This window comes from Phyllobates terribilis, unplaced genomic scaffold (assembly GCF_046119375.1).
Source record: "Phyllobates terribilis strain yellow unplaced genomic scaffold, ASM4611937v1 Scaffold_8__6_contigs__length_399053987, whole genome shotgun sequence".
Classification (NCBI taxonomy): domain Eukaryota; kingdom Metazoa; phylum Chordata; class Amphibia; order Anura; family Dendrobatidae; genus Phyllobates; species Phyllobates terribilis.
In genome coordinates this window covers 102,100,953-102,245,131 of record NW_027362768.1, presented here as the reverse complement: position 1 = coordinate 102,245,131, position 144,179 = coordinate 102,100,953, and the positions used below count along the sequence as shown (strand labels likewise).

Sequence of the window (144,179 nt, the reverse complement as noted above, 5' to 3'; positions counted from 1 at the left end):
CACACACACCTGCCCACACACACACACACACCTGCCCACACACACACCTGCCCACACACACACACTTGCCCACACACACACACTTGCCCACACACACACACCTGCCCACACACACACACCTTCCCCCACAGACACCTGCCCACACAGACACCTGCCCACAAACACACACACACTCACCATCCCCCGGCTCCATTCCTCCTGCCTGCTCTGTCTCTTTTCCGGTGCAGCACTGCAGGCCGGGGCGCACTGCGTGACGTCACAGCTAGGAGACACAGCCGCGCACAGGGCCGTGTCTCCTAGCAGTGACGCGGCCGGGCCAGCACAGGGAAGTTAACTGCTGCAGTGCTGGCCCGGCCGATGAAGAAGTAGTGGCGGCCGCTGCGGGGGGAGCAGTCCGGGCCTCCCGCCACTGCTACCGCTATGTGCGGCGGCGGCCCGCACATATAATGAGGGCAATCCGGCATTAGACACCCCGCCTGGAGCCGCGGGCCCCCTGCCGGCTCCGGGCCCCGGGCGGTCGCCCGGATTGCCCTCATTATAATCCGCCTATGGATAGGCATGTGGGGCCTCTGCTCCATTTATTGCCTATGGATAGGCATGTGGGGCCTCTGCTCCATTTATTGCCTATGGATAGGCATGTGGGGCCTCTGCTCCATTTATTGCCTATGGCCCTGTCGGGTGCAGTGCTCGGTTAGTCCCATAGTCAATGAATGGAGCAGAGGCTGCACATGCCCATCCAAGGCTGCAGAGCCCCGTTCTCAAAGATCTAAAGTCCTAATCACGGGATCGCTCTAGGTCCTAGCGGTGGGGCGCCCAGTGATTATCAGGAAGATAACCTGTTTCTTTGGGAATAAGCATTTAATCACTATAAACCCTGTTAATTGTGAGTTTATTTTTTTTCCAGTAAATCCCACAGAGGCTTGATCAGATTGAGATTTGGGGAGTTTGTAGGCCAAACCAACACCTAGAAGGCTTTGTTGTGTTCCTCAAACCATTCCTGAACGATATTTCCAGTGGAACCAGGTGATTATTCTGTTAAAGAGGTCACTGCCGTTAGGACATAATGTTGTAATTAAATGGAACTTGTCAGAATGATTCAACCCTCCTCCCCTCCAAAAAAAATGAAAGTAATTTACAATTGAGGCTTAAGTGCTCTGGGAGTGTCAAAGCACTTCCTAAGCCTGTGCCTCCTTGTCTTTATTCCCCACCTCCGTCTGCTTGACCTAAGTAACAGATCAAACTCACCCATTCACCTGCTCCATCCACAAACTGTGGGCGTGATTGACTTCATGTCTCCTATTTTACTATCAGTGTGAAATTATTTTTAAGAAAAAAAAGATATATATTTTTTTGCATTTGAGAAAACAGATTTTACGCTGATGGTAAAAATAGACACAAGGACCAAAAAGCGATGAAAATGAGTGCAGCACAATGATGAAAAACAGTCCTTTTTTTCTCATATGCAAAAATAAATACAAATTAAAAGGCACGTCTGAATGAGGCCTTAAAGAGGAAGTGTTACCGGTCAAAAGTGACCAAATGTTGCACTTATTTTATTCTCACTGCGCCTCTCAATATTCCATTTTTTTTCTAAATCCACCATACCGCCCCAGAGATATGGGCCTTTTTATTCAGTTATTATTTATTTATTATTTTATTTATCTATATATTATTTATTAATATTTATTATTCTTATGATCTTTACCAAATGGGCGTTGCTGATAGGATAATAATGCAGAGTAGCCTACAGACACGCCCACAAAGAATCCCGTGAGCCCCGCCTCCTTAGTACAAGTCATAAAAAATAGCGTTAAATAAGAAGGCCCATATCTCTAGAACAACATGGCGGATTTTATGAAAATATAAAATAAATACAAAAAAAAAAAAAAAAAACTGAATATTCAGGGGAGCAGTGGGAATAAAACAGGGGCAAAAAAATTGCCATTTTTCACCTGTCATCTTTAATAATGTATTCACTGTAAACCAAGATCTTGCCAGTATTTTGCGAATGGGGAAAGCGGCAGGAATGTCGCAATGTCCTGAAGCATCACAACATCTTCACTCAATTTACTATTATAAGGTTTAAAGTGGATACAACTTCACTTTAAGTGCAATTTTGGCAAATTAGCGCATTGCTTAGGTATATGACAAATAATAAACAGCAGTCCCGTGCAAATGAAAATATTTTAGCCACTGTGTCATATGTTTTGGTAATTTGTGATAAATTATAGTAATCCGCTAATTATGAAGTTAGAGTCGTGCTTGTTGCTTACATTTCACGCAGAGCTGGACCACTTTGCTAAACACAGATATAACATTGGTTGTAAGGATATTTTGCTTCGTTGGGGAAGTCCATAACCAAACATAAAGCTCACTGAATGTGACTGATACTCAAAAAGTAATAAAACGTTATTGACAATATCTATACAAAGTCTGCTCTTCTTCAGTGTCTACATACACATCGTTGGTGGTTTGGGGCTGCTGGCCGGTGGAGCGAGCTGGCAGCAAGAAGGGTGGTTATGAGGTCGGTAACTGGAGGTCAAAGTCAGAAGCAGAATCTTTAGGCAGGAGAATTCATCAGACATTGGTCCAAAGCCAGAACAAGGTAAGGACAGGCAAAACAGACAACAACAGTCAGCAGATAACCAGAGTAGTATTCACTATAACTGGCACTGGAAACTAATTCTCAGGAGCTTAAATAGAGGGCAGCCCGACCTAGAGCTGACAGAAGGGAGTAATAATGTGGCGCCACAGAGATGCTGCACCTCTTTAATGGGGTGTGGTATCTCCCCTTCGAGGTAAGAATGTTGCAATTGTCAGGACCCCACCTCTACATCCAACACCACACTTCTCCCTCCATGGGGGGGGGGGCCATAGACACCAGTGTGCTGCCCCTGCCGGGATAATGGGAGATTGGGGAACCAAAAGATAGGGGGAACCATGTAGTGGGTGAGGGTGGAGGACGCACATATAGGTTACACTCAATAATTCATATTCACTAAACAGCCATCTTGGGCTTATGGTCTTTTGATTGTGATCTTCATCACTGAACGTGGCTTTCTGTGTGAACCTGCAGTTGATGGGGACACGGTCCTCGTACTCTGGCCTTGAGTCGAGGAGCGGGTCTGAGTTAACGGCTGTCTCGACCCGGTCAAAGTCCCTACCCAAGAAGGCCTGGAGCTTAGGAGTCTAGCTCCACCGCAAAAGGATCCCAGGGGGATGCAGACGGAGCGGTGTACGCCACCTGTCCTCGCTATTCTGGCCTAGTCAGAGGGATTCCGGCTGCAAGAGGGGTACCGGCCCCTGACACCTGACTTTGCTACTCTACGTCCTAGTCAGGGAAGCCCGGAAGGCACAGTGGATCCCACCGGGTAACGGACGGAGCGGAGCCGCCACCCGTACCCTTGTTCTAGAGGGAGACCCGGCCTTTCTACACACACACGGACAGGAGGGGACTCAGTTTGAAGTCTGGGAACACTCTGGTGCGGGGTCCTGGCTAAACACTTGATTCACTCGGAGGTTGTCGGACCCCCGGTCCTGGTGATCGCGGAACCCTGTGAGGAGCAGGGAGAAGCCTTGCAGCTGCATGCTCTACCGTGAGTAAAAAAACTCTGGAAGTCTACCCCTATGGCCTCCGGACTCTTTATTTCTGCACCGCACCGCACAGTGCCAGACCTCCTCCACTACGACTCCCTCCATCTGCGTCTCTGCCCTGAGGCCCTGCTCCGCCTGTGGGGAGTAGTATCAATGTCGGCTGCACAGCATCCCGCCTCAGAGGACTGCAGCAGCGCTGGTGGCCTTCACCAGGTACCACAGGTGGCGTAGTCGATTTCACCACTCAATGAACACTAACCCTGTCAGCCCATTACATCCTTTTTATAATGTGACGGCCCTGGGCACGGAGCGGGTCCAGGCCACGGCTACAACCCACCAAACATCTGACCCGGCTCCGAGTAACCCCACTTCCCAGGGTGAGGGCTGCGAGCGTCACAATAATAACTAGCCTGGAGTTAACCCCTAGGACCACAAGTCCTAGGAGTTAAACAGGGCTAATCTATGGTAACCCAGCATTGCCCGCCAGGCGAAGCAGACACAGAGGGGACAGGCACTGGCACAGATGTCAAAGTAAGATGCCCTCAGATTATAGTGGATTGTATCACAGGTGAACCACACCAAAGCTTTCATACCTTTTTGAATTTATTTGTGCAATGCCTATTCTTATAAACATTTTTTTCCTACATTATACTTGTATTCAGAGCCACCATCAGGGCATTACTGCCCTTACTGGCGTATCATGTCACTATCATGCGCCGGCGACCGTGCCTCGGATAATGGGCAAGCCGGGCGCTGCTGGATCACAGTAATGTAAGGAGAAACTTTTTTTTTGTAAAGCCACACCATGGGGGAGGATGGAAACATGGGGGCAGGATGGAGAGACATGGGGCCACAATAGAGAGACATGGGGGCACAACGGAGAGACATTGGGGCAGGATGGAGAGACAAGGGGGAAGGATGGAGAGACATGGGGGCAGGATGGAGACAATATGGGACAGGATGGAGACAAATGGGGGCAGGATGGAGACAAATGGCAAGATGGAGACATGGGGCAGGATGAAGACATGGGGGCGGAATAGAGACATTGGGGGCAGGATGGAGACAATGGTTGCAGGATGGAGACTATGGGGACAGGATGGAGACATAGGGGCAGAGTGGAGACATTGGGGGCAGAATGGAGACATTGGGGGCAGAATGGAGACATTGGGGCAGGATGGAGACATGGAGGCAGGATGGAGACAATGGCGACAGGATGGAGACATGAGGACAGAATGGAGACATTGGGGGCAGAATGGAGACATTGGGAACAGGATGGAGACATTGGGGCAGGATGGAGGCAATGGGAACAGGATGGAGACATGGGGGCAGTATGGAGACAATGGTTGCAGGATGGAGACTATGGGGACAGGATAGAGACATGGGGGCAGAATGGAGACATTGGAGGCAGAATGGAGACATTGGAGACAGAATGGAGACAATGGGGGCAGGATGGAGACATGGGGGGCAAAATGGAGACATTGGGGGCAGAATGGAGACATTGGGGGCAGGAAGGAGACATGGGGGCAGGAATGAGACATGGTGTCAGGATGGAGACAATGGGGACAGAATGGAGACATGGGGGCAGAATGGAGACATTGGAGGTAGAATGGAGACATTGGGGGCAGAATGGAGACAATGGGGGCAGGATGGAGACATAGGGACAAAATGGAGACATTGGGGGCAGAATGGAGACATTGGGGGCAGGATGGAGACATGGGGCAGGATGGAGACAATGGTTGCAGGATGGAGACTATGGGGACATTGGGGGCAGAATGGAGACATTGGGAACAGGATGGAGACATGGGGGCAGGATGGAGACAATGGCTGCAGGATGGAGACTATGGGGACAGAATGGAGACATGGGGGCAGAATGGAGACATTGGAGGCAGAATGGAGACATTGGGGGCAGAATGGAGACATTAGGGGCAGGATGGAGACATGGGGGCAGGATGGAGACATGGGGGCAGGATGGAGACAATGGTTGCAGGATGGAGACTATGGGGACAGGATAGAGACATGGGGGCAGAATGGAGACATTGGATGCAGAATGGAGACATTGGGGACAGAATGGAGACAATGGGGGCAGGATGGAGACATGGGGGGCAAAATGGAGACATTGGGGGCCAGAATGGAGACATTGGGGGCAGGAAGGAGACATGGGGGCAGGAAGGAGACATGGTGGCAGGATGGAGACAATGGGGACAGAATGGAGACATGGGGGCAGAATGGAGACATTGGAGGTAGAATGGAGATATTGGGGGCAGAATGGAGACAATGGGGGCAGGATGGAGACATAGGGACAAAATGGAGACATTGGGGGCAGAATGGAGACATTGGGGGCAGGATGGAGACATGGGGCAGGATGGAGACAATGGTTGCAGGATGGAGACTATGGGGACATTGGGGGCAGAATGGAGACATTGGGAACAGGATGGAGACATGGGGGCAGGATGGAGACAATGGTTGCAGGATGGAGACTATGGGGACAGAATGGAGACATGGGGCAGAATGGAGACATTGGAGGCAGAATGGAGACATTGGGGGCAGAATGGAGACAATGGGGGCAGGATGGAGACAATGGGGGCAGGATGGAGACATGGGGACAAAATGGAGACATTGGGGGCAGAATGGAGACATTAGGGGCAGGATGGAGACATGGGGGCAGGATGGAGACATGGGGGCAGGATGGAGACAATGGTTGCAGGATGGAGACTATGGGGACAGGATGGAGACATGGGGGGAGAATGGAGACATTGGAGCAGAATGGAGACATTGGGAACAGGATGGAGACATGGGGGCAGGATGGAGACAATGGTTGCAGGATGGAGACTATGGGGACAGAATGGAGACATGGAGGCAGAATGGAGACATGGGGCAGAATGGAGACATTGGAGGCAGAATGGAGACATTGGGGACAGAATGGAGACAATGGGGGCAGGATGGAGACATGGGGGCAAAATGGAGACATTGGGGGCAGAATGGAGACATCGGGGGCAGGATGGAGACATGGGGCAGGATGGAGACAATGGTTGCAGGATGGACACTATGGGGACAGGATGGAGACATGGGGGCAGAATGGAGACATTGGGGGCAGAATGGAGACATTGGGAACAGGATGGAGACATGGGGGCAGGATGGAGACAATGGTTGCAGGATGGAGACTATGGGGACAGAATGGAGGCATGGGGGGAGAATGGAGACATTGGAGCAGAATGGAGACATTGGAAACAGGATGGAGACATGGGGGCAGGATGGAGACAATGGTTGCAGGATGGAGACTATGGGGACAGAATGGAGACATGGAGGCAGAATGGAGACATGGGGCAGAATGGATACATTGGAGGCAGAATGGAGATATTGGGGGCAGAATGGAGACAATGGGGGCAGGATGGAGACATGGGGGCAAAATGGAGACATTGGGGGCAGAATGGAGACATTGGGGGCAGGATGGAAACATGGGGCCCGGATGAGGGACATAATTATTATAGGGGCAAATTAAGGAATATTATTACTGCTGTTAGGTATTTTATTTTTGAGGATACTGGTTCCAGTGGGGGGGGTCCTGTTACTGTGCAGGGCGGCACTGATTCATGCTGGCAGCCCTGACAGTACCTATATAATAGATGACAGTACATTAGGGGAGGCGACCTGACTATGGCACTCCTGAGATGTGAATTGAAGTGGATCTATAATCTACATAGCCTTGCCCCTGAGGGACTGAACGGAGAGTTATTGTTCACAGGGTTTTATAAACAATTGTGAATTGACTGTGTTAATGCTCCTCTATTTTAATTATCCTTCTGTAGGGTTGGCTTTTTAGAGGCTCCTGAGGTTCTATCTGGAAGTCTTGGGGGGGCTGACCTCAGCCCAATACATCAATGGGGTGCTGACCATGCATATGATGAAACGGGGGCATCGGGGCGTAAATGAAGAGCATTGTAAGGATTTCTGGACTTCTGGACTCTACCGTTTGATGGAACAACTGTTGGTTGTGGCCCCGTCCGTGAGGAATATCTTTGGTTTGGTGCATGGATGGACTTCTGGGATTCCTATAAAGACACTCATCTTTCTGGGGATTGCTTACTTAATAGTCGGGACTCAGAACTTGATCTATGTGCTCGCTTGGTGGGGTGTTGTTGGGGGGGAGTTAATCATAGCTGGGTATATACATATATCTTTTGGCTTGTTATTAAAGGATCCCTGGTGATCAATAGTGCTACCTAATATAGGGCTCTCCTTTATTGGACAGTAAGGGCATATGTAATGTCGTTCTAACCCCTATTGCGTTTGGAGGAATGCACATATCTTCGTGTGGATCTCTTTGCTGTTAGCTTTGCATTAGGATGTGTTTACATTTATACCTAATGGGTTATATTTACAATACATAATGCACTGGGGGCCCTGGTGTGGAAAGTTGTGCCGTCCGTGGGCTTTGTCCCAATGGAACCTTGCACACATTGTGGTATACTTAGGCGCATGTCGATTTGGATGTGTAGATGAAATGTATGTTTGTGAGTATATAGCAAGAACAGAGGGTGAAAAAGTGTATAGGAGGTTGTCTGGCTTGACTAGACGTATTGTAATTTATCCATATAATTGCCTGCAATATGACTATGCCCTGTCACTGCGTTTTCATATTGTGGTATCTCCATTTTAACAAATATGTAATGGGGTGTTACCAACTGCATGTTCATATGTCTCAATTGATAAAAAATTTGGCCCAATATAACATTGTGGGTGTATTTTCCTGGGATAATCTTCCCCCTGATATATATACATCATAATGGCTATTTTGGCCGTTATTATATCTTCTTCTGTCGGACCCTGGAATTCACCAACCATGGGAGTGGGCTAATTTGATGGTTCCTGAAGATCTGTGGCCAAGGCTAGTGGGACGTGTAGTTTCGTACAGAATACATTCTAGAGCATTATATCGGTTCCCATGGGTACTTTTTGTAGCTGATATGATGATGCTGCAAAATTTACATAATAAATAAAATTTGGAAGGGGACCGGGTACGATCGGTCATAATATGGCTGGTGAAGTATATGATGTGGTATCTGGGCATTTTTGCTCACTCTGTGCAGTTGACGCGGGTATACTGCCTTTAGCGTCGCGGTCTCCATGGTTAGGAAAGCGTCCGCTCCATCACACTGGCCATCTGCGCATATGCAGTCTGGAGCATTTCCGGGTTAGAGGTTGCGCATCCGCTTCAGTCACACGCGGTCTCGGGCGGTCTCAAATCAGCTGCTTTACCCCTAATTGGGCTATGTATTTTAACTGTATATAATGACGCCCCTTATATGTCTCACAAACCCATGATGAAACCACCGTGTGTGGCGACACGCGTTGGGTGCCCATCTACACCATCCCGTTGTTAGGCTTTCCCGCATTTGGGAATTACTGGTCTTATTGCTACTATCTATAGCAGGGGCACTAGCAGCTTGAATAGGGCTATTATCATGGTTTTTGGTATTGTTCTTTTCTTTTGTATTGATTAACCAGACTATTGTTATGTGTCTATATGGGTTGATTTGGGATTCCTGAACAATATAATAATATAGGGTCAGGTTATAATAATACAATACCTTATTCCCCATAACTGTATTGTGCACAGGTCACTTTAGTTACAGTATTCCTGGCACTATTGGTGGCTATTAGCCATTTATGCATTACGCAATATTGATCACCAGGGACAGCCTGCGTTTAAATTATATATATTTTCATCATGTACTTGATTTATTGTGATCATGTTTTGGGATGATTTCTGAAGTAGGTGGGCTCTCTATCAGTGGTTAATTCCACTATAATAATTTTTACTTGTGTTTTCATGAATTGGATATATCTGTGACGTTGTTATTTGTATTGACATGAATACAATTTACATGTGTATTTTTTTGTAAACTATTGGTGTATTGTTTATATTGGGTGATCACTGCATATTAGCATACCTCTTTTCTTTTGGTTACTGTTCATATGTAGCTGGTATGCTGCATGTTGTTCCCAAATAGATTGGATGGTGCCCTCCATAGCTTGTAATTTGTGACATGGGGACAAAATGGAGACATTGGGGGCAGAATGGAGACATTGGGGACAGGATGGAGACATTGGGGGCAGGATGGAGACATGGGGCCAGGATGAGGGACATTATTATTGTAGGGGCAAATTAAGGAATATTATTACTGTTGTTAGGTATTTTATTTTTTGGGGGGGTCCTGTTACTGTGCAGGGCGGCACTAATTCCTGGTGGCAGCCCTGACAGTACCTTTATAATAGATGACAGTACAATATACTGCTCAATATTAACTGATAGAATTATTATTCATATAAAATAATACTAATATGTTAATATTAATATTGAGCAGAATTAGTTTCAGCCTATTAGTTCAGCCCCCCACAACGATGTAGCCTCTCAGGAAAATGAATTGCCCATCCCTGGTATATAGTAACATTGTCTATAGTGTCCTCTCCTATTTACTGGCCATTTATCCTACTGTAGTTTATCCACCTCTGCATCCAACCATCCATATAATCTAATCTTCTGTATTCCTGGGATATATGGGTTATTATTGTGGATTTATCACTATTCAAATTAGTAGAAACTACTCCAGAATTACATTGTATGGCAATAATGACATTGTTGCATTATGCAAAAGGTTGCAGATCGTGGAGAGAGGTAGGCTCTATGTCACCCCTTGTTGTGTCCTTCATTCTCTTCTATTATCTATTTCTCATTTATTTTTTATTCATTAAGGAGTCTTTATTCTATATAATACAAGAAGGTCCAAAATAAACAGTGATCCCCTCAGATTAGGTGATGTCCAGGTTTTACAGCATTTCTTCCAATAGTAAAGGGATATATAGGATGTGACAGGATATATCTCCCAGTACAGAAATGACAATGATTTACCGATTATCCATCACACTTTTTTGGTTTCTGACTTTCTTGCTCATCAGATCCATAGAATAGTTATAATTGAGAGAATCCCCTCGGCCATAACTGGAACATGACGACTTCTCGATTTTTGGGCCATGTATTGTTTAAGAATCATCCAAATCTGGGAGATTAAAGTTATATCCTGTAAAGGGAACACATGTAACCTGGAGATAATTATGTAATGTCGGGTGTTATTGAGACGTATAGTAATATACAGTCCAGATGAAAAGTATAAATTCAACCAATATTGGGAAATCCTTGTAAGACACCAATGTATAGACATATTAGCTCCATATATAGTGAAACTATTCTAATATTCCCCACATTGGTAGGATTCATATTGTTTGATCTCTAGTATATTGGGCAATGTACTTCAATGGAAGCCGGCAGTAACAGCCAACACTTGTAAGGTCCCGGAATGACTCAATCCCTTTAATAAGCAATGGTCATAACAGCTCTTCATAGGATACAATATCCACACCGTCCTATTGGGTCCTGCAGGTCATGGTGCAATCTGCTGGCACCATTGCATCCCCCTTATGAACCCCTAAAATGAAGAAGGGCGGAAACGCGTTGGGTTTTGGTTCTTATGCAGTATTCAAATAAGTGGATATTTTCTATGAATGTCATTGCACATCAAGTGATATTTGGGGGATATTGTATTCTATGAAGAGCTGTTATGACCAATGTTTATTAGAGGGATTGAGTCTAATCCCTAGGTTTTTTAGTCAAAAATTTGGTATGCATTAGGATTATTGTATTTGGAGTGTCTTTGGATGTTGTTCATGGTTTTATAGTATGCACCCACATACAGTGCTGGCCAAAAGTATTGCCACCCCTGCAATTCTGTCAGATAATACTCAGTTTCTTCCTGGAAATGATTGCAATCACAAATTCTTTGGTATTATTCTCTTCATTTAATTTGCTTGCAAGGAAAAAACACAAAAGAGAATGAAGCAAAAATCAAATCATTGATCATTTCACACAAAAGTCCAAAAATGGGCCAGACAAAAGTATTGGCACCCTCAGCCTAATACTTGGTTGCACAACCTTTAGCCAAAATAACTGCGAACAACCGCTTCCGGTAACCATCACTGAGTTTCTTACAATGGTATGCTGGAATTGTAGACCATTCTTCTTTGGCAAACTGCTCCAGGTCGCTGATATTTGAAGGGTGCCTTCTTCAAACTGCCATTTTGAGATCTCTCCACAGGTGTTCTATGGGATTCAGGTCTGGACTCATTGCTGGCCACCTTAGAAGTCTCCAGTGCTTTCTCTAAAACCATTTTATAGTGCTTTTGGAAGTGTGTTTTGGGTCATTGTCCTGCTGGAAGACCCATGACCTCGGAGGGAGACCCAGCTTTCTCACACTGGGCCCTACATTATGCTGCAAAATTTGTTGGTAGTCTTCAGACTTCATAATGCCATGCACACGGTCAAGCAGTCCAGTGCCAGAGGCAGCAAAGCAACCCCAAAACATCAGGGAACCTCCGCCATGTTTGACTGTAGGGACCTTGTTCTTTTCTTTGAATGCCTCTTTTTTTTCCTGTACACTCTATGTTGATGCTTTTTCCCAAAAAGCTCTACTTTTGTCTCTTCTGACCAGAGAATATTCTTCCAAAACGTTTTAGGCTTTCTCAGGTAAGTTTTGGCAAACTCCAGCCTGGCTTTTTTATGTCTCGGGGTAAGAAGTGGGGTCTTCCTGGGTATCCTACCATACAGTCTCTTTTCATTCAGACGCCGAAGGATAGTATGGGTTGACACTGTTGTACCCTCGGACTGCAGGGCAGCTTGAACTTGTTTGGATGTTAGTCAAGGTTCTTTATCCACCATCCGCACAATCTTGCGTTGAAATCTCTCATCAATTTTTCTTTTCCGTCCACATCTAGGGAGGTTAGCCACAGTGCCATGGGCTTTAAACTTCTTGATGACACTGCGCACGGAAGACACAGGAACATTCAGGTCTTTGGAGATGTACTTGTAGCCTTGAGATTGCTCATGCTTCCTCACAATTTGGTTTCTCAAGTCCTCAGACAGTTCTTTGGTCTTCTTTCTTTTCTCCATGCTCAATGTGGTACACACAAGGACACAGGACAGAGGTTGAGTCAACTTTAATCCATGTTAACTGGCTGCAAGTGTGATTTAGTTATTGCCAACACCTGTTAGGTGCCACAGGTAAGTTACAGGTGCTGTTAATTACACGAATTAGAGAAGCATCACATGATTTTTCAAACGGTGCCAATACTTTTGTCCACCCCCTTTTTTAGGTTTGGTGTGAAATTATATCCAATTTGGCTTTAGGACAATTCTTTTTGTGTTTTTTTCATTGAAGACAAATTAAATGAAGAGAATAATACCAAAGAATTTGTGATTGCAATCATTTTCAGGAAGAAACTGAGTATTATCTGACAGAATTGCAGGGGTGCCAATACTGGGGTATTTCAATGTTTAAGATGTGTTTAATATTTGGTTGGTGCTCAATTTAAGATTAGGGTTATATAGAGTCTGTCTATGGAGAGCAGGAGCACCATATCGTTTATAATTTAGGGTGCCAACCTCCGCGTTAGGTAGGGTTGAAAATAAGGTCCTATTAGGGACTTTATAGAGAAATTATATTTAATACTCCCTCAATCCTGTTTGATATCTTTGTTGGGCATCTTTTATTGTATTGGTTTTCATGCTTCATATGATGTCACGGAATGTTATGGTTGTTGGATCCGCCACATTATCTCTTATTTGTCATTTCACGGAATGACATCTGCACTGGAGGTGGAATGGGCCCCCTTACCTCTTGGCCCGTGTGCAGTCGCACAAGCCCCTGTCCGCCCCTGATTGGAACCATTGGAAGGATGACAGTACAGCTACAGAGGTGACCGTCTGATGGCCCAGCCTAGCCCGACTACCCACTTCTCGTGAAGACCCTTCCAGTTTTTTGAGATTTGGGTGGAGGACATCATCTCTGAACAGGCTCCCACAGATGCACCCCAACTGTTTGAGAGCTGAGGATGATTTCATTCTCCAGTGTGTATCTTATGTTGGGATGCAGGTCTGGACAGTTGTCGTCATCCCATGATCTATGCCGACTAGCTGCATACTTCATGAACTATGGGCTGTCAATAGGGGTCATTTTATGATAGGCATGAACATTGTTAGCGCACATTTGGACAACTGTCGTCATCCTATTAGATAGATAAGAATTAATATATCTGTGTGTATGCTTTCATAAAGATTGAGTGAATGCTTAGATGAAATGGCAACTGTAAGGTAGCTGCATACTTCATGTAGTATGGGCTGTCAACAATTGTCATTTCACGATAGGCAGGAACAGGGTTGCCATCAAGGCATTACTGCCCTTACTAGTGTATGGGGCCCAGTGAGCAAAAGCATAAATGGGGTGTCCGGACACGCAGGCAGCCCGGGCCCATCCCATCTTTGCTTCTGTTCACCAGGCCCCAGGGGCAACAGTTTAGGGCCGCCGCACGATAGGTGCATAATAACACTGCAGTTAGATGATAATTTTGCACTTTACGTAATTGACCAAAGGATTTAACTAAATGACTCTTATGAAAAATACATTTAGTTACCAAAATATATAATGGGATTGTGTTACAAAGCTTTTATATTAAGGGCATTGACCACTCTCTGGTTATTGTTACCTAGTGTGTGAGATGATTAAAAAGCACTTAATGTCTTGTGATATATATACATGCATATGTCCAGTGTCCATATCTCAAAACAGGAAAGAGAGCAGCTTCCATAAATGGACAGGAAAGAGAATACAATAATCTGCAATCAGAAATGCAGATTATAAAAAAATATAATCTGGTTTCAATTAGTTTAAAAAATTTATGTGACACATTCCCTTAAAGAAAAATACATCTAAATATAGCTAAAAAGAGATATTTTAAGAAATGTTAAATAGGTTAGAGTAGAGTAGGTCCTGCCAAAAGAGTCTACCTTGTCGTGGTTGGCAGGCTTCAAAAATCTTTTGGTCAAAACAAGAGATGATGGCTATGTATGTGATATGGTGTTCTGTGGCACCCCTGAGGGTTCGACCGCCACACGGATGCTGCACTTCTCTAATGGAGAGTGGTGTTCCTCCTCTGAGGTAAGAACAGTGTGATGGTCAGGACCCAACCTCCACATCCAACACCACACTTCTCCCACCAGAGAAGGCTAGAAGGCACTAGGTGCTGCCCCTACTGGAATTGGGAGACTGGGGAACCAAGAGATAGGGGAACCAAATTACTGGGTGAGGGTGGAGGATTCACATTTTAGTGACACATAAAATTTCATATTTAATACTCAGCCATTTTGGTTCTGGGTTCTTTGACTGTTCTTTTATCGTGACCTTCCTCCCTGAGCGTGGATCCTGTGTGGACCTGCAGAGGATGGAGGCACGGCCCTCGTACCCTGGCCTTGGGTCGAGGGGCAGGTTGCAGATAATGTATGTCTCAACCCGGTCAAGGACCATGACCAAGAAGGCCCGGAGCTTAGGAGGGTAGCTCCACCGCAAATGGATCCCAGGGAGGATGCAGATGGAGCGGTATACGCCACCTGTCCTCGCCAACCTGATCTACTCAGAGGGATTCCGGCTGCAAGAGGGGTACCGGCCCCCGATACCTGACCTTGCTACTCCACGTCCTGGTCAGGGAAGCCCGGTAGGCCCTGAGGATCCCACCGGGTAACGGAAAGAGCGGAGCTGCCACCCGTAGCCTTTTTCTGAGTGAAGTTCAGAGGGAGACCCGGCCTATCTACACACACACAGGCAGGAAAGGACCCGGTCTGAAGTCTAGGAACACTCTGTTGCGGGGTCCTGATTTAACACTGGACTTACTCGGAGGTTGTCGGACCCCCGTCTTCGGTGACCGCAGAACTCCGCGAGGAGCAGGGAGACGCCTTCCTACTGCCATCTCTTTCGTGAGTAAAAACCCTGGAAGTTAACCCCTATGGCCTCCGGACTCTTATTCTGCACTACATCGCACTATGCAGCACCAGATCTCCTAGACTACTACCCCCTCCATCCTGTCCCTCTGCCCTGAGGCCCTGCTCCGTCTGTGGGGAGTAGTAACAACGACGGCTGCGATAACACCATGCCTCAGCGGACTGCAGCAGCGCTGGTGGCCTTCACCAGGTGACACAGGTAGCGTAGTCGAGATCAGCCACTCAACCCGGATAAGCCCGTACCATCTCTTTTTTTAGTGTGACGGCCCTGGGCACAGAGCGGGTCCGGGCCTCGGCTGCACCCCATCTACATCACAGGACCCGACTCCGAGTCCCCCATCTCCCAGGGTAGGGCTTACAAAAGGCGAGCGTGAGTCACACAGTTCAATGGGAACTGTTAATGTGTGATTGGTGAGGACGTGGTGCAGAGGTGGAGTTTTTCCAAGAGTGGGTGGTGGGATTGTGCATGGTTCGAGGGGTGGAGGTTGATCTGGTATGGAGCCTGTGCGGAGTGTTAAGGGGGCCTGAAAATTTTGACAGCATGGGGCCCTGAAATTCCTGGTGGCAGTCCTGCTTATATTGTCCATATTTGTCCAATGCTAAATCCTAGGAGGCCACCAGTCCATCTACAGAACCACAACTGTCTTCCTATCCAAAAATAGTGTTTCTCGAACCATAATACGGTGGCGGCAAGGACATACCACTACCTACAAAATACCGAGCAGGCAGACAGTATACATGGTATCAAGGGATGAACAATTTCTTTAAGAGCATTAACTACTTCTGTCCAAAATTCAACTACAAAAAGACATTGCCACATGTAGTGTGGGAAGTTGTGGGAAATCAGCCTCCTCGGCACCACATCTATGACGCTCCTAGGAGAGGAGTCTACCCGCCTTAGGCAGACGAATGGGAGTTAAATAACATTGATGAAGTAAATAGAGTTGGACTAATCTGTCATTTACAGAAGTTGAGACATTCTGATGGAATCTAGTGCCCCCAAACCACTCTTCGTCTGCAGGGAGGAATAGGGGTCCTCCATTTCTCTTCTGCCGTTAAGTGAGAAGAAGCACATTGCCTATTGAATAACTGGGTATACAGTGTAGAAATTAACACCAAAATTAGGATATGAGTAAAAAAGTATACTATAGAGGGTCCCTGAGAATTGCATCTGAGGCGTGACCTGAGCTGTTGAAACCTATAAAAGCTGTCCTGGGGATCTGGCATTAGTGTTACATTTGTTCAAAGGATACAAACTCATTTTGAATATATACCTGACCTAGGGTGGATATACCATGGGCCATCCAAAAAGGTGACTCCTGTGACTCGTCCAGTTGCAGGACAGCCTTATGTCATAGAGGAACCTGCCCGCAATATCTTCGAATTGGTAGAGCTTCTTCTCTGCCATCCAGACCAAAATTGCCAGCATATGTATGGGCAGAAAGGTATCTTTAAATTTATCGTGATCTTCTAAGACCACCCATGAGGATCTGATCTGTAAGTATGAGGCTAAGTCCTGCTCTGAATTTGGAAAGGGCCATCAGAATCTTAAAAAGTGCAATAAGTGGGCAAATAATAAAAATAGATGTCATATAAATCTATCCCAACATTATCCTTTGCTCTTCAAAGTGTAATTAATTATTATTTAAAACGGTTTAAACTCCAAATAAAGAAAAGGGTCCATTCAATTAACAGTTGTAATCTCTATGGTATAGGACAGAATGCATATAGAAGTTTAGACATAACTATCATTTAGAGGACATTATTAATTAACAGAGATCGGGAGGGAGCTCCATACTTTAAGCTTGTGTTTCAAAAAGTCGTATAATTGACATCATATAATTGGGTATGATCCCTAACTGTAAAAATACCCAAATATTTAAAGTGACTCGCAATTTGTAGTTTACAAAATTCCTCCCTAATTACCCAATTATTAGCTCGTAGGGGCATAAACAATGATTTTGCCAATTAATGGCTCAACTGCAATCACAAATAGTGAAGGAGACAGGGGACACCCTGCCTATGGGGAACGTTGCTGAAAGTAACCTGTTAACTTGAATCTGGGCTTCAGGGGAATGATATGATATGGAAAACAATTTATAGAAATGTGAGCCAAAGCCATAATGAGTCAGAAGTAGGAACTACCACATCACTGAGTCAAAACTCAAAAGCCTTGGCCCTGTCCAAATACACCACGGACCAATCCTCTCCTGATCTCCATCCTGAGTGATCACTGTGCCCTCTTAGTATTAGTGGACGTTGATTTCCTGGACATAAAGCCACATTAGTTGGGGTGTATTATGTTGTGAATTACCTATTAATCTAGTAGCTAAAAGTTTTGTTAAAACTTTATAGTCTATATTTAAAAGAGATGTGGACTTGTATAATCCACAGTCAGAACTTTACCTCTGCGAAACAGAGACATTCCACAAATGGCTATTTATTAGGGCAGTAAGTCCCTTTGTTTCTATCATGGCACAATCTGTACACGAGTGAACCCCTACATAGCCTCGTCCATATTGCAAAAGTGGCTGTTGCTATATTCCAGGGAGCCCCCTGACCAGATATCTTGGTGGGCAATGTTGTATTATGAAATTGTAAATTATGCCTTGATCATGTACCAAAATTGCCACCCTTAGCCAAAGAGGCATCTATGCATTGTAAGTTTCCATTGGAAAAAATCCCCCCCCCCCATTTAGTATGTAGATACCAAAATCTGAGATGAGAAATTATGGATGTACTGCTGTATTTCCCCCTATCTGCTATCAATATAATAACAAACTAGCTTTGAGATGAACAGCTGGGTTATGTCTCATAGTCTTGTTGCTAAAAGTATTTCCAATACAGTTGTCAGTCAGTAGATCCAAAGTGTCCACGAGCCTCCTGACTTGAACTCAGATGCGTCATAGGCACCTGAATCCATAGGCTTCATGAAACCGTGCTTATGGAGATCCACACACACTGCCACCACTCCTGGATGTAGCCACCTTGCCTGGTGGAACAAATGTCAGGTCCAGTTTGGTTTTGGTACAAGAGGTTGATATCATGTGCATATTCCAACTGTCTGGGATGGGAATACAACCTTAAATCACTCTTTTCTCCTTTTTTTATGGCCACATTAATCAAATCTAAGCAAAAATAGGCCCTCATCATCTCCCTCCTCGAATACTGCAACCTCCTGCTCTATGACCTCTCTTCTAAGACTCGCACTCCTCCAATCCATCCTAAACTCTGCTGCCCGACTAATCCACCTGTCCCAACACTACTCCCCGGCCTCTCCTCTCTGTCAATCCCTTCACTGGCTCCCAATTACCCAGAGACTCCAGTTCAAAACCCTAACCATGACATACAAAGCCATCCACAACCTGTCTCCTCCATATATCTGTGAACTAGTCTCCTGGGACAATCCTGCACGCAATCTCCGATCCTCACAAGATCTCCTTCTCTACTCCCCTCTTATCTCCTCTTCCCATAATCGCATACAAGATTTCTCCCGTGCTTCCCCCCCTTCTCTGGAACGCTCTACCCCAACATATCAGACTCTCGCCTACCGTGGAAACCTTCAAAAGGAACCTGAAGACCCACCTCTTCCGACAAGCCTACAACCTGCAGTAACCCTCGCTCCACCATACCACTGCACGACCAGCTCTACCCTCACCTACTTATCCTCACCCATCCCTTGTAGGCTGTGAGCCCTCGTGAGCAGGGTCCTCGCTCCTCCTGTACCAGTCGCCGTCACGTTTTGTTAAAGATCATTGTAATTGTTTTTGTATGTATACCCCTTTTTTAACATGTAAAGCGCCATGGAATAAATGGCGCTATAATAATAATAATAATAATAATAAAAATATCATCTTTTAATAACATGTTGATGAATGGGAGATCAACTTGAAGCTTAGGAAAGACTACACTTGATTTAGAAAGACTATATTTGTAGATACAAGTTCACAAATAATGATTTAAGCCATATGCATTAATGCTATGAAAACAGACACAAATAAGACCAAGTTAGTCCGATGTGAATCCCAGGGGTGTAGCTATAATACGTTCAGAGGTAACAGCATCGGTGCCAGAGGTGTACCATAGGTCCCCCTTGCTCTGGTGGGTGAGTGTCAAGGTACACCTCTGGTGCATGCACCTCTGTCTCACTCTATATTTGTGGCACAATCATTTTTGGGGTGGAAGAGTTAGGGGTATATTGAGCTACAATATATATTTGTCAGACTAATATTTTAGGATATTTCTATTTTAGTAACTTTTTCAGCCTTTAGTTGCTGACTGTAGAGGGAAGTGCCGCAAAATGAACATATATATGGATATACTGTATATATATATTTGTATGTGAGCCCATGTATGCAGATATATACAAGTGCTTCTCACTAAATTAGAATATCATCAAAAAGTTAATTTATTTCAGTTCTTCAACACAAAAAGTGAAACTCATATATTATATAAAGTCATTACAAACAGAGTGATCTATTTCAAGTGTTTATTTCTGTTAATGTTGATGGTTATGGCTTACAGCCAATGAAAACACAAAAGTCATTATCTCAGTAAATTAGAATAATTAGCAAAAAACACCTGCAAAGGCTTCCTATGCATTTAAAAAGGCCCCTTAGTCTGTTTCAGTAGGGTCCACAATCATGGGGAAGACTGCTGACTTGACAGATATCTAGGCAGTCATTTACACACTCTACAAGGAGGGCAAGCCACAAAAGGTCATTGCTAAAGAAGCTGGCTGTTCACAGAGTGCTGTATCCAAGCGTATTAATTGAAGGAAATAGTGTGGTAGAAAAAGGTGCACAAGCAACCAGGATAACTGCAGCCTTGAAAGGATTGTTAAGAAAAGGCCATTCAAAAATTTGGGGGAGATTCACAAGGAGTGGACTGCTGCTGGAGTCATTGCTTCAAGAGCCACCACACACAGACGTATCCAGGACATGGGCTACAAGTGTCGCATTCCTTGTGTCCAGCCACTCATGACCAATAGACAACGCCAGAAGCCTCTTACCTGGGCCAAGGAGAAAAAGACCTGGACTGTTGCTCAGTGGTCCAAGGTGTTGTTTTCAGATGAAAGTAAATTTTACATTTCTTTTGGAAAGCAAGGTTCCAGAGTCTGGAGGAAGAGTGGAGAGGCCACAATCCAAGCTGCTTGAGGTCTAGTGTGAAGTTTCCACAATCAGTGATGGTTTGGGGAGCCATGTCATCTGCTGGTGTAGGTCCACTGTGTTTTATCATTACCAAAATCAGCGCAGCCGTCTACTAGGAAATTTTAGAGCACTTCATGCTTCCCTCTGCTGACAAGCTTTTTGGAAATGGAAATTCTCCAGCAGGACTTGGCCCCTGTCCACACTGCCAAAAGTACCAACACCTGGTTTCAAAACAAGAGTATCACTGTGCTTGATTGGCAGCAATCTCGCCTGACCTTAACCGCATAGAGAATCTATGGGATATTGTGAAGAGGAAGATGAGAGACACCAGACCCAACAATGCAGACGAGCTGAAGGCTGCTATCAAAGCAACCTGGGCTTCCATAACACCTCAGCAGTGCCACAGGCTGATCGCCTCCATGCCACGCCGCATTGATGCAGTAATTTATGCAAAAGGAGCCACGACCAAGTATTGAGTGCATTTACTGAACATACATTTCAGTAGGCCAACATTTCACATTTTAAAAACATTTTTCAAGCTGTTGTTATAAGGTATTCTAATTTACTGAGATAATGACTTTTGTGTTTTCATAGGCTGTAAGCCAAAATCATCAACATTATCAGAAATAAACCCTTGAAATAGATCCCTCTGTTTGTAATGACTCTATATAATATATGAATTTCACTTTTTGTATTGAAGAACTGAAATAAATTAACTATATGATGATATTCTGATTTAGTGAGAAGCAGTTGTATATCTATATATATATAATCCCCCCACATGAATTCCACATAAATAATGCCCCCACTGATATAATTCCCCACATATGTGCATATACAGTTGTGCTCAAAAGTTTACATACCCCGGCAGAATTTTTGCTTTCTTGGCCATGTTTCAGAGAATATGAATGATAAGAAAAAAACCTTTTCTCTGCTCATGGTTATTGGTTGGGTGAAGCCATTTATTGCCAAACTACTGTGTTTTCTCTTTTTAAATCTTAATGACAACCAAAAACATCCAAATGACCCTGATCAAAAGTCCACATACCCTGGTGATTTTGGCCTGATGACATGCACAGAATTTGACACAAATGGGTTTGAATGGCTACTAAAGGTAACATCCTCACCTGTGACCTGTTTGCTTGAAATCAGTGTGTGTGCATAAAAGCTGAGTGAGTTTCTGGGATCCAGACAGACTCTTGCATCCATCATCCAACCATTGACGTTTCTGGATTGTGAGTCATGGGAAAAGCAAAAGAATTGTCAACGGATCTACGGGAAAAGTTAGTAGAACCTTCTGTGTTCCACATAGCTGCTGGATATACACCATATGGACAAAAGTATTGGGCCATGCGTCTTAATCATTGAATTCAGATTTTTATTTTGTCCCTTTGCCACAGGTGTACAACATCCGGCCCCTCGCCATATCTTCTGCCTTTACTAACATTTGTTAAAGAAAGGGTCGCTCTAAAGAACTCACTCATACCAGCGGGGTCCCAGAATAGGAGCCACCGATGTAGCAAGTCAGTTAGAGAAATATCTTCCCTCCTAAATATTTCATAATCAGCTGTGGGTGGTGTTTTTTAAAAGTGGAAGCATATAGCAATCACAGCAACTTAGTCATGAAAATTTATAGAGTGGGGGTCGCAGAGTGCTAAAGAGTATACTGCATAAAGGTCTAATGTCACTAATGTTCTGCTGACTCAAGAACTGCAGAGTCCAAACCTTTTGTGGCATTAATATCAGCACAAAAACTATGTACAAGGAGCATCCATGGCATGAGTTTCAACTGTTGAGCAAGCCTTAGATCACCAAGCACAATGGAAAACAACAAATGGAGTGATGTAAAGCAACCACCACTGGACTCACAAGACCAATGGAAACAAATTCTGCTGGATCACAATTCTCTATCTGGTAACCTGATGGATGACTCTTGGCTTGGCGAACGCCAGGAGAACGTTACATGCCTGACTGCTTCGGCTGACCAAGATATTTAGGATAATTGTAGGTTCCAACGTTGTGGGAACAGTTTGGAGGATGTCCTTTTCTGTTTCTTATGACTGTGCCCCAGTTCATGAAGCAAGGCCCATAAAGACATGGTTGGGGGAGTTTGGTGTTGAAGAACATGACTGTCCACACAGAGCCCTGAGCTCAGCTCCATCAAACACTTTTCTGATGAACAAAAATATAGATTGTGAGCCCAACCCTCTACTCCGACATCAGTATCTGACCTCACAATGACTCTTCTGGATGAATGGGGAAAAATTCCTAAAGATACCTCCAAAATCTTGTAGAAAGTCTTCCCAGAAGAGTGGGACCTGTTATAGCTGCAAAGGGGGAACCAACTTCATATTAATGTCTATGGATGTAGAGGAGTTGGATGTTATAAAAGCTCCTGTAGGTTTAATGTGTGGGTGTAACAATACTTCGGAACATGTAGTATATATCCATATTTATATCCAGTAAGCAACACATCTATCCTGGAAGGAAATACACAAGACTTGCACAGAAAAATGCTGTTAAGTGGAGTCATATTAATTCTTCATGAAGTGAAATGTTATTATTACGTTCTTGGGTGAGGCGTCTGCGAATAGAGTGCTCACATTGCTAAATCAATCTACTGTACATGAGAACACAATGTGCAGATTATTCATATTATTACTTGCCTCCTACAAGAAGTCCCTTCCCTGTCCCAAAAAATTATTCATTAAGGCATTCCCCAGACTCAAAGATTTCTGCCTTGTGATGACGAGAACTGCAGAATTACAAAGAAGATAAGCTTAGGCCGTCAGCACAATCTGCAGGAAAGAAATTCAATTGTGGGTTAAGGTAAATTGAATATATTTGCAGATTATCTCATGTTCTGAGATTTAACTCAGTGTCTAAATGGGCTGGGTACAGCCGGCAAAGTCTTCACAAGTCTATTAGAAGTAAAAAGATGATCTCAGATTCAGACAAGAAAATTTTGATGTTGGTAAAGGTCATCAGACAGACATTTAAAGAGGACCACCAGAGAAGATATACCGTACTTTAAAGATCTCGCCAGTGAACATAGTCGGAGATAACGCTAGTCCAACACTGCTCCTGGTGAGCTTCTGCCAGCACCACTGTCGGTGATGGACAGTTCTCAGGCTATGGTAGAAACCTGTCAATCACCCGACATTTATATAACCTTCTTATGTACTTTGGATCCAATTTATCAAAGCTTTTACGCCACAAAAATAAAGTAAAAGATTTGAAAAGTTGAAAAATTTTGGACGCAAGATGGAGTTGCCCAAAAATTTTGCAACTTTTGCTGTTTTCATGACACTTTGAAACAGCTCCGCCGAAATGGGCAGGGATGGGGTGGGAAAGGGCTTGGTCACGCCCGTCCATCCGATTCATGAAAAGTTTTACAATATGAAAAGACTCAGCACTCCAAGGTATGCAGATAAAAAAAAGACAAAAGTTTATTTGTGTAATCCAAAAATGTGTAAAGCAATATCAATGTTTCAGTCCAACATCCGGACCTTTATCAGAATGGTTATGGATTGCTGGGAGAAAGGTAAGTACGAGAGAGGCGCTCTGAGGTATGCGAGTACAGTCTCTGATGGTGTGGTGCTTTGCACATTTTTGGATTGTACAAATAAACTTTTGTCTTTTATGCCTGCATACCTTGGAGTGCTGAGATTTTTCATATTGTATATTATCGATTGGAACCCTGTTTGTGCACCATCCTTAGGCCACGTTCACACGTTCAGTATTTGGACACTATTTTACATCAGTAGTTGTAAGCAGGTGTGGAACAGTGGAGGAGACTTCATTTGTGAGAGTCTGGTGCTGCCCTAATCTAAGGATGACCATCAATGTTAAAGCAGATCTGTCACCAGATTTCACAATACAGACTGCATACGTTGTAGATCTCTCAGACCTGATGAGACAGGAATCCTCGCTCAGAAAATCCATGTCAGCTACAGTTGATGCTTATTTTGATATTAGGCAGAGAAACTTTCACAAAGGATTATACAGCCATTATAACACGGATTTTCAAGTAAGTACACCGGTTTAATAATATAATAATAATATTTTTTTTATTTTTTATTTACATAGCGCCAACATATTCCACAGCTCTGTACAATTTTAGAGGGGACATGTACAGATAATAAAGATATTACAGAATAAACATAATGCAGATACCAAAAGGAGTGAGGGCCCTGCTCGCAAACTCCAATCTATGATATATACAGTTTGCATTGCTAAATAGGGACAGCAGGGTGGCTCAGTAGTTAGCACTGTAGCCTTGCAGCACTGGGGTCCTGGGTTCAAATCCCACCAAGGACAACATCTGCAAGGAGTTTGTATGTTCTCCCCATGTTTGTGTGGGTTTCTTCTGGGGTCTCCAGTTTCCTCCCACACTCCAAAGACATACTGATAGGGAATGTAGATTGTGAGCCCCAATGGGGACGGTGATGTATGTAAAGCACTGCAGAATTAATGATGCTATATAAGTGAGCAAAATAAATAAATCTGATGACAATCCTATTCATCATTTTGCTACTCCACAAGTAATCCTGTAGACAGTTTAAACAATCTGGATTTGGACAATTTAGCAAAAAATAATAACTATAAATAATACCAGATCCAACAACAGCAGTTTCTTGTTGATGGTCTCAACGAATAAACAGTTGATTCCTACACTATAAAAAATTATAGTGAAAAATTTGCGTAAAAGGGTAATTCTCAGAATTTCAAGTTATCCCCTGTTCATGGGATAGCTTATTGAATGCTGGGGTCCGGCTTAATTGTGGCATCTTCACAAATATTTTTCCACTGTTGCTTTTCCCGAAAGTAGTTCAATAGGACTACATTTCATAGATTTACATCAAACCCAGAGCAAGGGTTAGAATAACCATTATTTAACCTCTGCCAGTCCAGATAACTTACGATAAGTCAGAAGCAAGCCTTGAGTGGAGATTTGGTATGTTACTCCCAGGTCATGGCAATGATTAATGGACCCAGTTCATGAATAACACTTTCGTATTACTCAACAGTGATGTAATTTCCTGCAGTCCTGAATCTCCTGTAAATTCTGATTTTATGTGTAATCTCCTCCAGCATCCTAGTATTGTGCTCCAGCTGTGCTGTCTGATATGTCTGATACATGGCCAGGATATTTTTTCGGATAGAGGGACAATACAACTTACTACAACGCTCTGGTCATCGCCAGTGCAAATCCGTAAGCGTGAAATTGGGTAAGTTATTATTTCTCAGTTCATATAATATTCACTTATTGTGCTGTCTATCCAAACGCATATTACACCTGACTGATAATTCACATTATTATAAACGCACCCACATGTCCCCAGAACTCACAACTTCTGGTCAGAGTCCATACATCTCAAGTTCAATTATAGTACTGGGCTTATTTAAAGGGATTGTCTAGCCTTAGGGTACAAGTCTGCAGTCACTCTATGTGACTGCAAAAGATTGACTGCAGACTTGTGAATCCTCACATCGTGCTCCCTGTGTCCTGTGAGGATTCTCCTGCAGTGGGCGCGTGACCTCAAGTATGCCATTTGCATACAGGCGGTCACATGCCGACTAGACGTGCACAACCTCGCTTAATGCAAGTGTATTGAGCGAGGCATGGCATGTCTAGTCGGAATGTGTCCTGAAGTACACAAATCACATAACTGTGGTCACATGATCGCCTGCTCCCACTGTCGACACCGGAGAATCCTCACAGTGCGCAGCGCTGCAGACTTGTAGTCTAAGGCCTAACAACCCCTTTAACATAAAAAAACTATTTAGGATCCAAACAGGAGCTAGTCCTTTCTTTACAAGGAAATGTCCTTCACATATATCCACATTTTCAAAAGAGACCACTGAAGCCCCCTTTAATAATAATAATCTTTATTTTTATATAGTGCTAACATATTCTGCAGTGCTTTACATACATTATCATCACTGTCCCTATTGGGGCTCACAATCTAGATTCCCTATCAGTATGTCTTTGGAGTGTGGGAGGAAACTGGAGAACCTGGAGGAAACCCACACAATCATGGGGAGAGCATACAAACTCCTTGCAGATGTTGTCCTTGGTGGGATTTGAACCCAGGACCCCAGTGCTGCAAGGCTGCAGTGCTAACCACTGTGCGACCGTGCCACCCTTTCTCACTGAGACCCTGTCCCACATCCCATTATATTTTTGAGGAACACACTCCCTTTATTATGCATGAAGACGTGGATCTTATACAGGGCGATTAGTGCCCAAATGGCTACAGCATCACCAATTTTTAAAAATTAAATATATAGAAAAAGTACAAAACCTTAAATAAGCCTCAGATGTAAACCCACTGCCGACCACCAAATATTTTTACAAAATGTACTTATTCTTCTGGTAAGATGTCCTATACCGGGGACCGTCCTTGGACTAGTCTTCTGAGACTCATAGTCACAGACCGCTCCTGCCGGCGATTCAACTGCCTCTGCTGATGTCAAGTCGACAGAGTGACGGATTCTTTTCCACTCCGTTATATGTATTATTCAAATTTTTGCAATTTTTTCCATATTATAATGTGTATTAAAAATAAAAAATGAAAATCTTGCAATTTTCACACTGGTCACTGAGGCTAGTAGACCATCCAGAAGGTCATCTGCATTGGATACAGGACACTACTATTCTGCACATAATAGCTGGTCAACTCTAGGCAGGGAATCAATGGTCAAAATAGGCCAAGAAATGAGAATAACGAGATTAGCATGTCTCATCTAAAAGAGATTACTGTTAGATTGGGGGGGGATGGGGATTATACCAGTTGATCCCAGGCTCATTGTCTTGTGAGGAGAGGTCATCAAAAGCAGCCAAAGAAATGCCTTGAATACATTTTTGGAAACTGGTCATATTGGAATTCCCTAATAGTTTTTGCCGTGGCTCCAGTTTGGAGGTGGCTTAACTTTTGTATAATATCCTTGACACAGTGTGTGATTACTGAGCGTTTACAACATCTATCACAGAATATAGTGAATTACCCACTATTTTAAGTGGACGCCAAGTACGGAACAATGGAGATCTGTGTCCGAGCTGCGGACCTTCTTTGCTGGGTGACAAGGACGTGACGCATGTTGTCCCTGGAGTTCTGTCCAGCCTGATTGTAGGAAACGCTGCACACGCAGAAGGGCTGATACATGGCATGGTGCAAGCAGTTTTCTTAATGTTCACTATATAATCTTTCCTTTGTTTTTTTCTATAATACATGACATGGCTGTCACAGCAAATTGTGCCACGTGGGATTTCACATAGACAGCGATGTCCGAGACCAGTAGTATGGGAGAAAAAGAACATAGATCCTGTGTGATACATGACATGCCTATCACTAATTGGATATATTAGCGTTGGGGCGGATTTATTCCATCGGCCATGACAGTAGTCTGTGGCCGCTGGACGGGAGAGGGAATACCGCCTGTTACCTGGAGGCAGAGGCAGACATATCATAGGTGCAGCCGCACAGGGGCCCAAGAGGTAAGGGGGCCACTACCACTTCCAAAGCAGCTTCTCTCATAGACAAAACTATTGTACTACAAAGGGCCCAAATACTGTTCTTGCACAGGGCCCTTTTCTGTTAGTGCCCGCCACTGCATGGCAGCACCCGCGACTCTTTTGATTAGCCTGCTGGAGGCGTGGATGCTGGCAGGTAAGAGGTGGGATTCCCTCTCTTGTCTCACGGCCACAGAATGATGGGCAGATCGACATATGTCACCTAAACTCGACATTCCCTGTAGGGAGGATGCAAGAAAACATTAATATTGACCAGTCTATATTGTGCCCAGTTCTAGACTCCGATCTACAGTGGCGAAACTAGAGTCTGATGGGTCCCGGTGCAAGATTTTTTTCCAGAGCCCCCCCCCCCCCCACCCAGATGATTATATATCTATGTCCTCCATCCTGGTATATACAGTGGGGAAAATAAGTACGGTATTTGATACACTGCTGATTTTTCAATTTTTCCCACATACAAAGAATGGAGAGGTCTGTAATTTTTATCGTAGGTACACTTCACCTGTGAGAGACAGAATCTTAAAAAATAATCCAGAAAATCACAGTGTATGATTTTTACATAATTAATTAGCATTTTATTGCATGAAATAAGTATTTGATCACCTATCAACCAGCAAGAATTCTGTCTTTCACAGACCTGTTAGTTTTTCTTTAAGAAGCCCTCCTACTCTGCACTCATTACCTGTATTAATTGCACCTGTTTGAACTCGTTACCTGTATAAAAGAAACCTGTCCACACACTCAATCAATCACACTCTAACCTCTCCACCATGGCCAAGACCAAAGAGCTGTCTAAGGACACCAAGGACAAAATTGTAGACCTGCGCAAGGCTGGGATGGGCTACAGGGACATTAGGCAAGCAGCTTGGTGGGAAGGCAAAAAATTACAGATCTCTCCATTCTTTGTAAGTGGGAAAACTTGCAAAATTGGCAGTGTATCAAATACTTATTTTCCCCACTGTGTGTGTATAATATATCTATATATCTGAGGGAGACCCAGCTTTCTCACACTGGGCCATACATCATGCTGCAAAATTTGTTGGTAGTCTTCAAACTTAATAATGCCATGCACACAGTCAAGCAGTCCAGTGCCAGAGGCAGCAAAGCAAACCCAAAACATCAGGGAACCTCCGCCATGTTTGACTGTAGGGACCGTGTTCTTTTCTTTGAATGCCTCTTTTTTTTCCTGTACACTCTATGTTGATGCTTTTTCCCAAAAAGCTCTACTTTTGTCTCATCTGACCAGAGAACATTCTTCCAAAACGTTTTAGGCTTTCTCAGGTAAGTTTTGGCAAACTCCAGCCTGGCTTTTTTATGTCTTGGGGTAAGAAGTGGGGTCTTCCTGGGTATCCTACCATACAGTCCCTTTTCATTCAGACGCCAACGGATAGTACGGGTTGACACTGTTGTACCCTCGGACTGCAGGGCAGCTTGAACTTGTTTGGATGTTAGTCAAGGTTCTTTATCCACCATCCGCACAATCTTGCGTTGAAATCTCTCGTCAACTTTTCTTTTCCGTCCACATCTAGGGAGGTTAGCCACAGTGCCATGGGCTTTAAACTTCTTGATGACACTGCTTACGGAAGACACAGGAACATTCAGGTCTTTGGAGATGGACTTGTAGCCTTGAGATTGCTCATCCTTCCTCACAATTTGGTTTCTCAAGTCCTCAGACAGTTCTTTGGTCTTCTTTCTTTTCTCCATGCTCAATGTGGTACACACAAGGACACAGGACAGAGGTTGAGTCAACTTTAATCCATGTTAACTGGCTGCAAGTGTGATTTAGTTATTGCCAACACCTGTTAGGTGCTACAGGTAAGTTACAGGTGCTGTTAATTACACGAATTAGAGAAGCATCACATGATTTTTCAAAGGGTGCCGATACTTTTGTCCACCCCCTTTTTTAGGTTTGGTGTGGAATTGTATCCAATTTGGCTTTAGGACAATTCTTTTTGTGTTTTTTTCATTGAAGACAAATTAAATGAAGAATTTGTGATTGCAATCATTTTCAGGAAGAAACTGAGTATTATCTGACAGAATTGCAGGGGTGCCAATACTTTTGGCCAGCACTGTATATATATATATATATATATATATATATATACTGCTCAAAAAATAAAGGGAACACTTAAACAACAGAATATAACTCCAAGTAAATCAAACTTCTGAGAAATCAAACTGTCCACTTAGGAAGAAACACTGATTGACAATCAATTTCACATTCTGTTGTGCAAATGGAATAGACAATAGATGGAAATTATTGGCAATTATCAAGACACCCTCAATAAAGGAGTGGTTCTGCAGGTGGGGACCACAGACCACATCTCAGTGCCAATGCTTTCTGGCTGATGTTTTGGTCACTTTTGAATGTTGGTTGTGCTTTCACACTCGTGGTAGCATGAGACCGACTCTACAACCTGCAGAAGTTGCTCAGGTAGTGCAGCTCATCCAGGATGGCACATCAAAGTGAGCTGTGGATAGAAGGTTTGCTGTGTCTGTCAGCGTAGTGTCCAGAGGCTGGAGGCGCTACCAGGAGACGTGGAGGGGGCTGTAGGAGGGCAACAACCCAGCAGCAGGACCGCTACCTCCGCCTTTGTGCAAGGAGGAACAGGAGGAGCACTGCCAGAGCCCTGCAAAGTGACCTCCAGCAGGAAACAAATGTGCATGTGTCTGCACAAACGGTTAGAAACCGACTCCATGAGGGTGGTATGAGAGCCCGACGTCCACAGATGGGGGTTGTACTCACAGCCCAACACCATGCAGGACGCTTTGCATTTGCCACAGAACACAGGGATTGGCAAAGTCACCACTGGCGCCCTGTGCTCTTCACAGATGAAAGCAGGTTCACGCTGAGCACATGTGACAGACGTGACAGAATCTGGAGACACCGTGGAGAGCGATCTTCTGCCTGCAACATCCTTCAGCATGACCGGTTTGGCAGTGGGTCAGTAATGGTGTGGGGTGGCATTTCTTTGGAGGGCCGCACAGCCCTCCATATGCTCGCCAGAGGTAGCCTGACTGCCATTAGGTAGCGAGATGAGATCCTCAGACCCCTTGTGAGATTATATGCTGGTGCGGTTGGCCCTGGGTTCCTCCTAATGCAGGACTATGCCAGACCTCATGTGGCTGGAGTGTGTCCGCAGTTGCTGCAAGATGAAGGCATTGAAGCAATGGGCTGGTCCGTCCGTTCCCCAGACCTGAATCCGATTGAGCACATCTGGGACAGCAAAGTTGGATCAGCCTGTAGTGTGTTTTTCCACTTTAATTTTGTGGGTGACTCCAAATCCAGGCCTCCATTAGTTAATAAATTTGATTTCCATTGATGATTTTTGTGTGATTTTGTTGTCAGCACATTCAACTTTGTACAGAACAAAGTATTCAATGAGAATATTTAATTTATTCAGATCTAGGATGTGTTATTTGAGCGTTCCCTTTATTTTTTGAGCAGTGCATATATATATATATATATATATATATATATATATATATATATATATACAGTACAGACCAAAAGTTTGGACACACGTTCTGATTTAAAGATTTTTCTGTATTTTCATGACTTTGAAAATTGTACATTCACACTGAAGGCATCGAAACTATGAATTAACACATGTGGAATTATACACTTAACAAAAAAGTGTGAAACAACTGAAAATATGTCTTATATTCTAGGTTCTTCAAAGTAGCCACCATTTGCTTTGATGACTGCTTTGCACACTCTTGGCATTCTCATGATGAGCTTCAAGAGGTAATCACCGGAAATGGTCTTCCAACAATCTTGAAGGAGTTCCCAGAGATGCTTAGCACTTGTTGGCCCTTTTGCCTTCACTCTGCGGTCCAGCTCACCCCAAACCATCTCGATTGGGTTCAGGTCTGGTGACTGTAGAGGCCAGGTCAACTGGCGTAGCACCCCATCACTCTCCCTCTTGGTCAAATAGCCCTTACAGAGCCTGGAGATGTGTTTGGGGTCATTATCCTGTTGAAAAATAAATGATGGTCCAACTAAACGCAAACCGGATGGAATAGCATGCCGCTGCAAGATGCTGTGGTAGCCATGCTGGTTCAGTATGCCTTCAATTTTGAATAAATCCCCAACAGTGTCACCAGCAAAGCACCCCCACACCATCACACCTCCTCCTCCATGCTTGACGGTGGGAACCAGGCATGTAGAGTCCATCCGTTCACCTTTTCTGCATCGCACAAAGACACGGTGATTGGAACCAAAGATCTCAAATTTGGACTCATCAGACCAAAGCACAGATTTCCACTGGTCTAATGTCCATTCCTTGTGTTCTTTAGCCCAAACAAGTCTCTTCTGCTTGTTGCCTGTCCTTAGCAGTGGTTTCCTAGCAGCTATTTTACCATGAAGGCCTGCTGCACAAAGTCTCCTCTTAACAGTTGTTGTAGAGATGTGTCTGCTGCTAGAACTCTGTGTGGCATTGACCTGGTCTCTAATCTGAGCTGCTGTTAACCTGCGATTTCTGAGGCTGGTGACTGGGATAAACTTATCCTCAGAAGCAGAGGTGACTCTTGGTCTTCCTTTCCTGGGCCGGTCCTCATGTGAGCCAGTTTCTTTGTAGCGCTTGATGGTTTTTGCAACTGCACTTGGGGACACTTTCAAAGTTTGCCCAATTTTTCGCACTGACTGACCTTAATTTCTTAAAGTAATGATGGCCACTCGTTTTTCTATACTTAGCTGCTTTTTTCTTACCATAATACAAATTCTAACAGTCTATTCAGTAGGACTATCAGCTGTGTATCCACCTGACTTCTGCACAACACAACTGATGGTCCCAACCCCATTTATAAGGCAAGAAATCCCACTTATTAAACCTGACTGGGCACACCTATGAAGTGAAAACCATTTCCGGTGACTACCTCTTGAAGCTCATCAAGAGAATGCCAAGAGTGTGCAAAGCAGTCATCAAAGCAAAAGGTGGCTACTTTGAAGAACCTAGAATATAAGACATATTTTCAGGTGTTTCACACTTTTTTGTTAAGTATATAATTCCACATGTGTTAATTCATAGTTTTGATGCCTTCCGTGTGAATGTACAATTTTCATAGTCATGAAAATACAGAAAAATCTTTAAATGAGAAGGTGTGTCCAAACTTTTGGTCTGTACTGTATATATATATATACATACATACACACACATATATATATATTGCTCCATCCTGGTATTTATGTTCCTCATCCTGGTGTATGTGTTCCTCATCCTGGTGTTTGTGTCCCTTATCCTGGGCCCTATCCTGGTATATGTTCCCCATTCTGACACTGTTCTTTAATGAATAGAAAAAAATAAACCATTATACTCACCAGGGGTGAAAAAGAAGTCATGAGGCCCCATTATAATGCATTCCCCATAGTCCTCCATATAGTATAATGCAGAAAAATAGAAAAAATTTACACTTATTGCAGCTCTACATAAAAGGTGTCTCAATTATATTATTGACGCTGTCTAGCCAGTGGGTCTTGTAGATGAACCCTGCTAATTTTGCCAATAATAATAATTAATACTTTAATCCATATGGCACTCCGCTATTCTTACACACAATGCATGCCATGCAGACCTAGGCAGAAAAAATGCAGATCGTGCAAATCCATCATATAGTGCCACCTGGTGGCATGACTATCATAAGCTTCTAAATATCTTTGTAGCAACAATACAGAGTTTCTACTAATTGGTCAAAGACTAATATTTTGACTCCATTGCTCTCAATTTTGTCTTTATTGGTTTGTGTCAAAAACAAGAATTGCAAATTGTAAACACTCAGTACAATGTTCATTTGGCTTTAATGGTGACCGGTCTGCAAACAACGTCCCATGAGGAACGGTTAGTGGATTTGGGAATGTTTAGCTTGCAAAAAAGAAGACAGAGGAGACTTAATAGTTGTCTACAAATATCTCAAGGGCTGTCACATTGTAGAGCAGGGGTCTCAACCACGTGGCCCCTCCGGCTGCTTCTTGCGGCCCGCTGGCACATAGACCCCGTAACGATCACGTCTCTCTCCAGCAGCCGCCGACATCAGCGCTGTAGTCCAGTGTATTGCCGCGCAGAGACCGGCTCTCTGCACAGCAATACCAGTGTCAGCCGCCGGCCTATCAGAGGCTAGCAGCTGATATCTGCGTCCCAGTGCAGCTTCGTATGACGTCACTGCCATGCGCAGATGTCAGCTGCTGGCCTCTGATAGGCCGGCGGCTGACACTGGTATTGCTGTGCAGAGAGCCGGTCTCTGTGCAGCAATACACTGCACTACAACGCTGATGTCGGTGGCTGCTGGAGAGAGCCGCGATCGTTACGGGGTCTGTGCCTGCAGGCCACAGGTGCAGAAAGGACGCCGAGGGAACGGAGGACAGGTGAGAATCTTTTTTTTTTTTCTCTCTGTCATGTGAAATACAGCACAGGGGGGCACTGTGCGTAGTATGGGGGGAGGGGGACGGGGACCCTGACCGCAGTATGGGGGGACGGGGACCCTGACCGCAGTATGGGGGGAACCTGGATGGGGGACAGGACTGCAAGATAAGGACCAGGATGGGGGACCATGTCTGTAATATGGGGGACCTGGATGGGGGACCATGTCTGCAATATAGGGGACCATGTCTGCAATATGGGGGACCTGGATGGGGGACCATGTCTGCAATATGGGCGACCATGTCTGCAATATGGGGGACCTGGATGGTGGACCATGTCTGCAATATGGGGGACCATGTTTGTAATACGGGGGACCTGGATGGGGGACCATGTCTGCAATATGGGGGACCTGGATGGGAGACCATGTCTGCAGTATGGGGGACCTGGATGGGAGACCATGTCTGCAATATGGGGGACCTGGATGGGAGACCATGTCTGCAATATGGGGGAACTGGATGGGAGACCATGTCTGCAATATGGGGGACCTGGATGGGAGACCATGTCTGCAATATGGGGACCTGGATGGGAGACCATGTCTGCAGTATGGGGGACCATGTCTGCAGGATGGGAGACCATGTCTACAGTATGGGGGACCTGCATGGGAGACCATGTCTGCAGTATGGGGGACCTGGATGGGAGACCATGTCTGCAGTATGGGGGACCTGGATGGGAGACCATGTCTGCAGTATGGGGGACCTGGATGGGAGACCATGTCTGCAGTATGGGGGACCTGGAGGGGAGACCATGTCTGCAAGATGAGGACCAGTTCAAAAGGTGTATAGAAAATAAAATGGTATCACTAAAAATGTCACTTTGTCATGCAAATAATGCGGCCTCCCAAATTAAATGTTTTTCCGTGTGCGGCCCATATGCCCAGCTGAGTTTGAGACCCCTGCTGTAGAGGGATCATCTTTATTCTCATTTGCACATGGAAACACGAGAAGCAATAGGATGAAACTGAAAGGAAGAAGATACAAATTAGATATTAGAAAAAACTTTTTGACAGCGAGGGTGATCAATGAGTGGAACAGGCTGCCACGAGAGGTAGTGAGTAGTGTTGAGCGAGCACTAAAATGCTCGGGTGCTCGAAGCTCGGGCAGAGCTCACCGTGATACTCAGGTGCTCGACCCGAGCAACGAGCCCAATCTATGGGAGACTCGAGCATTTTTGCGGCGGCACCCCCGGCAGTCTGTAGAAAGCCTAAAAAGTGCCCAAAACGATAGTGACAGTGCTCAAAAGACATGGGGACAGCATGGGGATCGCCCCAGGAAGCATTTCTGACCCCCAGGTCACTGCTGTCAACAACGTGGTCAGAGGTATTAAGACACTTTTAAGGGCTCACAATAAAACGTTCAAAAACGAAACTGAAACGGTTTTCCTGTGAAATATGTTAAGGAACTTCCTTTCCAGGGTAAAGACTTGTGTATAAGGTAAAATAAATAACAAAAACAAAAATACTCCTCCACACTTTGGGCTATGTTCACAAGTAGCAATTTTTATGCGTTTTTGCACTTTTGTATTGCTTTCAACCGTGACAAATGCATTCACCGGGAAATGTTATTTTAACATTTTACAACTTTATCTGGTCATGTGCTGTGTGACACATGCATATAGTGCTGAAAAGACATGGGAACAGCATGGGGAAGACTCCTGGAAGCATCTCTGACACCCAGGTCACTGCCTAAAAGTGTGCCCATCAGAAGTGATCCTTGCCGCATCAGAAGATGCAGACTTGCAGCTATCCCCGTGCAAGTCCTTGTCCCAGGGCAGTGTTCAATTGTACCTCCCCCATTCCTTGCAATGCAAGCGCAAGTATGCAGCCTGCCCCCCACCCACCCCCAGGCTGCAAAACCATACTGCTAGCTTGCTTGCACTTGAAATTGCGCCTTTTAGGCAAGTGGAGGCAGACGCCGGCCACCATGTCATGGCTGCGTCGGCGGCCTGGTATCCATACTCAGTCCCCAGCCTCCCGGCGGCCGGGTGTCCACGCTCAGTCCTCAGCCGCCAGGGGGCGGCCGGGTGTCCATACTTGGTCCGCAGCCGCCCAGGGGCCGGGTGTCCACACACGGTCCCCAGCCGCCCGGCGAGGTATCCATACTCAGTCCCCAGCTGCCCGGCGGCCAGGTGTCCACACTCAGTCCCCAGCCGCCAGCGGGCGGCCGGGTGTCCATACTCGGTCCCCAGCCGCCCTGCGGCCGGGTGTCCACACACGGTCCCCAGCCGCCTGGGGGCGGCCGGGTGTCCATAAACGGTCCCCAGCCGCCCCTATTTCTCCTTGGAACTTTCCCCACACTTTTAGTAGCCTGGCCTGCTTTATGGCAGCATTGGACGAGCCCACCAGAGAACCAGACTCCTCCGGTGGGCCCTGGCTTCTCCATCAGGGGAGTTGAGAATGCCAAGGTGAGGAGCATGATAATGATGATAGAAGTTAGCATCTGCTTTGTTTTCTTGGAATGCAAGCGTAAGTGTGCAACCTGCCACCCACCCACCCCCAGGCTGTAATACCATACTGCTAGCTTGCACTTGAAATGGGGCCTTTTAGTTTGAAGGAGGCTGAAGCTGGCCACTACCTCATGGCTGCTTCGGCAGCGAGGCATCCATACTCAGTCCCCAGCCGGCCGGCGGCCGGGTGTCCACGCTCGTTCCCCAGCCGCCAGGGGGCGGCCGGGTGTCCATACTCGGTCCCCAGCTGCCCCGCGGCCGGGTGTCCACACACGGTCCCCAGCCGCCTAGGGGTGGCCGGGTGTCCATAAACGGTCCCCAGCTGCCCCTATTTCTCCTGGGAACTTCCCTCACACTTTTCTTAGCCTGGCCTGCTTTAGGGCAGCATTGGACGAGCCCACCAGAGAACTAGACTCCTCCGGTGGGCCCTGGCTTCTCCATCAGGGGAGTTGAGAGTGCCAAGGTGAGGAGCATGATGATGATGATAGAAGTTAGCATCTGCTTTGTTTTCTTGGAATGCAAGCGCATGTATGTAGTAGCGGCTAGGCCTGAAGTGGTCAGCGTTTTGGCGCATATCCTACCTCCTCCGAGGATTGCTGGATGTTTTCCTGCTACTATCCCAGTTCTATGACTCCCGTTAAAACAAAGCTTCAGGTGATGAATGATGGATGAGGTGGTGGCAAAGGAGAAAGAGCAGGAGGAACAGGGACCATTCACATCAATATCAGGCCAGTCAACCACACATGTCTTGTAGGATATGTTTCTGTACCAAAAGGAGCGGTTCGGCTACACAGTTATAGGGCATGCAGTAAGTGCAATGCCTACCAAAAATTTCGAGGCACTCCAATGCCCCTTGGAAGTGACATGGAGGTCAGAGGGCCTTAACTAATCCATTTTTTCCATTTATAGCAACTGGGTCTCCTGTGCACTGTTGGCCTAAGCCGTGAATGGAAGGCTTTCCAAAAATTATGAGGAACTGCAATGCCCCTTGAAACAGACGTGGATTACATACTAAAAACCTTCTACTCATTATTGGGGAGTGGGCCTCCCTTAGTGTTCGCCTGTGCATTGAAAAGCAAAAGCTGACTAAAATTAGGAGGAAATGCAATGCCCGTTGGAAGAATGGTTGAGATCGCACTGGAATAAAAAGACAATATCAATGCCCCTTGGAAAAGTGGTGGAGGTCGCAGTAGCTTAACAAGATGGTTTTAATGCCCCTTGGAAGAGACGTGGAGGTCGCAGTAGCTTAACAAGATGGTTTTAATGCCCCTTGGAGGAATGGTGGAGGTCACAGTGGAATAAAAAGACAATATCAATGCCCCTTGAAAAAGTGGTGGAGGTCGCAGTAGCTTAACAAGACGATTTTAATGCCCCTTGGAAGAGACGTGGAGGTCGCAGTAGCTTAACAAGACGGTTTTAATGCCCCTTGGAAGAGACGTGGAGGTCGCAGTAGCTTAACAAGACGGTTTTAATGCCCCTTGGAAAAGACGTGGAGGTCGCAGTAGCTTAACAAGACGGTTTTAATGCCCCTTGGAAGAGACATGGAGGTCGCAGTAGCTTAGCAAGATGGTTTTAATGCCCCTTGGAAGAATGGTGGAGGTCGCAGTGGAATAAAAAGACAATATCAATGCCCCTTGGAAAAGTGGTGGAGGTCGCAGTAGCTTAACAAGACGGTTTTAATGCCCCTTGGAAGAGACGTGGAGGTCGCAGTAGCTTAACAAGACGGTTTTCATGCCCCTTACAAGTGCCATGCAGTACAGCAGATTAAAAACATTATTCCCATTATTGGGGAGTGGGTCTCCCATAGTCTTTGCCTATGCCTTCCAAGAAAAAGCTGCCAAAAATTAGGATGGAGGAACTTGCAAAGCAGGCAACCAAGAGCCATGCAGTACAGCATATTAAAAACATTATTCCCATTATTGGGGAGTGGGTCTCCCATAGTATTTGCCTATGCCTTCCAAGCAAAAGCTGCCAAAAATTAGGACGGAGGAACTTGCAATGCTGGCAAGCAAGAGCCATGCAGTACAGCATATTAAAAACATTATTCCCATTATTGGGGAGTGGGTCTCCCATAGTCTTTGCCTATGCCTTCCAAGCAAAAGCTGCCTAAAATTAGGACGGAGGAACTTGCAATGCTGGCAACATGGACCCCGTTCACCCTGGTGGTATAGTGGTGGTGGAAGCTGAGGATAAGAAGAAGAGCAAAATACAGCCGAAATGAGGAAGCGTATACCCATGCGTGGGTGTGAAGCGGTGCATGGGAATACACCTCCCGAAATAACACAGTGGATTTGACTTTATGTTACTCTGCTGTCATTTGGTGGTGATGACAAGTCTGGCCCAATCCAGCCCTTGTTCATTTTGATAAGGGTCAGCTTGTCAGCATTGTCAGTTGACAAGCGAGTACGCTTATCAGTTATAATTCCCCCAGCGGCACTAAAAATACGCTCCGATAACACGCTAGCTGCAGGGCAGGCCAGGACCTCCAAGGCGTACAGAGTGAGTTCATTCCAAGTGTTCAGCTTGGATACCCAATAATTAAAAGGCACAGAGGAATCACGGAGGACGCTGGTACGGTCGGCAAAGGTACTGTTATGTTCTGCTACCAAAGCTAAGGAAAGAGAGGAGATCTGTCCCTACTATAGGACTCAGCTGAATCCCTACGAAGTAACAGGGAACCTGATCCTGCGATCAGACCTGCTAAAGTCCTAATCTAGTCTGTACGGAGACCTATAGATGTGGGGAGGGAATCCCTACAAGTACTAAGGACTGGGAGGAATATGGGACACCTCCTAACAGAAATAGTAGCAGACAGACGAACAAACAAAATAGATAGAACATAGAGGTCCGTAGACCAAGCAAACTAACAGAGTTAGATACAGAGCACAGGCTAGCTAGAAAGTAGATATACAATGAAGTCCAGCAAAGCCAGAAGGGCGGAGCAGGATTAAATAGGCCAACAAGGTCATGTGACCAGCAAAGGAAAAAAAACCTAACAGCAAGGTTCTAACAGTACCCCCCTTCTAAGAGGATCCTCCGGATCCCCTAGGACCAGGCTTATCAGGAAATCTCCTGTGAAACGCTTTGATAAGTCTGGACGCGGAAACATCATCTGACCTCACCCAAGAGTTATCCTCGGGTCCGAAACCTTTCCAGGCCACAAGATACTGCAAACTACCTCTATACTGTCTAGAGTTAAGGATGCGAGAAATTTCATATTCCCCGTCCTCCACCACCGGAGGAACAGAGGCAGAGGTGTCACCATCCGACACAACAGCTTTTTTTAACAGAGAGACATGAAAGACCGGATTAATTCTCCAGGAGGTAGGAACCTCCAACCTAACAGCAGATTGGTTGACAACCTGAAGCACCTTAAAGGGCCCTACAAACTTGGGACCCAATTTCTTAGAAGGAATCCTCAACCGCAGATTCCTAGAGGACAACCAAACCATGTCACAAACAGCGAACAAAACCTCCTGTCGTTTCCTATCAAAGTAGTCTTTAGATTTTCTGTTGGCCTCCTGAAGATTACCACGCACATCCGTCCAAACTCTTTCCAAATCACCGGAAAAATTCTCCTCCTCAGGCACGGCAGATCCCAACTTGGAGAACGACCCAAACGACGGATGTCTCCCAGAACAACAAAAAAAAGGCGAACAACCAGCAGAAGAAGATGTATGATTGTTCAGAGCAAATTCGGCAAGTGGCAGAAACTCAGACCACCCCTCTTGATTGTCTGCCACAAAACAACGCAAGAACTGCTCAACATCCTGGTTTTTCCTTTCTGTCTGGCCATTAGATTCAGGATGATATCCGGACGAAAACGACAAATGAATTCCCAACCTGTCACAAAAGGCACGCCAAAAACGAGCCACGAACTGAGGACCCCTATCAGAAACAATGTCAGTAGGAACGCCATGAAGTCTGACAATTTCCTTGACAAAGGCCTTAGCGAGAGTTTTAGCGCAGGGCAGTTTGACGAAGGGAACCAAGTGACACATCTTGCTAAAACAGTCCACGACCACCCAGATGACAGTAAAACCCTCAGAGGGGGGAAGGTCAGTTATAAAGTCCATAGCCAAATGTGTCCAAGGAGCACTGGGGACCTCCAAAGGACAAAGCAACCCCGCAGCAGGAGTATGTGAGGACTTAGATCTAGCACATATAGTACATTGGCGCACCCACTTAATGACTTCCTTCTGCCATCCAGGCCACCAAAAACTGCGACCCACCAGTCTCTTGGTCTCAGAGATTCCGGGATGACCTGCCAACCGAGATTCGTGACACTCAACAAACAAATCTCTCCTAAAGGTCCCAGGCACAAACAACCTCCCATGAGGAGTGTTAGATGGGGCATTCTCCTGAGCTTTAAGAATCTCATCTTCCAAAACGGAGTCTAAAGCAGCTATCACAACACCTTCTTGTAAAATGTTTTCCTCTTTCTCAGCACCGACTATGGGAGAAAAACTGCGAGACAAGGCATCCGCCTTAACATTCTTAGTTCCAGGGATGTAAGTAACGGAGAAATTAAACCGCGAGAAAAACAGTGCCCACCTAGCCTGACGGGCATTCAGGCGCTTGGCAGCATCAAGATATATCAGATTTTTATGATCCGTAAGAACCTGAACGGGAAATTCCGCACCTTCCAAGAAGTGGCGCCAGTGTTCAAATGCGAGTTTAATAGCCAATAATTCCCGATTACCAATATCATAATTCAATTCAGTCTCCGAAAATTTTTTTGAAAAAAAGGCACAGGGATGTAATCCATCCCCGTTATCCTGAGACAATACTGCGCCAACCCCCACAGAGGAAGCATCAACCTCAACCAAAAACGGCCTAGTAACATCAGGCTGCATAAGGATGGGAGCAGAGGTGAACCTCTCCTTGAGATACACAAAAGCTTCAATGGCCTCAGAAGACCACTGAACCGCATCAGCACCTTTCCTGGTGAGATCAGTCAGAGGTTTGACAATGCTAGAAAATTTTTTTATGAATTTTCTATAGTAATTGGCGAAACCCAAATCCTCTGTATCGATTTCAAACCAATAGGCCTAGGCCATTCCTGCACAGCCTGAACCTTAACCGGGTCCATCTCAAAACCTTCGCTGGAGATAATGTAGCCCAAAAAACTAATTCTCTGTACAGCGAACTCACATTTCTCCAGCTTAGCAAAAAGCGAATTGTCCATTAATAACTGTAATACCTCACGCACGCTCCGCCAATGAGACTCCAGATCCGGCGAATAAATCAAAATGTCATCCAAATACACAACCACATTTTTACCGATCAAAGGTCTAAGGATGTCATTAATCAGATTCTGAAAAAATGCAGGAGCATTAGTAAGACCAAAAGGCATAACCAGATTCTCAAAATGACCCACAGGAGTGTTAAAAGCAGTCTTCCATTCATCACCCTCCTTCATGCGCAACAGATTGTATGCCCCCTTAAGGTCAATTTTAGAGAACCACTTGGCCCCCAATAACTGGTTAAACAGATCAGGAATCAATGGCAGTGGGTAAGGATTGCGTACCGTAATTTTGTTAATCTCACGAAAATCCAGACAAGGACGTAAACCGCCGTCCTTTTTTTTTACAAAAAAAAATCCAACCGCCACAGGAGACTTAGAGGGCCTAATGTGACCGGCGGCCAAGCTTGTCTGTATGTATTCCTCCAAAGCCTTCCTCTCAGGAATAGTAAGGTTAAATAAACGACTCTTAGGAAGAGTCGCTCCAGGGACAAATTCAATAGAACAATCATAGTCTCTATGGGGAGGCAAAACCTGCGATTCTTTCTCAGAAAAAACTCTCCAAAAATCCTGAATAGGAACAGGCAATTCTCCCCTATCCAAAGCTGCAATACGCCCGTTACAACACTTGTCATAACATTTATGGCTCCAGAATTTAATTTCACTGGTAGACCAATCCAGTACAGGATTGTGAAATTTTAACCAGGGCAAACCCAATATTACTGGAGAAGGCAAGTTATTCAACACTACCAAATCCAATTTCTCATGGTGAACACCATTAATAGTGAGAGGAAATTCACTGACCTTGAGAGTAATATTCTTCAAAGGGGAGCCATCCACAGAAACCACAGCAATGGGGGATGATAAAGGTTCAGGTTTTAAATTGAGTTTTTCCACGAATCCCCCATCAATTACATTCAGTGTAGACCCGCAATCAACAAACACCCGAAATTCCATTAATTTTTCCTGAGCAATCGTGGAAGCAGCTAAAAATATACCCTTGGAATTTAAACAGGCAATACGGGCGTGACTGACCATTTTTTTTTCTTTCTTCATACGAAGCTCACAGCCTTTAATCAAATGACCAGATTTTCCGCAATAGAAACACAAGCCTTCCGAAAAACGACGGTCTTTTTCTTGAGAGCGAGGTGCCACCGATCCAATCTCCATTGGTTCACCACTGTTAGTGCACACATTATCATAACCAGAAACTGACATAGCAGAGGATTTGCTCTCATTAACCCTAGCACGCAGTCTTCTATCCACCCGTATAGCTAATTGCATAGCCTGTTGCAAATCCTCAGGTGTAGGATAAGCAATTAGCAGGTCTTTAACCCTTTCACTGAGCCCAGCAAGAAATAGACTTTTCAGAGCAGAATCGTTCCACCCTGTTTGAGTGGACCAACGACGAAAATGTGTACAATATTTTTCCACATTACCTGATCCTTGTTTTAAACGTCTCAACTCAGTCTCAGCTGATGCGACACGGTCAGGATCATCATATAATAGTCCCAAAGCAGAAAAAAAACTATCCACTGATCTGAAGCATGTATCACTAGGTTGCAAAGAAAAGGCCCACTCCTGAGGCTCTTTGCGCAAAAGTGACATTATGAACCCTACGCGCTGGGATTCATCCCCAGAGGACTTAGGTCTCAAACGAAAATACAATAAGCAAGCATTTTTAAATGAAAAAAATTCTCGGTGTTCACCAAAAAATAAATCCGGCAAACATACCTTAGGCTCCAAGAAATGTGCTCCAGGACAGTTACTCACGTGCTGACGGAGCTCGGCCACCTCCAGAGAGAGTCCCTGCAGGCGATGAGCCAAATCCTGAACCGACACCATGATGGAACAGAAAAATCTTTCCTTAGAGAATTTGCTGGCTGGACTTACTGTTATGTTCTGCTACCAAAGCTAAGGAAAGAGAGGAGATCTGTCCCTACTATAGGACTCAGCTGAATCCCTACGAAGTAACAGGGAACCTGATCCTGCGATCAGACCTGCTAAAGTCCTAATCTAGTCTGTACGGAGACCTATAGATGTGGGGAGGGAATCCCTACAAGTACTAAGGACTGGGAGGAATATGGGACACCTCCTAACAGAAATAGTAGCAGACAGACGAACAAACAAAATAGATAGAACATAGAGGTCCGTAGACCAAGCAAACTAACAGAGTTAGATACAGAGCACAGGCTAGCTAGAAAGTAGATATACAATGAAGTCCAGCAAAGCCAGAAGGGCGGAGCAGGATTAAATAGGCCAACAAGGTCATGTGACCAGCAAAGGAAAAAAAACCTAACAGCAAGGTTCTAACAGGTACTCCCTCACCATCTTTTGAAACTTTCCACTCCTTGTGAGAGTACCCCGCGCCTCAGGGCCTGTAAGCTGGGCGGGTCTCAGAAAACTGTCCCAGAATGTTGACGGTGTTCCCCTGCCTCTGCTGGATTGGAGTTGCGTCTCTCTCGCCTGTACGCCTTGGTTGGTCAACGAACTGTGACCTCTGCCGCTAGCGTGTTCAGATGGGAATTCTTTTAACAGTTCTGGAGCAAGGGCCTTCTGGTACTGCCACATTTTTGTAGACCTCTCCACATCAGTAATAAGAAAGTGAAAGTTCTCCTTGTAGCGGGGGTCTAAAAGTGTCACCAACCAGTAATGACTGTCACCCAACATTTTGACAACGCGAGGGTCACGGTTAAGGCAGCGTAACATAAAGTCAGCCATGCGTGCCAGACTGGTAACGGGCAAGACTTCCGTGTCCTCACCAAGATGACGACTGACCATGCTCTCCTCCTCCTCCTCCCCCCTGTCCTCAGGCCACCCATGCTGAACCAACTGTATGACAGTTGTACAGGTACTACCGTCTACAGCGCATGATACCAGCTTCTGTTCTTCCTCCTCCTCCTCCTCCTCTCCCTCATTGTCCCCCAATGCACGTTGGGATGAGATGAGGCTGGGCTATATGTAATCGCCCATTACGTCTTCTTGATCCATCTCATCATACTCTGGCTGCAATGCCTCCTCTTTAATTCTCTGCAGAGAGCGTTGCAAAAGACAGACAAGTGGGATGCTGACGCTAATGATGGCGTCATCACCACTCACCATCTTGGTGGACTCCTCAAAGTTTGTCAGGATGGTACATATGTCAGACATCCAGGTCCAGTCCTGAGGTCTTATGTGTGGAGTCTGACCTGAATATCGACGGCCTTGTTGCAGCTGGTACTCCACAACTGCTCTCTTCTGTTCACAAATCCTTTGCAACATGTGGAGGGTAGAGTTCCAACGTGTGGGGACATCACACACCAGTCGGTGTGCCGGAAGCTGCAAACGCTGCTGCAACACAGCAAGGGCGGCGGAAGCTGTAGCCGACTTCCGAAAATGAGCTGACAGGCGGCGTACTTTGACAAGCAGATCTGACAACTCGGGGTACGATTTAAGAAACCGCTGAACCACGAGGTTAAGCACATGAGCCAGGCATGGTACGTGTGTGATCTTGCCTCGCTTCAGAGCTGCCACAGGTTACGGCCTTTGTCACACACGACCATGACTGGATGTAGGTTCAGCGGTCTCAGCCACAGATCTGCCTGCTCTTTCACAGCTGTCCACAACTCACAAGCAGTGTGAGGTTTATCACCTAAGCTTATGAGTTTCAGCACAGCCTGTTGCCACTTGGCTGAGGCCGTACTGCAGTGCTTCCAGCTTGTAACTGATGTGGTGATATCTGAGATGGAGGCTGAACATGAGGAGGAGGAGGATGATGATGATGCGCAGGAGCTGTACACTGTGGGGGCAACTCTGACTGACATAGGGCCCGCAATCCTCGGTGTGGGGAGGATGTGTTCCGTCCCAAAGTCCAACTGGGTCCCGGCTTCCACTATGTTTACCCAGTGTGCCGTCAGGGAGATGTACTGTCCCTGGCCACAAGCACTTGTCCACGTGTCCGTTTGTCAGGTGGACTCTCCCAGTAACTGCGTTGTTGAGGGCACGGCCGATGTTTTGGGACACGTGCTTGTGTAGTGCGGGGATGGCACACCGGGCAAAATAGTGTCGGCTGGGGACCGAGTACCGAGGGATGGCCACCGCCATAAGGTTGCGGAAGTATTCCGTCTCCACCAGCCTAAAAGGCAGCATTTCCAACGCAAGCAGTCGTGAAATGTGCGAATTTAGGACTGTGGCCTGTGGGGCGTTGGCTGCGAATTTGCGCTTTTGTTCAAAGCTCTGGGATATGGACAATTGAAAACTGCGGTGGGACGTGGACGTTGATGCGGTTTCTTGAGAAACTGCCATAACAAGTGAAGACTGAGAGGAGGGTGCATCTTTGCATGCAGTATGGACAGGGGATTGCCTTGCACGCACAACAGGGGGTTCTATTACACGCACAACAGCAGAAGAAGCCGTGGTGACACCTGCTGACACTGGTCGTGAACCCTGGGGTTCACCCCACAAAGTCGGGTGCTTTGCCGACATGTGCCTGATCATGCTGGTGGTGGTCAGGCTGGTAGTTTTGTCACCCCTGCTGATGCTGGCATGGCAGGTGGTACAAATGGCCGTTTTGGGGTTATCAGCAGAGTCTTTAAAAAAATTCCAGACTCTGGAAGACCTACCGGTTATACTGGCAACGTCCCTCGTGTTGGTGTTACGGGGAACTGTTGCCCGCCTTCTGTGTGCGACCACCACACTGCTTCTTCCTGCCTGTTGGGGTACTCTGCCTCCCTCCACCTGTGTGCTGCTGGCCTCGCTCTGCGTGTCCTCCTGCCACGTCGGGTCAGTTACTAGATCATCCACCACCTCCTCCTCCTCACTTCGTGGCAATTGTGTCTCGTCATCGTCCACCTCTTGTGACAAATTGCCAGCGTCGACTTCCTGTGGCCACGGCTGTTCAAATATTTGGACATCGCTACATGGGATCTCCTCTTCCATCACTTCAAGCAGAGCAGGCGAGGGGCACAAATATGGAAATGGACTAGTGAACAGCTCTTCAGAGTGTCCAAGTGTGGGATCAGTTGCTGTCTGATGACACTCGGCATGGTGGGAGGAAGGAGCATCAGGGTGAGGAGGAGTATGCGGTCGAGACTCACAGCTACTAAGATTTGACCGTGTGGAAGACAGACCGGAGGTGGTGGTGCCCTAGTAATTCGGTCAAGAAGTGGGAGCGAGAAGATGTGGCTGTTGGTTGTGGCACATTTTTACCTTGGCCACGGCCTCGTCCTCTACACGCACCATCACCAGAACGTCCAGTTCCACGTCCCTTGCCACGCGCCTTGCCCATTGTGAATGAAGTAAAATAGCTTACACTCTCACTATCAATGGAAAAAGGGTAATAAAAAGGAGATTAGAACCGTGGAAGAGGAAAACCACAGTTCTATTTCTCTGGCCTACACCAGACTCTTTTAAACAGATATATTGGTGTCTGACCAGTCAGGGAGACACTATTACAGGTTTTTTTTTTTAACGGCAAAAAATGCCAAAAGCAGGATAATACAGAGATTTGACCCGTGGAACTGCAAAAGCACAGTTCTATTTCTCTGGCCTACACCAGACTCTTTTAAACTGATATATTGGTGTCTGAACAGTCACAGACACACTCAATTTTTTTTTTTTTTGGGGGGGGGGGTGGATACCAAAAGGTTAATAAGACTCGTATTTGAACAGTCTGTCTGAGGGAAAAAAAAAATACAGGATTTAGATGAAAAAAAAAAGAATTTATCCTGGCCCCTTTGACCGGGGGATAAGTCTAGCAATTTGACCAACAGGAGCACACAGGAAAGTAATGCAGCGTTTGCTGGTATAACCACTGCGTCTCCTATACAGCCTGCCTGCCTGATATCTGGGATGGATATTAGTCCTGAGAAGGACTGTTTGTTTGATTTGGCAGGCTTTAGAGACCCTACACTACCTATTTCGCACTATACTGTATATCTCTCCCTAACTCAGCAGCACTCTCCCTACACTGTCTGATTCGGAGCGACTGTGTCCAAGATGGCGGCGCCCGGTTTTAAATACTCGAGGTGACGCTGTGCGGCCAGCCAATCACTGTAATGCCCACAAACAACATGGCTGTGGCATTCCAGTGACTGGCTGGCATTCCCTGCATTTTCATTGGCTCTGTAAAGAGCGCCAAACGTGCAGGGCGGAGACCCGAGCTCCCACCCGAGTAACCCGGAAATGCTCAGTGCTCGCCGAACATCCCGAGTAGTGAGATGCTCGGGCGAGTACTGAGCAGTGTCGAGCATGCTCGCTCAACACTAGTGGTGAGTTCTCTTTCAATGGAATTCTTCAAACAGAGGCTGGACAGACATCTGTCTGAGATGGTTTAATGAATCCTGCATTGAGCAGGGGGTTGGACACGATGACCCTGGAGGTCCACATCAACTCTAACATTCTAGGATTTTAGGCTCTAGTGGTAGGAGGTTGGTTTGTACCGATGGCACCACTATAGTTTGTGACCCCATCAGAGAGAATGTGCGCTATGCCGTGCATCATTTTTGGGCTGTATGCCTACTGGAGGCAGATACTCAGACATAGTAAACTGTGTCTGGGTGTCCGCCTCCATTAGTCATGTACACCCAAAAATGATGCATGGCAGAGCTCATATTCTCTCTCTCGGCGCCACTATAGTCTATACGTTCGATTCCTGTTTTATGGGGGGCTCGGACGTAAGCCCATACATAAGCCACTGAACAGGTGCGTGAACGCAATATGAAGGCATCAAAAACTATCTGAAGGGGTACAGTGTTCAGATAAGTATTTATGTCCCTTAAATCCAAAGCACCTGGAGACCCTGCTATTCCAAAAACTTCATAAAAAATACAACGAGTGGATTCATGGAAAAGAGTATGATTGCAGGATCTGACTAAAGAGGATTTGTTTGGTCTATTACTAGGTAGACACACAGGCAGGCTCGGCGTCAGCACCAGGGCAAGTGTCGGGTCCCTGAGCAGGCGAGGGGGCCCACTCGCCGTCGGGCACTCCTGCGGGCTACGGTACCCGTGAGCGGAGGAGTGCAGTGCTGGGGCCAGCGCCCCCACCAGCTTGCTCAGGGCCCCTGCAGCCGGCACAATACTTACCCCTCCCGTGCCTCCGCAGCAGGTCCTGTCTCTGCACTGTGACATCAGTCTCAGGTCAGCGGGTGCGATGATGTCTTTCCACCACACCCTCTGCTGAGCCGTCACAGGCAGCGCAGAGCGCGTAGATGCCGGCGCGTGTGAGGACTCTGGTCGGGGCAGCGGCAGCAGGTGAGAAGTGAGATGAGTATTTGATTTTTGTTTTTCTTTATGTATGGAGGCATGGGGAATTATATGGGGGGGAAGTGACATCCTGCATGGGGCATTATATGGGGAGGGGAAAGTGACATCCTGCATGGTGCATTATATGGGGAGGGGAAAGTGACATCCTGCATGGGGCATTATATGGGGGGGGGGAACAAGTGACATCCTGCATGGGGCATTATATGGGGGGGAAGAGGTGACATCCTGCATGGGGCATTGTATGGGGGGGGAATGACATCCTGGATGGGGCATTATATGGGGGAGGAGTGACATCCTGCATGCAGCATTAAATGGGGGGAGAGGTGACATCCTGCATGGGGCATTATATGGGGGGGAGTGACATCCTGCATGGGGCATTATATGGCGGGGGGAGTGACAACCTGCATGGGGCATTATATGGGGGGGAGGGACATCCTGCATGGGGCATTATATGGGGGGGATAAGTGACATCCTGCATGGGGCATTATATGGGGAGGGAAGAGGTGACATCCTGCATGGGGCATTATATGGGGGGGTGACATCCTGCATGGGGCATTATATGGGGAGGGGAAAGTGACATCCTGCATGGGGCATTATATGGGGGAGGAGTGACATCCTGAATGGAGCATTAAATGGGGGGAGAGGTGACATCCTGCATGGAGCATTATATGGGGGGAGAGGTGACATCCTGCATGGGCCATTATATGGGGGGGGGGTGACATCCAGCTTGGGCCATTATATGGGGGAGGAGTGACATCCTGCATGGGCCATTATATGGGGGAGGAGTGACATTCTGCATGGGGCATTATATGGGAGGATGTGACATCCTGCATGGGGCATTATGTGGGGGGGTGGACAACCTGCATGGGGCATTATAAGGGGGCCAGTATCCTGTATGGAGTGTTATATGGGGGGGCCAGTATCAGTATGGAGCGTTATACGAGGACCAATATTCTGTATGCATTATATGGGGCCCATAATACTGTATGGAGGACTTAGTGGTGCCCATAGGAGGACAATAATGTCCGGTCTGCACTATGTGCGGCGAGGATTCACCAGTTTCTGAGCTATTGTAGAATTTACTATAGAAATCGCTCATGTAACGTAAGAAGTGAAATCATCGGCATTGTACTATATACCTATATTTCTCTGCGTTATCTGTGCATCATGAATCGTGGTATGTGTTAAAGGGGCCCACTGAGACTCTTTCGCCCAGGACCCACAAAAACCTGGAGCCGGCCCTGCACACAGGTCTATCTATATAGGAGCCATATCATTAAAAAAATATATTCCAAAAAGGTGATTTTTTTTTTAATTTTTTTAGATACATTGGAAGAGAAAAAAATTGGTTAGGAAAGTGTTGTCAGATGACTCGGCTCCATCAATTATGAAAGTTTAAAGGGCTAAATGAAACAGTTGTTTTGGTAAAAGTCAATAGCTACATGCTAATGGGAATAATAACAGGACATTCATAGTTTTTCATGACCATGGGAAAGAAGCAGACACGGCATAAACAAATGGTTTAAGATAAGGAAAGCAATTCCTAATTAAAACATTCTCACATTCCAGATTTATGTCATGTTTACGGCTTTAAAACAAATAAAGCAAAGTCTTAAAATATGACAACTGGGGTCTGTGAGCAATTATGAACTATATATAGCGATTACATGTAAATACAAATACACAAAAAGTTAAGGACAAGTGGTGCTGTGGGGGAGACGTGTCCTTACCGACTAATCTAATAATCTACAAAAAAACAGTGTAAAGTTCAGATGTAGAAGAATTGAAGTCAATTGTTACCAGGTTCTTCATTCACAACAAATAACTTTAGACACAAACATTGAGAAAGCAGATGAGACTGAATTCACAGGACAGGTGCTGTATGCCCCCTGAATGTCCCCAATGCACGAAGGCCCCCATTCACCTGGGGGAGACCAACAGACTACTTTTGGCCTTTGATAGACACCAGGTCAATTGGTAATATATGCACGGGAATTGGAGTTACCAGGAGAGGCAGTCACTAAAGTATTATCCAAGCAGATATGATATATTATTAATTTTTCATTGTAAACCATAATATATTCACAAATGCTTACAGGGGTTGGCCACTACTTGCACAACCCCTTCTCTATTGCTACATTTCTCAGCTGTAAAATAACAGCCTATACTCCCCTCCAGTGCATATTCTGTCTCCGGGGTTCGCATGACACTGTTATGCCATGGGATCCCTGCAGCCAATACTCACTCTCACTTCCTTCTGGCAAATCCACCGAGCGAGACACGGGAGCCGACTTGTCAAGACCGGGCCAAGTAATATCTGAAGACAGATTTTTCAAAGGTTTTATGGACTGATGAGATGAGAGTGACTCTTGACGGACCAGATGGATGGACCAGTAACGGACACAGACATCCACTTCAGCTCAGACGCCAGCTAGGTGGAGGTGGTGTTCTGCTCTGGGCTTGTATTATTTAAGAAAAGCTAGTTGGATCATTTTGGGTTGAAGATGGACTCACTATCAACTCCCAAACCTACTGCTGGATTTTAGAACACCCTTTTTTTTTTTTTACTGGAAAAAGTCTATCTCTCAAGAAAACCATGATTTTTATGCAGGGCAATGCTCCATCACAGCATTGAAGTCTCCACTGATCGGCTGCCAGTAAAGATGAAGGAAGGAATGATGTTGTCCCTTCCTCATCTGACCTAAACCCTATTGAGAACGCGTGGCTCTTCTAAAATGGGAGATTTATGATGAAGGAAAACAGTACACGCCTCTGAACATTGTCTGGGAAGCTGTGGTTGGTGCTACCCAAAAAAATGATCAACACATTAAGAAATTGACAGACTCCATGTATGGAGCTTATTGCTGTTAATGAGAAGATGAGATAGATAAGAAGATTGATAAGATGATATTTGTCACTGATATTTTTATGGAAATGTCAGAAATGTATTTTTGCACATTTTTATTATTTTCTTTTTAACCCCTTCACGACATTTGAAGCATATTTACGTCAAAGGCCGTGTCCCTGCCTTTGATGTGGGCACTTGATGGCTGATTTAACCTGTTAAGTCTGTTTAACTTGTTAAATCCTGCTGTCAATTACAGCCGGAAGCATGAAGGGGTTAACAGATGAAAATAAACAATTGAAATGGGAAAATAGAAAAAAATACGCCAGCACGGTGGCTCAGTGGTTAGCACTGTTGCATTGCAGCGTTGGGGTCCTGGCAACATCTGCAAGGAGTTTGTATGTTCTCCTCGTGTTTGTGTGGGTTTCCTCCGGGTTCTCCTGTTTCCTCCCAAACTATAAAGACATACTGATTGGGGCTCAAAATCGAGATTCCCTATGTGGATGGCAATAATGTCTGTAAAGCGCTGTAGAATATGATGACGCTTTATAAGCAATGCATTTAATGAAATAGTCAGATTTATTAACCCTTTGGATTGACTGACAGTACTGTTCACTAATACAATTAATAATCAAAACTACTAATTGTGTACACAGTGTATACTGCTGTTGTCTGGGACCCAATCAACATGTCCACAACTCCATTTTTGTATCTTTTCCGGCCTTGTGGAGAGTTCTTTCTCTGATGCGATTATGATCATTTTTCACATTATATTTCTGCCGTGTGTCAGGTGCCTCCTTCTGAAGCACAGAAAAAATTAGATACAGATGAAATCCCAAACAGAGCCTTTGAGACAAACAGAGCCCAAACTCTGCAACTTTGGACTCTTAACAATTCTTCAAAAGACAGCCATCTTCCACTCCGGCCACAACAATAGACTATGCGTCCAGCTATTGTGTCCAGCATAAAGACAGACATCACCTGAGAAACATATACAGTTGAAACCAGAAGCTTACATACATTATATAAAAAGACACATGTCCATGTTTTTTCTCAATATCTGACATGAAATCAGAATAAACCTTTCCCGTTTTAGGTCAATTAGGATTACCATAATTTTTAATATTTGCCAAATGGCAGAATAATGAGAGAGAGAATGTTTTAAAGGTATTTTTATTACTTACTGTAAAGTCAAAAGTTTACATACATTTTATTAGTATTTGGTACCATTGCCCATAAACTGAATGACTTGGGTCAAATGTTTGGGATATCCTTCCACAAGCGTCTCATAATAGTTGGTCGGAATTTGGGCCCATTCCTCCTGACAAAACTGGTGTACTGATCCAGGTTTGTAGGTCGCCTTGCTCGCAGCCTTTTCAGCTTTGACCATAAATTTTCAATAGGATTGAGATCAGGGCTTTGTGATGGCCACACCAAAACATTGACTTTGTTATCCTTAACCGGTTCCCGACCGCCCACTGTAGATAAACGTCGGCGCTTGCCGGGCTCTGTGCAGTGCCGACGTTTAAAAACGGTGGGTGGTCTCGCAGTGCTCAGGACCCCCAGGGTCCTGCAAGCACTGCGATTCCGGTGCAGAGCGTTAGCTCTGACAGGGTACATCATCGGGACCTGATTAGATCAGGTCCCAGTGATGTTAACCCTTTGCTGTCTTCTATATGCTGTGATCTATAGTGATCACGGCATATAGGAGACAGCAGGAACAGAGGGGGTCGTCATACTTACCTCCGAAGACCTCCGTTTCCTTCCAGGACCTGGGGTTGCTATGGCAGCTGGAGGTCACATGACCGCCTCCAGCTCTGCCATATATGGTGTCCTTCCTGTCTGACTTCAGGCTGTATGTAGCTGAAGTCAGACAGGAAACTGACTGAAACAGTCAGTGAAGATCTCATATAATGTAATATATGTGTATTACATTACATGAGATCAGTGATCAGAAAAATAAAAATTAATGTCCCATACAGGGACTAAGTAAAAATGTAAAAAAAAGTAAAAAAAAAGTTTTTAAACTATTAAAAAAAAAAATCACAAAATAAATAAAAATAAATAAATAAAATATTAAACCAATAAATCCGTAAATTATTACAAAACCAAAAAAAGTACACATATTTGGTATCGCCGCGTCCGAAACAACCCGAGCTATAAAACTGTCACACTAATTAACTCCTTCTGTGCACACCGTAATAAAAATAAATAAAAAACGAAGAAAAAAAATATGCTTTTTCATCATATCGCCAAACAAAAAGTAGAAAAAAATGCAATCAAAAAGCAGAATAGAAATAAAAATGGTACCACTGAAAACGTCATCTTGTTCTGCAAAAAAAAGCCGCCATACAGCTCCATCAGCCGAAAAATAAAAAAGTTATAGCGCTCAGAATAAAGCAATGCAAAAAAAATATTTTTTTTTCTATAAAATTGTTTTATTGTGTAAAAGCGCCAAAACATGAAAAAAATACAGTAAGTGTAGTATCGCTGTAAACGTACTGACCCGAAGAATAACGCTGCCTGATCACTTTTACCACACGCAGAACGGCATAAAAAAAAACTCAAAAAACAATTCCTGAAGGGTTTGTTTTTGTTAACTTTACCTCCCAAAAAACGGAATAGAAAGCGATCAAAAAATGTCACGTGCCCAAAAATGGTTCCAATAAAAATTTCAACTCGTCCCGCAAAAAACAAGCCATCACATGACTATCGGCCGAAATATGGAAAAATTATAGCTCTCAAAATATGGTGATGCAAAAACTAGATTTTGCAAAAAAAGCGTATTTTAGTGTGTGACAGCTGTCAGTCATAAAAACCCGATATAAATCTGGTATCTCTGTAATCGCACCGACCCGAAGAATAAAGTAATCTAATCAGTTATATCACACTAGGAACGGCATAAAAAATAAATAAAACAAATATTCTTCACCTGCTACTGATTTGTTTATTATGTCTCCCAAAGATCCCAGTAAGGCTCTGCTCACATTTATCCTGTGTTCTGCGCTGAGCACTTACACCAGAGTTTCCGTGTAAATCTCTGAAATACGTGATTCAGCCAGAACCCATGATGGTAGATTCCCTGTAATGAGGCAGATATAGGCCACTGTGGATGCCGTCTAGCCTGGGATCCCACGGTGTCATTTGTTTTAGGCGTGCATAAAAGTGCGGTTGGCCACAGTTTTGTGCACTTCTGAAAAAAAGGACACCACTAAACAGAGGCCAGACGGAGTCCAGAGTAACTCTGCTGCCTCATTACAGTGAATGGATCCTGCAGGGGTTTCATCTGAATTACATCACTTGGAAAATTAGATGGAAACCCCGATGTAAGTGCTCAGCCTAGAGCGCCGGATAAATGTTACGTAAAATGTTCCCAATAAAAGGTTCAACTCAGTCCTCAAAAAAAGCTAGTCCCCACTCAGGTCCATCATCTGTTAAAAATATAAGGGACTTCCAAGTTACTGGTAGCAGAAAGGCTCTGGAAAAGCAAAATGGTCCTTGCCCCCCAAAAGAAATTCAGAAAATTTTGTGCTCCCAAATCCAAATGCCTATTCTACAATAATTTGTTCTCCAATTGTCAAATAGCGCTCCTTCCCCCTCAAATCTCACCGTATGGCTAAGTGGTACGATACAGCCACATATGGGGTATTGACACTTTTAGAAGAAATTGTGTGACACATTTCGGCACCATTTTTACCCATTGCCCTGTGTGAAAATGTAAAATCTGAGGGTAAAACATTTTTTTGTGGTAAAAATATAATTATGCTTTTTTCACTGCCCAATGGTATAAATTTAAAAATTAAAAAATGCTCACTACTTCCCTAGATGAATTCCTTGAGAGGTGTAGTTTACAAAATGGGGTCACTTGTGGGGGTTTCTGCTGTTTTGGCATGTCAGCGACTCTTCAAATGTGACATGGCGTCTGTGCCTATCCCAGCCAACATAGCGCTTCTTTCTCTTCCGAACCCTGCCGTACACCAAAGCAGTGATTTTCACCCACATATGGGGTATCGGCGTGTTCAGGAGAAATTGCACAACAAATTTCATGGTGCAATTTTTCCTGTTACCCTTATGATAATACAAAATTAGGGAATGAAAAACATTTTTTGAGGGAAAAATGTGAAAATTGTATTTTTACGGCTCAATATTATAAACTTCTGTGAAGTAGCTGGGGGTGCAAGGTGCTCACCACACATCTAGATAAGTTCCCTAAGGGGTCTAGTTTCCAAAATGGTGGCACTTGTGGGGGGTTTCCACTGTTTAGGCACATTAGGGGCTCCCCAAATGTGACATGGCGTCCGCTAATTATTCAAACAAATTTTACATTCAAAAAGTCAAATGGCGCTCCTTCCCTTTCAAACCCTGCCATGCGCCCAAACAGTAATTTGCCTCCACATACGGGGTATCGGCGTGTTCAGGAGAAATTGCACAACAAATTTCATGGTGCAATTTTTCCTGTTACCCTTATGATAATACAAAATTAGGGAATGAAAAACATTTTTTGAGGGAAAAATGTGAAAATTTTATTTTTACGGCTCAATATTATAAACTTCTGTGAAGCAGCTGGGGGTGCAAGGTGCTCACCACACATCTAGATAAGTTCCCTAAGGGGTCTAGTTTCCAAAATGGTGGCACTTGTGGGGGGTTTCCACTGTTTAGGCACATCAGGAGCTCTCCAAACGCAACATGGCGTCCGCTAATTATTCAGACAAATTTTACATTCAAAAAGTCTAATGGCGCTCCTTCCCTTCCGAACCCTGCCGTGCGCCCAAACAGTGGTTTTCCCTCACATATGGGGTATCAGCACGCTCAAGAGAAATTGCACAAAAAAATTTGGGGTCCATTTTTTCATGTTACCCCTGTGAAAATAAAAAAATTGGGTCTAAAGTAACATTTTTGTGAAAAAAGTTAAATGTTAATTTTTTTCTTCCACATTCCAAAAATTCCTGTGAATCACCTGAAGGGTTAATAAAGTTCTTGAATGTGGTTTTGAGCACCTTGAGGGGTGCAGTTTTTAGAATGGTGTCACTTTTGGGTATTTTCTGTCATAAAGACCCCTCAAAGTGACTTCAAATGTGATGTGGTCCCTAAAAAAATGGTTTTGTAAATTTTGTTGGAAAAATGAGAAATCGCTGGTCAACTTTTAACCCTTATAGCTCCCTAACAAAAAAAAATTTGGGTTCCAAAATTGTGCTGATGTAAAGTAGACATGTGGGAAATGTTATTTATTAACTCTTTTGTGTGACATATCTCTCTGATTTAAGGGCATGAAAATTCAAAGTTTGAAAATTGCAAAATTTTCAAAATTTTCGCCAAATTTCCGATTTTTTCACAAATAAACGCAAGTGATATCGAAGAAATTTTACCACTATCATGAAGTACAATATGTCACGAAAAAACAATGTCTGAATCAGGGGAATACGTTGAAGCGTTCCAGGGTAATTACTTCATAAACTGGCAGTGGTCAGAATTGAAAAAATTGGCCCGGTCACGAAGGCAAAAACAGGCTCTGGCGCGAAGTGGTTAAGCCACTCTGTTACCATTTTGGCAGTATGCTTCCGGTCATTGTCCTTTTGGAAGACCCATTTCCGTCCAAGCTTTAACTTCCTGGCTGATGTCTTGCGACGTTGCTTCAGTATTGCCACATAATGTTCTTTTCTCATGATGCCATCTATTTTGTGAAGTGCACCAGTCCCTCCTGCAGCAAAACAATCCCACAACATGATGCTGCCACCCCCGTGTTTCACAGTTGGAATGGTGTTTTTAGGCTTCCAAGCTTCTCCCTTTTTCCTCCAAACATAACGATGGTCATTATGCCCAAAAAGTTCAATTTTAGTCTTATCAGACAACAGGACAGGTCTCCAAAAGTTAAGGTCTTTGCATTTGCAAACATTAATCTGGCTTTTTTATGTTTCTTTTGGAGTAATGGCTTCTTCCTGGCAGAGTAGCCTTTCAGCCCATGTTGATACAGTACTCATTTCACTGTGGTTATTGACACAATCTTACCAGCTTCCGCCATCATCTTCATAAGGTCTTTTTCTTCAGTCCTTGGGTTGATAAGCACGTTGGACCAAAGCACGTTCATCTCGGGGACACATAACCCGTCTCCTTCCTGAGCGGTATGATGGCTAGACATTCCCATCTTGTTTGTACTTGCGTATAATTGTTTGTACAGATGAACCCGGCACCTTCAGGTATCTTGAAATGAGCCAGACTTGTACAAGTCCACAATTCTCTTCCTGATATCTTGGCTGATTTCTTTAGATTTTCTAATAATGCTATACAAAGTAACAGTGTGTTTCAGGTGTGCATTAAAATACATCCACAGGTGCGTCTCTAATTAACTCAGATGTTGCAAAAAAAAAAAAAAAAATCTATCAGAAGCTTCCAAACACATGACATCATCATCATATGGGCAGTCCAGAATTGTTTAAAGGCATAGTAAACTTAGTGTATGTAAACTTTTGACTTTGGAGTAATAAAAATGCCTTAAAACATTCTCTTTCTCTCATTATTTTGGCATTTGGCAAATATTAAAAATGGTAATCCTAATTGACCTAAAATGGGAAAGGTTTATTCTGATTTCATGTCAGATATTGAGAAAAACATGGATGTGTGTCTTTTTATATAGTGTATGTATACTTCTGGTTTCAACTGTATGCATACTCGCATGCTTGGTCACATGACCACCTGATCTTGCCCCCGACACCGGAGAATCCCGACAGCGTGAACTACGTGAAGATGCACAAGTCTGCAGTCACATAGTGTGATTGCAGAATTTCGTGCCAAACCTAAGTAACCCCTTTAAACTCCTAGAAATCTCCTAAAACATGAACCCAACCATACCAGAAATGTAAGTTGATAGGTACACTGTCCTGGGAGGGAGAAGATATTTTAATGTCATCAATGTCTTTAGTCTGGCCTCCTTTTACTGCTGTAAGCAATAAAACTAGAAGACATTTATAGATAAACGATCCCAGGAACAAATCAACAAATCTCTTCAGCAAATTGAATCTCTGACATGCTTCATTAAACGCCATTATACCCATCAAATCAAAGATGAATAAGATGGGATTTCTGGAGCAGGTTTAGCTCACATCTCGTAGATCATTTATAGCAAAAAGAAGAGTCCGAGAAAGAAAACAAAAAGTTTATTGAAATAAATGCACATTTCATAGTACAAAGCAAAAGTTAAATACCGCGCACTCTTACATTCAGAAATCAGAGCCCCCTTCATGTCAGACAGAACAGAGGGGTCTCCAGTTTTTGCTCTGCCCTTGGGGATCATGCACATATGGAGTACTGGCTTCTGGTGCGCTCACTTCTAAATTCACACAGGTTTGTAGTTTCAGACCACCATTAGACTAAAATTGATGCTGCTAGGTGACTAGAGGCTATGGGCAGGAACCCTCATCAATTCAGTAGTATCAATCAATATTCGCTAAAAAGAATATCAAAATTAACCAACCAGTTAGAAATATCAAAGGAACTAAACTCATTAACACAGTCTTGCCAAAGAAAACACAGTTAGAGGAACCTGCTGGTTATGCCTAAAGAACATACACCCCCAAAAAATAATTAAAAAAAAATAGCCCCACAACAATTTTTACATAAATCCAGGGGTTATAGACAGAGGATGCTGCTAAATTAAACATGTATGCTCAACCAACATGAGCTTGCATGTTTAAAGGGGAGTCGAGAATTTGACTGACAGCTGTGTCATGTGTCTGATCAGCCTAATAGAGAAGGAGATTGGGGACACCTTTGTAAGCCTTATAGGTACAGCCGATTCCCAAGCACCCAGATGTGCAGGGAACTGCAGAAGGAAAAGATGGTATCCAGCATCACATAAGAAAATTGTAAAAAAGGAAAAAAAAAAATCACTTTATTTCATCCTGTTGAAAAAAAAATTGCATGCTACAAAAAGCCCATGAGATGGTCCTACGCGTTTCAAGCCTGGGGGTTCATAATCAAGAAGCTGCAGGCAGTCTCATTCGCTTTAATGGTTCTTTCTACTGCAGGTGACAAGGGACCTGGGCAGGAAAAAAAAAACAGAAGAGGAAGCAGTGCTAAACAGTACTGTTACCCCTTTATTATAGGGGGCTCAGAGGTCAGACAGAAAACAATCATAAAGCAATGCTGTATTGATAAAAAAGGGGTAAAACCCTTTAATACAGATATTTAAAATTCCCATAGGTCCTAGGTGAAGATTGACTATGACCCTATGATCTTCAAACCTAGAAGAACAGAAGGCTACGACTAAAAAGTTGTGCGTTCAAAACGCGTTAGTTGGCATTTCTTTTGCTGGAGGTTTTTTAATGTTTGGAAATAAAAAAGGTGTTTTTTATAGTTTTCATCCACTTCAAGAGGGCTGTTTTCTCTTTTTCCTGCTAGAAGAACAGAAAGGATATGACAAAATCCAGCATTTTACAATATTGGGCAGCATAACCATTGCCTGTTAATTGATGGTAAAGTCAAATAGCTTTCTATTCTTAAAGGGGTTGTCCAATACCTGGACAACCCCGTATTAAAATGAAACAATTCCCTTTGTAAAATAAAAACAATATAATCACCTCTGGAACCGGCGTTGTTCCAGTAACATCAGAGCTGGGTCACATGGCATCATTATGCCATGTCAGCCCTGTAGCCGTTGAGCAGCTGCAGCCTCTCATATCCTTCTGACGAATCCCACACTTGTGAAAGAAGTGAGAGCGCAGTAGCCCACTAGTGGCCACTGATTATGTCATGTGATCCCGGCAGCCAATGTCAGGAGAACATCGGGAGACCTGGTGCCGACAACGCTGGAATGGCGCCGGTGTGGGAGGTGAGAATATCTCATTACTTTACAAGAGCAACTACTTCATTTAAAAAAGGGATTGATCAGGTAGTGGACAACCCCTTTAAGATATAAAACACTAAATGTAGGCAGAAATTAGGGCATCAATAGTTTAAAAACTGAATATACTTTTCATGAAGACAGATTCAGATATTTTCAGTTATATCTTGAATGTACACACTATTTGGCACCACTTTTTTTTTTTTAATAAGGGTAGGCAAATTGGGCATTCTTATATACCTCCCACCCAAGAACAGAGCTCTATGGTGTCTGGAAGCACTCCAATATACTCTACACATTGGGTAGTTAGGGAACCCGAACAAGATTTTAAAGGGGTTATCCAGACTTCATATCTTATAGGAATGGTCATCAGTATTAGATTGATAAGGTTTGTATACCGAGCATCCCTACTTATTGGTTGCTGGATGTAAGCAGTGGACAGCGCAGCTCCGTACACTGAGTAGGGGCAATAGCAGAGAACTGCAGCTTATACACTTATTTATCTGGCCGCGGCCAGAGCTGAAAACAGCTAATCAGTAGGGGTGCCACTGATCTGCCATTTCCTAAGAATAGGTCATCAGTATCAGATGCCTGGACAACCCCTTTAATCTCAACATATAGTTTGGACTATAGTGTGGATTAATATTAGTTATAGTAAATGACAACACAGTACACACAACAACACTACAATAGATCACAAGTTAGATTTGCGGATTTATAACACTGAACATGAGAAAAGTATAGAAATATTGGAATCCAATTTCTGAACTCCTTCCATAGTCACTTTGATAGGGTTGCACGTGACTTGTAGTTGGTTAATTAAATGGTCAGTAATAACATGTATTGAGATTCAAGTGGTTGTCTTTTCAAGAGCGAAGGCCTACAGCCACCATGGTCCTCCTCAGTGGAGGGTGATGGCACTCATTGCAAATAACAGGTGCCACATATACCCAATGTCATATGTGCTGCAGAGCATTATGGCTTCCATACAGTGTCATTTCTGATCAAATGGACTGAGACGTGACACCGGATGGTGGGATCCATAATACGAAAAGCAGATCTGATCTGTGACCCCGCTCCTGTTCATTTAGTATCCAAGATTTTTAACAATACCAACAAAGACATCTCGCCCATGAAAAGGATGTAGCGACATTTGATAAACCCTACCCAAAAAGGGTAGCAAGAACATACAAGTCGTATAGTAATGTATAAACAATACAATTTCAGATTATCATTCCATTGTTAGAAAAAAATATCCAAAAATAGGTCATCGTGTGTGTGAACTGTAAAGAGGTATTCTCATCTCCAAGATCCTATCCCAATGTGTAGTCATTATAATAATAATAATAATATTAACAAATAACTCCAAGTAGAAATATAGTATAGTTCTTCTGATTTGCTATGTCGCTTACCCCATGTGCAGGGCATTGCAGTAGCTTAGGTATTCATGGTTACGACCACTAACAAATAACTGTCACTGTATGAGTGGTTGTAACCATGGATACCTAAGCTACTGAAGTGCCCTGCACATGGGGTAAGCAACATACCTTATCAGAAGAACTATACTACATTTCTAATTGGAGGTATTTGCTAATATTATTATTACACCTACTACATATTGGGATAGGATCTTGGAGATGGGAATACCCCTTTAAACTAATCGACAAGGCTATAAAACCTCAATTGCATAGTATAAAAAATGCTGGAGATGAGAAGGTATGGCTAAACTGTATTAACATATGAGACGGTGTACAGTAAATCTGGCCCTAAAATGCTAGAAAGTCCTTCAAGCCTTTGATCAGAGACCTGAGCACAATACAGGAAACCGTTTATAGTCTCCAGAAATGTTTATCCGGTTTAATCACTATGAATTAATTAGTGTTTCTGGCACATCACATGTACGCTCCTTGCCCCTATATTCAAGGACTGAGCTCTCTCCACTGGATACATGGAAGTTTAGGGTTAAAAAGATACGTGGACCCAATATTAGTGCTGTATACAGCTCCCATGCAGACCGATGCATCCTTATGGTTACAAATTAAACTACACAAAGAAATTGTTAGCAATCTTCCAGTCACGTGTTAAGCCGGCCATAGATATTAGATGGCTGCCGTCCAAAAGCTATCTCGGCCCTCCCTCCTATACAAAGCAGCACTTGCTCGTCTGAGCACTTCTGCAATCTCTGTGAAAGAGCCACTGCCAGACATCTCTGCCGGCAGCTTATATCCGGGAGAACAAAGCAATAGGCAGTCCGAAATCAAACATGCCTGATCTACATCTCCCACGACGATCCATTTGGCCGGTGCCCCCATACACAGAGTCAGCCGAACCCGTATATATCAATGGGTTCATCCTACATTAATCTAATGTGTATGGGGGCATTTAGATGGATGGGAGTACAATGTAGCAAGAGGGTCTGCGTACAGTCTGAAATCATGGAGTGGGATAGGAGCTGCACACAAAACAGCAGGATATTTTTAATCGATGCTATTTAAAAGACATACTGTTTTAAAGGGGGTGTCTGACGCTGATTTTTCAAGGCAATGATGATTTCAAAATGAAAAAACAGAGGTATATTTTGATACCCCTGTGGATCCAGGCAATGCCTCCAGAAGTGACTGCTGAGCCTGTGACAATCCCTTTAAGTTTAGATTAAAAATTGTGTGTCCCAGTCCGTCCTGTAATGTACGCAGGAAGGTAACTGGGATATGCCATGACTTTATGGCTGGTGGAGGTCAAACATTTGGGACCCCCACGAATCGGAGAAAGAAGAGACTGCAGCACAGATTCAGCCATGTGCCCATTTATTGTCTACTTGCAGTCGGCCCCATTAAATTGGGAGGAGAGGTGATGCAGTTCCCTGCACAGCAGCATGGCTTGGAAGGGGGGGGGGGGGTGACACTGCAAAGGGAAAGACTGAATCAGTACTGCAGCCCTTTCCGTATTTGGGATCCTGAGATAGACATTCACTTTAAAGGGGTTGTCCAGTCCAAAATGATAAGTCTGCAGTCACACTGTGGGGTTTCGCCGGTTTCAGAGCCGGACCGGCGGGTACGTATGCATTATACATACTCTTGTGGGCACGGCCTTGCTCCACACACTTGCATTGAAAGAGGCCGTGCCCACTAGTCAGGTTCTGGCTAGGAGTATGTATAACGCATACGTACCCGCCGATCCGGCTCAGAAACCGGCACAGCGCACTCTGTGTGACTGCAGACTTATTTTGGACTGGACAACCCCTTTTAGGCTTTTTTGATAGTATCATAAAACTCCTTTACTACCACGTGCAAAAGACAATTCATGGGATTTCACATTGCTATTAAAAACATCTAAAAAAAAAAAAAAAAATGGAAGTTTATGAATTAGGACATCCGACAATGCTTAGAATAGGTGGGTATAGGTTTTAGTATTACAACCAAAATCCCCTGTTAACCCTCCTTCATAAATACCATTACCAGTATTTTCCAATCCATTGTAATCAATGTTTTTTTTTTCGATCCACAGCTTTTTTTTTTTTTTGTAGGAGATTGGTCCAAGATACCTACATCCTAATACATTTCCACACGAACAATATACACGTCTACCACACAGCTACAAACACCGCTAGGTTTTACTATCACAGTAGTTAAGCACACTTCATTTTTTAGGATGCAGGCATGCCTCTAGCCAATGCCTGGTTCTCTCACGGATCCAAGACATAGATGGCCACTATTTGGTCCCTTAGGCAAATATTTTCATAAAAAGCGCCAACATGGTCTTCATATTGTGCTACAATATACAGAAAATAAACATATTCCATAAGAAATGCTAATAATAATAATATTATTCAGGCAGCTAGGAGTATGTAAAATGCACAGTATTCACAATGCAAGAGGCTGCCGCAGCCATACAATACCTGACTTATAAAAGGAAAAGAGAAAGGAGGTTACCCTGTAGTCATCAGACACTAATTGAGGCCTTTACACCCTCATCACAAAAATAGCAATGAAAAGGAAGATAAAAAAAAATAAAAATTATTTTAATGTGGCGGGTTTTCTATCTATGCGTGGCCTTGTGATGGTCCTTTGCATATGACGGCAGTGTATGCAGCACATTGGTCTCTACGATAATACAGTTTGGCTTTAGTGACTGACAGGACTCCAGCTCCGGAGGAAGAGACTCAATATGGTTTCCAACCAACTCTATCTTAATGAGGTTCATCAGATCCCCGACGTGCGGTGACAGGTTGGTCAGGCTATTTTTTCCCAGTAGTAAACACTGTAGTTTGCTACATTTAAACAGCCCATCAGGCAACGCCTCAATCTGTAAGAAAAAGAACAAATTGTTAGAAGTTCTATAAACCAGGCATGGAAAATATATAGACGATTTGTCACTTTAAGGTTGGGTTTATATAGGGCTGGATTATCGTGAGACTGACTTAATGGGGAGCCTGAGCTGGGCTTGGGTTCATACACAGCAGCCAATCTGAAGAGGCAGAGCTGTGGGGGGTGGGAGGAATCAGTGGCTTAGCCAATGAGGAGACAGGAGGTGTGTCTCAGTCTACCTTACATCCATGTGCAGTTTGCCTGATCTGAGTTCTCTTTACTGCTTACATAACATTCGGAGGTTATAAATGGACAATCTTAAATGGTCGATGTACCTGAAAATGTGAAAGTCAGTCTACAAATAAAGTATATTCTCTAACCCCCCAAAAAGCACTGCTGGATAGTAGGTTTCTCCATTTTGTCTAGAGTTGGGCAGATCGATCACCAGACTACAGCTAATTGGCCAGATCAGAGGTCGCTGACCACAGGACAAGAGGTTCACGAATCTCTTACCCTCCAGAATACCTGAAGCAGCTTTTGATTAGCCGAGCTGGCGCGACAATCTGGGCATAACACCACAATAACAATGCTGACCCTATCGGCTAATCAAAAGTGTGTCGGGGATCCCAGAAGGTAAAAGATTTGTGAGCCTTTTGAACAGCAACCAGAGTCTACGGTCCTGGCCGATGGACTGGAGCCCTGCAAAATCGGTCCACCCAATTGGTCCATTGCTAGTTGTCAAATGTAATCTGTCTCTACTAGTAATAGAGACACCGAAACAGATTCTAAGAAGTACAAACAGATCTTTGTAGTTTGACAGAAAGGAGAGGAAGAGCAGAGAGACAATCAGGCATAACAGACTGGCAGGCTTTCAGTTCTGCGTAAGCAAGCCAGGTGCAATGTGTACTGGGAAGTGCGGAAACTCAAGTTCCAGCACCTGTAATGCTGGCAGAACTCTGAAAGAAAAACAGCTAACTCAAAAAAGTGTGAAAGGCAAGTTACAGAGCATAAGAATCGTAGCATTGCCTGGATATAGACCAAAAGCAGTTTTAAGTTATTGTAGGGGATAAGGTCAATAATTGTGTAATGGGCCAGGAAGTTTTAATTTGCTACGAATGTAGAATACTTTTGAAATAACAATGATTTTGACTCCCCCAATTGCAATTCAATCAATCATGTTGGAGACTATATAACACAGCTCAGCCTATTCCTTTACAACACTTACTACAGGCAGATAATGAAATTAAAGGTGTTCGGCCGTAGAGCAAATACTCTCATAATAAACAGCTGAAAAAATACAGCTGTCCTGACCGGATGTGAAGTATCTCAAGTATGTAGAGGAAGCGCATCCGCTTCATTGACTAAGAATACCACCATCTGTCCCCATATGATAAAGGTCTTTGGCTTCTATTAACTAAATGCCAAGGCGGCAATTGCCATTTTTTGGTATAAATAAAACAAAAAAAACAAACAAACTAATACTGAACATTACTAATTGGAGTATTGAAAATTAGTGGTCCTCTAGAAGGGAGAAAAGTCTTGACCTATTGGAAGCAGCCACCCTACAAATCAATGCCAGACCCTTTAACTAGCCTAGCCACATAACTTAGGATGGATAGACCAAAGTCTCCTCCAAAATTAAGAGAAACCCATCTGAAGACAGCTGTTTGGGGGTTTTTGCTCCTCATCAGTGGATTGACTGGCCTATAAGATTCCCTTAACCAATTCCTGGAACATGTAATACTTACACTATTGTTTGTCACAGCAAAATGCTGAAGATTTTTCAGAAGCTGGATCTCATCCGGGATGAAATTCAGATTATTGTGACTGAGGTCCAAAACCCGCAGCTTGTTGCAGAGAAATAGCTGTAGTGGCATCATTTCTATATTGTTATGATTGAGATACAGCTGTTCGAGGTTGGCTAAAGCGCCGATCTGTAGTGGTATGTAGGCGATCGCGTTGTGCCACAGTTTCAGGCAGGTCAGTTTGGACAGATGCTGAAAACTAATAATTTCTTCAACCGTTTTAAAATTATTTCCTCGAAAGTCAATCTCTCTTAGTTCTGCCAGACTAAAGATGGAATGTGGAATTCGCTCCAGGTCGCAGTTGACCAATTCTAGGCTGGTAAGGTTGACCATTTTTTTCAAACTAATTAAGATTAAGAGTCTATTTCCTTCATTATTAATGCTAAGTTTTTGAAGAAACGGTAACATGTCTGTAACCACAGGTGGAATCCGGGGAATGCTGGTATTTAAGTAAAGGGTTGTCAGGTTCTTCAAGTCCTGAAGGCCCTCAATGTGTGCAAAGCTGTAATCCTTAATAGATCCCGATAAATACAATTCCTTCAAGTTCTTTAGGAGGAAGATCCAAGATGGTATCTTTTCAACCGTAATAAACTTTAGATATAAAGTTTCAAGGTTGTCAGCTAGAAAGCTCAGAGCTTGTAGATCCACAGTAAGGGTTGAGTGGTAAATATGGAGTTCCTTGAGGTTTACCAGCTGTGTTACCATCGGGGTGATCTTGGCATCTGGTATAAGTTCCAATTTCATAACTTCAATCTCGTTGAGCTCAAAGACGTTGTCTGGCACCCCGCTTAGCAAAAAAAGATGAAGCTCTATTTTGTCCTTGGTATTTCGGACCAGCTTGTTGCGTAGCATTTCCACTGTCCACTCGTTGTTGAGATTAATCTGTTTCAATCGGTTCTCGCTGACTTCGGACAGGAATATGGAGAAACGTTTGGAGTACAGTGGATCGTACTGGTCCGCTAAGTGAAGGATGAACGCAAAGTCATTTTGGACATCGGGGATGTCGCTGTAGTGACTCTTTTCTCTAACGGCTTCAAACGAATACTGTTTTAGAGAACTTCTCAACATCCACCACAGACTATAAAAACAAGTAAACCCATACAAAAGCACGAGGAGAATGTAAAATGTGGCCAATACCTTGAAAATTGCAGCAAGAGAATAAACACACTGGTATCTCTTATACCCTGTGAATGCTTGAATGTCAACTTTACAGTCAATTTCAAAAGAAATGTGCATCAAAAAATAAGACACGTATGAAATAATTACGAGTAGGGCAATCACTTTAACTACAATCTGCTTGAGATAAAGCCTGTAAATGATGTCCTTCTGCTCAACGTGAAGACGGAACTTGCGGACTTTCTCGAATAAGGCCTTGGCCTGTTCACCTTCCTTCTTGTCCAGGACACTTGAAGCGTCGTCCTCCACTGCAGTGGCCTCGACCCCATGTTGTACTGACTGTTTGCCCGCATCCGTGTCTTCACTAGTCAGTCGTCGCGAGGGTTTGTTTGTCCAGTTCCTCATGGTCTGTTCAGCGACCGTCTCCGACAAAGCTCGTGTTGTCCATGGAGAATCGAAGCATTTGTATAAAATAGCAACAAAGTGCTCCAGTCTAGAACTTGTGCTGGGGTAATGAAGCCAGAAATTGCTGCATACGGCAAATATTATAGTGTGAAGAAACACCAGATAGGGGAAAAACTTTGTAAACCAGTGCAGCTGTTTCTCGTAGCAAACTGCATCAATATAGGAATACTGTTGGCGGTGCAAGTCAGTTTGGATTCCAGTTGAAGGACTTAGATTTCCTAAAGAATTCGTTGAAAAATTAATTTTTACAGTGCCTCGATGCAGAGGATGTGCACAGTGATTGCCCACTTCCGCCTGACAAGGAAGGCAGAGCATTCGGCTTTGTGTTAGCTGAAGAGCACCCGCCAGAACGGCAATCATCAACATCACCATTGTGATGTAATACCAAAACACGTCCCACCATGGCTTCAAAATGTGATATGATGATTGGGCATCTGCCAAAAATCGGAGTTCTGTTACAGTCAACATGATGGCAGCGGTAGCTGTGGCAGAGAGAAAAAAATGAAATGTTAACGTGTATGAAATGCATCAGCTCAAAAGAGAAATCACTGGGGGTAGTTCATGGTTAATTCATTCCTTTCATTAATCAAATGGAAATGGCCAAGGGTGGGCAGCCTTGTGCCGGGCACTGTTCCCAAGTTTCCTCTGCTCCCACTTCTGCCAATTCTAGACTCATGTACAATTGCTGGAGAGCAGAGAAGCGCAATAGGATCTGACCCGGAATAAATCAGAATAAATAAAAAGTTGTGCTAACTTGATGGAGTTGTGATCACACAACAATGTAAAGGTATAGAAAGTCCAGCGGCTGCAGATCCACAGGTTATCTAACCGATACAATGGACTTGGGAGAGAAAATGTGGATAATTCTGTGCTGCTGAAAAGTAGATTAAAGATCTGAAACCAGGAGTTTGTGTAATTGTGGTTTTTAATCTACGAGTTTCGAAGTACACACACTACTTCCTCAGGACTTAACCACACTTATTACATAAACTCCTGGCTTTGGATCTTTAATCAACTCATCAGCAACGCGGAATTATCCACGTTTTCTCTCCCAAGTCCAATTCTAGACTCCGGAGCAGAGCTCGCCAAACCCTTGGCCATTTCCATTTGATTCCTCACCTCTTTGTTTAGATGCCATCGGATCTTAGAGGAATGCAGATGCTTTAAGCAGCAGCCATACATCTGTTTCATAGAGTTGTGTCTACGTATTAACACAACTTTAGAAGGTTAGTTTTTTAGTGTTCTCTTTTTCACTAAACAATATAGAACAGCCCATCTCTTACTGCATTGTTTTTTTTCAGGCTCGTTCTATCACTTTTGACTCTATGAGGCTGGGATATTAGTATGCCTTTTGCAAGCAGCTTCATTTATCTAAAGTAATGTGGGTCTTTGAAAAGACATTATTGTGATATGTTAATGCGAATCTATTACAGTTCCATTGGGTGTGAGATAAGTATAAGTTACAGATAAAGTATTCAACAGGTAGCCACAGATGTGCCGTCATTTCTGCATTGAAATCTTTAATCGTAAGGCTTCAATATCTAGAGACTTTTCTGGAAAAAGGAGCTCACAACCCATTTATTCCTGACACGGTGCAGGTATCCCAATACTTCACACCAATGGGACTCTTAGGATTTCTATTTAAACATATATATATATATTTTTTACATTATAAAACACTTTAAAAAAAAAAAAAAAAAAAAGAGCCAGAATTCCTGGTATGGCATCTAGCCAGTATTTGGACAGTCACAATTTGGATAGCAATCACTTCATTAACATATATTTTAGGGACAAACGAGTTTTCCCCAGACTATAGAACACAGAAAAGCTTCCAAATCACAAAATGAATATAGATTGTGAGCCCCAATGGGGACAGTGGTGATAATGTCTGTAAAGCGCTGTTAAATTAATGGTGCTATATAAGTGAGTAAAATAAATATTATTATACTATATTAAGTAATCCATTTGTAAACAGCTTTTGGAAAACCCCCCTAAATAAAACACCAACACTATTTACTTTGAAACTATATCAAAATTCAGTCATATATAAAACCTTTCGTGTGTACTGTACCCCCCCCCAAAAAAAAAAACAAAACAAAAAAAACAAACAAGAAAAACAATTTGAGGAAACCTCACTCAGATAGGATGACATCATCATCAATGTCCCCATTGGGGCTCACAGTCTACATTCCCTATCACTAGGTCTTTGGAGCGTGGGAGGAAACCGGAGAACCTGGAGGAAACCCACACAAACACGAGGAGAACATACAAACTCCTTGTAGATGTTGTCCTTGGTGGGATTTGAACCCAGGACCCCAGCGCTGCAAAGCTACAGTGCTAACTACTGAGCCACCCTGCTGTCCATTCATAAAATCTGTCGTCCTTATAGACAATGCAAACATTTTCGGATTTTTTTTTTCATATAAAAGGATTTCAAAATGCACAGTGGGTACGGAAAGTATTCAGACCCCTTTAAATTTTTCACTCTGTTTCTTTGCATCCATTTGGTAAATTCTAAAAAGTTCATTTTTTTCTCATTAAATTAAAGTACACTCTGCACCCCATCTGGACTGAAAAAAACCCCAGAAATGTAGAAATTGTTGCAAATTTATTAAAAAAGAAAAACTGAAATATCACATGGTCAAATATTCAGACCCTTTGCTCAGACACTCATATTTATGTCACATGCTGTCCATTTCCTTGTGACCCTCCTTGAGATGGTTCTACTCCTTCATTGCAGTCTAGCTGTGTTTCATTAAACTGATCGGACTTCATTTGGAAAGGCACACATCTGTCTATATAAGACCTCACAGATAACAGTGCATGTCAGACCAAATGAGAATCATGAGCTCAAAGGAACTGCCCAAGGAGCTCAGAGACAGAATTGTGGCAAGGCACAGATCCGGCCAAGGTTACAAAAGAATTTTTGCATTACTCAAGGTTCCTAAGGGCACAGTGGCCTCCATAATCCTTAAATGGACGAAGTTTGGGACCACCAGAAGTCTGTCTAGACCCGGCCGTCCAGACAAACTGAGCAATCATGGGAGAAGAGCCTTGGTGAGAGGTAAAGAAGAACCCCAAGCTCCAGAGCTCCAGAGAAGCAGTAGGGAGATGGGAGAAAGTTCCACAAAGTCAACTATCACTGCAGCCCTCCACCAGTCAGGCTTTTATGGCAGAGTGGCCCGACGGAAGCCTCTCCTCAGTGCAAGACATATGAAAGCTCGCATAGAGTTTGCTCAAAAACACATGAAGGACTCCCAGACTATGAGAAATAAGATTCTCTGGTCTGATGAGACGAATATAGAACTTTTTGGTGATAATTCTAAGCGGTATGTGAGGAGAAAATCAGGCACTGCTCATCACCTGCCCAATACAATCCCAACAGTGAAACATGGTGGTGGCAGCATCATGCTATGGGGGTGTTTTTCAGCTGCAGGGACAGGACGACTGGTTGCAATTGAAAGAAACATGAATGCGGCTAAGTACAGAGATATCCTGGATGAAAACCTCACCCAGAGTGCTCTGGACCTCAGACTTGGCCGAAGGTTCAGCTTCCAACAAGACAATGACCCTAAGCACACAGCTAAAATAACAAAGGAGTGGCTTCAGAACAACTCAGTGACCATTCATGACTAGCCCAGCCAGAGCCCTGACCTAAACCCAATTGAGCATCTCTGGAGAGACCTGACAATGGCTGTCCACCAACATTCACCATCCAACCTGACGGAACTGGAGAGGATCTGCAAGGAAGAATGGCAGAGGATCCCCAAATCCAGGTGTGAAAAACTTGTTACATCATTCCCAAGAAGAAAAAGAGAAAAAAGACTGTATGCACAGGCAGGGATCGCTATAAATCAATATTTATTAGACAAAAACCATGCAAACAACCCCAGAATATTAAAAACATTTAAAACATGAATGCCTCAGTATCAAAAACCATAACAAGTCATGATATGGCCAACCCTCATATGTGCAAGCCAAAAGACAGAGTATAAAGGAGTCCGTTATAACGGCAACACCCTAGATTGACATATGTAAACTGCTTTTCTTACCCTCTCAGGTATAGCTTATGGCTCACCTTTTGGTTCAGTCATATTATCTTCTGACCATCTACTGATGCCTTTACCTTTTCAGTAGCTTTGCCATACGGACTATATGGTGGCACTAATACTCCAAAGCAATTTTTTTGTGTCAGCAGCATACCTTTATACCATTCACTAACACCTTTATGTAGTTTTTTTCATGCTGTCTTACTTTTGCTTACATATGTCAATCTAGGGTGTTGCCGTTATAACGGACTCCTTTATACTCTGTCTTTTGGCTTGCACATATGAGGGTTGGCCATATCATGACTTGTTATGGTTTTTGATACTGAGGCATTCATGTTTTAAATGTTTTTAATATTCTGGGGTTGTTTGCATGGTTTTTGTCTAATAAATATTGATTTATAGCGATCCCTGCCTGTGCATACAGTCTTTTTTCTCTTTTTCTGGTTATTAATTGTAACTGTATGTGGTGGGTCGATCCTTTCATATTGTGATAGTGGTGCCCTCCTCATTTGGCTACTATCATTCCCAAGAAGACTCATGGCTGTACTAGCTCAAAAGGGCGCTTCTACTCAATACTGAGCAAAGGGTCTGAATACTTATGACTATGTGATATTTCAGTTTTTCTTTTTTAATAAGTTTGCAAAAAAATGTCTACATTTCTGTTTTTTTTCAGTTAAGATGGGGTGCAGAGTGTACTTTAATGAGAAAAAAAATGAACTTTTTAGAATTTACCAAATGGCTGCAATGAAACAAAGAGTGAAACATTTAAAGGGGTCTGAAAACTTTCCGTACCCACTGTATGTAGAAAAGTTTCACAAACTTTATCCAAATATGCAGAGTAAATCTATGTATAAATAGGCTTGAGATGGAGATGATCTATAAACCCCTTATTCCATATAACCAACCTCAGTTGCAAGGGAAGATTGAAAAATTCCTCAGTCAGGGGGTCTGCATCTTTTGCACAGTCTCAATATCTTCATTTCTGCTCTCATTCTGGATCATAACACAACGCCATCTTAGTCCTCCTGTGGAAAAAAAAAGAAAAAAAAACAACTTATTACTGACACCGATTGCTAATCGCACACACAGGCCACCTATGTCCAATCGATGGGTGTCCAACCACAGGGAACATTTCCGTTCACCAAAACAAGATGGCACAGGCACTAGGAAAGCAATGTGTCTCTTTGGCTATTTTTCTGGAGGCAACAATATCATTTATTAACTAGAACAGCCTGACAATATTTCCTCCAAAAAAAGCCAACAGGAACTTTTTAGCCCTTTTGCAACATTATAGTGATCACTGAGAATATCATACATTGTACATCCACAATTAGACATTAGAAGGGTAATCTGACCCCAAATACAGAAGCAAGCAGAGTCAGATTAGCCCTTTAATGGAATACTCTAGGTAAAAAAAAAAACTGTGGTATATGGCATTTGTATATATCCCATTAAAGGGGTATTCCCATTTCAATAAATAATAAATATTAATATTATTATTAACTAATACCTCCTATTAAGGAATGGTGTGTAGTTCTTCGCATTAGCTATGTCGCTTACCCTATGTGCAAGGCATTGTAGTAGCTTAGGTATCCATGGTTACAACCACTAACAATTAACTGTCACTATATGAGTGGTCGCAACCATGGATACCTAAACTGTAATGCCCTGCACATGGGGTAAGCAACATAGCTAATCAGAAGAACTCATTTCTATTTGGAGGCATTTGCTAATATTATACCTACTACATATTGGGATAGGATCTTGGAGCTGTGAATACCCCTGTGAATACGAGTGGTCCCACACTTACATCCACCTTTAAGTTTACAACATACCACATTTATCAGTGTTGGTGGAGGCTGCAGTTTTAGGGTATGTCTAATGGTATTATGGCTTAAATGTTATTTATTCCTACCAGCCCTTTATATGTACAGTGCCTACAAGTAGTATTCAACCCCCTGCAGATTTAGCTGGTTTGATAAGATGCAAATAAGTTAAAGCCTTAAAACTGTAAACGAGAGTAGGTTTTATGAACAGAAGCATAAATCTTACAAACCAAAAAGTTATGTTGCTCAGTTGAATTTTATTAAATTTTAAACATAAAAGTGTGGGACAATTATTATACAACCCATACGTTTAATATTTTGTGGAATAACCCTGGTTTGCAATTACAGCTAATAATCGTCTTTTATAAGACCTGATCAGGCCGGCACAGGTCTGTGGAGTTATCTTGGCCCACTCCTCCATGCAGATCTTCTCCAAGTTATCTAGGTTCTTTGGGTGTCTCATGTGGACTTTATTCTTGAGCTCCTTCCACAAGTTTTCAATTGGGTTAAGGTCAGGAGACTGACTAGGCCACTCCAACACCTTGACTTTTTCCCTCTTGAACCAGGCCTTGGTTTTCTTGGCTGTGTGCTTTGGGTCGTTGTCTTGTTGGAAGATGAAATTACGACCCATCTTAAGATCCTTGATGGAGGAGCGGAGGTTCTTGGCCAAAATCTCCAGGTAGGCTGTGCTATCCATCTTCCCATGGATGCGGACCAGATGGTCAGGCCCCTTGGCAGAGAAACAGCCCCACAGCATGATGCTGCCACCACCATGCTTGACTGTAGGGATGGTATTCTTGGGGTCGTATGCAGTGCCATCCAGTCTCCAAACGTCACGTGTGTGGTTGGCACCAAAGATCTCGATCTTGGTCTCATCAGACCATAGAACCTTGAACCAGTCTGTCTCAGAGTCCTCCAAGTGATCATGAGCAAACTGTAGACGAGCCTTGACATGACGCTTTGAAAGTAAAGGTACCTTACGGGCTCGTCTGGAACGGAGACCATTGCGGTGGAGTACGTTACTTATGGTATTGACTGAAACCAATGTCCCCACTGCCATGAGATCTTCCCGGAGCTCCTTCCTTGTTGTCCTTGGGTTAGCCTTGACTCTTCGGACAAGCCTGGCCTCGGCACGGGAGGACACTTTCAAAGGCTGTCCAGGTCGTGGAAGGCTAACAGTAGTTCCATAAGCCTTCCACTTACGGATGATGCTCCCAACAGTGGAGACAGGTAGGCCCAACTCCTTGGAAAGGGTTTTGTACCCCTTGCCAGCCTTGTGACCCTCCACGATCTTGTCGCTGATGGCCTTGGAATGCTCCTTTGTCTTTCCCATGTTGACCATGTCTCAGTGCTGTTCACAAGTTTGGGGAGGGTCTTAAATAGTCAGAAAAGGCTGGCAAAAGAGATCTTTAATCCACACATGTGAAGCTCATTATTCTTGGTGCCTGAACTACTTCTTAATACTTTAGGGGGACCAAACAGAATTCTTGTGGTTTGAGGGGTTGAATAATAAATGACACTCTGAATTAACTTTTAACGTTTTAAAAAAAACAACAACAACAAAAAAAAAAATTTGCTGCAGTGCATTTCCCACTTCCAGGCTGATCTACAGTACAAATGTCACAATGCCAAGATAATTCCGCATGTGTCAACCAGCTAAATCTGCAGGGGGTTGAATACTACTTGTAGGCACTGTATATAATTAGTCTCTAGTAAGGAATTAATAATATCCTAAATGACAAAGTACAAAAAAAATGTTGGTTAACTCTTTATATTAAAAACAAAACAAAACAAAAAATGAACGCAAGATACTGCTCAGTCCTGGATAATGTCAGATACATTTTAGATTTATGTGAGCCAAGTTGTTCTGGGAAGAGCTCAAATATGGGAACAATTGAAAGAATCCCACGGGAAAGCCATACATGTTTTATCTCTGAAGAGTAGTGCAGTGCTACGTGGTAAGTTCGGAGATGGCGGACACTCACAGACACGTCTTTCCGCTTGGGCTTTCACAGAACACACAGAAGTGGACATTCTTTCATCATTTTTTTTAAATTGACAGATCATCCCAATAAATTTATTTTTGTAGGTTCTATTGCTAGGATTTATCAAGGGCCAAAGCTGAATGCTGTGATCAATAGAACAAGGTGGCAGTGGTGTGACACCCAATACCACCGCCAATCAGCTCTTCCAGGGAAAGCCAAAAGTGCTCAGAACTGTACAGAGCGACTTCGTCAATGGTATAGTGGCCACGGCCGGGTACTGCACATCCGCCACTTATCTGAATCTGTAGGGGGTGTATGTGCAGCACCCGGCCGAGGACACTATGCAGTTGACTGTGCTGTACAGCCGCTGCCAGCACCGGAAAAGGCTGATTGGTGGGGTGCTGGGTGTCACACCCCCACCCATCATACATATACTGATGACTTATCCTAAGGATGGGCCATCAATGTAAAAGTGTGGGACAACCCCTTTAAACAACTGTCAATTAGCTACATGGAAGTCAATAAGTGGTCATATACTAGCATGTTTAGACCGGCCGATGAATATTGTGGGGCCGATTTAACAAAGAATTTACATCAGAACTTTTTGAAAGGACAAAGTTGGCAAAAATTTTGCAACTTTTGGAGTTTCCGAGTCAGTCTAGGCCACCTTTGCTAAAGTGAGAGGAGCAGATTCATCATAGGTTACACCAGTTTAGCGGCATAACTTACACCAGGAATGTTACTCTAGTCCCCATGTCGCTTACCCCATGTGCAGTGCACTGCAGTCGCTTAGGTATCCATGGTTACGACCACTCATAGTGACAGTTAGTTGTTAGTGGTCGTACCATGGATATCTAAGCTACTGCAATGCCCTACACATAGGGTAAGTGACATAGCAAATCAGAAGAACTATAGAACATTTCAAATTGGAGGTATTTGCTAATATTATTATCACTACACCTACTACATATTGCGATAAAGTCCAAAAGTCCAGCAAGTGGTCACCTGCCGTACATCATTCAGGTAACCGCTGCAGCCATTCACTGGTCACAGGAGAGATGGTGGAATGTGTGGCACATTAGCACTGAGATCAGAGACTGGCTGCAGCAGTTAGGTACCGTATATGATGTATGGCACGTGACCAGATGCAGGATCAGTGGGGACCACGGAAGCTGTGGTGCTGAACACCAGGGGGATTAGATACCAGAACTAGAAGTATTTTATGTTATTTCATTGCCTGATATTGGGGAAATGTAATCAAATCTGATAACACCCCTAAAGATAGGTCTTGTTTGCCACAGTAAAGTCTTTCTTCAAGACCACTTAGTTTTGGAAACCGTGAAACAAGAAGCACAAAAAAAAAATAAATGGATTTTTAAAGAAACAATTCCGAAGAAATAGATGTATAAATATTTCAGGTCATAAAACTGAGCAACATCTGCTGGTGTCATCCTGCGCTAAAATGAGCAGATAATGTACATTTCATCTGTCTGCAGAAAAATAAGATGTTTCCAGTACAAGTTCCCACAGATCCCTACAATATAACATACAAAGACAAACCAAAGAAAACAACAACAACCCGAAAGGGGCAGAATGGAAGATTACAAACTAGATATCTCAACATCATGGGCTTCATCAGTGAATATCCTGATGGCTTACAACATACATGTCAAACCCGGGGCCCGCTATCCTGTGGGGAGGACTACGTGGGGGCCCGCTATCCTGTAGGGAGGACTACGTGGGGGCCCGCTATCCTGTAGGGAGGACTACGTGGGGGCCCGCTATCCTGTAGGGAGGACTACGTGGGGGCCCGCTATCCTGTAGGGAGGACTACGTGGGGGCCCGCTATCCTGTAGGGAGGACTACGTGGGGGCCCGCTATCCTGTAGGGAGGACTACGTGGGGGCCCGCTATCCTGTAGGGAGGACTACGTGGGGGCCCGCTATCCTGTAGGGAGGACTTCGTGGGGGCCCGCTATCCTGTAGGGAGGACTTCGTGGGGGCCCGCTATCCTGTAGGGAGGACTTCGTGGGGGCCCGCTATCCTGTAGGGAGGACTATGTGGGGCCCATTATTCTGTATACTAGTTGGCTTGCGACTTTGTCCAAGTTTTTCATTTTGGCCTTCTGTGTGTCTGAATTTGATATCCCTGGCTTAGAAGAATTATATGTGTTAGGCCCAATAATTACTACTGTCCAGCCATTTTGACAATGCATACATTTTCGGTCAAAAATCTTTGAATTTATGACGGAGACTCCTCAAAGAGTCTTTGATGCAACAATAGGCATGACTTTAATCCTATATTTTAAAATGGGTCAGTCAACCTTTAAAATGGTAAAATTCGTCCAGAACGATGGGAGACAAAGTCATACAGAAACGATTACATCAAGTCGTTGCTGCTACAGCAGGATCCACAAGCTATTGATTCATGGGGTGTACTTACATTTTCACATATTGTTTTCTGTATTTGACCTAGTTTTTGGTAAATACTTACTAAACAATGTAATTTGTCCAGTGCTGTTGTTCATTTGAGATTGTATTTACCTAATTTCAAGACCTTCAAAGGGACCAGATGATTTTAATATGTCCCAATATGTAAAACTATAGAATTCTTAGTTTCTCATCATTGTATATCAGGCAGGTTTCTTTGGAGCCATGCTGTTCCTTGGAAGATGGTCATAGATTTTTCTTGCTGACAGCAAGATCTATTGCGTTTATGGAAAAGATAAGAAACGGATTACAGCTTTCTCAAAGATACTGAGCATGAAGATCAAAGGAAAGGAGGCAAAAAAATAAATAAAAAAAAAATCTTGGCCAAACATGTTGCTGATCCAGATATAAAAAAAAAAAAAAAAAAAAAGGAATCTGCTCACAAGCATGACAACCTTCATTTGAGTAGGCCTGCCCGGATAACAAATTCTATTTAATTCCATCTTTTGAGACTATTAAGATTAACTATAAAAGAAACAACGTAGCAAAAAAGCAAACATTTAGTGCATCTCAACTTATGCTCATACCCCACTTTATGAAGACATTTTCTAAATAGGTAATAATCCTTGACATGCGCTATAGTCATTCATCTGTGTACTGTCAAAACAGCAAGGCTCGCCACCTGTATACCACCATTAGAAGTGCTGCCTCATCAATCCCTATGCGGACATCACCATAGGGGGGGGAGATGGAGGGACATCACCATAGGGGGGGGGGGGGGAGGAGATGAAGGGACATCACCATAGGGGGGGGGGGAAGGAGATGAAGGGACATCACCATAGGTGGGGGAAGGAGATGAAGGGACATCACCATAGGGGGGAAGGAGATGGAGGGACATCACCATAGGGGGGGGGGGAAGGAGATGGAGGGACATCACCATAGGGGGGGGGGAAGGAGATGGAGGGACATCACCATAGGGGGGGGGGGGAAGGAGATGGAGGGATGAAGGGACATCACCACAGGGGGGGGGGGGGGGGGGGGAAGAGATGGAGGGACATCACCACAGGGGGGAAGGAGATGGAGGGACATCACCACAGGGGGGAAGGAGATGGAGGGACATCACCACAGGGGGGGAAGGAGATGGAGGGACATCACCACAGGGGGGGAAGGAGATGGAGGGACATCACCACAGGGGGGGAAGGAGATGGAGGGACATCACCACAGGGGGGGAAGGAGATGGAGGGACATCACCACAGGGGGGGAAGGAGATGGAGGGACATCACCACAGGGGGGGAAGGAGATGGAGGGACATCACCACAGGGGGGGAAGGAGATGGAGGGACATCACCACAGGGGGGGAAGGAGATGGAGGGACATCACCACAGGGGGGGAAGGAGATGGAGGGACATCACCACAGGGGGGGAAGGAGATGGAGGGACATCACCACAGGGGGGGAAGGAGATGGAGGGACATCACCACAGGGGGGGAAGGAGATGGAGGGACATCACCACAGGGGGGGAAGGAGATGGAGGGACATCACCACAGGGGGGGAAGGAGATGGAGGGACATCACCACAGGGGGGGAAGGAGATGGAGGGACATCACCACAGGGGGGGAAGGAGATGGAGGGACATCACCACAGGGGGGGAAGGAGATGGAGGGACATCACCACAGGGGGGGAAGGAGATGGAGGGACATCACCACAGGGGGGGAAGGAGATGGAGGGACATCACCACAGGGGGGGAAGGAGATGGAGGGACATCACCACAGGGGGGGAAGGAGATGGAGGGACATCACCACAGGGGGGGAAGGAGATGGAGGGACATCACCACAGGGGGGGAAGGAGATGGAGGGACATCACCACAGGGGGGGAAGGAGATGGAGGGACATCACCACAGGGGGGGAAGGAGATGGAGGGACATCACCACAGGGGGGGAAGGAGATGGAGGGACATCACCACAGGGGGGGAAGGAGATGGAGGGACATCACCACAGGGGGGGAAGGAGATGGAGGGACATCACCACAGGGGGGGAAGGAGATGGAGGGACATCACCACAGGGGGGGAAGGAGATGGAGGGACATCACCACAGGGGGGGAAGGAGATGGAGGGACATCACCACAGGGGGGGAAGGAGATGGAGGGACATCACCACAGGGGGGGAAGGAGATGGAGGGACATCACCACAGGGGGGGAAGGAGATGGAGGGACATCACCACAGGGGGGGAAGGAGATGGAGGGACATCACCACAGGGGGGGAAGGAGATGGAGGGACATCACCACAGGGGGGGAAGGAGATGGAGGGACATCACCACAGGGGGGGAAGGAGATGGAGGGACATCACCACAGGGGGGGAAGGAGATGGAGGGACATCACCACAGGGGGGGAAGGAGATGGAGGGACATCACCACAGGTGGGAAGGAGATGGAGGGACATCACCACAGGTGGGAAGGAGATGGAGGGACATCACCACAGGTGGGAAGGAGATGGAGGGACATCACCACAGGTGGGAAGGAGATGGAGGGACATCACCACAGGTGGGAAGGAGATGGAGGGACATCACCACAGGTGGGAAGGAGATGGAGGGACATCACCACAGGTGGGAAGGAGATGGAGGGACATCACCACAGGTGGGAAGGAGATGGAGGGACATCACCACAGGTGGGAAGGAGATGGAGGGACATCACCACAGGTGGGAAGGAGATGGAGGGACATCACCACAGGTGGGAAGGAGATGGAGGGACATCACCACAGGTGGGAAGGAGATGGAGGGACATCACCACAGGTGGGAAGGAGATGGAGGGACATCACCACAGGTGGGAAGGAGATGGAGGGACATCACCACAGGTGGGAAGGAGATGGAGGGACATCACCACAGGTGGGAAGGAGATGGAGGGACATCACCACAGGTGGGAAGGAGATGGAGGGACATCACCACAGGTGGGAAGGAGATGGAGGGACATCACCACAGGGGGGAAGGAGATGGAGGGACATCACCACAGGGGGGAAGGAGATGGAGGGACATCACCACAGGGGGGAAGGAGGTGGAGGGACATCACCATAGGGGGGAAGGAGGTGGAGGGACATCACCACAGGGGGGGAAGGAGGTGGAGGGACATCACCACAGGGGGGGAAGGAGGTGGAGGGACATCACCACAGGGGGGGAAGGAGGTGGAGGGACATCACCACAGGGGGGGAAGGAGGTGGAGGGACATCACCACAGGGGGGGGGGGGGTGAAGGGACATCACCATGGGGGGGGGGGAGGAGGAGATGGAGGGACATCACCATGGGGGGGGGGGGGGAGGAGGAGATGGAGGGACATCACCACAGGGGGGAAGGAGGTGGAGGGACATCACCATAGGGGGGAAGGAGGTGGAGGGACATCACCATAGGGGGGAAGGAGGTGGAGGGACATCACCACAGGGGGGGAAGGAGGTGGAGGGACATCACCATGGGGGGGGGGGAGGAGGAGATGGAGGGACATCACCACAGGGGGGAAGGAGATGGAGGGACATCACCATGGGGGGGGGGGGAGGAGGAGATGGAGGGACATCACCATGGGGGGGGGGGGAGGAGGAGATGGAGGGACATCACCACAGGGGGGAAGGAGATGGAGGGACATCACCACAGGGGGGAAGGAGATGGAGGGACATCACCACAGGGGGGAAGGAGATGGAGGGACATCACCACAGGGGGGAAGGAGATGGAGGGACATCACCACAGGGGGGAAGGAGATGGAGGGACATCACCACAGGTGGGAAGGAGATGGAGGGACATCACCACAGGGGGGAAGGAGGTGGAGGGACATCACCACAGGGGGGAAGGAGGTGGAGGGACATCACCACAGGGGGGAAGGAGGTGGAGGGACATCACCACAGGGGGGAAGGAGGTGGAGGGACATCACCACAGGGGGGAAGGAGGTGGAGGGACATCACCACAGGGGGGAAGGAGGTGGAGGGACATCACCACAGGGGGGAAGGAGGTGGAGGGACATCACCACAGGTGGGAAGGAGGTGGAGGGACATCACCACAGGTGGGAAGGAGGTGGAGGGACATCACCACAGGTGGGAAGGAGGTGGAGGGACATCACCACAGGGGGGAAGGAGATGGAGGGACATCACCACAGGGGGGAAGGAGGTGGAGGGACATCACCACAGGGGGGAAGGAGGTGGAGGGACATCACCACAGGTGGGAAGGAGGTGGAGGGACATCACCACAGGGGGGAAGGAGGTGGAGGGACATCACCACAGGGGGGAAGGAGGTGGAGGGACATCACCACAGGGGGGAAGGAGGTGGAGGGACATCACCACAGGGGGGAAGGAGGTGGAGGGACATCACCACAGGGGGGAAGGAGGTGGAGGGACATCACCACAGGGGGGAAGGAGGTGGAGGGACATCACCACAGGGGGGAAGGAGGTGGAGGGACATCACCACAGGGGGGAAGGAGGTGGAGGGACATCACCACAGGGGGGAAGGAGGTGGAGGGACATCACCACAGGGGGGAAGGAGGTGGAGGGACATCACCACAGGGGGGAAGGAGGTGGAGGGACATCACCACAGGGGGGAAGGAGGTGGAGGGACATCACCACAGGGGGGAAGGAGGTGGAGGGACATCACCACAGGGGGGAAGGAGGTGGAGGGACATCACCACAGGGGGGAAGGAGGTGGAGGGACATCACCACAGGGGGGAAGGAGGTGGAGGGACATCACCACAGGGGGGAAGGAGGTGGAGGGACATCACCACAGGGGGGAAGGAGGTGGAGGGACATCACCACAGGGGGGAAGGAGGTGGAGGGACATCACCACAGGGGGGAAGGAGGTGGAGGGACATCACCACAGGGAGGAAGGAGGTGGAGGGACATCACCACAGGGGGGAAGGAGGTGGAGGGACATCACCACAGGGGGAAGGAGATGGAGGGACATCATCATAGGGGGAGGACATGGATTTTTTTGTAGTTGAAACTACGTGTTGCATGTCATCTGCCACTTTGTACAGGTCCATTGTGTTGGTTGACATTTTCTTAAACTTTGTTGGCTGCATTGATGCTTGGACCGTTTAAAATTAGGCGGTGTTCATACGCAGAGGTCAAGCTGCAGCTTTTAACTGCAGAAGGCCTTCTTGTGTTTCTCAGCACAGTCCCTTAATCTTACAGGGACACAGTTCACCCTTCAAGACAGCACGGTTGATTATAATGGATAGATAAAAATTTATTTTTACTGTACAACTTCTTTAAATAGATCTCAGAGACCTAATGAGGCTAGTGTAGTTACTTTGAAAATCCATGTCAGAATTAATCAAAATGAGCATTTTGAGTTTGGATAGAGCTAAATGTTTACAAAGGATTAGACAGTCATTCAGACAAGGTTTTCCAAATTAAAAAACACCAGCCTCGTCAGGTCTATAAGATATAATAAAAATATTTAATAATAAAATAAAAATAACGTATGCCTTTTGCATTGTAAGGTCTGCGGATAGATACACTTTACCAAGAAGTTAAAGAACTGCAGTGGCTACCAGCCGCTGGGGTTTTCGGCCTCCTTAGGCCGCGCCCACAGTATTTTGACACTTGCTCCATCACAGCGAGACTGCAGGAAATATATAAAGCTGCTAGATAGAGATGAAGCATTACAAGGCAATAACCAGCAAGTGCTTGAATGTTTGTTCTGCTGGATAATGGAAAGTATCACAAGACTAGAACAATAGCAAACTGTTACAGCCATAGAGCGCAATGCTTGTATTATGTAACGGTTACACGGATATAAGGATATAAATCAATTTAAAATAAAAATAAACTCAGCCTGGGCTTTGTGCCAGAGGATCGGCATGTTGGCCATTGCGCCAAGTCTTCGCTAACCACTAATATATAATCAGGATTTTTAGCATCTGAACTCAGGACCTTAAAGAAGTTTTTTTGGGATCCGTTTTCTTTTCCTACAACATTTCCCAAGGGTAAAAATAAAAATTAGGCTAATTCGCCCTCTGCAGGTCCAGTGATGCCTCCGTGACGTCATGATTATAGACTGAACCTGCAAAGGGCTAATTTACCCAATTTTGTTACTTTGATACTGGGGAAGCCTCTGCAGTAAAGAAAATTGATTCCGGAAAACTTCTTAAAGGGAACCTGCCACCATAAAAATGCAGTCCAATCTGTAGTCAGTGTGTTATAGATCAGGGGGAGCTGATCAGATTGATATTTAGTTTTGTGAGAAAAGGTTTAGTATAATCTGGGTTTTATTCATTTAATCCTTTGATCTTTCTAGGATTTTCAGTCCAGTGGGTGGGGCCAACAGTGACTGACAGCTACCTCTCTATGCACATTCAAAGCTGTCAGTCACGGATAGGACCGCCCACTGGACTGAAAATCCCATAAAGAGCCAAGGTGTAAATGATAATACACAGGTTATACTGAATCTTCTTATCTCACAAACCTATATAAATCGATCTGCTCAGCTCCTCCTGCTCTATAACATGATGTCTGCAGACTGGATGCATTTTATGGTGACAGGTTCCCTAGAAAAAAGTCGAGCAATATGTATCTACTTATTAGCAGGGCTGTGGAGTCGGTGTCCATTTTGGTGGAGTCGGTATAAAATGGACTGACTCAGACTCCTAAATTATATAATAAATTGGGTACATTAGTTCAATGCAGTTTGTGGGGAATATTTTTTTTCATAAAAATTTGGGAAAGTTCTGAAATGTCCTATAAATGTCTGTCCTATTCCTGATCTAAGGGTCTAGACTTTTAGCTGAGATGAATCTGTGCTACAGTAAATTTATCACTTAAACATGAGCCGAAGTCGTGGAGTCAGTGGCATGGAAATTGAGGAGTCGGAGGTTTGGCTTACCGACGCCACAGCCCTGCTTATTAGGCTATGTTCACACACGTTGAGTTTTGCGGCGTATTTTGCAGCAGATTTTTATGCAAATTTTCAGCTGCGTCTGGCAGTACCAGCAAAGTCTATGATAAACCAGAATTCTCTGTTCACACACGTTGCTTTTGGTTTGCTGCGTATTTTCTGCCTTGCTTGCCTATTTGGAAAATAAAGCATGTCACTTCTTTCAGTGTTTCTGCAGCAGAAACGTTTTTTTCACCCATAGGAAGTAATGGGTGGTCAAAAATCCGCAACAAATACGCGCGCTTTTTTACGCAGCCATTTTCCAGCCAGAGAAAAGTTAGCAGCAGATTTGCAGCAGACAAAAAGACAACTTGTGTGAACATAGCCTTACAGTCCTATATAATTGTATAGTTAATCTGCGAACATATCCAAAAAACATTTGGGAATGCAGGAATTGTGATATGAAATTCTGATATGTCAAAGGTATTGCAAAACAGGAGGAGTCTTATAAGCGTTCCAAGTATTATTGTTGTGATCTCTCTTTGTATATAAATGTAAAAAAAAAATGACTGTCACTTCCAAACCAGAAAACACGTGTGAACAGGTGCTTACTAAGAGATGCCAACTCCATATATGACAAATAAAGTAGCACTCTGCAGCGCTAAGTATGCAAACATGAAATGTATGAAGTTTGAATTGCATTACTGCTGTAGAAAATAGAAATAACTGAGAAATCTTAGTGCATAAATCGGCCAATTCATGTGTACCTGGTAGCCATGGTAAGGCATTTCTCGTTACCAGCAACCTACCTAATGTGAATTAGGTCGGCATGTGTATGGAAAGGTAAGATTCTGTTGTAATTCAAACTGCCTGAGGCCTAGAGGGACGGCTACTCTTAGTAAGCACCTGTTCTCACCTGTTTTCTGTTTTGGAAGTGACGGTCAGTTTTTTGACATTTGTATACATAGGCTTTCTGGCTGAGCACTCCATTCCCCCCTAAACCTCAGGGGGTTTTAATTACAGCAGGATCTTACCATCCCATACTCATGCAGACCTTAGTCTCTAAGAGAGGATTCACATAAGGTAGGTTGCTGGTAACGAGAAACACCTTACCGTGGGTACCAGGTACACATGAATTGGCCAATTTATGCGCTACGATCTCTCAGTTATTTCCATTTTGTAGAGCAGTGATGCAATTCATATTTCATATATTTCATGTTCACATACTTAACATCAGAGTGCTACTTGTTAGTGCTCCATCTTTGGCCAGATTCATAATTTAGGTTCCGATGATGGTGTGAATTTGGGCTTTTAGACCCACAGTTTGGCCGGGATTTACAGATCATACTCCTATAAATATGACATACGAACTATGGTAGTAGAAAACATAACATTTATTGTAAGAATCGATAAAAATCACATAAAAGGTCTCAAAAGGGAAAATAATCACATAGCAGAAAAGGTCAGACTAGGGGATACAGGCAAAAAATAATAGTCAATAAAACATCCCAAAAATACCATGTACGTTTCTTGACTTCTGGCAAAATATTATTAGAAGAAATACACAACCATCTAGCACATCAGTTGTAGCAAATCTTAGGTATTACGGAAAGGAGATAACAAGAGAGAATATATATATATATACTGCCTGCGACCAATCATCGATTTGGGCGCCAAATTTAAATATCGGCCGCGACCAATCAGCACAGTAGTGGTTAACTTTAGCCGCAAGATCAGTGATTGGTCGCGGGCCAAGACCGCGACCAATCACCGATTTGTGCGGCACATTTAAATAGCGGCTGCGACCAATTGGATGTCAGCGCCGCTCCCCGGTCCTCCCTTCACACCCTTGCCGCATGGATGTCAGCGGCGCTGCCTGTGCGGATACTTCCGCTGTGAGAACCCGGGACATGAGCGGGCGCTCGCAGCAGAAGAATCCCGACCCGCAGCGCCGCTCCCCGGTCCTCCCTTCACACCCTAGCCGCTGATGTCCCCACAGTATCCGCATGGTGTTACAAAGATCCGGACATTTGTGTTAAAAATCGCCGATTGGTCGCTGGCGGTGCCTGCGACCAATCACCGATTTGGGCGCCAAATTTAAATATTGGCCGCGACCAATCACCGATCTTGGCTCAACATTTAAACACCGCTGTACTGATGGGTCGGTGCCGCTATTTAAATGTGGCGCCCAAATCGGTGATTGGTCGCGGCCGCTGCCCGCGACCAATCAGCAGAGCGGTGTTTAACTTTAGCGCCAAGATCACTGATTGGTCGCGCTCTCCGCACGCGACCAATCAGCGAATCGTATTGGTGAGGAGCGGAATCGTATTAGTGAGGACCGGGGAGCTCCGCTGCCTGTGCGGATACTTCCACTGCGAGAAGCCTGGAGATGAGCGACTGCTCGCAGCAGAAGTATTCCGACCCGCAGCGCCACTCTCCGGTCCTCCCTTCACACCCTAGCCGCTAATGTCCCCACAGTATCCGCATGGTGTTACAAAGATCCGGACATTTGTGTTAAAAATCGCTGATTGGTCGCTGGCGCTGCCCGCGACCAATCACCGATTTGGGCGCCAAATTTAAATATCGGCCGCGACCAATCAGTACAGCGGTGTTTAAATGTGGAGCCAAGATCGGTGATTGGTCTCGGCCGATATTTAAATTTGGCGCCCAAATTGGTGATTGGTCGCGGGCAGCGCCAGCGACCAATCAGCGATTTTTAACACAAATGTCCGGACCTTTGTAACACCATGCGGATACTGTGGGGACATCAGCGGCTAGGGTGTGAAGGGAGGACCGGGGAGCGGCGCTGCGGGTCGGGATACTTCTGCTGCGAGCGCCCGCTCATGTCCTGGGTTCTCGCAGAGGAAGTATCCGCACAGGCAGCGGCGCTCCCCGGTCCTCACTAATACGATTCCGCTTCCCGCTCCTCACCAATACGATTCGCTGATTGGTCGCGCTCTCCGCACGCGACCAATCAGTGATCTTGGCGCTAAAGTTAAACAACGCTCTGCTGATTGGTCGCGGCCGTCAGCCACGACTAATCAGCGATTTTGGCGTAAAATTTAAACAGCGCTCTGCATAGCTCTGCTGATTGGTCGCGGCCGGCAACCGCGACCAATCAGCAGTATTGTCGCCAAATTTAAACACCTCTTTGCTGATTGGTCGCGGTCGCGACTAATCAGCGATTTTGGTGCCAAATTTAAACACGCTCACCAGTCCTCACTAACACGGTTCGCAGATTGGTCGCGGCCGCCGCCCGCGACGAATCACCGATATTGCCGCCAAATTTAAACACCGCTTTGCTGATTGGTCGCGTTAGGCAACCGCGACCAATCAGCGATTTGGGCGCCAAATTTAAACGCCGCTCTGCTAATTGCGCCCCGTCGGCCGCATACCTATTCTAGAATACCCGATGCGTTCGAATCGGGCCACCATCTAGTATTTTATATGGATTTATGGTTTGTCTGCAGAATTTAAAGGGAAGCTTTCTCACTGAACAGTCACATCAGCAGGTTATAAAGCAGGAGTCCTCCAGCAGATTGATTTACACTACATTGACAAAAGTATTGGGACACACAATGCCAAGTGTCAAATGTAGTGGAGTAAAGCGGCCATCAGTGGACAGGAAAGAGGTTTGTCGGTCTGGTAATCTGTTGGATAAGTCTAGGTTTGGAAAATGTCAAGAGAATGCTACCCGCCTGTCTACACTGTGAGAACAGTAGAGTTTGGTGGAGGTGGGATAATGCTGTGGGGTTGCTTTTCAGGGGGTCGGCCGAGGCCCCTCAGTTCCACTGAAGGAAATCTTAATACTTCAGCATACCGACACATTTTGGACAATTGTAGCTTCCGACTTTGTGGGAACAGTTTGGGGAAGGCCCATTTCTATTTCAGTATGACGGTGCCCAGTGCACAAATCAAGGTCTATAAAGACATGGCTGGGGGGGGGTTGAGTATGGTGTGGAAGAACAGGACCACCAAAGAGATCCCCGACTCCAACACCATCCAACACCTTTGGGATGAAAGTGAACAGAGATTGTCAGCCCGACCTTCTCATCCAACAGCAGTGTGTGACCTCACAGACGCTCCTCAGGACTCCTATAAAGTCTTGTAGAAAGATCTTCCCAGGAGGGCTAACTCCATGCCAATGCCTTTTGTGGGAAAGGAGTCATCATAAATCTAGTACTACATGGCGATTTTAGCCGCAACACCTGTCGTGGGACCAAAGTCCGCCGAGTGTCGCTGCTATATCTCAGCGCAATACAAGTGATGTGTTTGCACCACAACCTTGAGGATACTGCAACCGCGACAAGCAAGTCACAATAACCCCCCCCCCCACAAGGTTGGACTTCTTGTGACTTGTTTGTCGCGGCCTGGTACCCTTGGGGTCGCATTGTGAACACAATCACTTGTATTGCGCTGTGATGTAGCAGCAACATCTAGCGATCTTAAGTCACGCAACAAGTTTTTAAGATTGCACTATGCTTGCTAGCCAATGCTAGAACGCCTGACAACAAAACAAAAACGCAAATGTGAATACAGCCTTGTCTTACATTTCATACATATTATTTGGGTGGATAAAAGAGAATGTTTCTCCTTGTGGAGAGTAATAGGGTATAAGGAGAATTATAGGCCATGCAGTCCTGCACTGGGAATTTAAATAAGCAGGTAGCCTCTTCAGAGGGGAAGGAAACAAACTCTAGAGCCACCTATTGGCTGTAGCAATCCCAAAAGTGAATATCAACAGGTTAACGAGCCTTGCCACATGACTTGGGAAACCAGTCTCCGGGTTTTGCATTTGCACTAATGAGGGGCAATCACCCAGAAACATGTATTTGCAAACAGGATAAGAGCAAAATTGGTCACTAAGTCATGTAATAAGGCTCATTAAAGGGTCGGTATTAACTTTTAGGATTGCTACATTCAATAGGTGGCACTAGAGCTCAAGTCCTTGTCCTCCCAATTTGTATAGAACAAGAAACACATCCTTTGGCAAGTAGCCATGCACCCAGGTCTCTGCTCTGGCTCTAGAAGTATGTGAAACGCGTTAGTCGTAGGCTTGAGGTCCTTATTAGGGTAACGGCATCAATCATGTTACATTCCACCCATGTTGTTTTCACGGCAGACTTTTTCCAGGTCTGATAACTGTCTTCTCGATACCTTGCTTAAGATGCGTGCCTAGATTCAATATCACATTATAGTTTTTTCTAGTATCTGGACTCAAGACGGGTGTAAACCAGTATAACAAACAATGTACAGGTTCCAAGACAAACCACTTGCTGAAATCCAGAGGCCTTCTGTGATATAAATTAAGCCATGAACACTAGAACTGTATATACTACCTATAACCAGCAGCCGGTGATATAGTAAATTAAACATATTGCCTATACTATACTATAAAACATGTGGAGACATTATCCTGGGGACGCATAAATCAACTGACAAAGGGATCTGACTTGTCTGAGGAGGCCATCAGGATCCCTGGAGCTCGAACTAACTCTTAATGACCTATCCATTTTTCTCATGTGTCTATATGGGTCTTGTTTTAGATGGGAGAAATTGCATTTTTAAGCTGTTTGGGGATAAACATATTTCATGGGAATCCCTGATTCAGAACGGCTCAAACAGCACATAAACTCAAGAACAATCTCAAAAATAGAACCAGCCTTACCAACACCAGGTCAGATTACCAATACACTAGCAGGATGCAGCAGACCCCCATGAAACAGGATTTAAATGTCGCTGTTAAAGAGTGACAGTGGCATTCAAATAGTTAAGTTGTGGCGGCGGGAGCCAACTCCAGTCACTGCAGTTACAGGCAGACGCTGGCCATGTAACACAGCCGGCGTCTGCCTGGTATGAATCAGTCTCTGCTCCTAAGTAGGATTCCTTCCCTATGTAGGAGCAATAGTACATCCTATACCAGGTTCCCATGTGCGGAGCGGACTCCGAAGCTGTTACATAGTTGGCATCGGCCTGTAGTAGCTGCAAACAGAATTAGGGTCTGAGCGGATCTGTGTAACCATTTAAGTGCACCCATCAATAACTGACAGCCAAATTTAAATAGCGATATTGCGGATGCGCCTGTGCCCTGGCTCCCATTGGTCTCACCGTGACGTGATCGCTGGGGGTCAAAGCTGTAACGACAGCGGGTAGCTTGCTGAAGGCCCCCCAAGATAGCCATGTTAGTCCTCCTGTGCAGCCAGAGTCTGCGCTTCATATAATAAATAGAAAAAGCAATCAGGACATCACAGGTTCAAGTCGCCTAATCAAACTCCAAAATAATGTGGAAAAAAAAAGCTTTCAAGAATTAAAGTAAAAATCTTTACACCCCTTTTCCCAGTGCGAATGATGAGACACCTTTTTATAACTTGGCACAAGTACTTAATGGTGTGAAATATTGATAATTTTAGCTTAGCGGTTTACGGCAATGAATTGTCGCAGTTTGCACCAAAATGACAGCACAGACGTAATAGTGAATTTCCCTTATTAGATTTTTTTCTACCAAAAACCCTTTGGAGTCATCTTTTGTCAGACGCGGTCAGTACACTGACGATCTTCTTATCGTATAGGTTCGGGTGTTATGGCCCTACCCCACCTTGTAGAATATTGTAGCCACAATTCCCTGGAACTCACATTTCCATCCAGCGACTATTAATTTACGGTATTTGGTGATTGTGGAAGTAAATGCTGGAAAAGCTCCGCAGTACTGCTAGCCAGAGACATTATCAGACCCTAAAGAAATGGCTCTACAAATGAATCTTTTACTAATGAGGCTGAAAACATTTGTTCTCATTTAGCGAGACATCAGTACCCCCGCTGGACCTCACAACGAGCTCCCAAAATAGCTCAGAAAAAAAAGGATAGAGAGCTGATCTCTTGCTACATTTGCTTAAGTCTTGGAAAAGGGACAGCTCAGAAAAAGCCAGGATTCCCATTATTTTAGGGTCCTGTCTGACCATTTTAGATGTTTTTGGAAAAATCTCCCAAGTATATGGTCAGTGTTCTCAAATTTACCACCTAAAACTTCCATCTGGCTGAATCAAGAGGGGTCATATGAATGTGGAGAAGTTAAGTTGTGATAATCCCCACACGATTTACCTCCACGTCCACCCACCGCACCAATGAGATCATTCCATGTAAGAACTGTAACATTACTTAAAAGTGCTTGTGCCACGAAAAAAATACTTTTTAATCAACAGATCTTGGAATAAAAATAAACTCCACAATTGGATGTTTAAATAAAATGTTCCTGTGCTGAGATAATCTTATAAATGTGCCCCTGCTGTGTACTGTGTAATGGCTGTGTCTGACCGTACAGGAACATGGTCTGATCATACCACATCTCCTGAACAGGGGGGAGAAAAAGAGTATACAGACATTACAGCATGGGATCACAGCTGCTGCTTTCTGTGAGATAAAACATTGTTTAAAAAAAGGCAGTGAAATGCTTTACACACAGAAATAATTAGCTGCAATCCCGTGCTGTAATGTCTGTATACTCTTTTGCTTCCTCCCCTGCCCAGGAGCTGTGGTATGATCAGACCATGTTCCTGTACGGTCAGACACAGCCATTACACAGTACACAGCAGGGGCACATTTATAAGATTATCTCAGCACAGGAACATTTTATTTAACACATTCAATTGTGGATCTTATTTTTATTCCAAGATCTCTTACTTAAAATATACTTTTTGTTCGTGGCACAACTCCTTTAAGTAATGCACTAGATTACCTACAAAACATGAAAAACATACCACTTAAAGTACAGTGGGTACGGAAAGTATTTAGACCCCTTTAAATTTTTCACGCTTTGTTTCATTGCAGCCATTTGGTAAATTCTAAAAAGTTCATGTTTTTTCTTATTAAAGTCCACTCTGCACCTCATCTTGACTGAAAAAAACAGAAATGTAGAAATTTTTGCAAATTTATTAAAAAAGAAAAACTGAAATATCACATGGTCATAAGTATTCAGACCCTTTGCTCAGACACTCATATTTAAGTCACATGCTGTCTATTTCCTTGTGATCCTTCTTGAGATGGTTCTACGCCTTCATTGGAGTCCAGCTGTGTTTAATTTAACTGATAGGACTTGATTTGGAAAGGCACACACCTGTCTATATAAGACCTCACAGCTCACAGTGCATGTCAGACCAAATGAGAATCATGAGCTCAAAGGAACTGCCCAAGGAGCTCAGAGACAGAATTGTGGCAAGGCACAGATCTGGCCAAGGTTACAAAAGAATTTCTGCATTACTCAAGGTTCCTAAGAGCACAATGGCCGCCATAATCCTTAAATGGAAAAAGTTTGGGACCGACGGAAGCCTCTCCTCAGTGCAAGACATATGTAAGCCCGCATAGAGTTTGCTCAAAAACACATGAAGGACTCCCAGACTATGAGAAATAAGATTCTCTGGTCTGATGAGATGAAGATAGAATTATCACCCAAAAGTCCTAAGCGGTATGTGTGGAGAAAACCAGGCACTGCTCATCACATGCCCAATACAATCCCAAAAGTGAAACATGGTGGTGGCAGCATCATGCTATGGGGGTGTTTTTCAGCTGCAGGGACAGGACGACTGGTTGCAATTAAAGGAAACATGAATGCGGCCAAGTACAGAGATATCCTGAATGAAAACCTCTTCCAGAGTGCTCTGGACCTCAGACTTGGCCGAAGGTTCACCTTCCAACAAGACAATGACCCTAAGCACACAGCTAAAATAAAGGAGTGGCTTCAGAACAACTCTGTGACCATTCTTGACTCGCCCAGCCAGAGCCCTGACCTAAACCCAATTGAGCATCTCTGGAGAGACCTGACAATGGCTGTCCACCAACATTCACCATCCAACCTGATGGAACTGGAGAGGATCTGCAAGGAGGAATGGCAGAGGATCCCCAAATCCAGGTGTGAAAAACTTGTTGTGTCATTCCCAAGAAGACTCATGGCTGTACTAGCTCAAAAGGGTGCTTCTACTCAATACTGAGCAAAGGGTCTGAATACTTATGACCATGTGATATTTACATTTTTCTTTTTTAATAAATTTGCAAAAATTTCTACATTTCTGTTTTTTTTCAGTCAAGATGGGGTGCAGAGTGTACATTAATGAGAAAAAAATGAACTTTTTAAAATTTACCAAATGGCTGCAATGAAACAAAGAGTGAATCATTTAAAGGGGTCTGAATACTTTCTGTACCCACTGTATGTTGGTGTAAACTTCATGTAAAGTTTGTATCTGGCAAATCGTATTTGTCTTGCGGTCACACAAATACAAAAAAAATAAATAAATAAAAAAAATAAATTAAAAATAAAAAGCATCCAAATCGCAGACATGGCTTAAGAAAGTTGCAGTTACACATAATTTGCACTAAAGTCACTGGACCCGTCATCAAGACCAGGGATGTTCACACCAGTCTTGATGAGGCAGCGTGCTGGAGTCAAGACACTCCTGATTCATTAAGAGGCGCCTCAGTACACCTTGCCACATTTCTTACTTTGACTGGAGTAAGGTACACCACAGCCCATCTCATTCATGACGTTTCGTCACATCCCCATTTCACCCCGTACCAGCTTTGCCCATGTTACACAAAAATTTTGCAACTTTTCAAAGCGATATACATTAGAATTCTGCTGTTTTTTTTTAAATTTTTTAAATCATAGTGAAAGGCTTAAAAAAATCGTTCAGAGCTTCATCCAGATAAGTAGGATGATTTTTTTTCTCACTTGTCATCCATATGCTATCAGTTGTATACAGCAGCTATTAATTTACAGGACCATTTAATGGTTCCTATGTTGCACAATTGCAATGTATCGATAGAAAATAAAAAAAAATTTGCACTGCTCTGTATGTTTTTTTTTTACCCACACACCAGATTTGGTCTGTGAAGAAAAAATTGCTTATCTGCACTGCCCCACTGAATAACATTGATCCAAGTGCTGTCTGTTTTTTTAATGGACAGCACCTGGAATGAAAATACGGTTATGTGAACCCAGAAAGTGGCCAAAAAACAAACAAAATTCAATTCACCATTGTTTTTTTAGGTTTTGTTTTTACGGTGTTCATTGTGTGTAAAATGACAATTTTTATTTTCTTTACAGTTTACAGATTTTTATGAAAGTGATGATCCCAAATGTTTGTATATGTATAATGGCTTGCGAAAGTATTCACCCCACCCCTTGGCATTTTTTGTGTTTTGCTACCTTACAACCTGGATATTCACTGTTTTATTGTGGGTTTGAATCAGTTCATGCAAAGAACATGTCTACAACTGTGAACATTTGGTTTTCTTTTCATTGTGAAGCAAACAACAACAATAGATCTGAAAATAAATAAGTATATATTTAATTATTTTTTTTTCTTCTTTTGCGGCAATTACAGCTGCAATTCACTTTGGATAAGTCTCTGAGCTTTCCTCATCTTGTCACTGAGACTTTTGCCCATTTCTCAAGGCAAAACTGCTCCAGCTCCTTCAAGTTAGATGGTTTCCTCTGGTGAACAGCAATCTTCAAGTCTGACCAAAGATTCGCAATTGGATTGAAGTCTGGACTTTGACTAGGCCACTCTAAAACATTTCCACGTTTCTCCTTAAACCACTCGAGTGTCGCTTTAGCAGTATGCTTTGGGTCATTGTCTTGCTGGAAGGTGAACCTCCGTCCCAGTCTCAAATCACTGACAAACAGGTTTTGCTCAAGAATATCCCTGTATTTCACACCATCCATCTTCCCAGTCCCTGCTGCCAAAAAACATCCCCACAGCATGATGCTGGCACCACCATGTTTCACTGTGGGGATGGTTTTCTTGGGGTGATGGGCTGTGTTGGTTTGGAGCTAGATGTAGCGTTTACATTGGTGGCCAAAAAGTTCGATTTTGGTCTCATCTGACCACAGCACCTTCCTCCATACATTTGGAGAGTCTCCCACATGTTTTTTGGCAAACTCAAAACAAGCCATACAATTTGAGTAAGTAAAGGCTTTTTTCTGCCCACTCTTCCATGAAGGCCACCTCTGTGGAGTTTACGGCTTATTGTGGTTGTATGGACAGATACTTCAGTCTCTGATTGGGAACTCTGCAGCTCCTTCATGGTTATCTTTGGTCTCTGTGCTCTGTGATTAATGCCCTCCTTGCCCGGGCTGAGAGTTTTGGGGGACGGCCCTCTTTTGGCAGGTTTGTTGTGGGACCATATTCTTTCCATTTAATGGTGCATCATCAGAGATTGGGATATATATATTTTTTATTTATAACCCAACCCTGATTTGTACTTCTCAACAACTTTGTCCCTGACTTGTTTAGAGATTTCTTTGGTCTTCATGGTGTTGTTTGGTTAGTGGAACCTCATGCTGAATGGTGTTGCAGCCTCTGTGGCCAAAAAGTGTGAATATGCTGACCGACCACGTGACACTTAGATTGCACACAGGTGGACTTCCTTTCACTAAGCATGTGCTTTATGAAGGTAATTGCTTGCACCAGAAATTTTTAGAGGCTGAAATCGCAAAAGGGTTGAATACATATGCACATGCCAGTTTTTAGTTATTTGATTCCATAAATTTAATTCATGACTAATGACTCACTTCACCAACTTAGACTTTAGTGCTGATGCATCACACACAAATCAGATTACAAAAATATTGAATCACAGGTTGCAATGTAACAAAAAAGGTAAAAAGCCAAGGGGGGGGGGGGGGGGGTTTGAATACTTTCACAAGCCACTGTACATTGTGAGGACTTTGAGACAAAAACTGTCAGCCAATACCACAAGACAAAAAATGGTGGATTGGGCCTTGTAGGATTAGGTCTTCAGATGAGAAGATCCTCCCTCAAGAGACATGTTTGGTACCTTGTAGGAAACCAGGAAAAGTGCCTAATAAGGATTATGGCAGGCTATTGTGAACAGGACAATTTGAGGTGATTTTTCACCAAAGCTCTCCACTCAAAAAGAATTTCCACATTGGGATGTGTGATCAGTAAATTTAGAGTCATTTCCTAAGGCCGGTTTCACACTTACGACATTCATGGTTCGAGAACAGACCGTGATGTCTGCGGGTCTCACGGCATGAACTCAAATCTCATAGATATTTAAAAGGTTGTTGAGCTTGGATCAGAAGACCTAAGGCCGGTCCCGACTCAGACCATGAATGTCGGATGTGTGAAGCTGACGTAAGAGTGATTCAAAAGGAAAAAAAATATGAGCAAAAAACAATCTATACAGACTAGTGTCACCGAGCTGCTACTTGTATCCTGATGTAGATAGAGATATTGCAGCCAGAGATTCTAAACATAAAAGTACTTTCCTGGGTCTTGAGGAGGACATAATGAGCTAGTTCTTGACAAGGGCATTACGTGCTTTATGGTTATGGCTCTGCCATAAAAGCGGGCTTTCTGATCTGCAATCAGCAAGTACTAGAGCAAACTGTCCTGACCTGTAGAACATTTATTATAGACGGCCTAGAAATACCCAATGTGTACACTACGTATTCTGGTGTCCTGCTTATGCTGTTCCCATGGCTGCTTTACCTGTGTCCAAAATGCCCTTGCAGTTGTCCGCAGATCGCAGGGATTAGTCTGAATCATGCCTCACCGCTCCTTCACTGTCGAGGGAAAGCCCAGCACGGATGCCACCGGCACTTCATTGTCCCGCCTGTCGATGACCGTGGTGGTCGTGTGGAGGAGTAGCGTAATCTTTCTACTGTGCTGCCCGTACAACTGCAATGGCCATTTTGGACACTGAGAAAGCAGTCGTAGCCCTTGGACACGGCTGCAGGGTATTTGAATGTAGATATTGATATAAAAAAAAATAAATAAAACCTTTTGAAAAATGTGGTTAAAATAAAAATTTGATTTAAAGGGGTTGTCCACTACTTTTACATTGATGCCCTATCCATAGGATAATGCATCAATGTATGATTGGCCGGGGTCCCGCACGAGGCACCCCCGCCGATCAGCTGATACCAATGCCGGCGGCCGGAAGTGCTCACCTGCGGGGCTCCGCCATCAAGTGGTAGTATCCGCCGCGGTGTACTGCACATCCGCCTCCCATTCAATTGAATAGGAGCTGTAACATAGGAGTGAATAGGAGCGATAACAGCTGATTGGCTGGGGTGCCGGATGCAGGACCCCGGCTCTGGGTTTTCACAAAATTCTGGCGGAGCCACAGCACAGCCAAGCACCTCGCCCTACTGGCCCGGGACACGCAGCCATCGCCCCATTTCGGCCTCCACCGCTGCCAGAAGATTCCAGCAGCAGCAACCCTGGGACCCTGCTCCATCGCAGCTACAATTCGGATTATAAGATGCACCCCCATTTCCCCCCCACATTTGGGGGAAATTAAATGTGTGTCTTATAATCCGAAAAAATATGGTATATATACCCCAATACGGTGACTGCCAGCTGCGCAATAACAAAAGAACTACAAGCTGCAACCACCAATTGTTTATACAGGCCAATTGGACACCTGTTACAGGTAGCGTATGGCTTCAGGGGTGCAGTTTACAGAGCTATTAAATTTTATATATTTAATCCAGAAAGGTAGGCAGTGTTTATAAAAAATATGTGATGCAAAATGGGAACACAATACAGTATATACAATTACATATAATAAAATGATAATGAAGAAAACTTACTAAACCTGTGTCACCGAAATGGCTCAGAGCTTAGAGGGAAGCGCTACCGATTTGGAAAATGGACTCTCACACAGCGAACTATGCCTTCCCAGAATGACAAAGACCCAAACCCAGCTTCTGATTTTATTAACACAAGTTACACCCACATACCTCCCCTCTAGTGACTCATAAGAGGGCTGGACTTCAGAGAACTATAGGATATGTCTTAGTCTTAGAAAATTATGAGATTCCTAACTTTTCCGATATATTCATCCCTGAAGATCCCTGGCAGGAGATATTGCTGTCCTCTTTCCCATCACGATTTTATCTGCTCTTTGATCGGAGATATGGCATAGATATTGTCATCTATATGGCAGATATCCATATGGCGGACCCCGGCCATCGCCCGGCAACGCGAAACCATGCTTTGTGTTTGCCATTTCATCATGTTTCCAAAAATATGACTTTCCTATCTATGATATCGAAACAGTTCATAAAGCCTCACTTCATATAAGGTAGATAAAGGATTTTACATTTTCTTTTTAGCTGGGGCTCTTATCCCTACCGGTTGTAAATCTGCCCTTCTCCGCATTCAAGCTAGGATTGGCCTCACATCTGCTAGCCATTAGGATTTTCCTTAATTACCTGTTTCCAAAGTAGGGGGGTCAGCTGCATAGGGGTTATGTAAAGGTAACTTGCCAGAATGCAAGCTCTTGGTTAATTATGAGACTTCTTATAGATTTGCAATCATATCTATCAGGACTATGGAGTCGGTAAGCTAAACCACCGACTCCAACTCCGACTCCTCAAATTCCATGACACAGACTCCACATCTCCGACTCCCTCATACATGGCTCATGTTTAAGTGGTATATTTACTGTAGCACAAATTCATCTCAGCTAAAAGTCTAGACCCTTAGATCAGGAATAGGACATTTCATAACTTTCCGAAATTCTTATGAAAAAATATTCCCCACAAACTGCATTGTACTACTGTACCCAATTTATTATATATTTTAGAAGTCGGAGTTGGTCCATTTTATACCGACTCCACCGCCCTGATATCTAACAGTAACAGTAACCTAGAAAAGTGTTCCTTAAACTAAGTGCGCCATAGTAATAAGTAGTTCCTCCACTGTGCCTCCCCACCCCTACGAAAGAAGAGATCAGTTAAAAAAAAACAACAGGAAAAGAAATGCCGCAGTTCATGTTGAGGTTTGGAGCCCTGTTGGCGGTCCCTTCTGAGCTGACATATAGCTTTTCAAATTGGAACCCAGATGAACCCCATTATAAGTTAACGGGGTACACAGATCACTAATGGTGTCGCAGCTTCAGATCAAAAGAATGGAAGTTTTGGTTTTGTCGTAGATGATGGGGCATGAGTGGCTCCCTCCCCCCAAGTTGAACTTGCACCAGCGCCCAAGAGCTTTTAGCTTTACCCCCGTCTATATCAGGTGCTTCAAGTGAGTATCAGTTTACTCCATGGGTGCCACATTGTAAATGCCTTTCTACTTAATAATGACAGATGCATTTTAAAGGACTGCTTCTGGTGGATGTTGTAGTTGCAAGCTCCTGATGCTTTTCCCAGTACATTCAGGGTAATTCTGAATCTCGTTGCTATATTTAACTGCTCTTTATAATAAAACCACTGTATAGACTTGTAAATCCATAACTTATTTAGCACATGCGACTTGGGTTTTCATGTGGCCAGTAAATTAGAGCATGTGCTACATATAGACTTACATGCACAAGGCTTAAATTACTTTTACTGGCCTTAGTATCCAATTGCTCAAGGCAGAGACGTACTGATCCGAAAGGAGTTGCAAAACGTGAAAGCAGAAGTGGTTAAACCCAAAGATAAATCTACAAGCATGCATTTCTACCAGTGCAAGCGATTGTGGTAAACATATGTGCCATGGGGTATTCCCGGCTGTTCTAACTTCTGACCAGGACTGCACCCCGACATTGCACCCTCCTCTACTGACAAACAGCAAATCAAAGAAATCAACCAAAGATAAGTAGTTTGTGCCCCACACGAGAGGCAAGAACGGTCCAGAAGGTCTCAGCTGGTGCTGAAGATAATAAAAGCTGTAAGAAGCCATTACATTCTGTGCAAAACTAGACACATTTCCTACAGGAAAGGAAGCTGAGATATGCGAGCTGTTTGCCTTGAATCTCCAAGACATGGAAACCTTAATGCTTCAAAATGATGTTAGGCACCATGGAGCAGGCACAGTATAATGGGCACATTTGATTGGCGCGGTTTGAGGGGCGCACGGTGAGGGCACAGTAAGAGTGATTCTTATATAGGAGGCAATGTAATATACACCTCTCCCATCATCTTAGGCTTATAGGTGGACATGGCAGAGACGTTCTGTACGTTTAGTTGATAATGGTAACCATCATCCTCCCATAACCTCTCCTATATGATTGGCTGATCACTACAGGTCCCCTTCTCAAGACCCTTATTAAAAGGCTGATTTTGAGGGGAGATTCATATATTGCATGGACGATACTCTCTTGGCATTATATCTACAAAGCAGTCCATAATCTGTCTCCTCCATACATCTCCAGATATCTCCCAACACGTGATCTCCCGTCCTTCTGCACTTATACGGTCCTCACCCAATCGCCTCAAACTTCTCCCGAGTACTCCCCATCCTTTAAAATTCTGTGCCCCAACACGTCCGATTATCCGCCACACTCAGAACTTTACATCCTGCAATGACCCCGCTGCCACCTCACCACCACGAAGCTGCCGCAACCCCCCAACCTACTGTCTCCTTCCCCATTATCCTGTGGACTCTGCCCTCCCCCTATAATTTATATTGTATTTTGTATGTAACCCCTTCTCATGTACAGCTCCATTGAATCAATGGTGCTCTAAAAATAAATAATTATACAGTTTAGCAACCAAAGTGTAAGTACACTTTATAGGGAATCTGTCAGTAAGATCAATTCTCCCTCCCCAATCACATATATGGGAGTGCAGGTCTTCCCAAGTAATTAGTGTTTTAACTCATATGCAAATGAGGCATTAAGTGCTCTGGGAGAGAGATAGCACTTACTGACAGATTCCCTTTAAGTACTGGAGAATAGGACTTTTAAAGGGAACCTGACAGCTGATTCATGCCCAAATCACAGGCAGCATGTATCAGGCACTGGCTGCATGATTTATGTTTGACTCTGAAACACTGGGGGTAGGGGGCTGCCTTTTCGACTAGTCTGCTGTACAGATTAGTCCCCAGTGGCTTTTAAATTTTGTATTTCTCTGAAGCCCTGCAGCGTTTCAAAGTCAAACATATGTGGCTGAGATCATACAGCCAGTGCCTAATGCCTGCTGCTTGTGGATCAGCAGTCAGGATCCCTTTAAAGAGGTTTTCTGGGACTTTTGGATATTTAGGATAAGACTTCAAAATCAGATCACTTGCATGTGTGAACATTGCAGTACGATTCAAGCAACACTCCATGCACAAGGCTGTGTATATGTTGCCATTTTCAGGAGGAAACTGCCTAAAAAAGCTCTTAAAAATGCCAAAAAAGAATTAACATTTTTCTTCAGGCTTCGAAAGCCATGTAATGGATAAAAGCAGTGACTTCGCCCTTCTTCAGGCGCCTAATTACGGTAGTTTATGTATACAGTTTATTAAAAAAAAAACAAAAAAAAAAACGCTGGTAGTAAGACTACTGCAAAGATGACGGAGAAGACCCTTCAAGAATAACACAGCCAGCGTCCTCCAGAAGCGTCTTCTGTTTCAAAAGCCCAACAGGTACAACAGCGTCTAAAAGATGTTGAGAGCATAAAGTCTAAAATGGATTGTACAGCCTTATGATACTGATGGTTAGAGATGAGCGAACCCGAACTTAAAAGTTTGGGTTTTATACGGAAGAGTTAATGTCCACCGCTAAACACCAAACACTGACTTCTCCCGGAAGTGCGTTGCAAAGTTCAGAGTTCCAGGGGGAAGTAGAGAGAATTTTTTTTTTTTTAACAGATCCAAAGTTCTGGTCCCCCATATCTTCAATGGGGTTCAGATTCTGGTTCAAGTTCGGGTACAGTTCTGGTACCAAAACCAAACTTTGGGAAAAAAGTTGGGGTCAGGTACCAGAACCCAAACTTCCACGGGTCCGCTTATTCCTACTGATGACCTATTAGGTATATGAAGATTAGGTCTGTGACAACGGTGCACTGATCAGCTGTTCTCAGCCAGTACAGCACAGCTCCATTCACACTGTACTGGCCGCTGCCAAAATCTGACACTTGGCTCATGCCCAAGGGAATTGGATCCGAGCTGTTTCTTGGTTATGGCCGGTACCCGGTCTCACATCCAGTAGGGGCTGAGAACAGCTGATCGGTGGAGGTGCCAGGCACTGATTGAGTGTCTGATGCTGATGACCTGTGCTACGGACAGGTCATCAAAACCATGAGGCAGAACAATTTCTCTAAATCAGCTGATCAGAGGCAGTGCCAGGAGTCTGACCTCTGCAACAAGCTGATATTGATGCCCTTGGTGCAGAGGCCAGACTCCAGATTGACAACGTATCCGGCCCGTACAGCTCTCTGTGTTTGATAAAGTTGCATACATTTTGTTCCACGTTGGGGGGAGAACTCATGAAACACTGTACAGCAGCCCTGTCCTTGTACCCAGTAGCAACCAACCAGATTGCAGCTTTCATTTCTTACAATGAAAGCTGCTCGGTCATTGGTTGCTATGGGTAACCTTTAGGCTTCCTCTTGACAGTTAAAAAAAATACAGTTGCCCCATAACATCCAATCAGATCACTTCTTACATTTTCCAACCTATGCTAGAAAAATGAAAGCTGTAAATTGATTGGCTGTAATGGCTCCATGTATCTCTACACGGTTATATAGGAGACTGACCACATATTACGGTTATATCCTCCCGGGCCATGTTAGAAAGGAGCCTGATTACAGTCATATACACAAGGCACTGCGCCGCCGGATGTCTTATCACCCGTGTATATACTGCGCCGTCCCGAATCGGTAGCCGGGAGGCACAGAACGGAGGCAGCTGTGTCAGCATAGTAACGCCCGACAGACACACCTAGTAGCTTTCACTTACATGGCACAGCTGACATCCATCCCATCTGTCTGTGGCCTCTGTCACAAGCTGCTTCCTACTCCCTCACTATCGCTACACACAGCAGCCAATAGAAACGCGCTCTGATCCCACTGCATCATTCTATTGGCTCCTCTGTCTGTCACTCAGCCTGCATCCACCTTGTGAGAAAAGAAAGCGAGTCAAAAGAGGCGGTTGTCACAGCGGAGCTCTGCTATTGGCTGCTGCAGCCGTCACTCACAGTTTCCTCCTATCAGCGGCGCTGTCACTGCAGTCCGCCCTCTTTTCCCTCTCATGCTGTGAAGTACCCAGGGACAGAAGGACGCAACCAGTAAGTAGAGCTATGCAGCCTTGTAGCGTGTGGCAAGAAGTGCTGCAGCGGCTGTGTCATATGCACTCTGCCTGTAGCTGATGAGTAATGAAGGCAGCACTGCAGTGACTTTCTATATGTATGTATGTCTCGGTGGGCTTGTTACCAGGGTGTATGGGGGGATCCTCCACAGCTCTCATTCATATAGACTGGAACACCCCTTTAAGAAATGGGGATCGGTCACAATAACAGACTAGAAAGTAAATATTTATTTTAAAGAGACCCTGACGGAGCGATGGGTACGTCACTCTGCGGGTACGGTTGTGTGGAGCCTGGTCCATGTAGTGTTTCCTATTTTTCACCCCAAAATACCTGCTCAGCCTGGAAACAGAAGGGGCCTATCGGCCTGACCTTAGATTCCTGCTGACAGAACCACGGGGGCCATGAATCCGAGCCCGGCTGCACGATTGCATCCTTATAGGTTTTATTGTGAAACGCGTTGGGTAAACAGATTTTGCAGTGCCAGCCGTGGACTATGGCCGCCCTGATTCATCAGGTTTTGGCAGGATTCTGGCGTAAACCTGCTTAAAGCGTAACAGCGTTTGCACCTTTTACAACTTTTTGGAGTTGCCAATTGCTTCTTAAAAGTTCTCTTAAATTACGGCCCCAAAAGTGGCATAAAATACATCATAAATGCACGTCTGCCCCATGTCTGGAGTCAAATGTTTGGCTGTGGCTCACAGGTTTTGAAAGAGGAGTCAAATTCATTAAGAGGCGCATACCTATGAATCCGACGCATTTCAGGCCGGGATCACATCACAGGAGTGCCTGCGTCTGAAGCCTGAAGAGTATCAGGTGTATCCGCTGCAGGGGCCATTGACATTATTGACGCAGAAGGAGTCACTTTGTTCTCTTTTTAGTAGTGTCTGTCTTTTTGAAAGAGGCACCTGTGACGTGATCGTTGGTCGCCGATGGGTTGCTATGACAGCAGGGGGTCTGTTAAAGACCCCTGTGCTGGTCATTACAAAGCTCCCTTTATACCCAGCCTATCGCCGAGCTTCAAAGGAGACCATGATTTTTACTATATACAGCAATACAATTTTTTTTTGCACAAAGTTCTTAATTTTTGTAACTACTAAAATAATACAAATCTATACAAGTTTGCTATGGCTGTAATTGTGCTCATTTTTACAGCACAATAAAAGCCGTAAAAGAGAAAAGACAAACAAACATAGCAGAATTGCAGGGTTTTTTTTTCGCTGATTCACCCCCCCACATGATTTTTTTCCTATTATTTCAATATATTACATAGTAAAGTGAATATTGTTTTACAATCCTCCTAACCCTGTGTTGCAAAAAAATAAGTTCCCCTACGGATATGTTGACAGCAAGATAAAAAAATAAAAAGTTGTGGCTCTTGGAAGAAAAGGAGGGAAAAAAGAAAAACGAAAAATGCCCGTGCCGGAATGGGAGTAAATTGACAGTTGTTTGGGGACCTACTTTGTGACAGTATTCAATCAGTGCCGCCAATATTAAAGTGTGTAAGGACACGCCCCTTTTTTCAAGGAGCATTTTCCACCCAGTTGTCAGTTTTCTCATAAATTTCTAGGAGGAAAAATGGGAAGGTCTCATTGTAAACGTGATCCAGAATTAATATGCATCTTTTTGGCCAATTTTTCAAAGTAAAAATTTTTCTATAACTTTTCCCAAAGAAATGTGTCCCTGAACTGCAGTATTGCCCTGGTATAAGGTGTGAACAGGGTATATATTTGTCAGGTGCCTCTCTCGCAGCTTCATTCTACATTCGACACTCAGTCATGTGTGCATGCCGATGTAGCGCGCGTCGCGGGGGTCATTTGTGCTTCAGGCTTGTGACGGGAACAGTAGAAGTATTGGCTGACGCTGAATACCTACATATCTCCTCCATTACTGAGGAAGCAGATATAGGTTGTGTATCTCTAGTGGTCTTCAAAACTTAAGAAATCAGCTTTGGAGACCCAGGAAGTTTTGAGTAGTGACTCTCCTTTCTCCTTCTCCACCTTTTGGGAACCATTTTTTTGCATGTATTTCTGGCTGAAAAATCTATTTTTAAACTTTTTTTGCACCATTTTCCTTCTATAGCCACTGTCTATTGCTGGCTGCAGAATGAGTTAACTGAGAAGCTGTCAGTCAGCCCGCTATGATGATCTGATGGAGAGTTTGTAGCACTTTTGTCTTGTCTTTGTCTCTCCTCTCAGCTGATTTATGACTAAAGATCTCCTCAAAGGTTGAATGTGCAGAGAAACGGTGCAAAATGTCTAACGAAACCTAATTGCAAAAATGATTTTTAGCCCCAAACATTTTACATGTAAAAAAGAAATTTCCCCAAACGTTGACCACCTGTGGCGCATCCTGCCCCCAGTGCCACGGTCAGGCCGATTAATCAGCTGGCAGTGTCATCATGTGTTGTGATGTACCGTGACCACCTCAAGGCAATATACAATAACGCAACGCCGCGTTTCGACAGGACTGGCCAACCGTCTCTGTGTATGTGGAGCTCTAGACTCTCCTCTAACAGAGGATGTTGGGGAGACCAGGACCAGACTTGCTGAACTTCAAAGCTGCCCCCCCCCCCCCAACTCCCAAGATAAGCAGCTGCCGGAGGGGCCTTACAGCAGCTAACCCCACTTTTCCCATTTAAAAACTTGTGTATGGGGCAGTCAGAGAGTCTTGGACTGAATGCTCAGTTGTCTAAGGCTAAGTTCACACAGATGTATAAAAATGAGTCAGTTTTTCATCCATATTGTCATCCATACGCTACCTGTATGTTCTGTTTTTACATTCTGTTTTTTTTTTTTTAAATCCGCCATCTGGTTCCTTTTTATTTAGTGCTAATTTGTATGGTCTTTATCAGAGGGTGTGGCTCAAAGGGTAATTATGCAGACCAGCCTAAAGACCCGCCCCTGAGGATCCTGTGAGCCACGCCTCCTTATAAGACCAATAAAAAGGCCCATATCTCCGGAACCGTATGGCGGATTTAAAAAAAAAAAATAAAAACAGAATACTTTTGAGCAGTGCAAATATAATAAAGGCAGAATTTTATATAATTTAGTTGCATGAATATAATTGTTAGAAATCCTAATTGCTTGGCTGTTTCCCTAATTCTGTACCTCTTTTGTTGACCTGTTCTATAGGCATGATTGCTTTTCGGCCTGTCTGCCGCCTTGGGAATCACTCTCAATTGCTGAAGACAGTTCTTTCCTCTCAGTTCCTCCGCTTTTCCACTACAGGAGTATGTATTGCTTCTACCGTTCCTATGGCCTCTTTGCAGAATTGGTTTTGGCTATGATGGTGCCGCATTATAATAGGGGGGTTATTTTTGGAACCACTTTTGTATCCTCAGAAATATCCCATTTGTTTCTCTTGCTGGGGGATATTTTTGTTGTTGTTTTTGAGTATAATTTTTCCATTACTCTGATCTAATAATAATAACATTTACTCCATGCTGACATTGACCGGAAGTAAGTGGAATTTACTATTTGTTGTTTATTTTACTCTAAATACTCACAAATGCGAACGGACCGGAGGTCCGCTCAATAATCTGTCCTAACCAACTGGAACATCGTCAGCCGGTGTCGATTTAGGAAAATGCTGGAGGAGAATCAGGAAACCGAGAGAACATGTGCGGAGAACGCTGCATATTATAATAGTAACCCTGTATGTCCTATTGGATTCAGGGCTGCTGATTAGAAAATCACATTGTTTTCATGTTTCCAAGAATTCTAATCTGAGTTTAGTCCCCAGTTTAGTCTCTAATTTAAACTTTCATGATAATGGATGCAAACTGTATCGGTCGGACGGACAAGTACTAATCTGATAGTTCGGTCCCAGTACGACTTGTACATTTTATGCAGCACGTTGTCTGTTTCCAGGGGTAAGATGTGCTACAGACAATAATGACTTGAAAGACCCCTTACTGTCAGGCAAGGTGAGGGAAGGATCAAGTGTACAACGGTGGTAAGAGGAGGAGGAAGCCCAAACACTAGGGAAAGGGGAAGTGGAGACCCCTAGGCAGATCTGGCAGTCACCCTGACTGCTGTAATGTCCCTAAATAGGTTCCGCACCTATCGCCGAGCAGGAAACCTAATCCCTGACTGCCCCTAGAGATAGGCCCTAGGTAGGGAGGGGGACAGGGTGGGCACTAGTCAGCCCCCACTGCAACTAAAGACAAACAGGTAAACAGACAAGGGAAACACTTAGCTTGAGAAGACAACAGAGAGATCACACCAACTATCCTTCAAGGGAACTTCAAGAAGACACTAGCCGACTACTAGTATTTCAAGCCTGGACAGTGGAACATAGAACTATCACTGGGGACTCTCTGGAGAGACTGAAGGTATTTAAACATCCAGCAAGGATGTGTTAATTAGCAGCAGAAGGTGGAGGTCACTGCTAGGTCCAAGAGGGAGTAGGATATCATTACACTACAGAGATGAGAAGATCAAGAAAGTGCCTGCAGAGCCAAGCGCGATGACCTTCTACAGCTGGATCCAGGACAACTGTTTCCCACCTGACACACCCATGACACTTACATGGCTGATAAAAGGTCAAACCAGCAATCCTATGTAAAGAGAGGAGAGAACAAGGCGCAATGGGTGACTCAGTATTGCAATTGTTAGAGGGGTGTGAGGATGGCTACTAACCTTATGAAGTTGTGCACCTCTGCACAACCCCAGTGTAAAGCTCCACAAGCTCCGCTCTGTTGGTGGCTGTCATCTATTTCCAGCGGCGTTCACAGATCCTGATCTCTCGGTGGTGGATCACGTGGTCAGGTTAGTTGCATGTAACGCCGAGATGGACGCCCAGCTTCACCAACACCCCCGGCAGCGTTCCTGAGGGGTTAGGGCAGCGCAGCTTGGAAAAATCTTGCAGAATCGTCAACAGATAAGAACTGTGTTTAAGACTTTAAAATCTAAATTGCTGGATCATTATGGACTTTTATGTGACCAATAGAGAGAAATTTAGATTATCTCTGATCATTACAGCCCTTAGTAAAGACTCTAAAGATGGCGACAGATGCATATATACTAATCCAACTATGCTGAATGATACAGATCAAAAAAGGTTACGTGGACTGTTTTTGAACTTAGAAAATAATAGCAAAATAGAAATAACTAATCACGTAGACACGATGTTTTTAGAACATTACATTAAGGATAACATAATACCCAAGGGATTGAGAATGAATCTCAACTCATCCTTTCCTCAGGATATTGTTTTTACTGAAAGATGGGACAGGTGTATTTCTGATTGCTCAACAACACTGATCAGATTGTTGATTGATAAAAGGAATACTCTGGCTATGCATGCTTTAGAAACAATAGCTAAAATTAAAGGGGGTTTGGAGTTCTTTTCTTCATCTGCGGAATATTTTGCCACAGATAATGAGGTAAAACTAAGACTGGCTAAGTTTGAAAATGATTTAATAAATAAAAAAGCCAAAAAATATGAAAGAGATATAAAAGACTCTAAAAAAGAAAAAATCCAATCACCACTTCAAATTTCACCTGTTCCCATCATCTCTATGCAGAGAACAACTAGGGATAATCCATCATCCCCTATTCTAAGCAATGATCCTGATAACCATACAAAACAAGTGAATAGTTTTCAAAAACAGTTTTTTATGAATAAAAAACAACAAGCAATATATGAGACTCATAAAAAGAAGTTATCCATTAACAATAATTACAAGAAAAATACTGCATTTAATTCTAATTTGGAAAAAAATAATGACCTTATAATAGAGGGAATGTGTATGGAAATTACTCCTCCCTCCATACTGATTACTGATCCACCTATTTTATCCACACAAGCAGCAGATGTAGAATTTATTGCTAATCCGTCTACTATTTCCACACAAGTAGCAGATATTGATGAACTGAACTTCACATTACATATTAACACACAGGAGATATCCCATAGTGGATCTAATATCTCAGAGCTTTCTAGTGCAATACAGATTCCTATTGCTGGGGAGTCATCTGGTCAGATCCCGATAGCGGATACACTGAATATTTTTAATCAAGGGAGACCTTCTGATAAAACAAATGGTATAAACCACATAAAACCCCCTATAAACAGAATGACATCCTTGGAATTATCTCCGATTTTGAATGAGAATAGTATCTTGATAAATTCTCAAACACAGAATGCAGTTGCATCTCAAACTAATAAAACGAAAATTACACATTTTTTTCACGTGGTCCCCGGACGTTGTCCAAAACGAAAAAGAAATTTAGGGGATGTAGAGGGAGTGGAAAAACCCGAGGCCTCAATAACAAAAATAGTCCAAATGCCGAAATTGAGACACAATCCAAATATAAAGAAAATGAAATCTTGCCAATGAACCAGAATACAAATTCCCTGCAGATAGAAACCCCTATCGGTTGTGGGGGCATTTTTAATATTTCTAGCTATGTGCTATCTGAAGCTGAACGATCCTTGTTAGGTCGAGGATTATCTTTCTGTCCAGCTGTCCCATTTAATAATTTCACTTTGTTCTGTGATTTAAATGAATTTATAAGGAAATTGACACTAAAAAGACATTTTCTATTGGAAGATAAGAGAAAATCACATCCTATTAGTTCATGCTCAACAGTATCCCCCTCCATTCAAGAATCTAATATACCAGGCCCCCCATTACTGGACCCTTTCACTCATGTAAATGTGAAAGGGAAAAATAATTTTTATCCATTACATCACAAAGGTTCACACCTTGAAACTTTCCAACAATTAATTTTGAGGGACCTTAGGACATTCCCCCCAATTTCTAAAAAAATGAATAACTTGAGCTACCAGGAGAAATGTGCATTAAAAACCCTTCAGGATAATAAAGAAATAATTATAAAGAGAGCAGATAAGGGAGGGGGGACTGTGATAATGAACAGAGGCTGGTACATCAAGGAGGGCCTCAGAATCTTAGACGACTCAAACTACTACGTGAAATTAGAAGCAGACCCATCTGTAACCATTTTTTTGGAGTACAAAGGACTTGTAGCCGGGGCCTCTACAGCTGGCTTCCTCAATAAAAAAGAAAAATCCTTTTTAGACATTAAAAAATTCAAAGTCCCTTATTTTTATTTTTTACCCAAAATTCATAAAGATAAATTTAATCCCCCTGGACGTCCTATTATTTCTGGTATTAATTCTATCACATCCAACTTATCCCACTATATTGATCTTTTTTTACAGAAGTACGTTTTATCCCTAGATTCTCATTTAAAGGATTCCACACATTTAATTAGACTATTGAGAGAATTACCCCCTCTTCCAGGCTGTCTTCTTATTACACTCGATATAAGCTCTCTTTATTCCAATATCACACATGTATTGGGTTTACAGGCAATTAAAAAATTCCTAGATGAGGACCCTAACTTACAAGATCCTCAAAAAAACTTTTTATTGAGGGGTATAACTTTCATTCTTGAGAACAATGTATTTTCTTTTGAGGGGGTGATGTATCGGCAGCTGAGGGGCTGCGCGATGGGGACGAGGTTTGCCCCCAGTTATGCAAATCTATATATGGGGGCATTCGAGTCTATCCACATCGCGCAATCCCTCGGCGCCGATAAATCCATCGTTATGTACCGCCGCTTTATAGACGATCTGTTTATTATATGGAGGGGAAATACTGTGGAGGCTGCCAAATTTATTGATGAATTAAACTCTAACGACTGGGGTCTTTCCTTTACCTCTACCATATCTGAGAGTAATATTCAATATCTTGACCTTCAGATAAATATAGACAATTCGGGTAAAATATCCACATCTACCCACTTTAAGGAAGTGGATGTAAATAGCTATCTTGAATTTGACAGTGGCCATCTACCCAGCTGGATTAGAAATATTCCATACGGTCAATATTGGCGTGTCAGAAAAAATTGTACACATGATTCGGATTTTTTTCTGGAATCTAAGGTTTTACAAAAACGTTTTAGAGCTAAGGGATACCCCCGGAAATTATTAGAGGATGCTTTCTCCAAAACTAGATCCCTATCACAGAACCTGTGTATCAACAAATCCAAGAATACCAGCCAAGAGCCAAACAACGATTTCAGTTTAAATCTGATTACTACTTATGGTAAACCTACGCAAGTGTTATCCAGTTTATTAAAAAAATACTGGTTCATTTTAAGTAATGATCCAATATTAACTGGTCATTTACCGGAATTTCCTCATGTCATATATCGGAGGAGTAAAAATCTAGGAAACTATATAGCCCCTAGCAATACAACAATTGGTAGAAGACCGAACCATTCAGTTCCTATTAGCAATAATGGATGTTATAAATGTAATGTCCCTAAATGCTTATGCTGTCAATCCATTGATAACGGAGCCAAAACATTCGTCTCTGCGGTCACTGGAGAGATATATCCCATTCGCTTTAGACTTACATGTCAGTCCTCATATGTGATCTATCTGCTCCAGTGCACCTGCGGCCTGCAATACATTGGCCGCACTATCCAGGAAATGCACTCCAGATTAAATAAACATCGCCAAAATATTAGAAACGGCTTTCCCCTACATAGTGTTTCTAATCATTTCTTAAAAGAACATCAAAAAAATCCTAATAACCTAAAACTAACTATCATTGATCATATAGTTGATACACACCCTGATAGACTAAATCGTCTCATTACACGTGAAAATTATTGGATTTTCAAAATGGGAACCTTGTCTCCTGAAGGTTTGAACCTTAATATAGAGAAGACAACTTTTTAAATAATTGTTTTCATATTTTAGCAAATTTATTATATATATCTTTTATATGGAGGAGGAGGGGGGAGGAGAGAGAGAAGGAGGGAAGAGGGGAAAGGAGAGAGGGAGGGGAGGAGGGAGGAGAGAGAGAGAAGGGAGAAAAAATTTAAAGAAAAATTTTTTTTTTTTTTTTTTTTTTATTATTATTTTTTTTTTTTTTTTTTTTTTTTTGGGGGGGGTTTTTTTTTTTTTTTTTGGAATTTTTTTTTTTTTTTTTTTTCTTTTTTCTCTCTTTTTTTTTTTTTTTTCTCTTTTTTTTTTTCCTTTTTTTTTTTTTCTCTTTCCTTTCTTCGTCTACTTTTCCTAATTATAATGATAGAAACTGATTGTAATTTTATACTTTATATTTATGCATTGTTTTATGTTGTATGTAAAAATTATTATTATTTTTTTATATAATCTAAAATATAGGGTGGTAGATGACAATATATCCTATGAAGTATTAAGATTATAGGATTCACAAGTTGTTGTTTTTTTACAGCGAATCCTTTTTATAAGAACCCTATATGCTTCATTAGGCATTATTTTATAACAATCCTTTTTACTCTATTGAGCATATATGAACTCAAGGGGTTAATATAGAGGTATTACTCTGTATCTGGCCCCGCCCCTTTTAAGTAATTGTATACCTAGTCAAATGTATATAAGGATCAATTGTTTGCTGCTTGTCACACCTGATGAAGGTGGCTGTGTCCACCGAAACGCGTTGTGTGTATATTAATAAATCAGTCCTTTTAATATTTTTGCCCTGTTATTGGCGCTCTGGTACCGCTATTCATATCCATTTATTAAACCAGCAATCCTAGGATCATTCGTCACCAGTGATTGGCCCATTTAAACACAGTGATCGGCGTAAACGCTCCGATTTTTCTCTTGCAAATGGTAGCCGTGGATTTCATGAATAGCACTTGTACATATGATATTCTATGGGGATGTGCACACAGTCTGATTTTCACAGACTGACATAATGGAGACCGTAGAGAAACTTTTTTTTTTCTCTCCACGTCCAAGAAAAACTGATGCAAGTCTGATTAGAATAATCAGACAGTTATTCTACGTAACAAACAGGTAAACACCCATGGTAGTATATTTTATCCGGCCTTAGCGTGCTGATAGACCATAGAACAATTGATTTGCCACTCTCATAAAAAGCCCTTTTACTTAGTAGCGTGCAAACTATCGGTACTTTGAAAGATTAGTCCCCATAAAGTTTCCCTGTTAGCAGCCCGTTCCCTGTTGATGCGTCAGCACAGCGCACCACGACATTGCGTCTCCTTGGTTCTCAGAATTGGTAGGGGCCCTCGCTGATCCTAAAGTGATGGCATATCCTACTGATTAGCCTTTTTGAGACTGGAAAATCCCTTTATTTATTCACCTTCACAAGTGCATCTAGTTAAGCATAAGGCTAAGCAATCTCCATAGATCCTTTTCAATAGTAGTAGTGAGGGCTATACTAAAGAATGCATTAACGTACAATGTCTTAGGAAGCCACCTTCCTACCAAATCAAATAAAAGAGACTCTGTCATCACAGAATGACTGTTCAAAGCAAGTACAGGCGCTCAGTGCACCCTTTGTGTGGCCAAACCTTTCAGGTCACATTCCCACCTGCTTGTTTTCCCTCTATCTTCCACCTCCCTTCTTCTTTGATTGACAGCTCTGGTTTTATTGAGCCAGAAAAGGGCGTAGATACAGTACAGACGAAAAGTTTGGACACATCTTCTCATTTAAAGATTTTTCTGTATTTTCATGACTATGAAAATTGTACATTCACACTGAAGGCATCAAAACTATGAATTAACACATGTGGAATTATATACTTAACAAAAAAGTGTGAAACAACTGAAAATATGTCTTATATTCTAGGTTCTTCAAAGTAGCCACCTTTTGCTTTGATGACTGCTTTGCACACTCTTGGTATTCTCTTGATGAGCTTCAAGAGGTAGTCACCGGAAATGGTCTTCCAACAATCTTGAAGGAGTTCCCAGAGATGCTTTGCACTTGTTGACCCTTTTGCCTTCACTCTGCGGTCCAGCTCACCCCAAACCATCTCGATTGGGTTCAGGTCTGGTGACTGGAGGCCAGGTCATCTGGCGTAGCACCCCATCACTCTCCTTCTTGGTCAAATAGCCCTTACACAGCCTGGAGATGTGTTTGGGGTCATTGTCCTGTTGAAAAATAAATGATGGTCCAACTAAACGCAAACCGGATGGAATGGCATGCCGCTGCAAGATGCTGTGGTAGCCATGCTGGTTCAGTATGCCTTCAATTTTGAATAAATCCCCAACAGTGTCACCAGCAAAGCACCCCCACACCATCACACCTCCTCCTCCATGCTTCACTGTGGGAACCAGGCATATAGAGTCCATCCATTCACCTTTTCTGTGTCGCACAAAGACACGGTGGTTGGAACCAAAGATCTCAAATTTGGACTCAGACCAAAGCACAGATTTCCACTGGTCTAATGTCCATTCCTTGTGTTCTTTAGCCCAAACAAGTCTCTTCTGCTTGTTGCCTGTCCTTAGCAGTGCTTTCCTAGCAGCTATTTTACCATGAAGGCCTGCTGCACAAAGTCTCCTCTTAACAGTTGTTGTAGAGATGAGTCTGCTGCTAGAACTCGGTGTGGCATTGACCTGGTCTCTAATCTGAGCTGCTGTTAACCTGCGATTTCTGAGTTTGGTGACTCGGATAAACTTATCCTCAGAAGCAGAGGTGACTCTTGGTCTTGCTTTCCTGGGGCTTTCCTCATGTGAGCCAGTTTCTTTGTAGCACTTGATGGTTTTTGCAACTGCACTTGGAGACACTTTCAAAGTTTGCCCAATTTTTCGGACTGACTGACCTTCATTTCTTAAAGTAATGATGGCCACTCGTTTTTCTTTACTTAGCTGCTTTTTTCTTGCCATAATACAAATTCTAACAGTCTATTCAGTAGGACTATCAGCTGTGTATCCACCTGACTTCTGCACAACACAACTGATGGTCCCAACCCCATTTATAAGGCAAGAAATCTCACTTATTAAACCTGACTGGGCACACCTGTGAAGTGAAAACCATTTCCGGTGACTACCTCTTGAAACTCATCAAGAGAATGCCAAGAGTGTGCAAAGCAATCATCAAAGCAAAAGGTGGCTACTTTGAAGAACCTAGAATATAAGACATATTTTCAGTTGTTTCACACTTTTTTGTTAAGTATATAATTCCACATGTGTTAATTCATAGTTTTGATGCCTTCAGTGTGAATGTACAATTTTCATAGTCATGAAAATACAGAAAAATCTTTAAATGAGGTGTGTCCAAACTTTTGGTCTGTACTGTAGGTGGAAAACAAGTAGGTGGGTAGGTGCACTGCAATGTATCATAACTCCATAGACTCCTTGATGAACGTCCGGTCTTAGATCATCTGGTTGCTAAATGTTGTGCTCTTAGGTTTGGTGATTGTGTCCGTCTGTCTTGCTGTGGACGCCCCTTCCCTCCATTCATTTTGGCTTTTTTAACCATACCTATCTTTTCCAATGAATGTGATCTTCTTGTATTTTTCTCCTTCTGAAATTGTTGTATCTCATTAACAAATCCGTGTTTCAGTGTTACTTTTTGTGGGTTTTACATCATCTAGATCCTTTTCCCTGCTTGTTTTCAAGGTTCAGTCTTCCAAACCTAATCTCAAGATTACTTTTATTTCTTCCAGACTGCCCAGCTTTCTGTCAGCCGTTACATTGATAAACCTAAATTACTTGTAGGATGCAAAAACCTGTATTTCTAAATTGAGGAGAGGGAAAAAAAGCAGTAATAAATGATTCATTGCAGTATCAGATTGTATATTATTCTAAATGCCCATAAAGCGGGGGTTTTATTGATGGATCTAAGGCACCAACCCCGAGTCCGTGCTCCCCAAATATTGGCTATAAGTATAGGCTCCTGATGTCAGAGCTTTAATTTCTAAACATTTATGCAAATCTTATATATGTTGATGACCATTCTTTTTCTTTTCAGATAATGTCTTCAAGACACAAAAATGCAAAACGTATTGAGGGGATTGATGGCAATGTCTGGTAAGTATACCGCCATTCATTAGGTCTAGCTAGAGCCACGTTATTTCTAGCTATAGAGGATAGTACAATTAAAGGGGTTATCCTTATCCAGGACTATATTATTTTTTTACTATGAGCCAAAAACTTACGGGCAAGGAGTTCCTAATATCTGCTTGTTATATCCGGCATCGTCTCAGAGCGGTCATTAACCGCTCCTTCCAGCGATTCAGCTGCTCCACGTCAACCGGGCTGCTCTTTTTCTTCCGGGCTGCTCTTTTTCTTCCGGGCTGCTCTTTTTCTTCCGGGCTGCTCTTTTTCTTCCGGGCTGCTCTTTTTCTTCCGGGCTGCTCTTTTTCTTCCGGGCTGCTCTTTTTCTTCCGGGCTGCTCTTTTTCTTCCGGGCTGCTCTTTTTCTTCCGGGCTGCTCTCTGATATCATGCTGATTGACGGCTGCCTCCCCGCAGTTAGGCAGTGGGGGGAGTATGACGTCGTCAGTCACGCCCCGTCATCAGGTGCTCTAATAACGTGACGTCAGCGACGGCTGCAGGAGTGGTTAGTGACCGGTCTGTGCCTGCAGAGATCTGCGTTGGGCAGAACAGGCAGCTAGTTAGCAACTACCTACCTGTTAGTTCTTAAGCCCACAGTAAAAATATGATAGTCCTGGATAACCCCTTAAAGCTAAAGTCTGGCTGCTGGGACACCATCGAGTGCGCTGGTGCTGACCACCAATGGAGTTGTGGCCAAATGTATTTTTATTATTATTTTTTTTTTTTATTGAAGCCCTGATTCATCATTTCTGTGTCTTCAGTTTTTTTGGAGTAATTTGCTCCTTTTTAGTGGCTTTAGTATTTGCACATTTTTATTTTTTTTCCCCGATAACTTTGCTTATCTAGATGTTTAAGACAAATTCATAAAATGCAGCTTTTAAAAAACGTCGCAATTTTTTGGCACATATCACTCCAGTAAAGTTTTTGGTGGAGTTTTTTTGTTACTTTTGAAGCTTAAAAAGTCCCCAAACCTGTTCAAATCCAAAAATAAAGTACATTTTTGCTCTTGCGCTAAATTTATGAACCCCCCTGCACCATTTTGATGAATTTGGCGCAAAAAAATGATTATGAATTTCACAAGTCATAAAAAGAAAGGACACTTCAGTAAGTTGCAAATGATGAATCGGGGCCTTGGTGTTTCTTTCAAACTGTCACGTAAAGCCAGGTTTCCATTGACTGTCCAATTTGGCATCTGCTCTCTAAGATCTGGCGGGTTTCAGCCCCCAGACTTGTCATAAAAGCCATTAAAATGGTCAAGTTCATTAAATGTTTTTTTTTTTTTCTTTCATTTTTTTCCATATATATTTGGGACTATAAATATTTTTTTCAATTTGGATTCATTAAATATTTTCCATCATTTGAATATTACAAGCTCTTTGTTTCCCCGCACATTCAGCTTTGTTGTGTCCTGTGGTCATAAATCAGCTAAAAAGAGCTTTAAAAAAAGTCAAAGAAGTTCCAAACTCTCCCATTGGACTAACAGAATGAACTCACTGATGGATTTCAGTTAGCTCATTCTGCAGCTAGCAATACAAAGTACAACACAGAGGTTTTAGAAGGCAAAAGGTACAAAATTTGTTACAAAAATGATTTTTAGCCAAACATATGCTCTTTTAAGTAAGAAAAGGTGCACAACTCTGTGAATCGTCTTATGTAATGCCAAAACTTGTCTCTGAGTTATTATGTATACATCCCATTATTCAGACTTAAAAGTTAGTGATAAATGCAATGCTATTTTTTCCAGACTTCATCTGTAGCAGAGGTTTCTAATAAAGATGTGAACCTCAGTGATCTTAGGTTTCACAACCTTTATGCAAGGATACTGCACATATAAATGCAAAATTAAAGCGTTTGCAATAGTCAATTTCTTTAAAAAAAAAAAAGCATTGGACACAGAGAAAAAAAAATCATTTTTACAGGATTGTTTAAGCCAAATCTACATTGTCTGTTTTCTAATTCAATACTGCCATCTGGTGGCCAAGAACAATAATTCTACTTTTGTACTGCCATTTTAAAGTAAAACTTTTCATAATTAATAAAGTGGGTGTAGTAGATTATGTACCTTGCCAGGTCATTATTTTTTTATTATTATTATTATTGATTTTGCCATTTTCTGAGAGATTTAGCTTTTTTCAAGTTTTAACTTACAATTTTCTTCCTAAGCTTTTGTTTTTATTGGCACCATTTTTGGGGACATATGATGTGTTGAATGTGTTTTATTGCTTTTCTTCTGGGAAGAATGAAAAATAATGGCAATTTTGAAGTATACTTTTTTTTCCCCTTTTACGCCTTTTACTGTATGGGTTAATTAATTTTTCGATTTTTATAGATTAGACTTTTACGGGCACAGCGACACCAACTGTTTGTTTTTTTTTAAAAAAAACTTTTTTTCATGATTTTTATTTTTGGATGGGTGTAAAAAGGGGGTGATCCAAGATTGTGTTTTTTTTTATTTTTTTTTTAATATATATATATAAATATATTTAAAAATATTTGTATAACGATCAAATAATATTTTTGGTTTCCCTAGGGGATTTGAACCTGCGATTTCACAATGACTATCTCTTAGGAAGCCCAACCTATAGCTGGGCTATACAGTCGTACAGAAATAGAGATAATTGGGGCCTTCTGAAGCCCCGAGCTGACTGGGTAATCCATTTGTAAAGTGCAGTCACTGCATAGTGGGGAGAGGTGCTTATAAAAGCAAGCAACATTGCAATTTACCTCTTAAAAGTCTTCTCTGTTTTCATTAAGGGAGGGATTTTTTTATTTTATAGTGTACTGCTCGTTACTTGGGCTACTGGCCACCTTACAGTGTGAGTGACCCGTTACTTAGGAAGGAGTATGCGCCGCGAGCATGCTCTATGCTTTAGATTGTGTGCGTGCTGCTTCTTGCTTTAGTCCCTCTTCCTGCTCTGCAGCTATTGGCTGAAGCTTCGCCTCACAGCCTTCCTGCTCTGCAGCTATTGGCTGAAGCATCGCCTCACAGCCTTACTGCTCTGCAGCTATTGGCTGAAGCTCCTCCTCTCAGCCTTCTTCCTCTTCAGTTATTGGCTGAAGCTTCACCTCACAGCTTTCCTGCTCTGCAACTATTGGCTGAAGCTTCGCCTCACAGCCTTCCTCCTCTGCAGCTATTGGCTGAAGCTTCGCTTCACAGCTTTCCTGCTCTGCAGCTATTGGCTGAAGCTTCTCCTCACAGCCTTCTTGCCCTCTGCAGCTATTGGCTGAATCTTCGCCTCACAGCCTTCCTGCTCTGCAGCTATTGGCTGAAGCTTCTCACAGCCTTCCTGCTCTGCCCCTATTGGCTGAAGCTCCTCCTCTCAGCCTTTCTCCTCTTCAGCTATTGGCTGAAGCTTCGCCTCACAGCCTTCCTCCTCTGCAGCTATTGGCTAAAGCTTCACCTCACAGCTTTCCTGCTCTGCAGCTGTTGGCTGAAGCTTCTCACAGCCTTCCTGCTCTGCAGCTATTGCCTGAAGCTTTCCTTCACAGCCTTCCTGCTCTGCACCTATTGGCTAAAGCTTCTCCTCACAGCCTTCCTGCTCTGCAGCTATTGGCTGAAGCTTCTCCTCACAGCCTTCCTGCTCTGCAGCTATTGGCGGAATCTTCTCCTCACATCCTTCCTCTTCTGCAGCTATTGGCTGAACCTTCTCCTCACAGCCTTCCTCTTCTGCAGCTATTGGCTGAACCTTCTCCTCACAGCCTTCCTCTTCTGCAGCTATTGGCTGAGTCTTCTCCTCACAGCCTTCCTCTTCTGCAGCTATTGGCTGAAGCTTCTCCTCACAGCCTTCCTCTTCTGCAGCTATTGGCTGAATCTTCTCCTCACAGCCTTCCTGCTCTGCAGCTATTGGCTGAATCTTCTCCTCACAGCCTTCCTGCTCTGCAGCTGTTGGCTGAATCTTCTCCTCACAGCCTTCCTGCTCTGCAGCTATTGCCTGAAGCGTCTCCTCACAGCCTTCCTGCTCTGCAGCTATTGCCTGAAGCGTCTCCTCACAGCCTTCCTCCTCTGCAGTTATTGCCTGAAGCTTCGCCTCACATCCTTCCTGCTCTGCAGCTATTGGCTGAAGCTTCGCCTCACAGCCTTCCTGCTCTGCAGCTATTGGCTGAAGCTTTGCCTCACAGCCTTCCTCCTCTGCAGCTATTGGCTGAAGCTTCACCTCACAGCCTTCCTGCTCTGCAGCTATTGGCTGAAGCTTCGCCTCACAGCCTTCCTGCTCTGCAGCTATTGGCTGAAGCTTCGCCTCACAGCCTTCCTGCTCTGCAGCTATTGGCTGAAGCTTCGCCTCACAGCCTTCCTGCTCTGCAGCTATTGGCTGAAGCTTCGCCTCACAGCCTTCCTGCTCTGCAGCTATTGGCTGAAGCTTCGCCTCACAGCCTTCCTGCTCTGCAGCTATTGGCTGAAGCTTTGCCTCACAGCCTTCCTCCTCTGCAGCTATTGGCTGAAGCTTCGCCTCACATCCTTCCTGCTCTGCAGCTATTGGCTGAAGCTTCTCCTCACAACCTTCCTCCTCTGCAGTTATTGCCTAAAGCTTCGCCTCACAGCCTTCCTGCCCTCTGAACATAATACCAATATTACTGAAAACTCTCTGCTCCATTTCAGATAATTGTTTTTCTGGTTGCAAAAGCAGAAGGAAACCGCTAAAATAGAGCGAAGAGTATTCCAGAATTATGTGCAGAGCGGGTTGGGGACTGGTCATTATAGAAGTGAGTAGGCTCAATGGCTGTGTAGCCGTCCTGTTGTCTTTTTGTTACTGCTGAACGTCTATCTGTCACCAATTGTTAGGGTGCAGTTTGGATTAATTAATCTTTTCCCTGGAGTTTAATAGGTCCACTTGTATATGGACGGATCTTCATTAGCCCAATGTCGACCGATCTTGCCTCTTTCAATAAGACTGGCCAAACATCTGATCTGTTTGGTGGACTTCATGAATCGACCTCCCCATACCGATTTGTTTTGGTAGCAGATACTTGTTGTTTCAGCAGAACTCTGTTTTCCAGCTTCTCTCGACACTCAGATCTTCCTCTCCATCCTCTCACATCCTTTTTTTCCACCTGGAACCTTAAGGCTCATACAGACGTCCATGGATCTTGGTGTGATCACGGACCACTAATGCATGGACTGGCTGCAGGTCTCCTGACCGGAGCATGACCGCTTCATATATTTCTATGAGGTTCTCACGCTTGGGTTGAGAGACCCACGGCTAGTCCGTGCATTGCGGTCCAAGATCGCAGATCTAAAAGCTGGAGTGTAGTACGGCAGTGACTTTCCCACCCAGGCTCTCTAGTCCCCCCCTAAATCCCGGACCCTAGAAGTCACCAAATAACAGACTTGGTAAGTAAATGTTATTCAGTGCTCAAATCCTGTGTAGTCAAAACATGGTACCAAGGCCTGCAGCGACTCCGAACTTGTCTACTATCGAGCACATCAGGGACGTCATTGGTTGGCAATTGCAAAGGTAGCTGCCAGCAGCGGATCTTGATGATTTGCCCAAGTGCATTCAGTGTGGCAGAACACGATTTTTCCTTTTTGGTGTTGCAGTTTCAATGTTGAGGATTGTATATACTATTGGTGGCGTTTATGATAGTAAGTAGTTATTTTCCCGTCTGCTGTATCCGCTTGAACACCCCAACGTTTATACCGCTAACCATTGTACATGTGCCTTGTGTTCATTTACAGGGTTGAATTTACGGCACTGGCTGCTGATCCTACCGTAGTTAACCTCGGCCAGGGATTCCCGGATATATCCCCTCCTTCCTATGTACAAGAAGGTCTCGCCCAAGCAGCATTTGTGGATAAACTGAATCAGTACACTCGTGGCTTTGTGAGTAAAACATTTACTTTTTTTTTAAAGAAATATGTGGCGCATTAATCATGACTTGGCCAGTGATTTACTACTGAACCAACAGGTTAGCTGATAATAGGTTAGCAGTGCCTCTCGGGTACAAATGTGCAAACCGGTAACGTCCAGCAGTAAATCCTATCACTGGGTAACGTGCCGTGCCCTGTTGTTAAATACGGATCCCTAAGAGACAGGTGTGATGTTTAGGAAAGGGTTTACATGGCGACTTGAGGCAAAGAGACAAGAGGTTGCAATGTCAGGAGGTCACCATGTAGGCCTAGAGAACGAAAGATCTGCAGGCTGAAAAATGGGGCAGATTTCTGGCTTACTGCTGTACTGCCAGGCAAATATTACATTAAATTAATGGTTTGTTTTAACATAATTTGAACACAGTTTCCTGGAATCAGCTATAAGTTCATATAAAAAAATAAAAATAAAAATATTATATATATATATATATATATATATATATATTATATATTTATAATATATAATATATTTTTTTGGAAAAAAGTGACAAAAGTGTTAAACAATCTAAAATTCAGTTGTAAGCAAACTACTTGATCTAAGTGTTTCATTTTCTCCCCCTACTTGGTGAGTTAAACTGTGCGCAAGTAGAAGGCTTTTATGTTCAATCATTATGTCAATGTCTTAAAGGGGTTGTCCTCTGCTCAACAGCCTTTTTTTAAGAGACTCTGTCCCCAGAATTTTTGCCACCTAAGACACCCTTATTCCAGTGATTTGTCACTTACTGGGCTGCTTGCTGCTATAAAATCACAGTTTTATCAGCAGGAGATTACCACTAAAGGACTAGTAAACCTGCTGCCATGTAGTCCTCTATATTCATGGGCTCTGTATAACCCCGCCCCCACCACTGATGGGCAGCTTTCTTACTATGCAGTGTGTACACAGAAAGCTGCCAGTCAGTGGTGTGGGCGGGGCTATACAGAGCTCAGCATTCCGAGTAGGTCTGTAACAGATAAAACAGTGATTTTATCAAAATGACAGCAAGCAGCCCAGTAAGTGACACATCCCTGGAATCAGGGTCTCCGCTTTTACATGATACTGCTCTTAGATTACAAAGCAAAAACCTGGTGACAGATTCCCTTTAAATGGCTCTTGGGTGATATTAAAAAAAAAATTAACAGTTACTTGATTCTCCAGACTAGCGCTGCTCCTCCATACTCTGCGCTCTACCCCCATCGATCTCCCTCAACATCCGGCAATGGTATCACATAAACACTGCACCTAATCGGCGGCCACTGGTCGGCTGCAGCCTTCACATTTCATCCAAGCAGAATAAGCAGTGTGTGTCTGTCCTTTGTGTTTAACAGTATACAGGGCATAATGGAGAGGATGGCTTTGAGTTTTGGGGCAATCAAGCCATTGGACAATGGCAGGAGCAATGCATGCTGGGAAGTGAGTGACGATTCATGACCTATAGCTAAATGCTAATTAAGAACCACCGCTCACTCAAAAAAAGAGTGTCTGGCAAGCTACAGAACAGGAGATTCAGAGTAGTTCCAGGACATATTGTACTGGCAGGTGCACAGAGAGCTGTTTTACCTTGTTGTGGGGCAATGCGATATGGCATTGCCAAAAGTGTATTCTAGGAAAGTATCACAATGCAGATCTGATTTTTTTTTTTAACGTTTTTTTTTCTCTAGGGTCACCCTTTGCTTGTAGATGCTCTTTCTCAAGTGTATGGTAAAGTCACAGGGAAGCAGATCAATCCAACCAAAGATATCCTTGTGACGGTTGGAGCATATGGCTCCCTCTTCAATGCTATCCAGGGCCTGGTTGATGAAGGTGACGAGGTGAGTGTGATTCTGCTTTACGCCCTTCCCGACTTATGTTGGACTGGTACATCACGGGTTGGATTCCCATGTATGGAGCAGGCTCAGGAGCTGAGCCTGCATCGTACACAGGATTTCATATACTGCCGGCATTGTTCTGTAACAGCACTGACCGGAGCTATCGCTGATCGCTTCTGTGTATCCATTTAAATGTCACTGTCAATCACTGACAGCAGTAGTTAAATAGCGTGATCACTGGGTACGTGCATTCATTGGCACCTATTGGCCCCCATGGCTGCCATGTTTGCCCTACTATGAGGCCCAGCCACATAGGAGAATGTTATTTTGACAATATACTGCAATGCTTTGTTATTACGATAAGTAGCATAAGCGAACAAACGATCACAAGTTCAAGTCCCCTGAGGGAACTAAAAAATAACGTTAAAAAATATATATATTTTTTTCAAATATGAACATTTTTTTTTCAATTTGAATCTCCTCCCTTTTTACTCCCATTAATAATAAATAAATAACTAAAAAAAAAATCATATTTGTCATTGCCACGTTATTACGTTCAATCAAAATGTAAAATTAATCCAAACAGTAAATGCCGTAATGATAAAAGAATCAAATGGCAGAATTACATTTGGGTGGGAGGGCGGGGGTGAGTGGTGAGTTGAGGGGTTGCCGCACCTATCTAAAAATTGCAATAAAAAAGACCAAAATGTCATCTTTACTCTAAAAGAAAAAAAGAGAAGCTCTCACAAGAGCAACAAAACAAGCTCAAGTGGATGTCATCAGTTATTTTTCACTGGGGGCGTGTACTTTTGCTTCCTTTATGACACTGACCAATCATAAGCAAGGCAGCAACATAGAAGTGCAAAAGGCTCTGTGATGATATCATCAGGGTCACATGACCTGAGTCCACAGGTCCTGCCAGCCGGAGTGTGAAGCCTAAATAAGCATTGAAGATACATTACACAGCACAGAAGTTCTGGAAGTATTAACTGCCGTTAATAGCTCCACATTTGTGTGATGTGTAATATATATTCATTCCTTGATCACTTACATGGTGAAAGCAGTGAATAGATTTTCTAGGGCTTTGATCTTGATGGGCTATTTTCAGGTTAGTCCATTAATATTAGACCAGTGGGGTTCCTACCCCTGACACCAATGCCGATCAGCTGGATGGGAGTAAGCTGCAGTACCAGTCACAGCCACTATAAAAGATATGGCGCTGTGCCTTGTAAACAATGAATGGGATATGGCGCTTGTGGGGAAAGTCAATCACTTGATGCTGAAGAGGAGTTACAGGATATTTTTCTATTTCTTCTGTTGTATATATTCATTTTTGTTCCTTTTTTTTATAACAGGTGATAATAATTGAACCATTTTATGACTGTTATGAACCCATGATAAAGATGGCCAGAGCCACCCCTGTGTACATCCCGCTGCGATATGTACGTATCCTGTTGTACTGCATGTACTATCCCTTTAGATCAGGAATAGTCAGTGTGGGTCTGCTTTTTAGGTTGCATTTTATATTCTTTGCTGCTCTTCTGGTTTTGCTTTTTTCATACATCGCTTTAAAATGGAAGATGTCATAAGAATTTAACCTATTGCTTAAATCAGGTTTTTGTGTGTGGGGAGGGGGGGTTGTGTTTTTTTTTTAATTTAATTTTTGGCAGTGTTTTTTCTTACATATCAAAATCTGTGTTTAAAAAAATGAAAAATAGAAATCGTATAATTTTTAGACTCACCACTGGGGCTTATTTTTAGACATTTAACTTCCTGTTGTTTCAGGAAACAACACATGTACATAGCTTCAATGGTCAGTTAACCTGTCTTAAGTGGACAACCCTTTTAAATATGTTTGGAATTCACAGAAGGAAAGCGGCAAAGTTACTTTATCAAGTGGTGACTGGACTATAGATCCTGAGGAGCTGGCCAGCAAATTCAGTCCTAGAACAAAAGCTATAATCATAAATACGCCAAACAACCCTATAGGAAAGGTAAGAACAATTTGGCATTGCCATTTTCTAGTGAAATCTGAGGACAATAGTTTGAGTGTATTTGGGATTCTTCACCTAAGTTTAGCTTCTAGTCTAGATGCCCTATTTTTATGCAATATTTATTTATTTTTTTTACTTTTTTTTTGTGGAAAAAGTATAGGGATTTTTGCGATGGGGTCTTTTACAATATATTTACACGTTTGAAGTATGCTTGGCATCCAAGGGGTAACGTTTTTCCTTGCGGAGAGTGGCATGTCAAACCTGACACCAAGGTGAGGAGACTTTTAAGCTGCAATGCTCCTCTGGGAAATTAAATATGCAAATGGTCTCTTCAGAGAGGAAAAGGACTTGACCTCTAGTGCCACCTATTGGAAGCAGCAATGCTAAAAGTCAATATCGACCTTTGTCACATAGCCAAACCAGAACCTCAATTTGCAGACACTGTGTTTCGGGGTACTGCCCCTCATCAGTGCAAAGCATGAGATTTGAATTGGCTGGGTGACAGGCGTCTGATCGGGATCCCATCATGTACTTTAAGAATTTGCATAAATCCCTCGTTAAAGATAATTATTGCCAAAAACGTAGCTGTGCTTACAATCTTTACACCCGAATGAAGATGTTTCAGAGCTAAAGTCCAAATGAGTGAGTTCAGCAATTTGTTGTTGTTTTTGTTCCAATGTTCCAGCAAATCATCATCGTATTAGATCTCTGATCAGTGTGAGGTGATTACTAAGGACTTTTTTTTTTAAATGCCGATTTAAAAACTTCTATCTATTGGGCAAGTTAATCCAAAAGCTAAAAAAGCATACACACACACACACACACACACACACACACACACACACACACCCACACACCCACACACCCGACGGAATGCTCCATTATACAAAGTGCAGTCGGAGCACCAATCGCGCGTCGGGGATCGCTCTCTATAAGATGCTATAACTTTTTTTAATATTGTGAATCGAGCTAAATCGCTTTACAGAATATAAAATTCAGTAATTTGTGACTTTATCTCCGCTGCTGCTTTCTAGGTTTACACAAAGAAAGAACTGCAGACTATCGCTGAGCTGTGCATAAAGCACGACGTCCTCTGTATCAGTGATGAAGTGTATGAGTGGCTGGTGTACGCTGGAAGCAAACACACAAAGATAGGTAATGGGATTCTGCCTGGTTATATCAGAGGAGTTCTCCAAACTGTCATATATACCTTGTAGACTGTCATAATGGGGAAAAGAAACACTGGAGGAGATTGCATGCCTAGTACCGCATTTATTCCGTGTTCCATGCTCATTTTGGACGTCCAAAAAGGAGCTGACGCTTAAAACTGTTACTCTAGCCCATATCTGTAGATCTCGTGGGGTGCGGTTTATAGGGGTTGTGCACCTCTGGACACTTTTTTAGGTTTCTTAAATACATGTATTTAGCATTAAAAATCAAGTTTGCAATAAATGTTTCATTAAAGATTTTGCTCAGTTTAGCTTTGTTTCCATACACATTCAGCTTTGAAGTGGCGATGTGGTCTACGGTCATAAATCAATCGAGAGCAATTAAAAAAAAAAAAAAAAAAGATAACGATTAGAAACTCTTCTCATTGGACCATCAGAAGTAGCTCACTGACTGATTCTCCATTAACTCATTCTGCAGCCAGCAATAGACAGTGCAACTCTCCAAGGGTGTAGAAGGTAAATGGTGCCAAATTTTTCTGAAAGCCAGTTACGAAAATTAATTTTCTTAAAAAAAAAAAACCCCGCATTTAAGTAAGAAAAAAAATATGTTTCCAAAGGTGGACAACCCTTTTAACCTGCGCCAAGATTGCACTAAAAGTTTTGGGCAAAATGTAAAGCCAACTAAAAAGAGGTCTACACTTAAATTTACATATTGTTAGACTGAACTCTAGACTATCACTATTTTTCGGACTATAAGACGCACCAGACCATAAAACGCACCCCAAATTTTGGGGTGGAAAATAGGAAAAAAAAATTTTTTATAAGATTGAGGTCCGTCTTATAGTCTGAATAGGTATCTTACCTGGGGGGCGTTGGAGCGAGGGTCACAGGAGGCAGGGTCCTTCAGGAAGCCGGCGGAAGTGGGGCATGGGCCTGTGCTGGGGCCTGGGGCCTGTGTTGGGGCCTGGGGCCTGTGTTGGGGCCTGGGGCCTGGGCCTGTGCTGGGTCTGGGTCTGGGGTCTGTGGTCTGGATGGGGCCGGGTCCTGGGCCTGTGAGCGACGTGCGCTGCTGTCCGGTGGCTGCGGCTGTGCAGCGGTGCGGCTTTCCGGTGGCTGCAGCCATCTTCATGAAGCTGTGATCCACAGAAAAATGGCCGCCCGAGCTCCCAGACGGTGCATGCGCTGGCGGCCATTTTCCTGTAGATCACTGTGCACCCACCGCCGCTCTTCCTCGTCGCCGCAGCGCTGCACATCCACTCTGCCTCGCCGCCGCACCCACCGCCGCTCTGCTGCATCGGCCCTGCTGCCGCACCCACCACCGCAAGTATGTGGTAAGGTTCGGACCATAAGACGCACCCCCTGTTTTCCTCCTAAATTTGGGGGGAAAAAAGTGCGTCTTATGGTGCGAAAAATACGGTAATTCACCCTTTACTGCTGTGTGTACAGTACATATCTATGCTACTGTGTTCAGAGTTAACTCTGTAAACTCTTCAGCACTGCATTTCCAGAGACAAACAGATTGGGACAGATTTAATAAAAGAAATAGGCCAGAATTCTGTCTTAGAGGGAACAACCTGTCACTTGAAACACGCTGCCCAAACCACGAGCAGCATGAATCTGAGCCTGGCCGCACAAATGCAGACAGGTATGATTTTTCTCTGAAACACTTTGGAGTGTCAGAGAAAACATAGTTTAATAATGTGACCGGGGACAATATTCTTATTTATGTTTTTTATTTTGCATGCATTTTGGGCCAAAAATAATTTTTGCAATTGGATTTCATTAAAAAATTTCCCTGTTTTGACTTTTATAGACTCATTGATTTCCTGTACATTAAAGTATGCGAGAACCCATCAGTCTGCCTGGTGCAGTTTTTATAGAATCCCTGTTTTATCTGTTGTTGATTTAGCACTGGTCAGACTGCTGAGCTGTGTAGAACCCCGCCCACATCCCTGATTGGTAGCTTCCTGTGTACACTGTCCTTGAGCTGCCAATCAGTGGTGGGGGCGGAGTTAAACAGATTAGCCTGACTGCCACGCACCTGAGACCTAGTCAGTCAGTAATCTCCTGTTGATAAAACACTGTATTGAAGCTACAACACACAGCCTAATAAGTGACACATCCCTAGATTCGGGCTGTCTTGCTCTATATTATGCTGCTCTCAGATGAAATAGCAAAAACCTGCTGACAGATTCCCTTTAACTTTTCTCAGCTGATTCAAATGATCATAATTCAGCACAGGGGAGCTCAGAAAAAGTTCTCCATTTCATATGTATTTTGTGAATGTGTATGTGCATTTCAGTACACATCCTTTGTGGACTTTATTTTGAACAATTAATAGATTTTTTTATCTTATTTTTTTAGCAATGTTGCCAGGTATGTGGGATAGAACGATCACCATTGGAAGTGCAGGGAAGGCATACAGTGTAACAGGATGGAAGGTAAGGATTGGAAGAATGCTTTCTTGTTTTCTGTACATGTCAATGTTCCTTTTTTTTTTATTCCTTTAGCCAACAAATGTAAATTCTGAGAATAAATGCTGATATTTACACCAGGGAAGAAAATTCAGTAAGCCAAAGTGGGGAGAGAAAAGATCATGTGCACAAAGTCCTGTTTCAGGCTGCACCTAGAAATTAGTGGAACGATCAGTCAGTCTTGTACAAATCCTGCACAGAACAAAGAGGTTAATCTGTTCAGCAGTTCACTTTTCAGCTGTGGCCTCCTAAGTCCCATCCCTTGGTTAAGGTGTTCCAGTTTAGGAATCTTTTATGCTACTGCTCACAGGACCCAGCAGGGAGGCTGCAGTCCAACACAGGACAGTGAGGAGGAGAGGGGAGGACCGGCCTGAGACATAGAGAAGATTCCTTTTATATATGTCTCTATTTAACTGTACTCTAAGACAAAATCGAAAAGAAAATGTGAAGATTAAGGGAGAAATTGCTGGGGTATATTTTAAGCATCTTCTGTGTAAGATGTTTTACAAGTTTTCATGAAAATGTAGAGAACATTGAATAATTAATAATTATTTCTTCCAGCTTGGTTGGTCCATTGGCCCTGCACATCTCATCAAACATTTGCAGACAGTCCAGCAGAACACTTTCTATACCTGTCCTACTCCATTACAGGTAAGTATTATGTGCGTTTACTATGGTGTTATTATTTAGTCAGCTCCGGACTGCCCAAATACTTTAAATATCCATGTGGTCCGCGCTTTACTCTGCACTGACATTTTAAAACGTCCGTGCAGAGTAAGTTGCTTGCATGAGATTGTGCAGCTGTGGGGCAGGGAGCTGGTTGTCGGATACAACCGTACTACCCATAGAGAAGGAAGAAATGATTTATTATTATGTCTGCCTTACTGTCAGTGCTTCCATCTCCAGACCCAGTGATCATGTCACACAGGGTGTAGGGAGGGAGCAGTAGCTGCTGGGTCCCAGGAAACCTTTGCTATGCAGAATGGATGCTGATTTTGAGTATTTTCATATTGTGCACATACTGATACTTTACTGCGAGGATTTGTGTTCGCCCATGTCCCTTTACATGCAGGAAGCCTTGGCACATGCTCTGTTCAAAGACTTGAAAAGGATGGATGAGCCGGAGTGCTACTTTTATTCACTACCCAGGGAGCTGGAAGGGAAACGTGACCGAATGGCTGGATTGCTTCAGGAAGCTGGGCTCAAGCCGGTCATTCCAGAAGGAGGATATTTCATGGTTGCCGATGTCTCTGGACTAGGTACATATAAAATATTCACTTTTTTCCATCAGTCGCCAGAGTCTGTAATAAAACAGCTGCTGTAGATCCACAATTTCACACAAGCTCAAGGGAACCAAAACCATCTCCCCAAAATGTTGTCAGTGTCATATTGTGCATAGGGTATATTTTTTTTACTGATGGGCAAACTGACCTTCTGTACAGTTTTTTTTTTTTTGCAGCAGTTATGCGCTTTCTTTACAGATTTTTGCCCATAGACTTGAGCAAAACGTGAAAAATCCAGATAAAAAAAAATGCGTATGTGTTTTTATTGTGTTTCTGCAAATGAAATGCCGTAAATCCCCTCTTAACTTAGATCAAACTTATTGGTAAAGTTAAGTAACAGGAAGTTTTATTTAAAACATGACATCAAAAGGAAACATAAAATGCAGCTGAAAAAAAAACACAATAAAAACAAATGCACTAAAACCACAGATAACCTAACTTTTTTTTGGGGGGGGCGGCCAGACAAGAAAGTTGTGCAGACTATGTTTTTTGATCCAGCTTAAAAAAGAAAGATAGCAGCTGAGAAGGAGACAGAGGACATTTTATGACACATCCTTTCACATTCAAATGAATGTTGAACGTTTTATTTCCCTTTTTATGATCCAAAATCGGAAAGAGCAACTGTACATGTGAACAGAGCCTAAGGCCTTGTTCACATGTAGCATTTTTTAAGCTTTTTTTTGTGCTGAAAATACTTAGCGCTTTACAACAACAGCAAAATGAATGAGATTTCGAAAATATGATTTTTTTTCCTTTTTTTTTTTACATGTTCGTTTTTACTGCACTTTTTTCCCATTGAGATCACAATAGGTTAGCACCAAAAAATGCATAACAAAAACCGCCATAAAAAAAACACACCAATAAGGAGCGCAAGTTCTGCTGTGATTTTCTGGTCAAAGCTTGCATTTTTCATCTAGGAAAAAAAAAATGCATCAAAGAGGCAAAGTGTCAAGTGTTTATTAAAACTGAAATCTGGAGGAAATACATTAAAAAGTTTTTAGGTGAATTTCCCATAAATCCACTGCATTATTATGTGCTGCCACCTAGTGGACTTCATTTGATTCCTATGCCATACATAAAATGGCCACTTGTAGGTTCCTTCTGGTAGGACCCTATTACCCGGGGCTAAGACATTGGGGTATATAAAAACAGTGTTATAACTTGAGGAAGATCGGATCCACAGATCAGGGGATTTAAAAGTTTGTTTAGTTGTTACACACATTGAGGACATTTATTATCTCCATTATTCATTATTTTGTGACTTATTCAAGGTGTGGACCTTTCCAACTTCAAGAGCGATGAAGCTTATGATTACAAATTTATTAAGTGGATGATAAAAACAAAGGTGAGCGGCTTCAGACATTCTCATTGTGTGATTGATTGTATCAGAGGTGCCAATAGTCCTAAGGTAAAATTGTATTAAGCTCAAAAGAAGCAGGAAAACTTAAAGGGAATCTGTCACCAGGTTTTTGCTACAAGCAGCATAATGTAGGGGTAGACACCCTGATTCCAGCAATGTGTCACTTAGTTTATTGGATGCAGCAGTCGTGATACCATCAGAAGTTTTAGGTACAGCATCTAGCAGAGCACTCACCTCTTATTATCAGCTTTCTGTGTACATTGTATATTGAATTAAGCTGCTAATCAGTGCTGGTGGCGGAGATGGACTAGGTCTCACACGGGCACCATTCTTGGCAGTGATAATCTCCTGCTGATAAAACACTTATTGTATTGAAACAGCACACAGCCTTATAAGTGACACATCGCTGAAATCAGTGTCTCAGTACCATCCTTATGCTGTTGCATAGCAAAAACCTGCAGTGGGATCAACCCTCAGAAGCCGTCTACATGGGCATGCAGGTCACAGGAAGCTGAATAAAATGATACCTAAATATCTGCGATCCTATTTCTTATTTCAGATAAATTCACGTTTTTCTCAATATGTAAATGAGCTATTAAGATCTATGGGCCGGACATGGATCTCCCTGAGAATCTGCCTCCAGGTTATTTTACATGAAAGGGGAAGTTACCAATGTTAGACATGTAATGACTGACAGTCTGCTCTCATGATCTACATGACTCACACTGGTAAATCCACCTTTCATTTATAATAATCTCTGGAAGCAGATTCTCAGGGAGATCTATGTCCGACCCATAGATCTTAACAGCTCATTTACATATTAAGAAAAATGTATGTTTCTCTGTAATAAGACATCGGATCGCAGATATCAAGGTATTCTTTTACTTGACTTTCTATGACGTATATGCCCCTATAGACGGGTGATCCTTCTGCTGATTGCCTTTTAAAGGTATGTTACCATCTGAGACATATATGGCATATGTTCAACTTTCAGGATTGACACCTATGGTTGATCCTTCTGACTGATTCTGAAGATGGCCAGACGTGTCACGCAGGCATTCACCTCATCTACTCATTACTGGAGTGCCACGAGGGGATTAGGAGACCTCAATTCTTCTGGGGATCCAAGAGATATCCATAACATGCACAATTAGCACTTGCCAATCCCTGCTTCTGCCTTTGCTCCACGTGGACAGCCACTGACACCAACCAGCATGTCCGTAGTCTGATGGGGGCTACACAAAGTGTATGGAGGGCATCTTCTGCCTGCAAGAAGTGATTTATTATTGGGTTGTTAGCTTCTGTCTTTGTCGTGGCCTGCATACATCAGACATTGCAGGATCCTGCAGGTGCTGTCATTTTTAGGAAGTGGGGTCGTGATGTTTACTTCTCTGTTCCAAGTCGGTCACTGCAGATGACGTCTAAAGTTTCAGTTCTTTGTGCCATATTTCACATTCACTGTGCATTTTTGCTAAAGTCTTTAAATGTGTCTTAGGCTTTGTGCCCACGATGCAGAAATGCTCAGGATTTTTTCCTGAGTGCTTCTGCATCTCCCTGGCAGAAAAAAAACGCATGCGGATTGTACATGCGGATTGTACATGTGTTTTCCTGCCAGGGACATGCGGAAGTGAAGCGTTTTTCACTTGCATTTCCGCATGCGGGTTGACAAGCGCTTTCCAAGCGATTTTAGCATCACTTGGAAAGTGCTCGACAACTTGGTCACACTATATAAATCCATGCAAACAGCATGGATTTATATAGTGTGACCCGAGAGAATGTCAAAAAATAAAAATATATACTTACCCTCCGATGGCCCGCGCTGACTTGCATCACCGTCCTGGCTGCCGGCAGCGGTAGACTGAAGGACCTGCCGACGTCAGCGTCGCGTGACCCGTCACATGACTGACGTCAGCGCAGGTCCTTCATTCCATCGCGAACTGCAGCCAAGCAAGGAGGAGCACAGCGCGGGCCGCCAGAAGGTAAGTATATATTTATTTTTTAGTTTATTCTTTTTTTTACAGTTTTCAATGGTACCCAGGTCCGGAGGAGAGTCTCCTGTTCTCCACACCCGGGTACCATCCGCACATTAGAACGCGTGGAATGTGCATCTACATATGCAGTGATGTTTAATCCATGCGTTTCAATGCAAGTCAATGGCGGCAAAAACGCAGCACTTCCGCAAAATAATTGGTAGTGCTGCGTTTTTTTCCGCAATGATAATCCGCGGCGGAAATTTCCGCAGCATGTGCACAGCACATGCGGATTATCATTGGGGGAGATGGCAGGCCTGCTACCATGCGTTTTTTAAGCGTTTCTGCAGCGTTTTTGCCACTGCAGAAACCCTTAAAAAACGCATCGTGGGCACACAGCATTACAATAGTTTTAATGATTTCATATTCCTTATTCTCATTTGTACATGGAAACATGAGAAACAAGGGAGAAGATACAGATTAGATACAGGTGCATCTCACTGAATTAAAATATCATCAAAAAGTTAATTTATTTCAGTTCTTCAATGCAAAAAGTGAAACTCATATATTATATAGAGTCATTACAAACAGAGTGATCTATTTCAAGTGTTTATTTTAGTTAATGTTGATGATTATGGCTTACAGCCAATGAACACACAAAAGTCATTATCTCAGTAAATTAGAATAATTAACAAAAAACACCTGTAAAGGCTTCCTTAAGCGTTTAAAAAAGTCCCTTAGTCTATTTCAGTAGGCTCCACAATCATAGGGAAGACTTCTGACTTGACAGATGTCCAGAAGGCAGTCATTGACACACTCCACAAGGTACCAGAGTTCCAATTTTCATTTGGAAATCCAGGTCCCAGAGTCTAGAGGAAGAGTGGAGAGGCCACAATCCAAGCTGCTTGAGGTCTAGTGTGAAGTTTCCACAATCAGTGATGGTTTGGGGAGCCATGTCATCTGCTGGTGTAGGTCCACTGTGTTTTATCAAGACCAAAGTCAGCGCAGCCGTCTACCAGGAAATTTTAGAGCACTTCATGCTTACCTCTGTCGACAAGCTTTTTGGAGATGGAAATTTTGTTCTCCAGCAGGACTTGGCACCTGTCCACACTGCCAAAAGTACCAATACCTGGTTTAAAAACAACAGTATCACTGTGCTTGATTGGCAGCAAACTCGCCTGACCTTAACCCCATAGAAAATCTATTATAGAGAATCTATGGGGTATTGTCAAGAGGAAGATGAGAGACACCAGACTCAACAATGGAGACGAGCTGAAGGCTGCTATCAAAGCAACCTGGGCTTCCATAACGCCTCAGCAGTGCCGCAGGCTGATCGCCTCCATGCCACGCCGCATTGATGCAGTAACTGATGCAAAAGGAGCCCGACCAAGTATTGAGTGCATTTACTGAACATACATTTCAGTAGGCCAACATTTTGGATTTTAAAAACATTTTTCAAGCTGTTGTTATAAAGTATTCTAATTTACTGAGATAATGACTTTAGTGTTTTCATTGGCTGTAAGCCATAATCATCAACATTAACAGAAATAAACACTTGAAATAGATCCCTCTGTTTGTAATGACTATATAATATAGGAGTTTCACTTTTTGTATTGAACTGAAATAAATTAACTTTTTGATGATATTCTAATTTAGTGAGATGCACCTGTATTAGAAAGAGGCTGGACAGACATCTGTCTGAGATGGTTTAGTGACTCTTGCATTGAGCAGGGGGTTGGACACGATGACCCTGGAGGTCCACATCAACTCTAACATTCTAGGATTCTATGAATGATCAGTCCACAAGGAAAAAAAAAGCAGATTTCACTGATAATATATTACAAAGTTGCTTATCTTCATGTGTCCTATTGATTTATGAAGTAAAACTTGAAACAACGGGTATTCTTTAACATTAAGGATGACACCTATATTTTACCCATATGCAATCTGTTTTAGAAACTGTCAGCTATCCCGATAACAGCATTTTGTGGACCAGAAACAAAGGACCAATTTGAAAAATTTATACGATTTTGTTTTATCAAGGTAAGACCAGAAGAGTAGTAAAGTTACTTCACTGATCTACCTCTATACTTTGTTTAAAAAAAAAAAAACCTCAACTAAAACAGTGCACAGATTTGGTTTAGGGTTACATGGCGGCACTGTGATTGAAGAATGGTATCTAATGATTTCTTATGGCATCATGTGGCATCGGGCCATTTGCCGGATCTATAATCTGTGGCCGCTGGATGGGAGGCTTGTGTATCTCCACCTCCTGTCATTCCTGGCTCTTCTTTCATGAGCTGGGCTGGCACAACACCATCATTGCGGTATGAAGCACACGACATCGCACCAGCCTGGCTAATGTAAAGAAGAGCTGGGATTTAACCAGATTCGTAGACTTCCTACCACAGCAAGTTGCAGAGAAGATCCAAAAGTGATTTTGGTCACGCAACTTATCTGAGAATTGCGGTTGTGCGACACGTTGCCATATGGCGTCCACATAAGTGGAAAGCGAGCTCGGCGTCACTTAATTTCTCCCTGTTCTCAAGCCATTGCTAGAACCTTGGAAATGTCCAGTTGGTAAAGGGACAATTTCCTCAAACTATTTCAGAAGCTTGCAGAATATATTACTAATTAATAATTTCTTGGTTTAGTTACATGAATGAATGATCCAGTCCGCCCCAAAAGAGCAAATCTTTTCCTTCTGATCCCAATTGTCTATCAAGTGTTTATTATTATTTCATAAGGAGTCTTAAGTTTAGTTTTTTTTTCTTGTACTTTCCATTCCCAATTCTAATATTAAATTAGGCTGAAATGGCTGTTTGTATATTATATTATCTTTCCCTTTTTAAGCATGCAAGATCGTATATGGTAATGAGAGCTGACAATATATACCAATCAGTATACTCATGCAAATATTCAAAGAACATATATACTTCTATACAGCTAGAGACCTATCACTACCTGTCTCTCCATTAGTTATTAGGTAAAAAATAGGAGTGGGTTACTCCATATAGCAACCTACATATGAATACAGAGGTATTCATTTCACCCCTCACCAAATTGGATAAAATAAATTGAATTGTATTTAATACAATTAAAAACATATAAAATGCGACAATTGTACACACTCCCTTTGATAAAGCACCAGTGCGAAACGCGCGTCGGGGTGGCCGTGGCGGTCTTGATGAATAGATCTTTGAATAATATTATATTCTATAATTTAATGTGTTTAAAAAAAATGTTCCTGTGCTGAGATAATCTTATACATGTGCCCCTGCTGTGTACTGTGTAATGCCTGTGTCTGACCATGCAGGAACGTGGTCTGATCATACCACATCTCCTGGGCAGGGGAGGAAGCAAAAGAGTCTACAGATATTACAGCACGGGATCATAGCTGATTCTTTTAGTGAGGTAACACATTGCTTAAAAACAGGCCGGGAAATGTTTTACCTCACATAAAGCAGCAGCTGTGATCCCGTGCTGTCCTGTCTGTATACTCTTTTTCTCCTCCCTGCCCAGGAGATGTGGTATGATCAGACCATGTTCCTGTACGGTCAGACACAGCCATTACACAGTACACAGCAGGGGCACATTTTATAAGATTATTTCAGCACAGGAATATTTTTATTTAACACATTCAATTGTGGAACTTATTATTATTCCAAGATCTATAGATTAAAATGTATTTTGTGGGAAACTCCGATGATTCCTGGAATGTATGGAGCAGAGAGAGATTTCCTTTTTTAGTTTTTCTTATCAGCAATGAAAATGAGTGACGTTGACTGATAACACGAGTGACTCCATTCACTGTAACCTAATCCTTTGTTATTGGTTCCCTACAGCGAGACGAAACCTTAGATGCAGCCGAGAAGATCCTGCAGAACTGGAATAATTGAGGATTTTATAAATATATGTAATATCTGTATTTATTGTACATTCTGATGACTTGTAATATTGGATAAGGCCTTGTTCACATCACCAAACGTATTAAAAGTAATTTATACAATCCAGTCTGGCATTTTCCCATGAATCCCTATAGAAGAAGGAATAAATAAAATCTAACCATTATTCATTTCTATTCTAATATAATCGTGTACACTTCTTTAGCTGTAATGTGAATGAGGCCTTGTATCCCATGATTTATTTTAATATATTTAATTGTAAAATAAAAGCAACTCTACAAATAAAATCTGATCTAGAGGACTGTGTTTTGTATGCGCTGACTTCTTGGTATTTGCTCTGCATTTTTTTCTCCATCAGTTTACGCTAGCTACCCCTTCATTATCAGGGCAGGATCACATGAGTATAGAAATCAGACGAGCGCTATCCAATTTTTTTATTGGATAGCACTCTGACCAATGTTATACAATATGGCCGTGCTAATGACCGATTTTTTTATACCAAGAGAATCTGTGAAAAAAAAATTGCAGCATGCTGTGATTTCACTGAAATCGGAAGATACCCATTCAAGTTTATGGGTGCATAGAAAATCTCATACTGCACTCGGATGACATCTGATTGCAGGCCGATTTCCGCAGACTCACAATGGAGAAGATGGGAGAAATGTTGTTCTCCATCTTCTCCACAGTGTACTCATCCAAGAGTGTCATTAGCATAATCAACCCGATTCTCTCAGATGAGAGAATCTACAGGGTGGGCCATTTATATAGATACACCTAAATAAAATGGGAATGGTTGGTGATATCAACTTCCTGTTTGTGGCACATTAGTATATGGGAGGGGGAAAACTTTTCCAGATGGGTGGTGACCATGGCGGCCATTTTGAAGTAGGCCATTTTGGATCCAACTTTATTTTTTTCAATAGGAAGAGGGTCATGTGACACATCAAACTTATTGATAATTTCATAAAACCAAGCACACCATTGTTTTTCTTAACATAAATGTATTCTTTCATGAGTTTTTTACAAGTTCATGACCACTTATAAAATGTGTTCAAAGTGCTGCCCATTGTGTTGGATTGTCAATGCAACCCTCTTCTCTCACTCTTGACACACTGATAGCAACACCGCAGAAGAAATGCTAGCACAGGCTTCCAGTATTCGTTGTTTCAGATGCTGCACATCTTGTATCTTCACAGCATAAACAATTGCCTTCAGATGAACCCAAAGATAAAAGTCTAAGGGGGTCACTACAGATAGACCTGATGAGGATAATCAGGCATTGGATAAGAAAAATAGACAAGAGCTACCATCAGCCTATTAGTGGATGATGTTAAAATAATCCACATAAGGAATAAGGATACACCAAAGGGAACGTTGGAAGCACTAAGAAAGCTACATGAAAGACCCAGCTTAAATCACAAGTTATTTCTGCTAAGAAAGCTTTACAGTATGAGACTAAGTGCAGAAGCATATATTCTCTATTATGGAAGTGATATCACAGCTGAGATCAATTGGTGAAGATATTAAGGAAAGCCATGTAGCAGCAATATTATTGTGCAGTTTACCGGATTTATATACTGTTTTGATAAATGCACTAGAGACAAGACCTGAAACAGACATTACATTAGAGTTTGTGAAGACCAGACTCCTACATGAATATCAAAGAAGGAAAGAACAAACAAATGATTCTTCTACTGAAAAAGATAATGGAAATGCTCTTAAAGCTACAGAATCAAAAAGACCCCATAATAAAGAGACAAGAGAATGTTTCAGATGTAAGAAAAAAGGACATTTAAAGAAAGACTGTACTATATGGAAATCAGAACAACAGAAATTACATCATAAAGAGAATACACAGAATGTGAAAAACACAATTTCTGGTTCATGTGAAAATAATTGGAATGGCACATTTAAAGTGACTGATAAGAAATCATCGTTGGGTTTGTTTATTGACTCAGGAGCAACAAGTCAAATAAAAATTTCTTTACTGAACTTAATTTAAATAAGGAAGCCATTTATCTTGCAGATGGAAGCAAAATAACTGCAGAAGGTGTTGGACAAGGAATGTTAAACTGTTCTAACAAGTTTGGGCATGATTCAAAAATACTTGTACAGGATGTATTATATGTTCCAGGATTAGAAGGAGGATTGTTATCTGTAAAACGTCTAACAGCTAAAGGATTTACTGTAAAATTCAAAGATGATGAGTGTACAAATCGTAGCAGGAAACAAGAAAATAACCAGTGTCAAGGCAGATGAACAATTATATCATCTAGACACATTAAAGGAACAGATGAAGTTGTGTACACATGATCACAAGAATTGTATTCACATGTGGCATAGACGTCTAGGACACAGACATCCTGAAAGTATAATGGAGCTAGAAAGGAAAGAATTGACAAAGGATCTATTGATATCTGATTGCTCAATTACCGTAAGATGTGAATGTTGTATAAAATCAAAAGCCACAAGGATATCCATTCCTAAAGAAAGTGAAACGAAAAGCACAAGACCACTTGATTTGGTGCATACTAACGTATGTGGACCCATGAAAGTGACTACATCAGGAGGCAATAGATATATGGTGACTTTTATAGATGAATGCTCAAGATACGCAGTCACATATTTGATCAAGAACAAAAGCGAAGTTTTCAATAAACTAGTAGACTATGTGACAAAGTCGAATAACAAGTTTCAGAGGAAGGCAATTGTCATTTGAAGTGATAATGGAGGTGAATTCACAGGACACCAAATAGAAAGCTACTTAAGAAAAAATGGTATAGAGCATCAAAAGACTGTTCCATATTCACCTGAACAAAATGGAGTAGCAGAAAGGAAAAACAGAACTCTGACTGGAATCTGTCAGCATCATTTCAAACTATCAGAGAAATATTGGGGTGAAGCAGCAATGACAGCTACATATCTACAGAACCGACTTTTTTCTAGAAAACTGAAAAAAAAAACATATGAACTGTGGCAAAGTTTGAAACCAAGTGTAAATCATTTGAGTTTTTGTTTTCATACCAACAGAAAAACGTTCCAAACTTCAAAATAGGTCCATGGAAGGAATATTTATTGGATATAGTGAAAATTGCAAAGGATATAGAATCCTAGATCCCAAAACAGATAGAGTTATGATGAGTAACAGTGTGACATTCATTGAGGATCTAAATGAAGACACTATGATTTCACTGGGAACAATAAATGAGAAAAACAGCAATGATATAGCTGAAGGAATATCTGATGAAAAAGAAGTTGAAATTAATAAAAAACAGAATACTGTAAGTGAAGAGATACAACTACAGACACAGAACCAAGACGTTCAATAAGAGAAAACAAAGGAAAACCACCAATACGCCTTTCATACAAGGCAAGTACAAGTAAAATTTATGAGCCTACCTCTTGGGAAGACATATCTCGACTTCCTGAAGAAGAAGCCAATAAATGGATAGAGGCTACAGAAATAAAAATAAAATCCATGCATGACTCAAAAACATAGACACTAACAAAATTACCAGAAGGAAGAAAAGCTATAGGATGTAAATGGGTTTTTAAAGTAAAGTACTGAACAGATGGCACAGCTCAATGATACCGAGCAAGACTCGTAGCTAAAGGTTATTCTCAAAAATATGGAGAAGACTATGATAAAACATTTGCTCCAGTTGTCAAACATACTGTAACGGGACTGGGAGGTGGAACCTCTGAGCAACTATACAAGGGGGCAGTCCTTGTAAGGAAGCGGGTGACTCCCAGGGAAGGCAGGCAGGTAGTCACGGCTAGTGACGGGGACAGTCTCAGAGTGGAAGGGCAGGAGGTCACGGCAGGTGACGGGGACAGTCTCTGGGTAGAAGGGCAGGAGGTCACGGCAAGTGACGGGGACAGTCTCTTGACAGACGGGTGGTCACAGCAAGTGATGGCAGAGCCTCCAGGTAGGCTAGCAGGCAGGTAGCAGGTGGACGCTCCCAGGTGAGTGGGCAAGAGTCTCTGGACAGGCCGGTGATCACAGCATGTGACGTCTAAGCCTCCAGGTAGGCTAGCGGGCAGGTAGCAGGTGGACGCTCCCAGGTGAGCGGGCAAGAGTCTCCGGACAGGCAGGTGGTCACAGCACGTGACGGCAGAGCCTCCAGGTAGGCTAGCAGGCAGGTAGCAGGTGAGCGCTCCCAGGTGAGCGGGCAAGAGTCTCTGGACAGGCAGGTGGTCACAGCACGTGACGGCTGAGCCTCCAGGTAGGCTAGCAGACAGGTAGTAGGTGAGCGCTCCCACGTGAGCGGGCAGACTGATCCATAGACAGACTGGCAGGGCTGGTAGGCAGACTGTCGGACCACAGATAGATAAGTATCAGGCAGGAATCTGGCAGGTAACTGGTAACGGGACCTGAGGGCTGAAGCAGAGTGAAGGCTTTGCAACAACATTGCTCGGGCACCTCCATTTTGGAGGAGGTGCCTTATATATGGTGAGGTCCTCCGGCCATTGGCCGGGGACTCCTTAGGACGGCGCGCGCGGCCCCCATAAGAGAGGGGGAGC

The 144,179-nt window shown here is 43.6% G+C and overlaps 2 protein-coding genes across 3 annotated transcripts; one reads left to right on the top strand and one right to left on the bottom strand.

Annotated features, from left to right (window-relative positions):
* Positions 1-64,591: 64,591 nt before the first annotated feature.
* Positions 64,592-104,775, bottom strand: LRRC8B (leucine rich repeat containing 8 VRAC subunit B). Its single transcript, XM_073643170.1, has 4 exons — positions 104,675-104,775; positions 73,835-73,954; positions 67,243-69,362; positions 64,592-65,492 (listed from the first exon to the last, which is right to left on the bottom strand). The coding sequence occupies exons 3-4, from the start codon at positions 69,346-69,348 to the stop codon at positions 65,226-65,228; spliced, it is 2,373 nt and encodes a 790-aa protein (XP_073499271.1). The 5' UTR covers positions 69,349-69,362; positions 73,835-73,954; positions 104,675-104,775; the 3' UTR covers positions 64,592-65,225.
* A 139-nt stretch (positions 104,776-104,914) lies between these two features.
* KYAT3 (kynurenine aminotransferase 3) lies at positions 104,915-139,866 on the top strand. Of its 2 annotated transcripts, XM_073642587.1 has the most exons (14): positions 104,918-105,002; positions 108,155-108,252; positions 117,766-117,824; positions 123,524-123,668; positions 125,354-125,503; positions 126,856-126,942; positions 127,369-127,494; positions 128,529-128,649; positions 131,028-131,104; positions 131,699-131,788; positions 132,210-132,396; positions 133,692-133,765; positions 137,707-137,793; positions 139,596-139,866. In XM_073642587.1, the coding sequence occupies exons 2-14, from the start codon at positions 108,157-108,159 to the stop codon at positions 139,647-139,649; spliced, it is 1,353 nt and encodes a 450-aa protein (XP_073498688.1). In that variant the 5' UTR covers positions 104,918-105,002; positions 108,155-108,156; the 3' UTR covers positions 139,650-139,866. The 2 variants fall into 2 exon arrangements, with proteins under 2 accessions (XP_073498689.1, XP_073498688.1); XM_073642588.1 differs by lacking the exon at positions 108,155-108,252 and having other exon boundaries at positions 104,915-105,002; positions 139,596-139,865.
* The last annotated feature ends 4,313 nt before the right edge of the window (positions 139,867-144,179 follow it).

Excerpts from the sequence above, each read along its gene's own strand:
- LRRC8B (XM_073643170.1), bottom strand. The coding sequence starts at position 69,348 with ATGTTGACTGTAACAGAACTCCGATTTTTGGCAGATGCCCAATCATCA. Across the intron at positions 65,493-67,242 it reads TTGCTGTGACAAACAATAGT|ATTGAGGCGTTGCCTGATGG; the intron begins GTAAGTATTACA and ends TTTTTCTTACAG.
- KYAT3 (XM_073642587.1), top strand. The coding sequence starts at position 108,157 with ATGATTGCTTTTCGGCCTGTCTGCCGCCTTGGGAATCACTCTCAATTG. Across the intron at positions 132,397-133,691 it reads TGCCGATGTCTCTGGACTAG|GTGTGGACCTTTCCAACTTC; the intron begins GTACATATAAAA and ends GACTTATTCAAG. Across the intron at positions 133,766-137,706 it reads AGTGGATGATAAAAACAAAG|AAACTGTCAGCTATCCCGAT; the intron begins GTGAGCGGCTTC and ends AATCTGTTTTAG.